The sequence below is a fragment of the Papio anubis genome, chromosome 9, assembly GCF_008728515.1.
Source record: "Papio anubis isolate 15944 chromosome 9, Panubis1.0, whole genome shotgun sequence".
Taxonomy (NCBI): Eukaryota; Metazoa; Chordata; class Mammalia; order Primates; family Cercopithecidae; genus Papio; species Papio anubis.
In genome coordinates, this window is record NC_044984.1 from 115,576,498 (window position 1) to 115,688,265 (window position 111,768).

The 111,768-nt window shown below is 49.6% G+C and overlaps 2 protein-coding genes and 2 long non-coding RNA genes across 11 annotated transcripts; 2 read left to right on the forward strand and 2 right to left on the reverse strand.

Annotated features, from left to right (window-relative positions):
* Positions 1-7,819: 7,819 nt before the first annotated feature.
* LOC108581149 lies at positions 7,820-15,257 on the reverse strand. Its single transcript, XR_001893046.3, has 2 exons — positions 14,973-15,257; positions 7,820-8,726 (listed from the first exon to the last, which is right to left on the reverse strand). It is a non-coding gene; the product is annotated as an uncharacterized LOC108581149 (long non-coding RNA).
* On the forward strand, positions 14,984-39,541 carry P2RX4 (purinergic receptor P2X 4). Of its 4 annotated transcripts, none has more exons than XM_017946251.3 (12): positions 14,984-15,440; positions 22,296-22,443; positions 27,085-27,156; positions 27,267-27,339; positions 28,079-28,175; positions 34,015-34,095; positions 34,212-34,353; positions 34,450-34,586; positions 37,868-37,961; positions 38,065-38,130; positions 38,440-38,535; positions 38,958-39,541. In XM_017946251.3, the coding sequence occupies exons 1-12, from the start codon at positions 15,307-15,309 to the stop codon at positions 38,982-38,984; spliced, it is 1,167 nt and encodes a 388-aa protein (XP_017801740.1). In that variant the 5' UTR covers positions 14,984-15,306; the 3' UTR covers positions 38,985-39,541. The 4 variants fall into 4 exon arrangements, 3 of the variants coding, with proteins under 3 accessions (XP_017801740.1, XP_031506687.1, XP_017801741.1); XR_004176229.1 differs by having other exon boundaries at positions 15,105-15,440; positions 34,521-34,586; positions 37,714-37,961; XM_017946252.3 differs by having other exon boundaries at positions 15,259-15,440; positions 27,088-27,156.
* Positions 39,542-41,092: 1,551 nt separating this feature from the next.
* On the forward strand, positions 41,093-43,981 carry LOC116268943. The gene is made up of 2 exons (XR_004176230.1): positions 41,093-41,553; positions 42,754-43,981. It is a non-coding gene; the product is annotated as an uncharacterized LOC116268943 (long non-coding RNA).
* Positions 43,098-101,616, reverse strand: CAMKK2 (calcium/calmodulin dependent protein kinase kinase 2). 5 transcript variants are annotated; one of them, XM_003907279.4, is made up of 17 exons: positions 101,491-101,616; positions 79,094-79,623; positions 75,792-75,839; positions 74,402-74,455; positions 73,587-73,638; positions 68,873-69,006; positions 65,404-65,440; positions 60,554-60,575; positions 60,320-60,408; positions 58,242-58,441; positions 57,632-57,685; positions 54,934-55,007; positions 54,760-54,847; positions 53,574-53,702; positions 50,113-50,213; positions 49,547-49,589; positions 43,098-46,261 (listed from the first exon to the last, which is right to left on the reverse strand). In XM_003907279.4, exons 2-17 carry the CDS (start codon positions 79,562-79,564, stop codon positions 46,091-46,093), a joined length of 1,767 nt encoding a protein of 588 aa, XP_003907328.1. In that variant the 5' UTR covers positions 79,565-79,623; positions 101,491-101,616; the 3' UTR covers positions 43,098-46,090. The 5 variants fall into 5 exon arrangements, with proteins under 5 accessions (XP_003907328.1, XP_017801743.1, XP_003907329.1 ...); XM_017946254.3 differs by lacking the exon at positions 53,574-53,702; XM_003907280.4 differs by lacking the exon at positions 49,547-49,589.
* Positions 101,617-111,768: the final 10,152 nt, after the last annotated feature.

Sequence of the window (111,768 nt, forward strand, 5' to 3'; positions counted from 1 at the left end):
AAGGATTAGGCTAAGCAAGATCTCTGAGGCACTTTTTTTTTAAGGCAGAGTCTGGCTCTGTCGCCCAGGCTAGAGTGCAGTGGCACAATCTCGGCTCACTGCAAGCTCTGCCTCCTGGGTTCACGCCATTCTCCTGCCTCAGCCTCCCGAGAAGCTGGGACTACAGGCGCCCGCCACCACGTCCGGCTAACTTTTTGTATTTTTAGTGGAGACAGCGTTTCACCATGTTAGCCAGGATGGTCTCGATCTCCTGACCTCGTGATCCGCCCTCCTCGGCCTCCCAAAGTGCTGGGATTACAGGCATGAGCCACCGTGCCCAGCCTCTAAGGTACTTTTACAATTTTTATTTATTTTATTTATTTAATTTTTTTGGAGACAGGGTCTCACTCTGTCACCCAGGCTGGAGTGCAGTGGCATGAACACAGTTCACTGTAGCCTCAATCTTCTGGGCTGGACTGATCCTCCTGCCTCAGCCTCCCAAGTAGCTGGGACTACAGGCACATGCCACCATGCCTGGCTAATTTTTTTATGTTTTGTAGAGACGAGGTCTCATCATGTTGCACAGGCTGGTCTCAAACTCCCAGGCTCAAATAATCCTCCTGACTTGGCCTCCCAAAGTGCTGGGATTACAGGTGTGAGCCACTGCACCCAGCCTGTAAGGTACTTTTAATCTCAAAATGTGAGGATAGGACGGGCACAGTGGCTCACGCTTGTAATCCCAGCACCTTGGGAGGCCAAGCTGGGTGGATCACAAGGTCAGGAGTTCAAGACCAGCCTGACCAACATGGTGAAACCCCGTCTCTACTAAAAATACAAAAATGAGCTGGGCATAGTGGCGGGCGCCTGTAATCCCTGCTACTCCAGAGGCTGAGGCAAGGAGAATTGTCTGAACCCGGTTGGCCGAGGTTGCAGTGAGCCAAGATCACACCAGCCTGGGTGACAGAGTGAGACTGTCTCAAAAAAAAAGTAATAATGATAATAATCTCAAAATGCTCTCCCCATTGTACAAGATGAGACCAATTTGTACCTGACATTATGCTTCTATGAAGTGCTTGGCAAACCACCCGGTAGGTGTCAGTGAATGTACTGCATTAGCTAAGACTGAAGTCCATACTCAGGCCTTGAAGGCCCTACTCGATCTGGCCTCTGACTGTCTCTCAGGAGCTTAGCTCACATCACTCTCCTCCTTGCCCACTTTGCTCCATTCACATTGATTTTCCTTCTGTTCCTGGAACACATCAAGCTAATTCCTGCCTCAGGGACTTTGCATTTGCTATTCCCTTTGCTTAGAATACTTCCCTCCAGGAAAAGTATTTAGAGAGCTGGCTCCTTCCTGACATCCAGATCTCAGCTCAGGTGGACTTCCTCAGAGAGGGCCTTACTCAAGCTATCAGACACAGAGAGAATTCAACACTCAGTCAAGAAGGTACATTTGAGATGGAGTCTCACTCTGTCATCCAGCCCGGAGTGCAGTGGCACGATCTCAGCTTACTGCAACCTCTGCCTCCCAGGTTTAAGCAATTCTCCTGCCTCAGCCTCCCAAGTAGCTGGGATTACAGGTGCCCACCACTGTGTCCAGCTAATTTTTGTATTTTTAGTAGAGATGGGGTTTCACCATGTTGGCCAGGCTGGTCTTGAACTTCTGACCTCAGGTGATCTGCCTGCCTCGGCCTCCCGAAGGACTGGGATTACAGGCATGAGCCACCGCAGCTGGCCAGTACATTTTTTTTTAGGATGCACAAGGAAGAGTTAAAACAACAGTTATGCATTAGATCATGTATTTTCCTGAATACATTCCCAACAGCAATATGATACAGACCAGGTTCTCTAACCACATTTCAATGAAATTAGAAATTCATTTTCTTTTTTTTTTTTTTTTTTTTTTTTTTGAGACAGAGTCTTGCTCTGTCGCCTGGGCTGGAGTGCAGTGGTACAACATCGGCTCGCTGAAACCTCCACCTCCCGGGTTCAAGCAATTCTCCCTGTCTCAGCCTCCCGAGTAGCTGGGATTACAGACGCCTGCCACCAGACCCGGCTAATTTTTGTATTTTTAGTAGAGACAGGGTTTCACCATGTTGGCCAGGCTGGACTCAAACTCTTGACCTTAGGTGATCTGCCTGCCTCAGCCTCCCAAAATGTTTGGATTACAAGCGTGAGCCACCGTGTCAGCCAGAAATTAATTTTTAAAAGGTAGATTTTTAAAATATTTGGAAACTGAATGAAATATTGTAAGAAATATTGCTAAATGACTCAAAAATATTTAGAACTGGATAATGAAGGTAATATATGTCAAAATCGGTGGCACACAGCTAAAGCAGAACTTTATTTTTTATTTTTATATTATTATTATTTTTATTGTTATTGTTATTATTACTTTTTGAGAGACAGTCTTGCTCTGAGGCCCAGGCTGGATGCAGTGGCGCAATCTTGGCTTACTGCAAGGTCCGCCTCCCAGGTTCATGCTTATATATTATAATATTACAACAATATTATAATAACATTATATATTATATTATTATATTACTTTATTATTATTATTATTATTATTGTTATTATTATTTGAGCTGTCGTCTCACTCCGTCACCCAGACTGGAGTACAGTGGCATGATCTTGGCTCACTGCAACCTCCACCTCCCAGGTTCAAGTGTTCTCCTGCCTCAGCCTCCCAAGTAACTGGGATTACAGGTGTGCACCACCACACCCAGATAATTTTTGTATTTTCGTAGAGATGGGGTTTCGCCATGTTGGCCAGTCTGTTCTCGAACTCCTGGCCTCAAGAAATCTGCCCTCCTCAGCCTCCCAAAGTGCTGGGACTACAGGCATGAGCCACCGCACCCGGCCAAATGGCAGATTTTGTCCAAATGGAATGCTAAGGCTGACCCTAAGGCTAACCCTAACCTTAGCCCTAACGCTAACCCTAATAGGATTAGGGTAAAATGACTAAAGGCAAGAGATGAGCATTCTGGATATTTCTCACGGCCAGAAAGAGGTAACTTTTATCCCCCACTGACCCAAATAAATTGACTGTACTTTGTCCCCCACTTCCCACTCAATTTCCTACTTTGATGCCCATTCCCCCGCCCTTTGTCCATCCCAAGCTTCACTCTGGAGACAGTAGCTAAATCTGTGCTAGTTAAACTTGAACCAGATCTGTTAGAAAAGAAGGGGCTATTGCAAGAAGCAGGGTGGCTTCAAAGAAAGCCAAAAGAAACTGACTGTACTGAGTCCCCCTGCTTCCCTCTCTATTTCCTACTGCCCAGAGAATAGAACTCATGAGATGGAAAAACCAGAAAAAGGGAAGCAAGTGAAGAAAGGGACAGGGCGCTACTCTCCACAAACACTTCCTGTTGGTTGTGCTGACATCACACTGCATGCCATGTATCTCATGACTTGGGGTGTAGCTCACACACCTAATGCCTTAGACAACAAGAGTGAAACTCTGTCTCAAAAAAAAAAAAAAAAAAAAGAATTGGGAAAATCTCAACAGAACGTTTTGTGATTGCTTATGTGAACTGAAAGGTTATTCCTATCGACTTGTAAACAACTGAAAATGCAAAATGTTATAACACGTTGATAGTTTTGGAGTCTGAGGAGTCCTGCTTTCCTTCCCTCTTAGTGACCAACTATTATCTTTTTTTCTTCTTCTTCTTTTTTTTTTTTTTGAGATGGAGTCTCGCTCTGTCACCCAGGCTGCAGTGCAGCAGCACGATCTCGGCTCACTGCAACCTCCGCCTCCAGGGTTTAAGCAATTCTCCTGCCTCAGCCTCCTGAGTAGCTACGATTACAGGCACCCACCACCACGCCCAGCTGATTTTTGTATTTTTAGTAGAGACAGGGTTTCACCATGTTGGTCAGGCTGGTCTCGAACTTCTAACCTCGTGATCCACCCACCTCAGCCTTCCAAAGTGCTGGGATTACAGGCATGAGCCACCGCGCCCGGCTATCTTTTTTTAAATTATTTTTTAGGACACCATGTCTCACCATGTTGCCCAGACTGACTTTGAACTCCTAGGCTCAAGCCTCCTGAGTAGCTGGGACTACAGGCTATCAACTATTATCTTATGGAGGATAAAGGGAGGCATAATGAACCAGAAAAATTTGCAAGGAGACCTCCAGAATCCTTTACCAGATACAAATGAGTTTGAGCTTTTACTCAACTATAAAATGGAATTCTGAGTATCACTCACGAGAAGGTGGTTTTCAAAAGATAAAATGCTGTTCAGAGCCAAAGAAACGTGCATTCTTGTTGTGTCAGATTTAGATCTGCTGGAGAATGCTTATTTAGCTAATAATCCAGTAATTGTTGAGGGATGGGAAAGACTCAGCACTGTGTGTTTCAGAAAACCTGTCTTCAGCAGAGAAAAAAGATGGGTCTTTACAATGAGACAAGTTATATAAAAGGCACACTTTGTTATTTTGTTTTGATTCAAACTTTCAGGTAAGCCTGAAGATGTCTGATACAAGATCACAAGAAATGTAGTTTTGTATTTTTTTTTCACAGCTTAAAAAAAATTCCCCATGGTTTTTGTTTTGTTTTTGAGACAGTCTTACTTTGTCGCCCACAGCAAGTGCAGTAGCGCGATCTTGGCTCACTGCAACCTCTGTCTCCCACGTTCAAGCAATTCTCCTGCCTCAGCTTCCCAGAATTTTCTGGGACGGCTACAGGTATATGCCGCATACTCGGCTAATCTTTTGTATTTTACCCAGGTAGAGGCTGGGGTTTCGCACTATGTTAGCAGGATGGTCTCTCAATCTCCTGACCTCGTAATCCACTCAGCCCCCAAAGTGCTGGGATTACAGGCTTTGGAGCCAAGTCTCCTCTGTTGGTGGTGGTGATCTGGCTCCTGCAACCTCTGTCTCCTGGGTTCAAGAGATTCTCCTGCCTCAACCTCCTGAGTAGCTGGCACTACAGGTGCATGCCACCATGCCTGGCTAATTTTTCTATTTTATTAGGGCGAGGTTTCACTATGTTGGCCCAGGCTGATCACCGAACTCCTGACCTCGTGATCCTTACCCACCTCGGCTCCCAAAAGTGTTGTTGGGATTACAGGTGTGACCACTGTGCCGGCCTAATCCTAGCATTTTAGGACAAATGCTAGGAAGAGGTCAGTTCAAAGGAATCACGATTCCAGTCAGGTGTGCTGGCACACACCTGTAATCCCAACACTTTGGGAGGCCAAGGCAGGAGGTTTGCTTGGGCCCAGGAATCAAGACCAGCCTGGGTAACACAGTGAGACTCCATCTCTACTAAAATAAAAAAATAAAAAAAAAAAAAAGAATCATTCTCCCTGGATGAAACAAGATGCTTCTCTTCTTCTGATGTGTGTAATTTAGATTCTAACACTTAGGCTGTTTTGTATCTTGCCTTGCCTTTTTCCTCACTTAACATTACAGCATAAGCATTTCCTCCATATAATTAAATATACTTCATAAACATTTTTAAGAGTAGCTTTAAAATTATTTTTCTTTTCTTTTTTTTTTTTTTGTTTTTGTTTTTGTTTTTGAGACAGAGTTTCGCTCTACCACCCAGGTGGAGTGCAATGGCACAATCTCGGCTCACTGAAACCTCTGCCTCCCGGGTTCAAGCTATTCTCCTGCCTCAGCCTCCCAAGTAGCTGGGACTACAGGTGCCCGCCACCACACCCAGCTAATTTTTGTTTTTTGTATTTTTAGTAGAGACAGCTTTTCACCATGTTGGCCAGGCTGGTCTCGATCTCTTGACCTTGTGATCCGCCCACCTTGGCCTCCCAAAGTGCTGGGATTACAGGTGTGAGCCACTGTGCCTGGCCTTCTCTTAAGAAAAGTAATCAACTTCAGAGTAGACATTTGTAAAAATGCAGATAAGTATGCAGAGTAAAAATCATCTATGGTTTTACCCTTCCCAGAAAAACCAGTTAAGATTTTAATTTATAATCTGCCACACTTTTTTCTATAAACACAAAAATTTGAAGACCCATACATATATTGCCCTGTAATCTTTTTCCATTTAATTATCTTGAATATCTTTCCACAGCATACTATTTTATTTTATTTTATTTTATTTTATTTTATTTTATTTTATTTTATTTTATCTTGAGATACAGCTTCATTCAGCCAGGTGCAGTGGCTCACACCTATAATCCCAGCACTTTGGGAGGCCAAGGCGGGTGGATCATCTGAGGTCAGGAGTTTGAGACCAGCCTGGCCAACATGGGGAAACCCCATCTCTACTAAAAATACAAAAAATTAGCCAAGCATGGTGGCAGGCGCCTATAATCCCAGCTACTTGGGAGGCTGAGGCAGGAGAATTGCTTGAACCCAGGAGATGGAGGTTGCAGTGAGCCAAGATCGTGCCATTGCACTCCAGCCTGGGGGACACAGCAAGACTCTGTCTCCAGAAAAATAAATAAATAAAAAATAAAAAAGCTTTTCAATAGTTTTGCCTTGCTGGACTCACTGGCTCACGTCTGTAATCCCAGCACTTTGGGAAGCAGAGGTGGGAGAATTGCTTGAGGCCAGGAGTTTGACATCAGCCTGGGCAACATAATGAGACCCCATTTCTAATTTTTTATTTTTAAGAATTTTAAAAAACGGGCCGGGCACAGTGGGTCATGCCTGTAAGCCCAGCACTTTGGGAGGACCAGGTGGGCAGATCACCTGAGGTTGGGAGTTCAAGACCAGCCTGACCAACATGGAGAAACCCTGTCTCTACTAAAAATACAAAATTAGCTGAGCATGGTGGCGCATACCTGTAATCCCAGCTACTCGGGAGGCTGAGGCAGGAGGATCGCCTGAACCCGGGAGGCGGAGGTTGCGGTAAGCCGAGATCACACCATTGCACTCCAGCCCGGGCAACAAGAGCGAAATTCCATCTCAAAAAAAAAAAAAAAAAAAATTTAAACAAAGTTTTTTAAAAAATCATAAATGTTATACATTTTCAACAACTAAAACAAACATAAAATATATACATTTTACATTATTTCCATTCTATATATTACTATTTTTTCTTTGGGGCACAGTGACATGAAATTTCATTGTGAAATAAAAAAAGAAACAAAAATTTGTTGTGAAAATCACACACAGGATTGATGAATTTGGGGCTGCCTCTTGTTTTCAGCAGTATCAGACAGTTCCCCCACACTGCCTCTTGCAGTCACGGGTTATTTTTCCATCCACCTTTTATTCTATGCTGCCTATCAAAGGGTGTGACCTCTGAGATCTTTTCCAGCCTAGAGACCGAATGTCAAATGTGCTAAGATGTCAAGATCCAGGTATTAGAATAGGTCTAGCTCATCTGCAGGAATATCATCCTTCCCCGTCTCCTCCATTTCAACAACCTATAATTCCTCCCACTCACTGAATGGGAGGAAACATCTATAGATCATATATCTGATATGGAATTTGTATCTAGAATACATAAAGAAGTCTTACACCTTAAAACCATAATACAAATGGCTGGCATGGTGGCTTATGCCTGTAATCCCAGCAATTTGGGAGGCTGAGGTGGGCGGATCATCTGAGGTCAGGAGTTTGAGACCAGCCTGATCAACACGGTGAAACTTCATCTCTACTAAAAATACAAAAATTAGCAGGGCATGGTGCTGGGTACCTGTAATCCCAGCTACTTGGGAGGCTGAGGCAGAAGAATTGCTTGAACCTGGGAGGCGGAGGTTGCAGTGAGCTGAGATCCCGCCACTGCACTCCAGCCTGGCAACAGAGAGAGACCCTGTGTCAAAAAAACAAAAAGGACGTTGGGTCTGATGGGGTTGAGAGGATTATCTGTGATCAACATATAGCCTATTAGATAAATGTCAGGGTTTTTCTGTTCTGTTTTTTTGCTTTTTTTTTGTTGTTGTTGTTGTTCCACAATAGATTCAGTTTTAAGGACTACCCGGGGAAAGCAACAGCAAAATTATAAAATAATTTATTCCTCGCTTCTGCTATCAACTTGTTCTTTATTTAGACGTTCTGTTTCTGGAAGTATATATAATTATACTGTGTGCCACACGTATCTGTCATTCTGTTATACAATGACGTATTTCACAATGTCTATGTGCCAGATAAGCGAGTCTTACATCTTTAAATGCCTAAACATTTAATTTAAACATTTTTTCATTGTAGATTCTCCTGAACAAATGACACTGTCTCTTCTGACTGGCCTTTTGCAGCTCAAGGCCATTGTGACAAATGTCAGTCTTACATAACTGTAACCAAATGACACCCTAAGGCACACTGAGGTCTCTAAACTAAATGGCCCCAGACTGATGAGTTTTTTGGAGTTCTTGGCTCTGCTTTTTACAGAAACATTTCTTTTTTATGGGCTATTTGTGTATTGCTGCTCTTAGTACTGGTGGCCTCGGGCAATACGTCCCACCTCTTTCTAATTTACTGCATTCATACAAATGTTTGTTTTACCACCTACTTTACTGGTGACATAATACATTTTTCATCTGTTAGATCCTAGGGCTATAGCCATAGTCTTTTCAATTCCAAGTTTCAGAAGGCTAGTAGCTTAAGTAAAAAATGAACATTTATTATAAGATTATGGCGGTATCTCAAAGGTAAAGGTGAACGGGGGGAGGGGACAAAACCAGGAAGTGGAAGCTCAGCAGAAACCAGAGGCTGTTCTCTTTGTCTCTCTCACCTCTGTGCGTCTTTGTCCAGCTGTTTCATTATTTTGCTTCTGCAGATTACTGTTCTCAGCTTCTCCATGCATGCGATAGTTATGTCAAATCAGTTCCAATCACCTGCAGAGAAGAAAGAGTTGTCTCTATCCCAATGCCAAAGCCAAAGGAGAGACTGGCCCGGTTGGGTCAGTTTCCCACCTGTGGTCCAGTCAGCTATGGCCAGGAGGATAAGGTCACATAGTATAAAAACGGCTGCTGCACCACCTCTGCCTAGAGGAAGCGGGTACTGACGAACTGGCTTCACCAGCAACAAAGGAACCAGAAAATCGAAACTGCTCCAGTCACATCTGAACTAAAAAGAGGCCAGGCGCGGTGGCTCACGACTGTAATCCCACATTTTGGGAGGCTAAGGCAGATAGATCGCTTGAACTCAGGAGTTCAAGACCAGCCTGGGCAATCTGATGAAACTCCATCTCTACCAAAAATACAAAAAATTAGCTGGGCATGGTGGCACATGCCTGTAGTCCTAGCTATTTGGGAGGCTGAGGTTGGAGGATTGCTCAAACCCAGGAGGCGGAGGTTGCAGTGAGCCGAGATCATGCTGCTGCATTCCAGCCCAGGTGACACAGTGAGACCCTGTCTCAAAAAGAGAGAAAAAAAGAAAGAAAGAAAAAAAAAGAACGATAAGCTTGGTGTGAGGGCCTGAGATGCTCCCCTATGAAGAAAGAATATGAGGTCTGGCCCCATAGATTCATGGTATATACTTTGCTTTTCTTGAGACGTTGGTTGTTTACTCCCTGTTTATTGGATTATCACTGAGACATAACTCACATATCATACAATTTACTCTTTTTAAATGTACAGTTCAGCAGCTTTTAGTATATTCACAGGTTCCGCAACTATCACCACTTTCTTTTCCAGCACATTTTCATCACCCTAAATGGAAACCTTGTACTCATTAGCAGTTACTTTCCAACCTTTCTTTCCCCCAGTCCCTGGCAACCACTAATCTACTTTCAGTTTTCTTTTGTTTTGTTTTGAGACGGAGTTTTGCCCTTGTTGCCCAGGTTGGACTGCAATGGTGCGATCTCAGATCACCGCAACCTCCGCCTCCCAGGTTCAAGCAATTTTCCTGCCTCAGCCTCCCAAGTAGCTGGGATTACAGGCCTGCACCACCATGCCCAGCTAATGTTGTATTTTTAGTAGAGATAGGGTGTCTCTATGTTGGTCAGGCTAGTCTCGAACTCCTGACCTCAGGTGATCTGCCCACCTCAGCCTCCCAAAGTGCTGGGATTATAGGTGTGAGCCACCGCACCTGGCCTCTACTTTCGGTTTCTATGGATTTGCCTACTCCAGACATTTCCTATACATAGAATCACACAATAAGTGCCTTGTCGCGTCTGGCTTCTCTCACTCAGCGTGGTGTTTTCAAGGGTCATCCGTGGTACAGTGCGTGTCAGTGCTTCATTCCTTTCTGTGGCTGAATCACAGTCCATTGCAGGGATGGACCACATTGTGTTTACATGTTCATTAGTTGATGGACGTTTAGGTTGTTTCTACTTTTGGGCCATTATGAATGTTGCTGCGAATACTCACGTACAAGTTTTTGCATGAACATCTTTTTTTTTTTTCCAGAGCAGGGGTGGAAGTTTATTTGAAATGCCTTAGAACAGGAAAGGAAGCTGCACTTGGAAGAGACCCAAGAGGGCATGGGAAGGTTAAAGAGACAAGGCCAAATGCCAAACATATCTTTTCTTTTCTTTCTTTTTTTCTTTTTTTTTTTTTTTTTAACTTTGAGACGGAGTCTCGCTCTGTCACCCAGGCTGGAGTGCAATGGTGTGATCTCGGCTCACTGTAAACTCCACCTCCCAGGTTCAAGTGATTCTCTTGCCTTAGCCTCCTGAGTAGCTGATTACAGGGATTACAGGCATGCACCACCATGCCTGGCTAATGTTTGTATTTTTAGTAGAGATGGGGTTTCTCCAGGCTGCCCAGCCTGGTTTTGAACTCCTGGCCTCAAGTGATCCACCTGCCTCAGCCTCCCAAAGTGCTGGGATGACAGGCGTGAACCACTGAGCCCCGCCCAGAAAATATCTTTTTAATTCTCTGGGGAAATCCTGGAAGAGGACTATCTTGGTCCTACAGTAATTCTATGTTTAACATTTTGAGGAACTGCTGTTTTCCAAAGGAGCTGGACCATTTTACATTCCCACGAGTAATGTGTGAGGGTTCCAGTTTCTCCACATCCTTGCCAGCTTTTTGATTGTCCATCTTTTTAATTATAACCATGCTAGTGAGGAGGAAATGGTATCTCACTGTGGCTTTGATTCGCATTTCCCTAATGATAATGATATTGAGAATCTTCTCGTGTTTATTGATCTCATGTGTATATCTTCTTTGGAGAAATGTCTATTCAGATATGTTTGCCCATTTTTAAATAGGGTTGTCATTTTATTGGTGAGTTTTAAGAGTTCTTACGACATCTGAAATATTAGATCCTTAACAGATATAGGATATGTGAATATTTTTCTCATTCTGTGGATTTTTCCCTTTCTTGATGGCAACTTTGAACCGCAAACTTTTCGGTTTTGACTGAGTAGTCCAATTTATCTATTTTTTTCTTTTGTTGCCTTGCTTTAGGCAACAAAATCTAAATCTAAAACACCACTGTCTAATCCGAGGTCACAAAGATTTGCCCCTATGTTTTCATCAGAGATATTTATAATTTTAGCTCTTATATTTATGCCTTTGATCCGTTTTTTTCTTTCTTTCTTTCCTTATTTTTATTATTAAGACAGAGTCTCATGTGTCACTCAGGCTGGAGTGCAGTGGCATGATCTTAGTTCACTGCAGCCTCCGCCTGCTGGGTTCAAGCAATTCTTCTACCTCACCCTCCCAAGTAGCTGGGATTACAGGCATGCGCCACCACACCCAGCTAATTTTTGTATTTTTAGTAGAGACGGGGTTTCACCATGTTGGTCAGGCTGGTCTCAAACTCCCAACCTCAAGTGATCCACCTGCCTCGACCTCTCGAAGTGCTGGGATTACAGGTGTGAGCCACGCCTGGCCAACTTATTTTTTTTTTAATTTATGTAGCTAGGATTACAGGTATGTGTTACCATGCCCAGCTAATTTTTGTACTTTTTGTAGAGACGGGGTTTCACCATGTTGCCCAGGCTGGTCTGGAACTCCTGAGCTCAAGTGATCCACCCATCTCGGCCTCCCAAAGTGCTGGAATTACAGGCGTGAGCCACCATGCCTGGCCTTTTTTATTTTTGAGACAGGGTCTCACTCTGTCACCCAGGCTGCGGTGTAGTGGCACAATTGCAGCTCACTGCAGCCTTGACCTCCTAAACTCAAGTGATCCTCCTGCCTCAGCCTCCCAAGTAGCTGGGACCACCAGCATGCACCAGCATGCCTGGCTAATTTTTAAAGTATTTATAGAGATGGGGGTCTCCCTATGTTGTCCAGACTGGTCTCAAACTCCTGGGCTCAAGCAATCCTCCCAACTTAGTCTCTCAAAGTGCTGGGATTATAGGAATGGGCCACCGTGTCTAGCCAATAAAGTTATTTTTTAAAAAGAGATAAACCAAGGCCAACAGTGTAAACAAAATAACTTTCTTTTCCAAATCATTTTTTAGAATCAGCTTCTTTGGTCGGGCCTAATGATGTTACCAACTAGTAATTTATAAAAACTTGCATTTCTACATTTTTCTTAACTGACCCCATTCCAAAACACAAGCAAACCATCTAAATTCAAGATTTGTAAGGTTGGGACTAATTCATTAATATAGGGTAAGCATGAATGAAGGCTGGAAATGTGTTTTGATTGCTGCCATTATTTTTTATTTATTTTTTTCTGAGATGGAGTTTCACTCTTGCCACCCAGGCTGGAGTGCAATGGCATGATCTCAGCTCACAGCAACCTCTGCCTCCTCGGTTCAAGCAATTCTCCTGCCTCAGCCTCCTGAGTAGCTGTAATTACAGGCATGTGCCACCACGCCCAGCTAATTTTTTGTATTTTTAGTAGAGACAGGATTTCTCCATGTTGGTCAGGCTGGTCTCAAACTCCCAGTCTCAGGTGATCCGCCCACCTCAGCCTCCCAAAGTGCTGGGATTACAGGCGTGAGCCACCGTGCCTGGCGTTTTTGGGGCGTTTGTTTGTTTTGAGATGGAGTCTCTGTCACCCAGACTGGAGTGCAGTGGCACCATTTCAGTTCACTGCAACCTCCGCCTCCCAGGTTCAAGCAATTCTTCCTGCCTCAGCCTCCAGAGTAGCTGGGATTACAGGCACCTGCCACAATGCCCAGCTAAGTTTTTTGTATTTTTAGTAGAGATGGGGTTTCACCACGTTGGTGGCCAGGCTGGTCTCCAGCTCCTGACCTCACATGATCATCCGCCCACCTCGGCCTCCCAAAGTGCTGGAGTTATAGGTGTGAGCCACTGTGCCCAGCCATCTTTTGATTCTTAAGGAAATGATTTTTAAGTCTCCTTCCAATGAGGATTTAGCAATGGAGTTTTCTTCTTCTACAGATAATCTGAGGCTTCCCAACTGCACCAAGCTCCATTTGGGCAGAGACCTTCCTTGTCTGTTCACTCCATATCCCTAGCATCAAGAAAACTGCCAAGCACAACACAGGCACTCAGTAAATTTCTGTCAAATGAATGAATAAAATACCACCACCTTTTCCTGGGACCATTTTGGACCAAGGCTGGCATAGGCATCTCTGTTCCTCCCTCTAACTTAACAATTCCATCTCTTAGAGGCAGATGCTGCCTGTTTTCTGCAAATTTTATTATTCACCTCTCTATATTGGGAAAAACAAGTTGGTGTGGTTTACTTAGGAATCTCACATCCAGGAAATGAACTAAAAATGTTGTATCAAAGATTATGCATAGGATCTACAAACTAAGAAGCAAGCAGATGAGCGCAGTTACAGGCATCATGGTATATTTTCCAGAAGAAATGGTCCATGGATTAAAAATTATTATGATGAGTCTGCAGTAATATAGAAACCAAGTAGTGGGAATCAGAAAATGAAAAGCACAGCCATTGACTGTGATTACAAACCAAAACTTTATACCAATTACCTGCTGGAATTTATGCTGCATGAAGGCAGGATATTTTGCTTGTCCTGTTCACTGGACAGTACCTGGCATATGGGATGTGCTTATTAATATTTTCTGAATGCATTAGGGAAACTAAATATAACATTCACCTATGAAAACATATCTGGGCCAGGCGCAGTGGCTCATGCCTGTAATCCCAACACTTTGGAAGCCCGAGGCGGGCAGATCATGGGAGGTCAGGAGCTGGAGACCAGCCTGGCCAACGTGGTGAAAACCTGTCTCTACTGAAAATACAAAAATTAGCTGGGTGTGGTGGCGGGTGCTTGTAATCCCAGCTACTCAAGAGGCTGAGGCAAGAGAACTGCTTGAACCTGGGAGGTGGAGGTTGCAGTGAGCCGAGATGGTGCTACTGCACTCCAGCCTGGACAAGAGTGAAACTCGGTCTCCAAAAAAAAAAAAAAAGAAAGAAAGAAAAGGAAAGCATATCTAAAGGGAATAAACAAATATACATACGGAAAACTGTATTCATGGGGTGGAACGCTGGCTGTTTCCCCCACTTTTGCTATTTCTCAATTCTCCCCTAAAGTTGTGATAGCGTTTTCTCAGTGGAAAGGATGACCACAGAATCATCTCCCCTGGGCTGCAACTAAGGAAGTATCTGAATTGGAGTGAGAATGCGGCCAGGCTTCAAATCCAGAAGGGGCATTTTACAGGGCGTGTGGCTCTCACCCAGGGCTCACAGGACACCTGATACTTAGGCTGCTTCCCAAGAGGCTGAGGACAGCGCGGCCCCAGCTCCCCCAGTTTAGGAGCCTTCACTGGTGAGCGATGGCTGCTCCGCACAGCCCCCGGGTCCTCTACGGAAGTCCCTGGCACCCATCAGGACCCCTAAGGGAGGTCGCTTGTTACCCCTCACTCGAACTCGGTCCCAAATGAGAAGCGGCCCCCATCTTCCCCGAAAGGGTCTCTTGTTCTCCCTGGCCCTCCTGCGAAGGTCATTACTCCCCAACTCGCCTTTTTTGATGTTTTTTGGTTCCTGGTTTTTTGAGGCAGGGTCTCGCTTCATCTCACAGACTGGGGTGCAGTGGCGCCATCACAGCTCACGGCAGCCTCGACCTCCCGGGATCAAGCGATCCTCTCACCTCAGCCTCCCGAGTACCTGGGACCACAGGCGAGCGCCACTACGCCCGGCTTCTTTGCTTTTGTGTTTTGTTTGTTTTGTTGTTTGTTTGTTTGATAGAGACGAGGTCTCGCTATGTTGTCCAGGCTGGTCTCTAACTCAAAGGATCCTCTCACCTCGGCCTCCGAAACTGCTGGGATGACAGGTGTGAGCCACCGCGCCCGGCCCCTCGCCAGCCTTTTGAAGGAGTCTTTCGTCCTCAAGGCCAAGGGCAAGGCCACCCCCTCCCCGCGAGTTCCATGCCCCCTAGAGGGTCACAGTTCCAGACGGGGTGGTGGCGCCCTCCCCTAGGCCCCGGACCCCGACCGCCCGGTGCCGCCTCCTTCCGGGCCCTCCCCGTGATGACGGCGCTGCGGGCAGGCCGGGCGGACTGGGCGGGGCTCCGAGCGGGGCTCCGAGCGGGGACTGGGACCCAGACGGGCTCGGGGACGGGGAGCAGGCGGCGTGGCCATGGCGGGCTGCTGCGCCGCGCTGGCGGCCTTCCTGTTCGAGTACGACACGCCGCGCATCGTGCTCATCCGCAGCCGCAAAGTGGGGCTCATGAACCGCGCCGTGCAGCTGCTCATCCTGGCCTACGTCATCGGGTGAGCGCGGCCGCGCGGGGCCGGGCGGGGGGCGCCGCGGGGGACGCGGCGGGGGCTGCCCTCGGGTCCGCCCCGTGCGGCGGCTCATCCCGGCTTCGGTCACCTGGGCGAGTGCGGGGGCGGCGAGCCAAGGCGGTGACACCTTCCCTGGGCCCCAGCCGCCGCGCCGGGCCCCGGGGGCGAGAGGCTGCTTGCTGCTGTTTCAAAGCCATAGCCTGGGCCGGGCGCGGTGGCGCACGCCTGTAATTCGAGCACTTTGGGAGCCCGAGGCGGGACCATCGCCTGAGCCCAGAAGTTCGAAACCAGTTTGGGCAGCATCGTGGGACCCCGTCTCTGCAAAAGATTAAAAATCCGCCAGGCCTGGTGGCGCGCGCCTGGGGTCCCAGCTACTTAGGAGACTGAGGTGGGAGGATCGCTTGAGCCCAAGAGGCTGAGGCTGCAGTGAGCTATGATCACACCACTTAACTCGAGCCTGGGAGACAGTCCGAGACCCTGCTCTTTACAAAATAAATAAAGGCAAAGCCTGGCTAGGCCGTTACCCTCTCCTGTCTGATCCCCCAGAGTGCCCCTTGGCTGTAGGGGCTTCGCCCTGAACGTCTCAATCTTCGCTCTCCACTTCCCATCCTGCTGATTTGCCGACAAAACCAAAGCTTGGAATTTCCGCTTGGTTCCTTCTGGGTCGGTGGCTTCTGGTCATTTCTTTTGATCACTAGGCAGTATCACTATGTGGTAGTAGCGAGGTCAGACTTCAACAGTAGTTAAAGTTTGCTTCCTTTGTTCTGTGGGATTGTGGGGCTTTTATGGCACCTGCCCTGGCCTAGTCAGTCATTCCCCATGCTGCGCCCTTAGGCTAGAGATGCCCTGCCGCCCTCAGGCCTCGCTGAATGTGCCATTGTACTTGAAGGCACCTGTTAGTTTTGTTTTGTTGTGTTGTGTTGTGTTGTGTTGTGTGTTTTTTTTTTTTTTTGAGACGGAGTTTCTCTCTTGTCGCCCGGGCTGTAGTGCAATGACACGATCTCGGCTCACTGCAACCTCCGCCTCCCGGGTTCAAGCAATTCTTCTGTCTCAGTCTCCTGAGTGGCAGGGATTACTGGCGCCCGCCACACGCCCGGCCAATTTTTGTATTTTTTAGTAGAGACGGGGTTTCACCATGTTAGCCAGGCTGGTCCTGAACTGACCTCAGGTGATCCGCCCACCTCAGCCTCCCAAAGTGCTGGGATTAGAGGGGTGCGCCCCCGCGCCCAGCTGGCACCTGTTACTATTGAATACAACCTGAGAGAGAAGATGAGAATTACCTTGCCACCTGGGGCCACTTTAAAGGCTTACCTGGGGTGTTCTTGTGTCTACAGCTGCTGGGCTGACACGTATTGCCTAGTGCAGTGGTCCCCAAACTGCACATTGGAACCATCTGAGAATCTTTGGCTTCCGTCCCTAGACCCTTTTTTTTTTTTAAAATGGAGTCTCCCTCTGTCGCCCACGCTGGAGTGCAGTGGTGCAATCTAGGCTCACTGCAACCTCCACCTCCCCGGTTCAAGCGATTCTCCTGCTTCAGCCTCCCGAGTAGCTAGGATTTACAGGCGCCCACCACCATGCCCGGCTAATTTTTGTATTTTTAGTAGAGACGGGGTTTCGCCATGTTGTCCAGGCTGCTCTCGAACTCCTGACCTCAGGTGATCCACCCGCCTCTGCCTCCCAGAGTGCTGGGATTACAGGCATGAGCCACCGTGCCCAGACGCATACCCAGACCTTCTGATTTAATTGCTGTAGCATATGATCAGCTGCCCAGGTGATTCTGATGTTTAGCAACATTTCGGAACCAGTGAACTGTGTTTCCCAAGTTTACCTGATCACGGAAGACTCATGTGAGGAATTGTTTAAAAGCAACAAATCCCCCTCTTTGGGGTGAGGTTTGGAATCTTAACACTGCCCAAGGGAATTCCCATGACGGAGCAGGTTTGACTTCCAATATCTGTCAGCAGCAGCAGTAGGTACAGACAGTATTCAAGAGGATGGCTTTCCAGGTGCAGACTCAACATCAGAACCACCTGGCCCACACCCAGATTTGGACTCATTGGCTCCCACCTGTAGTCCCAGTGCTTTGGGAGGCCAAGGTGGGAGGATTGCTTGAGGCCAGGAGCTCAAGACCAGCCTGGACAACATAGTGAGACTCCATCTCCAAAAGAAAAATAAAGATTAAAATGGTAAATTTTACTGATGGAGTTGTGTAAAACAAAAAAAAAATTTTTTTTTTTTTGGCCGAGCGCAGTGGCTCATGCCTATAATCCCAGCATTTTAGGAGGCCGAGGCAGGTGAGGTCAGGAGTTCGAGACCAGCCTGACCAACATGGTGAAACCCCGTCTCTACTAAAAGTACAAAAAATTAGCCGGGCCTAATCAAAAAATTAGCTGAGGCCTGTAATCCCAGCTACTTGGGAGGCTGAGGCAGGAGAATCGCTTGAATCCAGGAGGTGGAGGTTGCAGTGAGCCGAGATTGCGCCGCTGCACTCCAGCCTGAGCCACAAGAGCAAAACTCCATCTCAAATATATATATGTATACATATTATATATATACACACACATATGTGTATATATACACACACACACATATATATATTTGAGACCCATTGCTAGCCAGTGAATTGAACTCACATCCCTGATTGGACTTGAAGCATTTGGGGGCAGGAGCTCCCCTGCAGCTTTTTGCTTTTGGCATTTGCTGCCAGTGGGAGTATCAGTGCTCATCTACCTTAGGGTACCTGTAAAATTACGACTGTGGAAAATATCCATAGTGGTGTTGCACTGTATGGTAGCCACTAGTAACTTGTACCTATTGAACACTTTAACCGTCCCTACTCTAAATTGAGATGTGCTATAACTGTAAAATACACACTGGATTTCAAAAACATAAGTTCAGAAAAAGAGGCTGGGCACAGTGGCTCATGCCTGAGATCACAGTACTTTGGGAGGCTGAGGTGGGAAGATCGCTTGAGCTCAAGAGTTTGAGACAAACCTGGGCAACATAGCGAGAACTTGCCTCTACAAAAAAATACAAAAATTAGCCTGGCATGGTGCACACACCTATAGTCCTACCTATTTGGGAGGTTGAGGCAGAAGGACTGCTTGAGCCTGGGAGGTTGAGGCCACGGAAAGCTGTGATCATACCACCACACTCCAGCCTGGGCAACAGAGCGAGATACTGTCTCAAAAAAAAACAGAGTACCACTGTCACATCAATACATTTTTTATTGATGACATGTTAAAATATTTTGGCTATATTGGGTTACACAGAATATATCATTACAATTCATTTTTCTGTCTCTTTTCTTTTCTTTTTTCTTTTTTTCTTTTTAAACGGGGTCTCGTTTTGTCACCCAGACTGGAGTGCAGTGCACTGCAACCTCCACCTCCCAGGCTCAAGTGATTCTACCATCTCAGCCTCTGGAATTATGGGACTACAGGTGCACACCACCACAACTGGCTAATTATTGTTTTGTTTTGTTTTGTAGAGATGAGATTTCTCATTTCTATAATCATGAGGTTTCCATGTTGCCCAAGCTGGTCTCGAACTCCTGAGCTCTAGCAATCTGTCTGCCTCGGCCTTCCAGAGTGCTGGGATTACAAGCATGAGCCACCGTGCCTGGCTCTTCCTATTTCTTTTTACTTTTTGACATAACTATGAGAAACTTTTAAATTACAGGGTCTTGCTCTGTGGTAGCACACGCCTGTAATCCCAATACTTTGGGAGGCTGAGGCAGGTGGATCCCTTGAGCTTAGGAAATTTGAGACCAGCCTGGGCAACATAGTAAAACCCCATCTCTACCAAAAATACAAAAAATTAGCTCGGCATAGTGGCGCATACCTGTAGACTCAGCTACTTGGGAGGCTGAGGTGGGAGGATCACTGTAGCCTGGGAAGCAGAGGTTGCAATGAACCGAGATTGTGCCACTGCACTTCAGCCTGGGCAACAGAGCGAGAGCCTGTCTCAAAAAAATATATATATATGTGGCTCGCATTTTGTTTTTATTGGACAGCACAGCTCTGTAGGATTGCTTATGACGTATTCACTGTCTCAGTCATGAGAATCTTTAAAGCAGTAAATGCTTTGCTTTTGTCCATCTTGCTATAATCAAAACTGACTCAGGACCTGAATTAAGGCTTTTTTTTTTTTAACCTCATCTCTTAACTTTTTCATCCAACTCATCTTGGTGAAATTGTGGTCTCTTCTTACAGCAACCCTTCCTCAAAAAGAGACCGAACACGCAATTCTCATCTATCTAACTCTGTTAACAATCATGAGATGAGGAAATAATCACATGATAATGAGTGGCATGAAACCCTGTGTCTCTAAATTAAGCAACTCACTGTGCTTGATGAGTACATCAGTCTTCCTGCCCCAAGCTTTTGTGTGTCAGACTGGAATTAAATGGAAGCTTACACTGCAGCTGAATTCCTAGAAGCCCTGGACTTGTAAGGGGAAAAGCCCATCGGGGGAAAGCCCATCTCTAGGCTGGGCAATGAACTTGGAGACTGCTTGATCAGACACACTCATAAGTAACCAAAACCGTTCATTTCATTTCTTTTCTTTCTTTCTTTCTTTTTTTTTTTTTTTTTTTAAGACAGTCTCACTCTGTTGCCCAGGCTGGAGTGCAGTGGCATGATCTCAGCTCACTGCAATCTCCACCTCCCAGGTTCAAGTGATTCTCCTGCCTCAGCCTCCCGAGTATCTGGGACCACAGGCACCCACCACCACACCCAGCTAATTTTTTGTATTTTTAGTAGAGACGGGATTTTACAATGTTGGCCAGGCTGGTCTCAGACTCTTGACCTCAAAAAAACCAGTGAATTTCTGAAGTCTCAGCATCTAGGACTTAAGGAGAAACCTAGCATTTCCTGATTCTATAAATAACAACACTAATAGTCTTTAGTAGATGTTTAACAGCAGTTCGGAGGGGAGGGGTTCTTATTTGTAGTACTGGCCAATTTCCACAGTGTCAATACTTGCTCCATGACCAACCATGACTCACAAACGTTGTTGTAAACATTTGACATACATTAGTTCATTTACCCTCACAACAATCCTGTGAAGTTCTACTGTCACTCCCAGATTATAGAGGGGAAAACTGAGGCACAATGAGGTTAAGCACCTTGGCCAAAGTTATGTCTCGTGAATGGTGGAGCTGAGCCATGAACAAAGACCTGCTGCCTCCAGTGTGTCCTAACCCCTATAAGCTAATGCCTGTAGATGTTTTTTTTGTTTTTGTTTTTGTTTTTTTGAGACAGGGTCTTGCTCTGTCACCCAGGCTGGAGTGCGGTGGCATCACAGCTCACTGCAGCCTCCGTCTCCTAGGCTCAAGTGATCCTCCCACCTCAGCCTCCCAAGTAGCTGGGATTGCAAGCATGTGCCACCATGCCTGGCTAATTTTTTATTTTTGTAGAGATCCCTGTGTTGCCCAGGCTTGTCTCAAGCTCTTAGGCACAAGGGATCTTCCCCTCTTGACCTCCCAAAGTGCTGCGATTACAGGCATGAGCCACTGTACCCAGCCCCTTTGGATTTTTAATTGTTCAAACTGGTAGTCATATTCCCACTTCAGAGGAGAGAACCATATATGTGACCAGAATTCTTGGGGAAAAGTAAGAAACTACAAACTACTCTTAAAAATTCCTTAAAGGGTAGAATTCTCTTTTTTAGAAAGAGTAGCCTAGGGGTGTCCAATCTTTTGGATTCCCTGGGCCACATTGGAAGAAGAAGAATTATCTTGGGCCATACATAAAATACACTAACACTAACAATAGCTGATGAACTAAAAAACAAAAATTTTTTAATCACAAAAAAAATCTCATAATGTTTTAAGAAAGTTTACGAATTTGTTTGGGGCTTCATTCAAAGCCATCCTGGGCTGCATGCGGCCTGTGTGCTGTGGGTTGTGTGCTGTGGGTTGTGTGCTGTGGGTCGGAGGAGCTTAGAGTAGAGCATAGTGGGTGAGAGAAAAGGCTTCAGATGCTTCTAGCCTGAATTCAAATCCTGACTCTGCCACTCACTGGCTGTGTGACCTTAGGCAAGTGACTTAACCTTTCTGGGTCTCCATTTCCTCCTCTGTAAAATGGAAATAATGATGATTAAATGAGTTAATATATATAAAGAGCTTAGATCAGTGCCTGGTGCCTATGAACACTCCAGTGGTAACTATTATAATTTGTATTATCTCTTGGTGATTCCCATAGGTCATAGGCATTGAAAGTGCTCAAATGGCTGGGCACGGTGGCTCACGCCTGTAATCCCAGCACTTTGGAAGGTTGAGGTGGGCAGATCACCTGAGCTCAGGAGTTTGAGACCAGCCTGGCCAACATGGTGAAACCCCGTCTCTACTAAAAATAGAAAATTAGCCAGGCAAGGTGGCGCATGCCTGTAATCCCAGGTACTTGGGAAGCTGAGGCAGGAGAATTGCCTGAACCCTGGAGGCGGAGGTTGCAGTGAGTCAAGATCGCGCCATTGCACTCCAGCTTGTACAACAAGAGTAAAACTTTGTCTCAAAAAGAAAAAAAAAAAGAAAGAAAGAAAAAGTGCTTACCTGTAATAAAGACAATATTCATGGAGCATTTTCTCTGTGCCGTCAGTGTGCTGAGTGCTTTACCTGCACCACCTCATTGGTTTCCCACAAACGCTACTGTGGTTTAGGTGCTACTATCCCCATTTGGCAGAAGTGGAGATGGAGCCCCCTAGAAGGTGTGTAGCTTTGTAGAAAGTCACGTAATTAGCCAACACTGTACTTCCAGCCACTGCCCAGCAGACGGTTCCCCATCAATTCAAATCCATTGAATCCTAATGGCAATTTAAGAGACCTGTTTTATTTTATAGGTGGGTGTTTGTGTGGGAAAAGGGCTACCAGGAAACTGACTCCGTGGTCAGCTCCGTTACGACCAAGGTCAAGGGCGTGGCTGTGACCAACACTTCTAAACTTGGATTCCGGATCTGGGATGTGGCGGATTATGTGATACCAGCTCAGGTGTGTCTCCCACTGTGTCTTCTAACTCTGACACCTTGCTCTTTACTGACTTTGCACACTTGATTAATGATTGACGTGGACTGAGTCCTGACATCACCGATGCCAAGAATAATTGTTTTAGTCCAAGAAAGTGGTGCAGCCAAAATCTTTTCAGCTTAGGATCTAACAGAGTGTATCCAACAGAGTGTATTTCAGCATGGCAGGCTGAAAGACAGGAAGCTTTCCAGGTGGACATCTCGGCCTATCTCAGGCCCGGAAAGATGAGAAAACAAATGTCATAAATCCTGATAAAAACTCAAGTGGAAATATCACCATTCCACATTTTGGGTTTGCGTTATTGTCCCAAATCCACAAGGTAAATCTTTGCAGACAGTGTAAAAACTTTAGGCCGGGCGCAGTAGCTCACACCTGTAATCCCAGAGCTTTGGGAGGCCAAGGCAGGCAGATCCCTTGAGCCCAGGAGTTCGAGACCAGCCTGGGCAATGTGGTGAAACCCTGTCTCTACCAAAAAAAAAAAAAAAAAGAAAAGAATTAAAAGACCAGAATCCAAACAAGAAGGAAACAGAGACAGCAGCACAGGACTCCATGGAGAACAAAGGGAAGGGAAGATGTTGTTTACTGCTGCATACTAGTCTTCAGGCTGTTAATCTGCAAAGCTCTAAGTTAAACATTGACTCTTTAGTCCTGGTAACAGCCTCTGCACCACACAGTCAAACCCTGACATAGCCCTCCAGATGGCTTATGTGCTAAGGGACCGAGGGTAACCAGTATAGATTAGCTGCCAACTCTTGGCTCAGAGCTCTTGCCAGGGAAAACAAGAACTTCAGAAACTCTTTCTTCAGGTGTGTTCTTCCCCCTACCTTCTTAAGAGAAGGGTCTTACGGGGTGCCCAGAGAGGAGACCGAGCTAATGAGCCATAAAGGTCAAGTGGAAGGGCTGGGCACGTTGGCTCATGCCTGTAATCCCAGCACTTTGGGAGACTGAGGCAGGTGTATCATGAGGTCAAGAGATTGAGACCATCCTGGCCAACATGGTGAAACCCTGTCTCTACTAAAAATACAAAAATTAGCCTGGTGTGGTGGCGGATGCCTGTAGTCCCAGCTACTAGGGAGGCTGAGGCGGGAGAATCACTTGAACCTGGGAGGTGGAGGTTGTAGTGAGCCGAGAGCACGCCACTGCACTCCAGTCTGGTGACAGAGGAAGACTCTATCTCAAAAAAAAAAAAAAAAGATCAAGTGGAACAGGGGACTTGTAGTTGGCTGGAGGGGGCAGTGCTGTTAGCATGCACCTGTCTTAGCAGAGAGAGAGCTGCCGTCTGTGCAGGCATAGCCTCGTCCCGGCGAGCTCTGGGAATGTCATGCTCAGTGTGTTTACTGGGCAGATGACGAAGGGCACAAGCCCTGCTTTTGTCCCTTGGTGGAAAGGAGGACCCCACAACTCAGCCTTCCGTGGTGGATCTGGGCAGGGGCCGTGCGAGTTCCCCAGGGCTTTCCTCATGAGTTTTCACGATGTCTGTGTTCTTCGTAGATGGAGCACAGTCATCTACTGGCAGCCCCTTGGCTCATCTCCAGACTGAAAATCCCCTTAATTTGAAGTAGATAAGATATAGGAAACAGGCCACATGCGGTGGTTCAAGCCTGTAATCTCAATGCTTTTGGAAACTGAGGCAGAAGGATCACTTGAGCCCAGGAGTTTGAGGCTGAAGTGAACTGTGATCACGCCACTGCACTCCAGCTAGGGCAACAGAGCAAGACCCCAACTCTAAAAGAGGGAGAAAAAAAGGAGAGATAGGAAACAAAAAGTAGACCATACCAAATTGTTCCAAGTATAACTCAGGAGAGTTTCAGTAGTGGCCTTCTCTAACACCAAGCGAGGAGTATATTTGTACATTGAACACCTGGGAACATGACAGGGTGGCGGGAGAGAAGCTGCAGCTCATGCCACATCCTCATGCCTCTTCCTGTGGCCTTCTCCTTGTCTCCCAACATAGTTTGCCCTGGGCCTTTGGAAGATGCCAGCTATTCCTAGAGCTTCCACCACTTGTCAGACGTGGGGTTGGGGATATCTACAGACTGATTGGTTTCTGAGTTGCCCTGATCCCCAAGATGGCTCCCACTACTGACTGTTCTTCTCAGGAGTGTGAAATGCTGAAAACTTTGGGCATCTCCTTTTAAAATGCCTGGGCCCAGCCAGGTGCAGTGGCTCATGCCTGTAGTCCCAGCACTTTTGGAGGCCAAGGCAGGAGGATCATCGGAGCCCGGGAGTTCAATACCAGCCCGAGCAATATAGTGAGACCCCATCTTGATTGCATGGGTGGTGGGTGGATGGATGGATGGATGGATGGATAGATCAAGAGAGAGAGAGATAGAATAGATAAATGATAGGATAGAGGAAAGAAGGAAGGAAGGAAGGAAGGAAGGAAGGAAGGAAGGAAGGAAGGAAGGAAGGAAGGAAGGAAATGGAAGGAAAGGAAAGGAAAGAGAAAGGAAAGAAAGAAAAAGGAAAGAAAGAAAAGAAAGACGGAAGGAAAGGATAAATTAGATAGATGACAGATAGATGATAGGATAGATTAGATAGGTGATAGATGATAAATAGAAAATAGATATAGAATAGATTTGATAGATAGGATAGATTAGATAGATAAAGAGATAGATAGATAGATAATAGATCCAACTAGAATCTTTTGGGGTCTTTGCCTTTTATTCCTTAGATGAGGAGGTCATTGTCAGCAATTCTTCAGTCTCATCCTAGCAAATTGCTTTCCAGAAACTCTAAATCAATTATTTGGCACCTTTATATGTATGAGGAGGAAACAGAACCTTCTCAAAGAAAAATGTCACTTGCTGACCCTGACCGAGTCTTCTCTAGAATGTTTTGTTTATAATTTCAGTTAGGAAAGAAAACCAGCCAGATTTGAGCCCCGTGAGGCCTCATGTTTTTATTCCTCTGAGATAATCTGGTTGGCAGGGAATGTTTTTAGCACTCGTTGGCTCTTTCCCTCAATAAGTCAAGCTCAATTGAGAAACCATTGCTTCACCTTGCAGACCCCCCTCCCCTTTTTTTTAACTGCAGTCAAATTCACTTACAGAAATTAACCATTTTAAGTCGGGCACAGTGGCTCATGCTCGTAATCCTAGCACTTTGGGAGGCTGAGGCAGGTAGATCACTTGAGGCCAGGAGTTTGAGACCAGCCTGGCCAACATGGTGAAACCCTATCTCTACTAAAAATACAAAAATTAGCCAGGTGTGGTGGTACGCACCTGTAGTCCCAGCTACTCAGGAGGGTGAGGCTGGAGAATTGCTTGAACCCGGGAGGCAGAGATTGCAGTGAGCCGAGATCATGCCACTGCCCTGCAGCCTGGGCGACACAGCAAGGCTCCATCTCAAATAAATAAATAAGAAAGAAATTAACCATTTTAAAATAAAAACTTCAGCACATTTAGTGCATTCACAGTGTTGTGCAAGCATCACCTCTATCTAGTTCAAAACATTTCCATCACCCCAAAGAGAAGCCTCGTATATTACACGGCCACTCCCCATTCCCCACTTCCCTCACTCCCTGGTAACCCCTAAGTGCTTTGTCTCTATGGACTTGACTGTTCTGGAAATTTCACATCAATGTGATCGTATCTTATGTGGCTTTTGTGTCTGGCTTCTTTCACTCAGCATCATGTTTTTGGGGTTCATCCATGTTGTAGCCTGTGTCAGTGCTTTATTCCTTTATTTTATTTTATTATTTTATTTTTTGAGACAAAGTCTCACTCTGTCACCCAGGCTGGAGTGCACTGGCGTGGTTTCGGCTCACTGCAAACTCCACCTCCCAGGTTCCAGTGGTTCTCCTGGCTCAGCCTCCTGAGTAGCTGGGATTACAGGTGCCCACCACCACACCTGGCTCCGTGTGTGTGTTTGTGTGTGTGTGTGTGTATGTGTTTAGTAGAGACGAAGTTTCACCATGTTGGCCAGGCTGATCTGGAATTCTTGATCTCAGGTGATCCGCCTGCCTCAGCTTCCCAAAGTACTGGGATTACAGGTGTGAGCCACCGTGCCCAGCCCCTTCATTCCTTTTTATTCATGGCTGAATCACATTCCATTGTGTGACTAGACTAAGACAGACATTTGGGCTGTTTCCACCTTTTTTTTTTTTTTTGAGACAATCTTGTTGTGTCATCCAGGCTGGAGTGCAGTGTCATGATCTCGGCTCATTGCAACCTCCGACTCCTGGGTTCAAGCAATTCTCCTGCCTCAGCCTCCCAAGTAGTTGGGACTACAGGCACCCGCCACCACACCCGGCTAATTTTTGTATTTTTAGTAAAGACAGGGTTTCGCTATGTTGACCAGGCTGGTCTTGAACTCCTGACCTCATGATCCGCCTGCTTCAGCCTCCCAAAGTGCTGGGATTACAGGCTTGAGCCACCGTGCCCAACCTGTTTCCACCTTTTGGCTCTTATGAAAAGTGTTACGCTGAATATGTATGTACAAGGACTTGTTTGAGTCGCTATTTTCCATTCGGTTATAAACTTTGATGGGAGAGAGCGGGAGACCATGCGGTCAGTTTTTGAGTTGTCCTCTTCAGTCAACGTCTGCCTTTCTCGGCTCTCTGTGAGTCCTCTGAGCGTGACTTGCCCGTGCTCCCCTCTGCAGCAGGAAAACTCCCTCTTCGTCATGACCAACATGATCCTCACCATGAACCAGACCCAGGACCTGTGTCCCGAGGTAGGAGGCCCCCCGGGAAGAGCCCCAGGCCCCACGTGCCTCTCCACGCCTGTCCGCCTGTGTGTGGGGCTGGGCCACATGGACCTTGTTTTCACTCCTTCTTTTTCCAGATTCCAGATGCGACCACTGTGTGTAAATCAGATGCCAACTGTACTGCTGGCTCTGCCGGCACCCACAGTAATGGTACGAGCTTGCAGCCTCCTGGGGAGGGCAGCCCCTGAGCAGATTGCCCCCACCGTGGAGCCTTTCTGATAGAGAAATCCCCCCAGTTCCTTCACATGACCATGGGTGAGCCAGGTGTCAAGGTTGGGGTCCTGGAACCTTCTCTGCATTCACTGCTGTCAGTGGAGCCCCAGAAGCCATCCCAGCTCTTGCCCTATTCTGTTTTTTCTCTTCTTCTTCTTCTTTTTTTGAGCCAGAGTCTTGCTCTATCGCCCAAGCTGGAGTGCAGTGGCATGATCTAGGCTCACTGCAACATCCACCTCCCGCGTTCAAGCAATTCTCCTGCCTCAGCCTCCCGAATAGCTGGGATTACAGGCACACGCCACCACGCCCAGCTAATTTTTGTATTTTTTGTAGAGATGGAGTTTTACCATGTTAGCCAGGCTGGTCTTGAACTCCTGACCTCAGGTGATCCACCCACCTCAGCCCCCCAAAGTGCTAGGATTACAGGCATGAGCTACTGCGCCCAGCCTCTTGTCCCATTCTTTAGCTTGGCATCACCCTGGCTGAGATGTGGCTGGCACACAGGTGACTGTCTTCCTCCAATTCTAACTCGTGGACGCTGACACTGTCTAAATCCCAGATTTGCACAGCTCAAGATTGGCTGCATGGGAGGCTGGATGGGGCTCTCCCTCTCTACTCCAAAAAGGTAGAAAATGGGAGACCCCTGTGGACGTGGGATCCCCCCTTGTGCTTGTAGGAGTCTCAACAGGCAGATGCGTACCTTTCAACCAGTCCGTCAAGACGTGTGAGGTGGCAGCCTGGTGCCCAGTGGAGGATGACACACACGTGCCACAGTGAGTCCAGCACTAGGGAAGGAAGTGCCTTTTTATTTATTTATTTATTTATTTATTTATTTATTTATTTATTTTTGAGACACATTGTCACTCTGTACCCCAGGCTGGAGTGTAGTGGTGCAATCTTGGCTCACCACAACCTCCGCCTCCCGGGTTCAAACAATTTTCCGTGCCTCAGCCTCCCGAGTAGATGAGATTATAGGCGTCCACCACCACGCCAGCTAACTTTTTGTATTTTTAGTAGAGACAGGGTCTTGCCATGTCGGCCATGCTGGTCTTGAACTCCTGACCTCAAGTGATCCACCTGCCTTGGCCTCCCAAAGTGCTAGGATTACAGGCGGGAGCCACCATACCCAGCCGGAAGCACCTTCAACTCTGGGTGTCGGCCTTGAGCAGAGGTGGTCAAGGAGTTAACACCTGTGTGTTGTGGCTTTTTGTGTGTTTCTGGTGTCGATGTGGAGTCAGACTGCCCTAAGATGGCTGCTCTCAACCACAAGGCAGTGACCATCAGTGGCAAGTTGGGCCACAAGTGTCTGTCACTCACGAGAAGGGTGCAGCTGACTTCCTTGTATGTTAGGACTCTGTGTCAGTTGCAAATAACTGACAGGAAACAGTTCTCAGTGCTGTAAGCACATGTGCACAAACACACACACACATACACATGCGTGCATACCGGGGGGCAGTGTATTGTTCGGCTAACCAAAAAGATCCAGCATGGCCATGAGAATCTCGTGCCAGGCTGAGGCGGAAGAATCTCTTGAACTGGGGAGGCAGTGGTTGCTGAGCTGAGATGGTGCCACTGCACTCCCTCCTGGGCGACAGAGGCCACTGCACTCCTGCCTGGGCAACAGAGTGAGGGATAAAGGACAACACCCTAGTCTCCCCTCCTGGCTCTGCGTCCCTCCGACCCACAGCATAGCCTAGGAGGCAGCACTGCACTTACAGCCCCCCAAGGCTGAGTGTCCCTTCCCAGCTGTCCCTGGAGATTCTAGACCTGTCCATCATCACATCAACGGCCATATCTCTCAACCCATCTCCGTGACTGGGGCATGGGTTTCGCTTATCAGCTTGGGCCTGGGGCACATGCCCACCTCTGCAGCTGGGGTTAGAGTCAGACCCACCCAAGTGACACAGGCAAGCATCGGGGAGATATGGCTTCTAAAGGACATTTGGGGTTCTGTTACCAGAAAAGCTGGGCACAGATGCTGAGAAGAAAACAACAGATATTTGCTACAATATATACAATATATACAACTAAACTAGACAGGTTCATCCTGGCGCAGTGGCTCATGCTATAATCCTAGCACTTTGGGAGGCTGAGGCAGGCGGATCATCTGAGGCCAGGAGTTTGAGACCAGCCCAACATGGAGAAACCCCGTCTCTACTAAAAAATACAAAAATTAGCCAGGCATAGTGGCGGTCGTCTGTAATCCCAGCTACTTGGGAGACTGAGGTAGAAGAATCGCTTGAACCCAGGAAGTGGAGATCCCAGTGATCTCAGTGAGCTGAGATCGCGCTTCTGCACTCTAGCCTGGGCGACAGAGAGCGACTCTGTCTCAAAAAATAAAAATTAAATAAATAAATAAATAAATAAAAATTTAAAAATCAACTAAACTAGCCACGTTCAAGGGTTGCTCTAGAATAACATTCTTCCTGGTTGTAATTGGCTGTACTTCGTGGGGTGGAGTCCGGGCAGCGCTCTGAGAAGTGTGTGCAGCCCAGGGCCTTTCTCACCAAGAGCTCAGACCGAGGCCTCCATGAGCCCCGGGGAGCAGGAAGCCACTAAACCTCATCCTGGGTATGTTGAGACGGAAGGAAAGGCTGAGAACTGCAGATTTAGAGATTGCTAAGGCAAGGGAAGGAGACAGAAAAAGAAAAGGAATCCTGGCATCTTAGAGCCGGAGAGGATCTCACAGAGCTGTGCTCTCCAACACGGGAGACTCTGGCCACGCGTGGCTATTGAAAATTGAAATATGACTGGGTCCAAAAGGAGATGGGCTGCCCATAGGAAGTGCACTCATCATCGAATCGGATTTTTGTTTTTCTTTTTTTTGAGTCGAAGTCTCGCTCTGTCGTCCAGGCTGGAGTACAGTGGCATGATCTCGGCTCACTGCAACCTCTGCCTCCCAGGTTCAAGTGATTCTCCTGCCTCCGCCTCCTGAGTAGCTGGGATTATAGGCACCCACCACCACACCTTGCTCATTTTTGTGTTTTTAGTAGAGAGCGGGTTTTACCATGTTGGCCAGGCTGGTCTCAAACTCCTGACCTCAGGTGATCCACCTGCCTCAACCTCCCAAAGTGCTGGGATTACAGGTGTGAGCCACCGCGCCCAGCCTGATTCTGAACATTTATTTATTTATTTATTTATTTATTTATTTTATTTTGTTTTTTGAGATGAAGTCTCACTCTGTCGCCCAGGCTGGAGTGCAGTGGTGCCATCTCTGCTCACTGCAAGCTCTGCCTTCTGGGTTCACACCATTCTCCTGCCTCAGCCTCCCAAGTAGCTGGGACTACAGGTGCCCGCCACCATGCCCAGCTAACTTTTTTTTTTTTTTTTTGGAGACAGAGTCTCGCGCTGTCGCCCAGGCTGGAGTGCAGTGGCCGGATCTCAGCTCACTGCAAGCTCCGCCTCCTGGGTTTGCACCATTCTCCTTCCTCAGCCTCCCGAGTAGCTGGGACTACAGGCGCCCACCACCTCACCCGGCTATTTTTTTGTATTTTTTAGTAGAGACGGGGTTTCACTGTGTTAGCCAGGATGGTCTCGATCTCCTGACCTCATGATCCACCCGTCTCGGCCTCCCAAAGTGCTGGGATTACAGGCTTGAGCCACCGCGCCCGGCCCCCCAGCTGACTTTTTTGTATTTTTAGTAGAGACCAGGTTTCACTATGTTAGCCAGGATGGTCTTGATCTCCTGACCTCATGATCCGCCTGCCTTGACCTCCCAAAGTGCTGGGATTACAGGCGTGAGTCACCGTGCCCGGCCCTGAATATTTGTTATGAAAAAAAGAATGTATAATATCTCATTGATTTTTTATGTTGGTTACATGTTGAAGTGCTATTTTGGGTTATTGTATAAAATTGTACTTGTTTCTTTTACTTTGTAATGTGGCTATTAGGAAACTTTAAATTGGAGTGTGGCTTGTAGTTGTGTCTCATAAGATACTTTTGTTTTGAGACAGGATCTTGCTCTGTCACCCAGTGCAGTGATAACAACCATGGCTCACTGCAGCCTCGAACTCCTGGACTCAAGTGATCTTCCCGCCTCATCCTCCTGTGTAGCTGGGACCACAGGGACGCACCACTATGCCCAGCTAACTTATTTTTTGTAGAGACAGGGTTTCGCCATGTTGCCCAGGCTGGTCCTGAACTCCTGGGCTCAAGCATCCTACCTGCCTTAGCCTCCCGAAGTGCTGGGATTACAGGGTGAGCCACCACACCTGACCTCACAATATACTTTCATTGGACCTCACTGTTATAGATCTAATCCAGTGTAGAATGATTTTTAAGTGCACACTGATAAAAGAAATAACATTGGCCAGGCACAGTGGCTCACGCCTGTAATCCCAGCACTTTGGGAGGCAGAGACAGGTGGATCACTTGAGGTCAGGAGTTCAAAACCAGCCTGTCCAACGTGGTGAAACCCCCCTCTACTAAAAATAGAAAAATTAGCCAGGCATCATGGTGTGTGCCTGTAATCCCAGCCACTCAGGAGGCTGAGGCACAAGAATTGCTTGAACTTGGGAGACGGAGGTTGCAATGAGCCAAGATCATGCCACCGCGCTCCAGCCTGGGCGACAGAATAAGACTCTGTCTCAAAAACAAAACTAAAACTAAAACGTTTTGGAACTAGATAGAGGTGATGATTGCACAACATTATGAATGTACTAAATGCCACAGAATTGTCCAGTTTAAAATGGTTAATTTTATGTTTTAGTAAATTTCATCTCAATTTCTCTAAAAGGTGAGTTGATCTTAAAGTATTACATATGAGGTACACAGGTGTGGGGGGGTGTTATGGTACAGGAAATAACAAAAACTTGAACACCCCTGTTGTAAGCCATCCCTCTTGAGGGAGCGGGGACTTTGAAAACCTGAGAGAAGGCCAGGTATGGTGGCCCGTGCCTGTAATCCCAGCACTTTGGGAGGCCGAGGTGGGTGGATCACCTGAGATTGGGAGTTCGAGACCAGCCTGGCCAACATGGTGAAAACCCATCTTTACTAAAAATATGAAAAAATTAGCCAGGCGTGGTGGCGCACACCTGTAACCCCAGCTACTCGGGAAGCTGAGGCAGGAGAATCACTTGAACCCAGAGGTTGCACTGAGCCAAGATTGCAGCATTACACTCCAGCCTGAGCAACAGGAGCGAGACTCCATCTCAAAAAAAAAAAAAAATCTGAGAGAAGCCTCTTGGTCCCAGCCTTTCTCTGACAGCCACGGTGACAGGCTCAGCTGTCCTCAGAGTACAGCCCTGTCACTGGCCTTGCTCCTGTCTCAGGGCTGGGAAGACTGTTGTTGTCATTCCAAAGATCCCACCTGGATCAGGGAACATTCCCCACAGAAGGGTCAGCCATACAGTGCCAGATTCTCCAGGAGAAATTCACCAAAGAAGTGGAGTCCCCTTGGGGACAGATTCAACTTGTATTGTCAGCCAGGAGCTGACGTGGCACTTCTGAGAAGAGGCGGGTGCACCTGCTGGCAGGTGCTTTGTGCACCTTTCAGACAGGTCAGGATCCAGCCTGTAGGCAAATTTACTTTTGCTTTGGCTTGTAAAACTGAACCTGCCCAGCCTTCATTCTTTCCCTGGAGAACGCCTAAGGCCCCAAAGCCCCTAAGGCCAGGAAGCCCGGCCTACTGATTTCCAGTGAGGCCACGAGTCCCCTCCCTGGTTAGCAATTTGGTTTTCACTGCCTTGGGGGAGAGGGCCTGCCCTTGCTTGAGAGGAAGAACCTGGAAGGCTCGGCTCAGTCTCCTCTCTTGGAAGAGAAGAGTGTGTGTGCAGAAGGGAGTAGAAAATGTTAGAGGTGTTTCATCTTCTTGACAAAATGACATTGTAAGATGTGTGTATATGTTTTTAAAAATAGTACATAGGGGCTGAACATGGTGGCTCACTCCTGTAGTCCAGTACAGGGAGGCGGAGGTGGGAGTATCGCTTGAGGTCAGGAGTTCCAGACCAGCCTGGGCAATGTAGGAAGACTTCATCTCTACCAAAAAAGAAAGAAAGAAAGAAAGAAATTTTAATTAGCCAGGCATGGTGATGCATGCCTATAGTTCCAGCTACTTGAGAGGCTGAGGTGGGAGACCTCCCTTGAGCCTGGGAGGTTGAGGCTACAAGAAGCTGTGTTCATGCAACTGTACTCCAGCCTGGGCAACAGAGCAAGGCCCTGTCTCAAAAATATTTATAGGCTGGGCGTGGTGGCTCACGTCTGTAATCCCAACACGTTGGGAGGCTGAAGCAGGCGGATCACTTGAGGCCAGGAGTTGGAGACCAGCCTGACCAACATGGTGGAACCCTGTCTCTACTAAAAATACAAAAAAAGTTAACCAGGCGTAGTGGCGCACACCTGTAATCCCAGCTACTCAGGAGGCTGAGGCAGGAGAATTGCCTGAACCCAGGAGGCTGAGATTGCAGTGAGCTGAGATCGCACCATTGCACTCAAGTCAGGGTGACAGAATGACTCCATCTCAAAAAAATAATAATAATAAATATATATATGTGTGTGTGTGTGTGTGTATATATACACACACACAATACATATATATAATATATATATATAACATGGGTGTGTATTTGTATATATTTGTATTTCATTAACAGTAATGTAATCATTGTTTTTCAGACCTGCTTTTTTAAAGGCTGCAGAAAACTTCACTCTTCTGGTTAAGAACAACATCTGGTATCCCAAATTTAATTTCAGCAAGTAAGTGGTGGCCGCGTGTGTTGCGTGAGTTCACCAGGCTCTTGGAGAAACTTCTGGCTCTTCTCTCTTCTCTGAGGTTTTCCTTGCTCTGATTTTCTGCTTCCTCTCGACTTTAGGAGGAATATCCTTCCCAACATCACCACTACTTACCTCAAGTCGTGCATTTATGACGCTAAAACAGATCCCTTCTGCCCCATATTCCGTCTTGGCAAAATAGTGGAGAATGCAGGACACAGCTTCCAAGACATGGCCGTGGAGGTGGGTGCGGGTCCTGGCTCTCCTGACCCAGCCCTGGAGGCATCTCGTGCCAGGCGCTGAGGAAAGCCTCGCCGTGTCTCTGCTGCTCACCCCCAGGGAGGCATCATGGGCATCCAGGTCAACTGGGACTGCAACCTGGACAGAGCCGCCTCCCTCTGCTTGCCCAGGTACTCCTTCCGCCGCCTCGATACACGAGATGTCGAGCACAACGTGTCTCCTGGCTACAATTTCAGGTGGGCGTGAGCTTGGACCCCTCGCTCATGTTGTGGGAGGTGCTGGGGCTGGGTACATGCCAGTGGGGGCACCCACGCCCGCTGAAGACTAGCACTCAGGCAGCACCCCAAGGACAGGCTGCTGGTCCCCCATCCAAGGCAGCAGGAAGGCCATGCCGGGAAAATGCGCTTAGTGGTGTCCTGCTCTGAGGCCATCCCAGCCCCCGAGAACCCTCCTTGCCCTTTCCTGCCACAAGAAACGTGTTGAGATAGTTCTTAGAGCAGCCAGGAGAGGCTGGGGGCTTGAGCTTTCCAGCGCCAGCCTCAGCCATGACCTCCATTCACTGTCTCGAGGAGCGGATGATCCATGATCCTCCAGTCCAAAGGCCTCTGGGGCCTGGCCCAGGAATTGGTTTCTCAAAGGTTGAACCTGTGCCAGAATCTCCAGAGTGCAGGGGACACCGGTTTGAGGCCCCTGAAAGGCCTTGCTTGGTTCCCTGCTACAAATGCTGGCATCTCGGTGTCCGGGGGTAGTTGTAAGCAAGTCCCACAAACAGTGGCTTGCAACCACAGGACTTGATTCTCTCGCAGTTCTGGAGGCCACAACCTAAAATCCAGGCGTCAGCGGGGCCGTGCTCGCTCTGAAGGCTCTGGAGAGAGTCCTTACTTGTCTCTCCCGGCTTCTGGTAGCCCACGGCGTTCCTTGGCTTGTGGACGCATCACTCCAGTACTCTGCCTCTGCCATCATGAGGCCTTCTGCCCTGTGTGTGTCTCTGTGTCTTTTCTTCTTGTAAGGACAGCAGTCACTGAATTTAGGGCCCACCCTACTCCAGTATGACCTCATCTTAACAAATTACGTCTGCCAAGATCTTATTTCCAAATAAGGTCACACTCCCAGGCTTCAGGTAGATGTGAATTTTGGGGGACACACTGTTCAACCCACTACAGCTGATGATCTCATGACAGGGTCTTATTGCCACTTCCTTGAGGCAGCAGAATCTGTAGCCAGGTACATTTCCATGTACCCTTTGTTGCATTTTTCACACTCCTTAAAAAAGAGGCCCTCCAGGCTGGGCGCAGTGACTCATGCCTGTAATCCTAGCACTTTGGGAGGCCAAGACAGGCAGATCACCTGAGGTTGGGAGTTCAAGACCAGCCTGGCCAGCATGGCGAAACCCCGTCTCTACTAAAAAAAAAGGAAAAAAAAATACAAAAATTAGCTGGGCATGATGGCGCATGCCTGTAATCCTAGCTACTTAGGAGGCTGAGGCAGGAGAATCACTTGAGCCAGGGAGGCAGAGGTTGCAGTGAGCCAAGATCGCACCACTGCACTCCAGCCCCTGCGACAAAGCAAGTCTCCGTCTCAGGGGAAAAAAAAAAAAAAAAGAGGCCCTGCAAGGACCTTCCTGGGCCCGTTCAGCGGCACTTTGGGCTGCACTTGCCTCCCTCTAGTGGTGACATGTGGAATCCGATCCATACGGGATCCTAAGACCTCTGTAATTGTGGGATCTGCTGTCCTTTTGAAACTTCTGGCTCACTGAGTAAAGCAGGTATTTGAATTTTTCTTTTCTAACAGTTAGATTTGTGTTATTCCATCTCTGCTGTCACATACTTCTTGTGGAAACCTCAAGCTTAGGTCAGAGCCCTAAAACAGAAAGACCTCAGGACGCCTATCCCCTGACCTCGGCCAGCACCAGGCCCTGCCTGTCTCCCAGGCCTGGCCCATGGCATGGAAGTTGTGGGCCAGATAAAGCATGGACCTAGGGTGTGGGCCGAGGCTCCTGGCGGATCTCTGGAGAACATGGGGTAGCAGATGGTATGTCTTGATGGTTCTTCACCAACCATCCATCCCCTGCTCACGCGTGTGCGCACTCTCTCGCTCGCTCGCTCTCTCTCTTTTTTTTTTAAGGGAGTGATTTGCTCTGTCCCCCAGGTTGGAGTGCAGTGGCGTGATCTCAGCTCACTGCAACCTTTACCTCCCGGTTCAAGCGATTCTCCTGCCTCAGCCTTCTGAGTAATTAGGATTACAGGCACCCGCCACCACACCCAGCTAATTTTTTGTATTTTTATTAGAGATGGGGTTTCTCCATGTTGACCAGGCTGGTCTCGAGCTCCTCACCTCAAGTGATCCACCCACCTCAGCCTCCCAAAGTGCCAGAATTACAGGTGTGAGCCACCACGCCTGGCCATATATTTTTAAATGGTCTTATTGAGATGCAATTCACATGCCATACCATTCACCCATTTGAAGTGCAGAATTCATCGTTTTCACTATATTCACAGATAAGTGCAACCTTCACCACAGTCCATTTTAGAACATTTCCATCATCTCAAAAAGAAACCCTGCACCCTTCTGTCATTCCCCTGCCCCTGGCAACAGTGGTCTACTTTCTGTCTCTGCAGATGTGCCTCTTCTGGGCATTTCATACAAATAGAATCAATATGTGGCCTTTCGTGTCTGGCTCCTTCCCCTTAGCCTGATGTTTTCAAGCTTCATACATGTTGTAGCCTGTGTCAGTACCTCGTCTCTTTTTATGGCCAAATATTCTGTTGTGTTGACAGACAACGTTTTGTTCATCTCTTTATCTGTGTGACAAATCAGTGGTTCTTGTTGTTGTTGTTCTTCTTGAAGACTGTGTGCACAAAATCAATGTTTCTTTGAAAAAATAAAAAAGAAAGCCCTGGGTCAAGAGATTGAGATCATCCAGGCCAATCTGGTGAAACCCCGTCTCTATTAAACAATCCAAAAATCAGTTGGGCGTGGTGGCGCGCACCTGTAGTCCCAGCACTTGGGAGGCTAAGGCAGAATTGCTTAAACCCGGGAGGTGGAGGTTGCAGTGAGCTAAGATTGGTGCCCCTACACTCCAGCCTGGCAACAGAGGGAGACTCCATCTCAAAAAAAAAAAAAAAAAGGCCCTGCACGGATGCTGTGTTTGGGGCTGGCTTAGTCCCCTCCTGCAATGCTGGCTGGTCACATTCTTACTGTTAGATGTTGGAGGCCAGGGTCCCTTGAGGGAGGCAGGTGGGATGTACCAAGTGGGATGTTGAGAGCAAACTGTTCAGGTTCAGGAGGGTATGGTGGTGCTGGAGAAAGAGGTCTCCCTGTGTCCCTCCACCTCATGGGTCCCGCGTCTTCCTGCTTGCACAGCCCACCTCAGCCAGGAGAGGCCCCGAGCCGCTCCAGCATCTGTTCAGCCAACAGAGTGGACCATTCACCCATACCAGCTCCACTCTAACATCCTCTCCCAGGGCCCAAGGTCCTGCCCCAGCCATCTCCCCCGATCCATCCTCCTTCTCCTCAGGTTTGCCAAGTACTACAGAGACCCGGCTGGCAAGGAGCAGCGCACGCTCATCAAGGCCTACGGCATCCGCTTCGACATCATCGTGTTTGGGAAGGTAGCTCGCCGCCACTGGCTCCCCTCCGTCACTCCCTGCAGGGACAAGGGGCCTCTCCCTGCCCCTGCAGAAACACTTTTTTCCTTTTCCTCTGTCTTGACAGGCAGGGAAATTTGACATCATCCCCACCATGATCAACATCGGCTCTGGCCTGGCGCTGCTGGGCATGGTGAGTGGGCTAGGCCCTGCCTTCACCCTCACAGTGAGGTGAGACCCTGGGCTGGGCTCCTGGTCCTGACCCTGGGCCTCAGACCTCAGATGTGTTTCTAGACTTGACCCTCTGGCCTTCTTTCCCTTGGCCCCCAGCCCTCCTCCCACCTTCCCTTCACCAAGACCACACCCCTTGGGTCCCAGCCTTCTCCCAAGAGATAGGGGTGCCTTTCCATTCTGGTAAAGATTCTAAGCTTCTCAGGAAGGGGCACGCAAAGAATAAGAGGGGCTGCAATCCTGGCTCACTCTTACCCTGTGCTAAATTCAGGCGACCGTGCTGTGTGACATCATAGTCCTCTACTGCATGAAGAAAAGACTCTACTATCGGGAGAAGAAATACAAATATGTGGAAGATTATGAGCAGGTGCGCCCCTCCTGGCCCCCAGCAGGTGCAGGCCTCTTATCTCCCGGGTGCGGGAGCCCTGGGCGTGGGCCCGTCTGGGAGGCCATTCTGCAGAGGCTGGCGCCAGTGTGGCGCAGTGTCCCCCTGTTAACCCGGCCGTCCCGCCATTCAGCAGCTGCTCCATCCCTAGGCCCGTACTTGATTGACTCTTTAAACCCAGCCTCGTTTCAATGAGCGATATCTCAAGTTGGTTATGATAATGCATGCTCTGAGAACGCCTGTGTGCACACACTATTTCAGTTCACCTTGTGGAACAGGAAAGGTTGGGTTCCAGGCCTGGGACCAACTTGAGAACCCCTGACAGTGAAGTCCCTGGCACCGCCCTCCCGCCTGCCACAAGGGGTCCCAGGGGTACCTTGATCTGCTTGTGTCCTTCTTTGCAGGGTCTTGCTAGTGAGCTGGACCCGTGAGGCCTACCCCACACCTGGGCTCTCCACGGCCCCATCGAAGAACAGAGAGGAGGAGGAGGGAGAAATGGCCACCACATCACCCCAGAGAAAGTTCTGGAATCTGATTGAGTCTCCACTCCACAAGTACTCAGGGTTCCCCAGCAGCTCCTGTGTGTTGTGTGTAGGATCTGTTTGACCACTCGGCCCAGGAGGTCACCAATCTGTTCTTGGCTGGGTCAACTCTGTTATTCCCGCAACCTGGGGTTGTGAGGGGGAGCGCTGGCCCGAGGAAGTGGCACTGCTGTGACTTTCAGGGCTGGAGCTGGCTTTGCTCAGAAGCCTCCTGTCTCCAGCTCTCTCCTGGACAGGCCCAGTCCTCTGAGGCACGGCGGCTCTGTTGGAGCACTTTATGTGGCAGGGGAGGCCGCCTGGTTGCAGTCACTAGACTTGTAGCAGGCCTGGGCTGCAGGCTTCCCCCAACCATTCCCTGCAGCCATGAGGCAGAGCTGGCATTTCTCTTCAGAGAAGCGCTGTGCTGAAGTGATTGAGGACCAGACATTAAAACGTGATTTTCTTAATCCCTGTCTGTTGTCTCGTAGCATGTGCTAGAACTTTCCTTCCTACCCTTTACAACAACCAGTAAATCCACTTGTCCGGCTCACTGTGCTCAGAAAAGGTCCATGGGATAGTCTATTTCTGGCGCTTATGCACATTTTCCCCTACTTCTTTATTTATTTTTGAGGCAGAATCTCACTCTGCCACCCAGGCTGGAGTGCAGTGGCACAGTCTCTGCACACTACAACCTCCACCTCCCGGGTTCAAGCGATTCTCCTGCCTCAGCCTCCCGAGTAGCTGTGATTACAGGCACACGCCACCATGACCAGCTAATTTTTGTATTTTTAGTGGAGACAGGGTTTCATCATGTCGGCCACGAGGCTGGTCTCGAACTCCTGACCTCAAACGATCCGCCTCCCTTAGCCTCTCAAAGTGCTTGGATTACAGGCGTGCACCACCATGCCTGGCCTATTTATTTTTATTACCCAGGCTGCAGTGCAGTGGCGCGATCACTGCTCACTGCAGCCTCCATCTGCTGGGCTTAAGTGATCCTCCTACCTCAGCCTCCCACAGTGCTGGGATTACAGGCATGAGCCACCGCACCCAGCTGCCTACTTTTTAAAGCCTAATAATTTCTGTCATTAGCTTGTCTTCCTATACAGTACACAGGACACTTTTTCTATAGTGACATCTTACCTGTGCTTCCTTTTGACATAATATTACAATTCTATGCTGTGGGCAACAATTTCTGGTAACATGGAAGTGGCTTCCTCTCCCCTCCCCGTTTGCTTCCCGAAAGTCTCCAGCCAAGAGCAGCAGCACGCATACCTAGCTCCACTCAGGTTCGAGATGTTCGTGAAGCTATTTCCGGCTGTGACTACATACCAACTAAATTGTTTTTTTGTGCTTTTTTGTTTTTCAGATAGAGTCTTGCCCTATTGCCCAGGCTGGAGTGCAGTGGCACAATCTCGGCTCACTGCAACCTTCGCCTCCTGGGTTCAAGCAATTTTCCTGCCTCAGCCTCCCAAGTAGCTGGGATGACAAGCATCTGCCACCACACACGGCTAATTTTTGTATTTTTAGTAGAGACAAGAGGGTCACCACGTTGGCCAGGCTGGTCTCGAACTCCTGACCTCATGATCCACTGCCTCAGCCTCCGAAAGTGCTGGGATTACAGGCGTGAGTCACCGAGCCCAGCCACACACCAGCTGAATTCTGCTTCAGGTATTCAGAATCTCCCTAGAGGAAGCAGTTTGCCCTTCACCTCTGCCATTACTTTGCGTCTGCTGGATAAATGGCTAACCTGGGCTTTTCTTGCTTTTGGGGAAAAAAAAAAAAAGTTTACCAACTCCCTTTATTGAAGCTCTGGTTCATGCTGCCTTAAAAAAAAAAAAAAAAAAAGCTTGTTGCCTGTAATCCCAGGACTTTGGGAGGCCAAGGTATCCACTTAAGTATAGGCATTCAAGACCAGCCCGGTCAACATGGTGAGACCCTGTTCTCTACAAAAAGTTAAATTAGCCGGGTGTGGTGGTGTATATCTGTAGTTCCAGCTACTTGGGTGGCTGAGGCCGGAGGATCACTTGAGCCCAGAGGTTGAGGCTGCAGTGAGCTATGATGGTGCCACTGTACTCCAGCCTGGGCACCAGTGTGAGACCCTGTCTGAAAAAATAAACAGTGCTTGCCTGGGCACATGGGTCAAATGAAGCTGGAATGCTTAGGACTGCTGATATGGGCTGAATGTGTCTACCGAAATTCACATGTTGGAAACTTAATCCCCAATGCAACCTTACTGGGAGGTGAAGCCTTGGGGAAGTGACTGATCAGGACTGTGCTGCCCTCATGAATGGGGTCGGTGCCCTATACAAGGGCTAGAGAGGGAGATCATGCCGTCTGCCCTGCCAGTGTCTGCCATGCGAGGACAACTCCCTCCCTCCAAAGGATGCAGCACCAGGGCACCCTCTCGGAAGCAGACAGCAGCCCTCACCAGATACAAAACCTGCCGGCACCTTGATCTTGAGCTTCCTGGCCTCCAGAAGTATGAGAAATCAATTTTTATTCTTTATAAATTACCCAGTCTTAGGTCCTCTGTAACAGCAGCACAAAACAGACTGAAGGCAATGGGTGTATCTATGACCTTGCTCGTTAAGGAGTGATGGTCACTGGCTGTCTTCCAAAGTGGGGGAGATGTTGTTTAGCCTCCTCTTTTCTAAAATAGAAGAGTGAAAGCCAGCGCTGGGGTGCGGGATGGGGGGTGTTTCCAGATGCCATGAACACCAGCAGGGGGCTGGGTGTGGTGATGTGCGCCCGTCATCCCAGCACTTCGGGAGGCTGAGGCAGGAGGATTACTTGGGCCAGGAGTTTGAGACCAACCAGCCTGGGCAACATATAGCAAGACCTCATCCCTACAAATAATTTAAAAATTAGCCAGGCATGGTGGTGCACACCTGTAGTCCCAGCTACTTGGGAGGCTGAGGTGGGAGGATGGCTTGAGTCCAGGAGTTTGAGACCAGGCCTGGGCAATATAGTGAGATTCTGTCTCTATAAAAAATTTAAGAATTACCTGGGTGCGGGGGCGGGTGTGGTGGTGGGCCCCTGTGGTCCCAGCTACTTTGGAACCTGAGGTGGATGGATCACTTAAGCCTGAGAGGTGGAGGTTGCAGTGAGCCGAGACTGCCACTGCACTCCAACCTGGGTGACAGAACGAGACCCTGTCTCAAAAAAGAAAAAAAGAAAACCAGAAGGGTTCTGCTGGCAAATTCTAACCCTTGGACAACTGACTTAACTTTTGGAGCCTCACTTCACAGATGATGATCCATAAAACAGGGTTAATCCCTACCTCAGGGGGTAAAGTATCACGTGGCATACCAGGCCATAGTTCAGTGTGACTGAGACTGCTCCGGGGCTGCGCACCTGTCTGGCGTCCACCAGAATCTTGCGATTACCTGCCTGCGAGAGCAGTGCTGTTAAAACTTCAGCATGCAGATGAGTCACCTGGGGAGCAGGTTTAAGCCAAGCCTGGGCATCTGCATTTCTTTTTTTCTTTTAATTTTTGAGACAGGGTCTCGCCCTGTTGCCCAGTCTGGTGTGCAGTGGCATGATCACAGCTCACTGAAGCCTTGACCTCCAGGGCTCACACAATCCCCTCACCTCAGCCTCCCGAGTAGCTGTGGGACCACAGGCATGCACCACCACACTCGATTAATTTTGTAATTTTTTTTCTTTTTTTTTTTTTTAGAGAGATGGGGTCTTGCCATGTTGTCCAGGCTGGTCTCGAACTCCTGGACTCAAGCAATCCTTCCGCCTTGGCCTCCCAAAGTGCTGGGATTGCAGGCGTGAACCACCGTGCCCAGCTGGCACCTACATTTCTAGCCCACTCGCAGGTGACACTGGCGCTGCTGGTCTGGGAACCACACTGAGTAGCGAGGTCCTAGGACATGCTCTAAATTAGAGATCTGCTGAATACATTAGCTTTGACTTGGGCGTCTGACCTCACTGTCAGCCTGAGGAACGAATACAGACATCAGGGCAGATGGCCTAAATAAACAACAACCAATACAAACCTCCCAAAGAGGCCTAGGCTTTGCACCATTTTGCTGTCTGTTTATTTCAACTTTACAGAGAAGCTTAAACATCTGTGGAAAAACACGAAAGGCTTATTTTTCTCTTAAGTTCATGTACTTTTTAGTGATAAATACACAGTATTTAACTTTATACACCTGATAAAAGGAAAATGCATAGTAGAAAGGGTCAGGAATGAAACAGAAGCATCGGGCGTTGAATTGATCACAGAGTAGAAAAGTCTGCAGTCCCCAGAAACTCGGCCTCCAGCTGGAGAGGGGAACCAGCGTACCCTGAAACTTCCCTAGCACCTTGGAAGCAAGTGGAGGTCATGGTTCTTCCACTCGGCAACGTGAAGCTCCCTGCTGGAAGACAAGTGACAGCGACAGGCCAGGCCTGTGTCCACCTGCACAGGCATTCTCCTTGTTCCAGAAAGGCTCTGAGGATGGGAGCCCTGCCTCTCAGGAAAGGCCAAGCCAGTGGGGAGAGGCCTCTGCAGCCCTAAGTGTCAACAAGGGGCTCAATAAGGCTTTCTGGGAGCCACTGGCAGCTGGTGGGATGGAAGGGGGAGGTGGAAAAGGGTAGAGGAAATGGGAAGTGGATGGAGGGTTTGTGCTTCCTTCGAGGCCACAGGTGCAGGCCACAGGTTGCTTACACCAGATTGGTCCCACAGATGAGCCAGCAATGGAAGAAATTATGGGCGTCCTCTTTGCCCCCCTGGAAGAGCTGCTCATAACAGCACCTCCTTTCCTGACAGAGCTGGCTTTTGAAAAATCAATGTGCTCCAACAGAGTGGCAGCTCAAATGCTTTGTGTTTACAGCTATCTTGGCTTATCCTTTTCATGTGGGGTGGGTCCTTTCCACAGCTTGCTTTGGTGTTTTTTCGTAAAAAAAAAAAAAAAAAAGTCATCAATGTGGGCCTCCCCCACCCCACTGCCCCCACAGCTGGGTGCTGCCTGATTGCTGGCATTCCCTGGAAGAAATCTTAGATGGAAGGTTCCATGGTGGGGAGAAATGGCATTGTCTGATGCAGCTGTGTAAACAAGAGAAGCCCTGCAGAAGCTCTGAGCACTGCCGCCCCCTGGGCCAGCCACCGGGCCAGGCCAGAGCCCACACAAGCAGGCTGGGCCTAAGACTAGGGACCCGCTGGCTTTAACCTCTGCAAGGTGCTTATTGCAAACTAACCAAGCCCCTTCTGGTGCCAGAAGGGGTGGAGCTATTGAGTCCTCTCCCCATAAACGTAAAGTCAGGAGGGAAAGAGGAAGTGCTGGGTTACCCAGCAGGCAGGCCAGATGGCCCTCTCTAGACTACCTGTCCTTTGCTCTTCAAAACCAGCATTCCCTAATTCTGAACTGCTTATAAGATAGCAAAACAAGTCTGGCTAAACTATAGTCAAGAGCTTAGGATCTATGGAAGCCAAGAAGGCCCAGGGCTCCATGAATGGGCTGGGCAGGGGCACACGGTCTTGCCCTTGTCTGAGAAGTCCTCACACCAGGGCTGATCAGATGTAAACGACGGGGAAGCAGAGTTTCCCAGTGCCGTCTTTCCCCAGTCCAGATTCTGCCAAGCCCTGGAAAGCAGAGCTGGAAATCTTCCAGAGTCCTTCCAGCTTTCATCCCCCTCAACTTCACACTCCCCTACCTGTGACTCTGAAAGGAGTCACACTTGAACCTCAACCAAACTTCCCAATATTAATTGGAAGTCAAAAAGATGAACCCTTTCTTGCTGGACTGTTAGCTACAAAGGGGAACTTCCTGTGCCAAGCCCTGGTTTCCTCATAGCCCAAGGGGTGCTGTGGGTTTCAACAATCTTCTCTAAAAGGGTGTCCCAAGGTTATTGTGTGGAGTCTAGGGAAGCTCAGATCCTCAGGATGAACATTTGTCTTTCGGTCCAGTGAAAGCATTTCCCAACTGGCCCTCCAGAAACTGGATATTTCATTGACCACAACAATCAGCTAGGATTTAAAATGAAAACAAAACCTTAGCAGTCTTTAGAATATACAGGTTATGAACTAGCTAAGCTGCTAATATACACAGGCGGGCATAGGTTTCATCGGCTCTAACTGATCACATGTCTGAAGCCGTGAAATATAATCATTTCTGAACTACTGTGCTTTAGAGTTCAGTCTGGTTAGAGACTTGAAAATGGTTTTTTGTTTAATCTTAAGCCATGTAATGTACATGGAAGCATAGGATTTCACCCTGAAGTTTCCGTAATTGGACAAAGAGATTTACCAGAGCTCGGTCAACTATCTCAGAAACCTACTTTGAGCAGCTGTCATGAAGAAACACGTTCAGTCTTTCAGGAGAAACTTTTTCCCACCACAGCTGCTGAATACCCTTCCAGGCTTGGAAAATCCCCTTCCAGAAGCACTTATTAAATTTCAAGCCCTTTCCGCCTTCCTGACAATTCTACCCATTAAAAAATTTAAAAATCCTTCTTACAAATAAGTTGCATCAAAGCTCCCTGCAGCTACTGAGGGCCAGCCCTGCTCTGACTCCTTGAGACCATGGCTCTGGAAGGTGCCATGGTTTGGGGTTTGTACAAGGAGCCACATCTAGCCCCCTACTCCCTATCAAATGCAGCAAACACCTCCATGGCCTGAGACCACTGGAGTTTCCTGCTCACCTTTCCACAGTTGTCAAACCCCACACACAGTCACTTGGTATATCTGACACGGTTCTGAAAATCACAATGAAGGATTTTTGGCATAAAAACGTTTTAAAAAGCAATTGTCCCAAAATGCACATGGGTTTGGGTCTGCAACTCCTCACACCCGCCTGTTCAGCCAGCCAGCGGCCAAGGTCGACGTCATGGAGTCAAGTCCTTTTTTTTTTTTTTTTTTTTTTTTTTGGCCCCTTTAAAACAACAAAGGAAAAAACAGATAACCAGAGATGACGATCGAGGCTCTACACACGTGCTGGGTTTCCGTAGGACATGCTGCTATGGAAACGCGGTGCAGCAGCCCCCAAGAGGCGATGCGGCGCGCATGCGAGGTCGAGCGATCCAGGCAGCTACTCGGGCTCCATCGCCTCCTCCGGCCGCGGTGGATGCATGCGTGTGGGGGAGCCGGCGGCGGGGGCCCGGCATCTTTCCACGCAGGGACTGCCTCTCACAAGAGCACTTCCTCCTCCCCCACGGGGGGCGGGTCGGTGCCCTGGAGGTTGTCTTCGCTGCCTTGCTTCCTGCTCACCGAACAGAAAACCAACATTAAGACTCCGAGAAATGCCAGCGAGGCCCTGAGCCAGCTGCTCCCACATCGGGGCCCCCTGCCCAAGTGGGCCGTCGCGCACCCCCTGGAACGTGATCTAGGTAACTCAGTCTTTGAGATCCTCTCCCCTTTTCCTCGCTCACATGAATTTTTCAAAGGAGACTTTGCACCCAACTCCTCTGTAAATGAAAGACCAGCATCATTTGCCAAAAATAGCAAGGAACTGTACAACTGTTCCAAAACTATGTAACACCAAAAATCATTGCACAAATCCCACGTAGAAGGCACCCCCCACCCTATGGCACCTGTCATACCAGGTTTTTAGGTACTTCGACCCCCCACTTAGGCTATGAGCTCTTACAGGGAAGGGACTGTGATGCTTGTCCTCAGTCACCAGATGTTGAGTTCCTTGTGTGGGGGGTGATCAGAGCCTCCCCTGCCTGGCCTGGCACACAGCTGGCCCTCAAGAAAGGGCTGCTGACAACTGCTCCAGGGATCCTCCCGCCTCAGCCTTCCTGCAGCCAGCCCTGAGGTAGGAGCACCTCAGACAGAAGAGGAGGCCCCTTCCTTCTTGGAAGTGGGAGAAGGAGAGCCCTTGTGTCCCTGAAGAGCCCAGGCTGGAGCCACCAATGTGACAGCATGGATGGTGTGACAGATGCAATGGGAATCCCCAAGGAGGGGCCCATCCCCTCACCACCATCACACAAGCTCCCCCGTTCTTAGGGAGGCCACTGGGCATGCCATGGGTTACTGTCTGTCCCTCCCCAACAACAGTCCGTGTCTCCTGTCCAGGAGGGAGACTGTCCTTACACAAGGGAAGAGAAAGCGTGATGTCTGGCTTGCTATGTTTCTGATGGAGAATGCGGGTAAGGTCCCCGGGGAGAGGTCAGGCCTTCAGTCTCTGCCCTCGCAGTTGCCTGTTGATAAGGGCTGGCATGCTGGGGGCTGAGGGCAGGGGATCACAGGTGAGGGAAGGAAGGGGCAGTACAGCCCTTTGGGCCACTCTCCATCTGCTGGTGTCTTGCAATTTTGATCTCATTGAAATTAAGGCCAGGCACAGTGGCTCACGCCTGTAATCCCACTACTTTGGGAGGCCGAGGCAGGCAGATCACCTGAGGTCAGGAGTTCTAGACCAGCCTGGCCAACATGGTGAAACCCTGTCTCTACTAAAAAAATACAAAAATTAGCTGGGCATGGTGGCACACATCTATAATCCCAGCTACTCAGGAAGCTGAGGCAGGAGAATCGCTTGAGCCTAGGAGGCAGACGTTGCAGTGAGCCGAGACCACACCACCATACTCCAACACTCCAGCCTGGGCGACAGAGCGAGACCCTGTCTCAAAAAAAAAAAAAAAAAAAGAAAGAAAGAAAACAGAAAAGAAACCAAGAGCAGACTTGCTCACAGACAGGAGGCAGCCCCAGTTTGGCAGACCCTAAAATGGAGATTGAGAGGAGGAAGGCCGAGGAAAGGCCAACCCGCTGGGTTTCCACTCCATCATCCGTGAGGCTCACACCCAAGGCTGAGCTGCCCAGGCATCTGTGTGGGCACAAGCTGGGGACTGCGTCTGCCTTCTGAGGCTGCTGAAGACTGGTTCTGAAGGACTGCCGTCTTCCGTGCTCTATGCTGGAGGGCAAGGTTTCTCTCAAAAGCATAAATAATTCCCAAACAGGTGTTCCTCCTAGATTACCATATAAGCCCTGACTCCCACAGGATGGGTGGCCAATCCATTTTTCTTTTTCTTTTTTTTTTTGAGACAGATTTTTCGCTCTTGTTGCCCAGGCTGGAGTGCAATGGCGCAATCTCAGCTCACCGCACTCTCCACCTCCCAGGTTCAAGTGATTCTCCTGCCTCACCTCCTGAGTAGCTGGGACTACAAGCGTGTGCAACCACGCCTGGCTAATTTTTGTATTTTTAGTAGAGACAGGGTTTCACCATATTGGCCAGGCTGGTCTCGAACTCCTGACCTCGTGATCCACCTGCCTTGGCCTCCCAAAGTGCTCGGATTGCCCAGCCTGGTGGTCAATCCATTTCATCTTGTAAGCCAGCTCCTAACACTTGTACAGGAATGTTCATAGCATCAGTCTTCATTCGATAGCCAAAAGGTGGAGACAAGTTCATCCACAGAGAAATGGATGAACAAACTGAGGTGTGTCCATACAATGGAATATTATTTGGCCACAAAAAGGAATGAAGCACTAATACATGTAGAGCATGGATGAACCTTGAAAACACGATGCTGAGTGAAAGAAGCCAGACACAGAAGGCCACGTAGTGTATGATGCCATTTATACGAAATGTCCAGAATCGGCAAATCCATAGAAAACTAAAAGACGAGTGGTTACTGGGGTGGGGGAGTTGGATGGGGACAGCTAAGGAGTGTAGGGTGCCTTCTTGGGCTGATGAAAATGTCGTACAGTTGATGGTGATGATGGCTGCAAAACTCTATTAGAAACCACAGAATCAAACACTTCCCATGGGTGAATTGCATGGTATGTGAATTGAACCTCAATAAAGCTATTTTTAAGAAACAGAAGTGACTGCCTGGAGCTCCCACCGAGTCAGGTGGCCACGACGGGCTCACTGGGAAGGGCAGTGGGGTCCCCACCCACCACAGCACCTGCAGCAGGGGTGCCCAGCAGGTTCTCCCGGTCTCATAGGGACACAAGGCTTCATCTGTCCTGGGAGGTTCTGGTCACCTGGGCTGGGTATGCGTATGAAGGAAGGGTGGCTCACAGCAAGGTCTGCATCCACTCGGGGGAGGGAACTCTTACATTACTTTGTAACAGGTGGGAAGGGGACTTATTTTCTAAGTCTAAACACATCAGAGAAAGAGAAGTGGAGGCTGGAGAGCCCCTAGCAAAGAGCCACACAGTGCAACATGCCTGATCTATGCACTGACCATGCGGACTCGGCGGGGGGCACCCACGGGCCCCGTGACAGAGCTTCAACGCCATTGACGTGCACTGAGAAGACGTGGGTGCCACATGGAATCTTCAGACCTGGGTGCATTCTCAGGCATTCCAGCTGGAGCGCCATGCACCCGCAGCCCCAGCCCACATGCATGACCCACCATCGGGTCCAAGCCCCCGAGGCCCCTCGTTCTAATACTGGGTCTGGAGGCCCGTGGTGAGCCCGGCCACAGCAGCTCAGGCTGGAAGGAGCGTCTGCCTGGGTGGGGATGCCCCCGTGCTCTGCAGCTGCCCACCCACCCCCCCTCAGGCCCCAGCAGAGGCTACGGCACAGGCAGGCAGGTGTTACCTTGAGCTCAGACAGGGACTCACATTCCCTGGTTGGTTTTTTGCTGGAATCACCAGAGGGAGGGAAAAGGGAAGTGAGAAGGGACGCTTGGGATCCACGAGATGCCCATTCCCCCACCCAGAGACACTCAGACCCCAAACACTAGCTTCATAGAGCTGGAGCCAGGGTGGCATTGACAGCAGGTGAGTGGACACCCCTCTGCATGGACACACACAGTCCTGAATGAGACCACACTGCTCGCCCAGCACAGAGCCTCAAACCTCCCCATCAGGCACTCACACTCCTGGGCCACAAAAGTGCTTTTCCTCTGACTGCCAAGAGCCCCCCAGCTACAGTGCAAGTCCCCGAGAAACGTAAATTTCAGGTGGATTAGCTGTCAGCAAAAGGAGGTGAGCTGAGCCCAGGCTGGGGTGCTGACTGTCCCAGTGCACCAGGTGGGTCTCATCTGAGTCTCTCCAGATGGTGCCACTTCAGGGAGGACCTGTGCAGACTGCTCTGGGCAGGGCTGCCCCAAGCTCAGCCTCCAGCCCCCACTCCCCCACCCAAGAAGGCAGGCGGCCACTCACGTGAGCAGGTTTCCAGGCGCTGACAGGGAACGCTCCTCCCGCCGGCTGCCCTCGAATGGGTTCCCAAAGGAGCGTTTACGTATCATGGTCTTCACCAGGATCTGAAGAGGGAGAAAAGAGGAGGTGGCAGGTGACTGCTTGGCCAGGTGGGGGCGATTCCGGGCAACATCCTCCCTCTTCCTTCTCCCCAGCCCCTGCCAGCGCCCAGGGCTGGTGGCTGATGGCAGGCCTTTGAGAGAAACTGGACAGCCCCCCGCCGCTGCAACCAACCCCCACCAAAAGAATCCTCTGGAAAAAGGTGCTGTCCTGCACCACACCTTCAGCCACTGCTCAGCATCTCTCCCAGGCCTCCCTGCTTTCCACCTCCCTCCCATCCCTTCCAAAACCCAGATCTGGTCCCCTCACTACCTGACTCAGAATCCCCACCCAGAGGGGTCTGGAACTTGGCCTGTGGTCAGCCAGAGAGCCCCGGAAAGTTCTGGAGCAAGGACGTGAACCAGTCACTCTTGGTGATGCTCTTGGCTGCCATTTCCCATGAAGGGAATGGCCTGCAGACCCCCTAAGAGTCACTGGGCCCCTCACCCCACCCCAACCAGGGCGCGGTGCCCCTTCAAGCTGTTTCGGGAATTCATGGAGCTTCTGACTTTTTAAGCATTTGCTGCTAACAAGAAGAATAAGTGTTTAAGAAACACTAATTTACCAAAAGGTGCAAACACCCAAATGCCCATCAACTGAAGAACAGATAAACTCAAAGCGGTCTGTCCGTGCAATGGAACATGATTCAGCCGTAAGAAGGAGTGAAGCACTAATCCTTGTACAACACGAACGGACCGTGAAAACCTGCTACGTCAAAGTAGCCAGGCCCGAAAGGCCTCAGAGTGTAGGATTCCACCAGAATACACAAATCTATAGACACAGAGGGCAGGTGAGTGGGTGTCAGGGCTGCGGGGAGGGGAATGGAGAGTCACTGCTGATGGGCGGGGGTGTGAAGTAATGAAAATGTTCAGAACTATTGAGGGGATAATTGCATGCCACTGTGAATGTCACAAACGCCACTGAATTGTTCACTTTAATTTTATGTTATGTGAATTCTACCTCAATTTAAAAGAAGGAGCGGGGGGCCGGGCGCAGTGGCTCACACCTGTAATACCAGCACTTTGGAAGGCTGAGGCGGGTAGATCACCTGAGGTCAGGAGTTTGAGACCAGCCTGGCCAGCATGGAGAAATCCCGTCTCCACTAAAAATACAAAAATTAGCTGGGCGTGGTGGTGGGCACCTGTCATCCTAGCTCCTCGGGAGGCTGAGGCAGGAAAATTGTTTGAACCCAGGAGGCGGAGGTTGCAGTGAGCCAAGACCACGCCACTACACTCCAGCCTGGGAAACAAGAGCAAAACTCTATCTCAAAAAAAAAAAAAAGAGAGAGAATAAAGGCCTCTTCCCCGACTGACGTTCTTACAGTCAGTCACTGGGACACACCAGCCCCTGTTTCCTCTGAGTCTGGGCAAGTGTCACTCCCCCAGGTGAGCCCACCCTGCCACCTCCCCTGTGGCCTTGTCACCCCAGGGCAGGAGCTCCTCCTCTGTGAAGCCCCCAGCCCCTGCACCTCTCTGCACTGGCCTCTGATCACACAGGAGGCTGATTCTTCCCAGGTCCATCTTTCTTATAAGGCCAGGAGCCCCTCCCCCAGCAGCCCTCCCCCAGCCCCTGCCCCCGAGAGCAGGCACTGGGCTGTGCTCCTCTTTGACACCTGTGCCTGGCACACACTGGCTGCTCCATGAGTGTTTGCTGAATGATGAACACATGCAGGGGGCCTGGACCTTGCCATCTTGTCCCAAGTCAGACCACTTCCCAATATCTACCTGCCCATCCCTGCTCCAGCTGCCCTGGTTCAGACCCTGATTCAAACCCATGCTCTAGGAGTAAAGATGTGAAACCTCACCACACACTCCCTCCACCTTCCTTGCCCTGCTTCAGCGGCCCCGCCCGGTGTGTGTGAGCCCCTCCGCCCTCTCTCAGCGGAGTTAACACCCTACCATCCTCTCGGTGTCTATCCACTTCTTCCCAGTGGGGCCAAGTGTCCCTCCATTAGGGGCATGTCCTGCGGTCCCTCTACTGCACTGTACATACATTTGTTGGTTTGACCAGCATCTGCCTCTCAAGCATGGCCGAGGCCATGGGAGTTTTGTTCATCACTCCACTCAGCCCCTGCTCCCAGAATTCAACAAGTGATTCCCAAATAATGAACGCCTACTCCAGACCTCCAGGGCCAGACGCTTTCTCCCAAGAACCTGCAGCTGAGACCTGGGGAGGAAAGGGAGGGCAACTGATTCAGGACTAGAACATCCTGAGCCTGGAACAGAGTAACCCATGGGGGGTGCAGAGTCCGACACCAGCTGCCTACTTGTCTATGGGTGCAGGGGGTGGGAGGGTGGCTGAGGAAGGGTGAGTGGGTGTGGGTGAGTCTTCAACAGTGAAGGTCACAAACAGCCCTGGCTGGGGAAAGAGTGGAGGAAGATGCGGCTGGATGCCCCAGCCAGGGCTCAGCTTTGGGAGGAGAGAGGAAGTGTGTGGGGAAGCAGAGAGGAGAGGTGCAAAGCTGGAGGAGCAGGAGCAGCATCCGGGCTCCTACAGGGGCAATCCTTCACAGCTGGACCTTCTGTGCCTTTCCAGCCAGTCTCACGGGTCCCTTCCAGAGCCCAGGGGCCCACCGGCCCACTGGGACTAGTGCTGGCCAACTGCAACCAGGCCTTTTGAGGTGGCTGTGGTGGGACAACCTGCTGGTCTCTGTCCCCAAGCCTGCTGCCTGGAACCTGGATCCCTGGGACTCCTGGTCTCCCTCTTGGAGCTAACTGCCCTCCTGGACAGGGACTGGTCAGTGGCGATTTCCAGAGCCTCAAAGGTTAGGCCTGAGGACTCTACATTCTGGCTCCTTCTTCCTGGGTCAGGATCCAAATTCAAGGCCATAAAAGGGGACCTGCTGGCTCCTAAGCAAAATCCCACCCTCACGAGATGGGCAGAACGTTCTGAGCATGTGCGTGGAAGTCCCCGCCTCTATCCCTGGTGGCTACCCACATGGCAGACGTGAGATATGCTACACCATCCACCCTGGAGCCTGAAATTCCAGCCAGGTGGGAATCCTGGCTTAGAGACCTCGGCTCCGGCTCCCAACCCTTGCCTGCCTGGTACTTCCCCTAGTTCCTCTCCCCTGATGAGCTCTGAAAGCAGGAATTCCAGAGGGAGAAACTCCCCTTCCCTATGGTAACACGGAACCTGGCTCAGAAGATGCAGGGGTCACCTGGCCTGATGCGTGACCGAAGCCCAGAGGTCAGCAGCTGTGGGTTAGGGGCGGCCCCCGGCCATCTCCTGACTCCCGGGCACCCGCCTGTGTCCAGCCTGTCCTGGCCAGGCCCCACCTCAGGCTCCTGGGTCCCTGCTGTGGGTCAGGGGTCCATCTGCCTTACCACGGTCGCCAGGCTGGGAATGTGTTTGACTGAGTTCTCGACCTCCTCTTCAGTCACTTCGACCAGCGTGCAGTTCTCATCCTCCGACGGCAACGGCTCCGCCCCGTGCCTCGTGACCCAGGGGTGCAGCTTCAACGAACGACAGGAGGGGTGAGGGGCAGATGCGGCTGGCTCCCGGAGGGCCCTGCCAGCGAGCGGAGCCACGAGGGCATGCAGGAGGGAGAGGCGAGGGCCTGTGGTCAGGCATGCAAGACAGCTGGCGAGCAGAGGGCAGGGGTGAGCGAAGGGGCAGAAATGTGAAGACGGAGAGACAGAATGGGAGGAGCTTTGAGGCTGAAATGGGAGCGGGGTGATTCTCCATCCGGCCCCAGGTCTTGGCCGAAGTGACGGGAATTTGGCATCTGCCTTGCCTGGCTGCCCGAGGAGCATCCATCACTCCTCAGCCACAATCCCTGACACCTGGGAGGCTCGGCGCACAGCAGGCAGCATTCTCCCCATCTCACAGCAGGAGAGAGAGACTTGGAGGCATGGTGGGACCAGCTGGCAGGACACGAGCAGGAGAGGACCCAGACAGGAGTCTGCCCCCTGGGGTCCAAGCCCCAATCCATGATTTTTTGGGCTGCCTTCTGTTAAGACCTTCAAATGCCAGTGAGCTAGGTGCCTAGGAGGTCCCAGGGCAAATCTCTAGATTTCCTAAAGGGCCAGATATATGTGTGTGGTATTAGTGGAGATGTTTTGGGGGAGTACACTTCCCAAAAAGTGCTTTCTGCAAGAGGGTGGGATTCAGCAGGCTGGGGAGGTCGAATAGCTCATTAATTTCCTCCCATCTTCACTGCAGTTTCTCAAAGGGACTGGCCTTTGGAAAGGACCTGAGCTCTGGGAGCAGGGTGTGGAGCACGGAGGCCCCAGGCTGGTCTGCAGAGGGTGGATACTGTCAGCCCATGCCAGCTGGAGCAAGTGCAGGCTGGCCGGTCATAGATCCCACTCCCACAATCACAGTGCACACAACGCCCAAATCTTCCTCCCCAACCCTCAACAGCCGCCAGCAGCTCAGAGGCCCTGGGGCATGGGAGAACAGCGGTGCCAAGGAGGGTGTGGCGCTGTGGACACATGGGTGTGGGGTCTGGCTGAGGCAGGGCTGAGCCAAACAATTCCAAGCACGGGGCACAGGCCAAGCCAAGGGTACCTTGATTTCTGGCACCACGATCCTCGACTCAGGGTTCTTGTCCAGCATACGGGTGATCAGGTCCTTCAAGTCCTCAGCTATGTCGGGCCTGGGGAGGGAGACGCATCAGGGTGGGAGACACGGGACCGCCAATAACTCGGACAGGAGTGATACGGGACGGCTGCAGATACTCACTGGTCTGGAAATTCCAGGGCCTGACTCTTGATCTTACTGTGTAAACACATGATCCGCTCGTCCATGAATGGGCACTGCAAAAAGGCCAGCGTCAGAGTGGCAGTCAATGATGGCCACATCTGCCCTTCGAGGGCCACCTGTGCTGTGCCACTCCACATAGGATACAGCAGAGAAATCAATCGTGGCCCAGGTTGGGGGCAAGCAGCTCCCATTCTCCCCGAGAATGGCCCAGACACAGGTGTGGGGCCTGGCCGACGCAAGGCGGAGCCAGGAATGGCCCAGGAATGTCCCTCTCAAAGGGCTAGAGCCTTTCCCAAGCACACTGCAGCCTCCCTCTGTAGCGGGGCCTCAGTTTACCTACTTACACCAAAGCAAACAATGTTTATCACCCACTTGCCAGGTGAACAATAGGAACGACATGAATAACACAAAAGACTTTGTGGCAGCAGCAGTGATTTTCAAGGGCTTAGCCTGGACTGCGCCATGCCCTGCCCTGAGGTTTTCATTCACTATTCCCCATCCCTGGAATGTTCTTCCCACCAACATCTACGTGGCTTGGTCTCTCCCACCATGCAGGTGTCTGACTAAAGCTCACCTTCTCAGGGAGGCCTTCCTGAAGCCCTGTCTAAAACAGACAACCCCCAATACCGCCACCGCCCACATCACTCCTCATGGTGGCACTTATCCCTGACGTTATCGTACAGATTTATTTGTTTATTGTTTAACCCCTCCCACAGGAATGTTAGCGCCAAGAAAGCAGGGATTTCTGTCTGTCTTGTTCACTGCGGACTCTCCCATGACTAGGTGCGTTCCTGGCACAAAGTAAGGGCTCAATAAATATCTGCTGAATTAATGGATACTTAATTATTTCTGTCAATCCTCTCAGAAGTCATCAGAAATAACAAGTAGTATTCTCATTTTACAGAAGAGAAAAACAGAAGTTCAGAGAAATAATGTGCCCCAGGAAGTACGAAGAGCGATTTCAGCCTAGATTCAGCTGACTCCGAAGCCTATTGTTGCACCACCTTCTGGGTGACAAATCGATGCTTTCACCCAGCCGAGGGCCTGACTCAACGGGAGCTCGGCCATGTGTGCTGGAAAAGGAATCTTTACATGGGGCACTGTAAACGCTGGAAAAGGTGGCAGAGGGACCTGAACCACCCCGTCTAAGGAAAACGATTTCATTAAGAGCAGTGGCTTGAGCTCTAGCTAGTCACTGCCTTCTAAGGCATTTGGAAGGAAGAGCAGAGATGGTGGTAACTTACTCTGAAACACAGTAAGAAACCAGATGGACTGAGGGATGGGTAAGGAATGAACAGACAAGCACAGGAAAAAGTTAATAGTAGAATCCAGGTGGTGGGTATGTGGGTGTTCACGGGACAATTCTTCCAGCTTTGCTATATGATTGAAAACTTTTCTAATCAAATACTGAGAGGCAATCATTATAAACTCCTTTACTTCTTCACGGGACCAGTTTCTCAGGCTTTCCTCGATAAGAACACAAGCTCAGGAAAGGGAAAAACCTGTTTTTACTGCTCACATAATCAAACTGAACTTCAGAGTTAAAACAAGAAGGCCAGGCGCGGTGGCTCAGGCCTGTAATCGCAAATCCCAGCACTCTGGGAGGCCCAGGCGGGCAGATCATTTGAGGTCAGGAGTTTGAGACCAATCTGGCCAACATGGCAAAACACCATCTCTACAAAAATACAAAAATTAGCCGGGTGTGGTGGCTGGCATCTGTAGTCCCAGCTACTCAGGAGGGTGAGGCAGGAGAATGGCGTGAACCCAGGAGGCGGAGGTTGCAGTGAGCCGAGATCGCACCACTACACTCTAGCCTGGGTGACAGAGCGAGACTCCATCTCAAAAAAAAAAAAAAAAAAAGAGAAGCCCCTAGATATCAATAATAACAAAATAACAACAACAGAAAAGCCCAAACAGCACTCCCTAAATCAACAATGGTAAACAGCTTTTAACTTCCATTCCAGTGTTACCCCTCTGACAAGAGCTTCTAGGAATACCCTGATGGAAAGAACATCAGAGCAGTATCAGGCTCAGGAGGAAAGAGTACGGTTATTGATTAGTGATGTCTGTCTTGGGCTCAGAAATGCGAGAGGTGGCAGAATTGCTGTCCTTGCCCTAAATTTATCAACTATTAATAAACTCTAGAGCCTCTGCCAATCCTTCTGTTTTAACAGACCATTTTTTCATAGATATGATTATGACATACATACACATGTACATTTGAGAAGGCATCCTTTTTCACATTGAGATCTAGGTGTAGAAATAAAATAACTCTTATTTTATTTTATTTTTTGAGACAGAGTCTCGCTCTTGTTGCCTAGGCTGGAATACAATGGCGCAATCTCAGCTCACTGCAAACTACGCCTCCCGGGTTCAGGCGATTCTCCTGCCTCAGGCTCCTGAGTAGCTGGGACTATAGGCACGTGCCACCACGCCCGGCTAATTTTTTGTATTTTTAGTAAAGACAGGGTTTCACCATGTTGGCCAGGCTGGTCTCCAACTCCTAACCTCAAGTGATTCGCCTGCCTCAGCCTCCCAAAGTGCTGGGATTACAGGCGTCAGCCACCATGCCCAGACTAAAATAACTCTTAAGTAAGTACTGTCTCCCTGCAAAGGTGACTATTAACCCAGGGGCTACCCAGCAGCACTGAGGGGACAGGACACCCCACCCTCTTACCTGGCCAAAGACAAAGCAGTATAGTGTCACGCCCATGGCCCAAACATCCAAGGCCTACAAGAAAAAGAGCTTAGTGTGAGGGCACAAGGGGCGGTCCAGCCTCCAATCCTCCAGCTTTCCTTTGGGGAACCACCTCTTGACTCAGCCCTTAGAGTTGGGGTGAGACCAATCCTGTCTCCTAGGCTCTGGGGCAGGCACAGGATCCAGGCCAGGCCAATGAGAGCACAACTACCCCCAGCCATAGTGATTGGCTCAAGCATGGCCACATGACCCACGTTGGGCCAATCAGAGCCAACCCCAGGGTTTTCACAGGAGCTATTCAGAACAAGGAATGCGCTTGCCACTGAGGTTGGCAAATGATAGAAAGTAACCTGGTCCCTGGGTGCCTGACCCACCTGTGGAGGAAACCAAATAAGAAAAACAACTGAAAGATGGAGAGAGATGGTTTCTGTTTGAGTCCCTGGATCTAGTCAAGCCTGAAGCCTACCCCTCAGTATCATGATCCAGTGGCTTCACTGTTTAAGCCTATGTGCGTTGGGTTTCTGCTGCTTACAGCCCAAAAGACATTGACACAGGCAGAACTCTGTGGCTGAGGCAGGCCCAGGCTTACCTTCCCAGAGAAGATCTTGCGGGTCTCGGAGAGCGACTCGGGCGCCATGAAGGCGGGTGTGCCCACGGTGTTGGAGAGGAGAGCATCACTGCCCTTGAACTCATTGCTCACACCGAAGTCAGCAATCTTGATGTGCCCATCTTCTCCGACCAGGAGGTTGGAAGGTTTGATGTCACGGTGGATGATCTTCTGGTAGTGTACTGGGGAGGCGTAGACAGCAGGTGGGAGATAGGGGCAAGAAAACCCCATGAGCACCTCTATGCGGCCACATGGCTTGGAGACATAGGCATGGCACCCTCTGGTGCCTGGTCTCCCACAGACCCAGGCCTTTTCCAACCTTCCACTCCCCAAACCTGCCACGTACTGACAGGCTCTAAAAGATGAGGGGGAAAGTGTCTTCAAGGAAGTCCCAACCCACCATCACCCCACCCCTTCCCGACAATGACACATGAACACTGCCAACAGCAATTCGTAATCGCCTGTTATTAACTCACAAGTGACAGTGCATGGAAAGTTTTTGCTGCGCTTGGCTCACAGCCAGAAGTGAGAATGACAGCAAAACATAGTTTAATTTACCAACAGCCAATACTCAACTGATTTACCAAACCAACAATGACCTGAGCATGCCGATTTGAAATGTGAACCACACACAGAACTGAGGGCTTGGCTAACTCCTCCTGGCTGGATACCAGCCCATGGTACAGGCCAGCTCTATGGGCTGGAAGACCCAGCTGCCGTTTCTGGGGTGATGATGATGACAAAGATGATTTCAGTAAAAGCAGTAGCAGCTCCCTCTGCAGGGAGCCCGGCCCTGTGGTAGGTGTTTCACATTCACGTTTTACATTTAATTCAACCTCATAATCATCCTATGTGACAGGCAGGGATAAGAGCTAACATGTTGGCCAGGCGCGGTGGCTCACGCTTGTCATCCCAGCACTTTGGAAGGCCAAGGTGGGTGGGTCACCTGAGGTCAGGAGTTCAAGACCAGCCTGGCCAACATGGTGAAACCCTATCTCTATGAAAAATACAAAAATTAGCCGGGCATGGTGGCATGTGCCTGTAATCCCAGCTTCTTGGGAGGCTGAGGCACGAGAATCGCTTGAATCCAGGAGGTGGAGGTTGCAGTGAGCTGAGATCATGCCACTGCACTCCAGCATGGGCGAGAGAGCAAGAATCTCAAAAAAAAAGACTAAGATGTTTAACAAGCAGAAGCAGAGAGGACGCCTGCCAATCAAACACTGATGTGTACTGGCCAATCTCAGCCCTGGCGAGAGATATGTTATCCCCATTTACAGATAAGGAAGCTCAGGTTCCAGGAGGTGAACAGGACTCTGATCCCAGGGTCACTGGCAGGAATAAGAGACAAAAAATGAAAAAACAAAAAATCGAGCCCCAAACAGTGCCTGGTGCACATAGAAAGTGCTAAATAGTCACTACTGCTACTGCTCTTCATTTTGCCGAGTGGCAAGAAGGGTTTTGGCTCACCTGGGCCGTGGCCCTAGAGTGGCTCTCTGCAGCTGGCCCTGATTCTGCATCTCACACAATTCTGTTTCCCACTATGATGGTTTATACTGAGTGTCAACTTGATTGGCTTGAAGGATACAAAGTATTAATCCTGGGTATGTCTATGAGAGTGATGCCAAAGGAGATTAACATTTGAGTCAGCGGGCTGGGGAAGGCTGGGGAAAGCAGACCCACAATCTAATCAGTTGCCAGTGAATATAAAGCAGGCAGAAAAACGTGAAAGGTGAGACTGGCCTCGCCTCCCAGCCTATGTGTCTTTCCCATGCTGGATGCTTCCTGCCCTCAAACATCAGACTGAAGTTCTTCAGTTTTGAGAGTTAGATGGGCTCTCCTTGCTCCTCAAGCTTGCAAGGTCCTTGTGATCGTGTTAATACTTAATAAACTCCCCTGTTTGTATATAAATATATCCTATTAATTCTGTCCCTCTAGAGAACCCCAATCCACCCGCCCACCTCCTTGTGCTCCAGGAAGAAAAGAGACACTTTCCAATTTGCACCCACGCTCGGAATGCTAACTACCCACTGGGTGAGAGCCCTCCCGCAGGCCCTGCTTACAGTACTCGATGCCTTTGATCAGATCCTGGAAGTAGAAACGGGCCTGGTCTTCAGAGAGCGGTTTGAGGGTGGGCACTTCCATCACGGGCCTGAAAGGTCGACACACGCATGAAACACAAACCAGACCCGCCCGGCCCTTGCCCTCTCTCATGAGCAGAGCCCAGTGGCACCTCACTCAGCTATACAGCTCGAGAAGCTTCTCACATCACCCCTGCTGGGAGCTGGGACACTCACCCTTGGTTGACCAGTTCAAACACTGTAGGGAAGAAAAGGGAGTGAAACTGTTACATGGGAAACTGAACATCCCTCTCTCTCTCTCTCTCTCTCTCTCTGTCCTCCCCACCTCCCAACCACCTCCAGAAACACCGAGAAAGACAGAAACTAATATTAGAGCTGGGGAGAAGAACAGTCCACTGAACCAAGCTGGCCAAGGTCCTGCTTTGCTAAATTTCCATCAGAAGGCAAAGAACCAGGAATTTCTGACGTCCCCAGGCCCACAGTCTGGCTTGACTTCTAGTGCTCAAATTGGCCCAGGATCCACCGATCAAAGAAAACAAGGCAGGGGGTTGGGCACGGTGGCTCACGCCAGTGTAATCCCAGCACTTTGGGAGGCCGAGGTGGGCAGATCACCTGAGGTCAGGAGCTCGAGACCAGCCTGGCCAACATGGCAAAACCCTATCTCTACTAAAAATACAAAAATTAGCTGGGTGTGGTGGCTGGTGCCTGTAATCCCAGCTACTTGGGAGGCTGAGGCACAAGAATCACTTGAACCTGGGCAGTGGAGGTTGCAGTAAGCCGCGATTGCGCCACTGCACTCCAGCCTGGGCAACAGAGCAAGACTCTGTCTCAAAAACAGGTTTTTTTTAGATGAAATTTACATAACATAAAATTACCCATTTTAAAGTGTGTAATTGAGTGGCATTTAGTATATTCACAATGTTGGGCAAGCATCACAACTATCTAGTTCCAGAACATTCTCATCACCTCAAAAGAAAAACCTCATACCCATTAGCAGTTACTCCCCATTCTTCCCTCCCTCAAGCCCCTGGCCACCACCAATCTGTTTCCTGTCTCTATAGATTTGCCTGTTCTGGACATTTCATATAAATAGAATTGTACACTATGTGGCCTTTTGTGCCTGGCTTCTTTCACTTAGCATCATGAGCACATTTTTGAGGTTCATCCACACTGGTGCATGGATCAGTGCTTCATTCCTTTTAATGGCTGAATGATATTCCACTGTATGGATAGACCACATTTTCTTTGTCCATTCATCTGTTGAGGGGCACATGGACTGTTTCTATTTTTTGGCTATTGGGAAGTGCCACAGTGAACATTCGTGTACAAGTATTTGTGTGGATATCTGTTTTCGGTTCTTTTGGGTATATACTTAGGAGTGGAATTGCTGGGTCACGTGGTATAGTTATTATTTGATTCTGCTATGACAAGCATAACTGGGAATACAAGGCTGTACTTTAGGAAGTAAAAAAAAAAAGAGCACAGTCAATTTCAAAATCCAGTGGAGAATGACTTTGGGGCTGCTTGTTGTTCTGGAATCATACACCCACGATGAGATGAGCATGTAACAGAAACCAGAGGGGACACCCCATTTTCCATGATGTGATTATTACGCATTGCATGCTGGTATCAAAACATCTCATGTAACCTATAACTATATCCACCTACAATGTACCCACAAAAATTTTAAAAAACTTTTTTTTGAGACGGAGTCTCGCCTGTCGCTTCAGGCTGGGAGTGCAGTGGCCGATCTCAGCTCACTGCAACCTCTGCCTCCCCGGGTTCACATTCTCCTGCCTCAGTTTCCTTCCCAGTAGCTGGGACTACAGGCACTTGCCACCATGCCCAGCTAATTTTTTGTATTTTTAGTGAAGATGGGGTTTCACCATATTGGTCAGGCTGGTCTCGAACTTCTGACCTCAGGTGATCCGCCCACCTCAGCCTCCCTAAGTGCTGGGATTACAGGCTAAAACATTTTTTTTAATGAAACCAAAGGGTTGTTTCAAAGCTCTCCAAGGGCTGAGGTGACCAAGGGGAACAGGAAAGCTACTCAGACAAAAAGAAGGCTTAAAGGTCTTCTGGATTGTGTTAGGGAGCGCAGGGCTCTCAAACTCAATCCTCTTAGCACTTTTGGGAGGTAGCCAAGACGGGAGGATCACAAGGTCAGGAGATCGAGAGCATCCTGGCTAACACGGGTGAACCCCTCGCCTCTACTAAAATACAAAAACTAAGCCGGGCGAGGTGTGGTGGGCACAGTCCTTAGCTACTGGGAGGCTGAGGCAGGAGAATGGCGCGGAGTCTGGGAGGCGGAGTTGTAGTGAGCCTAGATCACCGCACTCCAGCCTGGGCTTACAGAGCTGTGATTCCATCTCAAAAAAAAGGTTCTGATCAGGAAAAGAACTGAACTCTCCCAGGCCTTCCCCGTCTTCAGTTTCATCAACCAGCGTGAGTTAGGGCAGATTTGCTGTTGCTTCAGGCTATAGTTAAAAGCAAAGGCAATGCTGCTATGGTGCAGCTTCTACAGACAACCCAACGCTGGCCCCCTCAGCTCTGGCCTTTCCTGCCTTGGTTATTTAAGTCTTAACTTGCAAGCTTCATGAATTTCGGCACCATCCTCCCACCCACCCAAGCACCATAAATCCGGTGGCATGAGGGAGGGTGGCCTGTTGAAACAGGTCTATTTTCAGTTGCTGACAGTTCAACCACTTTTGGGGCTGAGCAGTGGGTGGGAATTTTTTAACCTCTAGAAATAGAGATGGAGTTTTCTACCTTTTTTTTTTTTTTTTTTTTTGAGACAAAGTCTTGCTCTGTCACCCAGTCTGGAGTGCAATGGCACGATCTCGGCTCATTGCAACCTCCGCTTCCCAGGTTGAAGTGATTCTCCTGCTTCACCCTCCCAAGTAGCTGAGATTACAGGCATGTGCCACCACATCTGGCTAATTTTGTATTTTTAGCAGAAACAGGGTTTCACCATGTTGGTTAGGTTGGTCTCGAACTCCTGACCTAAGGTGATCCACCTACCTCGGCCTCCCAAAGTGCTGAGATTACAGGCATGAGCCACCATACCCAGCCTCCTCCCCAACTTTTTTGTTTTTTGTTTTTTTATTGGGACAGGGTCTTGCTCTGTCATCCAGGCTGGAGTGCAGTGGCACAATCATAGCTCACTGCAGCCTCAAACTCCTGGGCTCAAGCAATCCTCCCACCTCAGCCTCCCAGTGCTAGGGTTACAGGCATGAGCCACCGCACCTGGACTGAGTTTTCTGCCCTTGGCATGTCAGGCCTGTAGCTGCAGACCCTTCCTGATACCTACTACCTGGCCTCATGCACTGCCCTGTCTGTCTCAGGCTCACACAGCTGTGACTGAAAAGTAAAATATAACCGTGTCAGGATTTTCGAAACCACTGGAATCACATACCCCAAATTAGCATGGCTCCTTTCTGCAACTGCCACCTCAAGGAGTGAAAAACTGTCCCTGCAGCTGCCCAGCTCAAGTAAATCAGGAAACTGTTCCTTGAGGCTTGGGCCATGCTCTCTTTATACTCATTCCACCCCTCAGCTCAAACCCCCCAATGGCTTCCATCACCCTCAGAGTCAAAGCCAATTTTATTTTATTTTATTTTTTTATTTTTTTGAGACAGTCTCACTTCGTTGCCCAGGCTGGAATGCAGTGGCACCATCTTGGCTCACTGCAACCTCTGCCTCCCAGGTTCAAGTGATTCTCATGCCTCAGCCTCCTGAGTAGCTGTGATTACAGGTGAACACCCCCATGCCCAGCTAATTTTTGTATTTTTAGTAGAGACGGGGTTTCGCTATGCTGCCCAGGCTGGTCTCAAACTCCTGAGCTCAGGTAATTCACCCGCCTCGGACTCCCAAAGTGCTGGGATTACAGGGGTGAGCTACTGCGCCCGATCCAAGTTCTTTACAATGTTGTAAAATACCTTCTGCCACCTGGTCCCTACTGTTCTGCCCAAATGTCACCCTGGTGAGACATTCCTTGGGGAGCCACTGTATTTCTCCATCCCCCAACCCAAAACTCGAGGCCCCTCGTTTACGGTGTTGTCACTTTGGAAACCCATGCATCACACTCAGGTGCGCTCCCCAAGGACAGTGGGTTTTGAATGTTGTCCCTGATGAACCTAGAGCAGGGTCTGACAAACTGTAACATTTGTTGAATGAACAAAGGCACGCCTCAGAAACAGCTCAAAGCCATTCTGACCTGGATCTGGGGTCCCAAGTGAGAGAATTATGCTAAGAATGCCATTCTGGGCCAAAATGACTTTTGACATATTGTGATTTCTGTTGTATCTCCCCAAACTTCATTTATTTGCCTACTATGTTTATAATCTGGCCATACCTATATGCCACATAAATTATTTATTTAATGTTTTTCTTTAAATTGACTCAGTTTTTAATTTTTTAGCCTTGTCCTAGATGATAATATCCATGAAATCATGAGTTTGGGGTGCTGGTGACAGTTTTTCCTATACAATGTTAAATTAAATCTAGAATTGTTTTTCTACCTTTTTTCTATGTACCACCTAGAACAGTGCCCACCATATAGGAGGTGGTCAATACATACATGCTTTGGGAGGCCAATGCAGGAGGATCTCTTGAGCCCAGGCGTTTGAGGCCAGGCTGGACAACATAGTGAGACTTTGTCTCTACAAAAATTTTTAAAATTAGCTGGGTATGGTGGCTCATGCCTGTAATCCAGCTGCTCAGGAGGCTGAGGTGGGAGGATCGCTTGAGCCTGGGAGATCAAGGCTGCAGTGAGCTGTGATCACACCACTGAACTGTAAACCTGGGCAACAGAATGATACCCTGACTCAAAAAAATAAATACATGCAAATGAATGAATAGGAGATACAGATAAAGTTCCAGCAAGAACTCCCTTCCACCTCCTGATCCCAACCAGGGGTATGGCCTCCGGTGGGGCCAGCTGGACCAGGAAAGCGAAAGCTGTCTTTGGTGGAAGGTGCCAGGGCACAGGCTGCCTCGAGAGGACCCCTGGGCATTGGCAGGTGTGGTGCCTGAGTAAGAGTGGCACAAGAAAAGGGCTTCCTTACCCATGTACAGATGGTCCTCGTTGGGGTCATCCAGGACCTTGGCACAGACACATGGAACAGGCAGGAGACGGACAGCGGGGGAGAAAAAGAGAACAGATATGAGCAGGGAGGAGGAGCATCCGCGTGGCTGCGTCTGCCAACAGGAGGGCTGCACCTGGCAGTGTGTTTCCCAGTTAAGATGGAGGGCATAGGGAAAGCCCCCAGAGTGTAAGATCCTAATGGCTATTCGGAAAATAAATGCCTCTGTCTGATCCTCAAGGATATGAACACTCAGAAAGGAGGTTGCAAAAGGGAGGGGCCAAAATACCCCACCGGTAATATCTCATGCTTGAGTAAGAGTCCAGCCCGTCTCTGGCCGGGCGCGGTGACTCACGCCTGAAATCCCAGCACTTTGGAAGGCCGAGGCGGGCGGATCACCTGAGGTCAGGAGTTCAATACCAGCCTGACCAACATGGAGAAACCTCATCTCTACTAAAAATACAAAATTAGATGGGCGTGGTGGCGCATGCCTGTAATCCAGCTACTCAGGAGGCTGAAGCAGGAGAATCGCTTGAACCCGGGAGGTGGAGGTTGCAGTGAGCTGAGATTGTGCCATTACACTCCAGCCTGGGCAACGGAGCAAGACTCTGTCTCAAAAGAAAAAAAAAAAACAAAACAGGAATCCAACCCATCTCCTAGGAGACAGCAGTGTTCAGGGTGAAAATTCAAATCCTAACTGGGCTCAAGTGACTCCATGAAGCCTCCCCATTGCCCCTACCCCCACAGGAAATGATGTCTCCCTGCTCAGAGCAGCCATAGCACTTTCTCTCTCTCCAAAAGACAGGCAGCAGGCTACATTCACCTTGGTTTCCTCAGTGGCGTCCTGTACGGGGCACGGCATACAGAAGGTGCCCAGGGAACATCTGATGAATGAACCAACAGATGGGCTGGCAGAGTCTTGTTGGGTGAAAAGGCCAAATGCCATAGGGCAGCGGAGAGAAAAGACACCCTGCCAGGACCAGGGCCCTTCGCTAACCAAATGCCCTTGGGGTTCCTCGAAAACGGCCAACTCCAGCACCAGTGAGTCGAGATTGTGACACTCAGTGTGACCGGTGGTGATGGCCTGCAACTGCCATCTCTCTCCTTTGGGAAGAAACAAATGCAGCTTCCCTGGCTAGATTAGTCCCCCTGATTCTTCCCCCATCACATCCGCTTTCTCCAGCCACCCAAGATCAATAAGACAACAGGTCCCAGGAAACAGAGGCACCCTCGGCAGAGCCTGGGCACGCAGGCTGAAGCCCTGAGCCATGCCCTGTGGGGAAGGCACACCCAGGACCTTGTCCACCTAGAGTTCTGCACCGGATGAGTCCCAGGCAAGGTGGTAGCTAGCCCTCACATCTCCTGAAGGCACTGTGTGCTGCCCCAAACAGAGGCTTCCAGCCCTTTCCACATGCAGCTCTCTGCCCTGCAATGCCTTTCCGTGACTTCTCATCCAGGGAACCACCACGGCCATCTCAAACATCACTTCCTCTAAGAGGCCTGTCCCGGCTTCTCCCAGTGAGCTGGCTGCCCCGCCCTGTACTCCCATGGTACTCTGAACATGCAGCACAGTGATAAATCCTTGTCATCTAGACCAGAGGTGCTCCAAACATGATCTGGAGACTTCTGCAGATCCCCAAGATGCTTTCAGGGAGTTTACAAGGTTCACTATTTTCACTTTAAAATGAAGACAATATTTGCCTTTTTGACTCTCATTCTCCACTAGTCTACAGGGTTTTCCAGAAACCTGATGATATGTGATGTCACAACACATTGAATGCAAAAGCAGATATGAGAATCCAAATGTCTCCTATCAAGCCAAACAGTAACCCAAAAAAAGGCAAAAATGAAAAACGAAGCCACTCTTCTACTTTTTATTTTTCATAAAAATGTTTTACTTGGCCAGGTGTGGTGGCTCATGCCTATAATCCCAGCACTTTGGGAGGCCGAGGCAGGCGGATCATGAGTTCTAGAGAAAGAGAGCATCCTGGCTAACATGGTGAAACCCCATCTCTACTAAAAATACAAAAAAAATTAGCCAGGCGTGGTGGCACGCACCTGCAGTCCCAGCTACTTGGGAGGCTGACGCAGGAGAATCGCTTGAACCCAGGAGGCAGAGGTTGCAGTGAGCTGAGATTGTGCCACTGCACTCCAGCCTAGGCAACAGAGTGAGGCTCCATCTCAAAAAAAAATGTATTACTCCTGTTAACACATAATAAGCGTATTGTTCTCTTTTTGTTTCTTTTCTTTTTTAGAAACAGGGTCTCACTCTGTCCCCCAGGCTGGCGTGCAGTGGCGCAATCATGGCTCACTGCAGCCTCGAACTCCTGGGCTGGTGATTCTCTCACCTCGGCCTTCAGAATAGCTGGGACCAAAGGCGTGCACCACCATACCCGGCTAATTTTTTTAACTTTTTGTAGAGATGAGGTTTCGCCATGTTGCTCAGGCTGGTCTCAAACTGCTGGCCTCAGGCGATCCTCCCACCTCAGCCTCCCAAAGTGCTGGAATTATAGGCATGAGCCATCGTGCCCAGCCTGTTGTTTTTAAATAATTAATAGTTTAAATTTTCTCCGTTTTAAATTATAATGTGGTAGATATTACTAAATATAACTCATATACTTTTGAGTCTTCAAAAAAATTGTTTTATTTTTAAGACAGAGTTTCACTCTTGTCGTCCAGGCTGGGGTGCAGTGGCACGATCTCAGCTCGCTGCAACCTCTGCCTCCCAGGTTCAAGCAATTCTCCTGCCTCAGCCTCCCGAAATGGCTGGGATTACAGGCATCCGCCACCACACCCAGCTAATTTTTTTGTATTTTTAATTGCTGAGACCAAAAAGTATGAGAACTGCTGATCTAGAGCAGGGACTGGCAAACTACGGCATGTGGGCTGAATTCAGCCCTCTGCCTGGTTTGTTTGTTTGTTTGTTTTGTATTTTTAGCAGAGACGGGGTTTCACCATATTGGCCAGGCTGGTCTCAAACTCCTGATCTCAAGTGATCTGCCCACCTCGGCCTCCCAGAGTGCTGTGATTACAAGCATGAGCCACTGCGCCTGGACTTGTTTTTGTAAATAAAGTTTTACTGGAACACAGTCATGCCATGTGTTTCCATCATGTGTGTGGCTGCTTTTGCGCTACAACTACCCATATGTGTAAGTAGAAAGAGAACCAGCTTCAAAGAGACAGAAATGGGTGAAGGGATCCCTCTGAGCCTCAATTCCTTTGTCCGTAAAATGAGAGCAATAAATATCTGACACAAAAACAAAGCAGGCAAAAGACAGAAGGGAAAAAATAGTTAATGTGAGTAATAAATCGTCTTAGGGAGCAGTAAATACAACTCAGGCCTGCAGTGAGCAGTCTGGTGTGACCTGGCTCTCCCTGGAAACCAGCAGCGGGGTGTCTGGGTATTAACAAAGCCAGGGCCTCCCGCCCTCCTCAGCGCCTCCACCCTTACCTCCACCAGCTTCACCACATTGGGGTGGTCCAGCTTCTTGAGGATGGCGATTTCCTGGTACACCTGCTCAATGGGGCCCCTGGGCTGGATGCAGCCTCCAGGAGCTGGCCGGGTGCCTCGGGGTGGGGGGCGGCCTGAAGGAAACAAAAGCAGACCCAGGGTCAGGGCAAAGAGACTTTCCTCCGCAGAGGGCAGCTGCAGGTGGGATGCCAAAAGGGGGAGGGTCTCCGCAGGGCTGGAGGGGCTGCTGCCACCAGGGGCTTTAACTAGCCCTCTCCTCCTCTGTCTCCTCTGCCGCTGGGAGTGAGTGAGGGCGGAGCCCTCGGCCGTCCTGTGAATTCCCTCCTTCCTGTCACATCCCCAGTCCATGCCCCAGTCCACAGTGAAAGGCAGGAGTGCTGAGGCAACTAACTGCAGTCTAGCTCAGCAATCTCAACACCCAGGGTGCATCAATCACTTCCCCTCTCTGGGCTCAGTTTTTATAGTCCACAAAATGGACATAAACATTAACTCTTACTCCTTAACTCATAGCACAGATGGCCGGCTGGGCGCTGTGGCTCACGCCTGAAATCCCAGCACTTTGGAAGGCTGAGGTGGGGGGATGGCTTGAGCCCAGGAGTTCTAGACCAGCCTGGGCAACAAGGAGAAACCCCAACTCTACAAAAATCACAAAAAATTGGCCAGGTATGGTGGCACGTGCCTGTGGTCGTAGCTACTCAAGAGGCTGGGGTGGGAGGATCACCTGAGCCCAGGAAGGTCAAGCCTGTAGTGAGCTGTGATCATGCCACTGCACTCAGCCTGGGTGACAGACTGAGACCTTATTTAAAAAAAAAAAAAAAAAAAAAACTGAAATAGCACAGACGTAAAATGAAGCCAGGGAGAAGAAAAGAAGCAAGCATCAGGAGAGAAAAACAAAAGGCTATACAGAAGGGAGAGGCACTCAGGCCAGTGCTTGATCCTGCAGTAAATAATAGGCAGTCACAAGGATGTACAGGCCCACAGTGAAAACCCTCACGATGGCACACATCCCATGTACGTAAGGCTCTAAGTGTGACTAACAGAATAGAACAGGGATGTGATCGGCCTTGGAAAAGGAAAGGCAAAAGTACAGGTGTCAGAGGGAGGATGTGAAAGGAGGAAAGCTGAGTTCAAAGGAAAAGGGAGGGCGTGGGGAGATGGGAGACACTCGCCATACAGCTGGAAAGAGGGGGAAGTGGTGGGTGTGTGTCCACAGAGGAGCGGACCATCAGGACAGCGTTCCACTGCCTGCTGGGGAAAGGGAGGTGCTATGGTCAGGATGTTTGTGCTCCTCCAAAATTCATATGTCAAAACCTAATCCCCAGTGTGATGGTATTAGGAGACGGGACCTCCGGGAGGAGAGCAGGTCACGAGGGTAGAGCTCTCATGAATGAGATTAGTGCTGTTATAAAAGAGACCCCAGGCTGGGTGCAGTGGCTCAGGCCTGGAATCCCAGCACTCTGGGAGGCCGAGGCGGGCGGATCATGAGGTCAGGAGATCGAGACCATCCTGGCCAACGTGGTGAAACCCCGTCTCTACTAAAAATACAAAAATTATCCAGGCGTGGTGGTGCCCGCCTGTAGTCCCAGCTACTTGGGAGGCTGAGGCAGGAGAACCACTTGAACCCAGGAGGCGGAGGTTGCAGTGAGCCAAGATTGTGCCACTGCACTCCAGCCTGGTGACAGAGCGAGACTCCACGACTCCATCTCAAAACAAAACAAAACAAAAGACCCCAAAGAGCTGTCTAGCTCCTCTGCCATGTAAGGATGCAGTAAGGCACTACCTATGTTTGTTTGTTTTGAGACAGGGTCTGTCTACCAGGCTGGAGTGCAGTGGCACAATCAAGAATCACTGCAGCCTCAAACTCCCAGGCTCAAGTGATCCTCCTGCCTCAGCCTCCCAAGTAGCTAGGACTACAGGTGCACACCACCATGTCCAGCTAATTTTTAAATTTTTGGTAGAGACAGGGGTCTCACTACATTGCCCACACTGGTCTCAAACTCCTGGGCTCAAGCGATTTGCCAACCATGGCCTCCCAAAGTGCTGGCGTGAGCCACTGCACCCGGCCTGAGATGGTGCTATGAACCAGCCTCCAGAAGTGTGAGAAATAGGCCGGGCGCGGTGGCTCAAGCCTGTAATCCCAGCACTTTGAGAGGCTGAGACGGGCGGATCACGAGGTCAGGAGATCGAGACCATCCTGGCTAACACGGTGAAACCCCGTCTCTACTAAAAAATACAAAAAACTAGCCGGGCAAGGTGGCAGGCGCCTATAGTCCCAGCTACTCAGGAGGCTGAGGCCGGAGAATGGTGTGAACCCGGGAGGCGGAGTTTGCAGTGAGCTGAGATCTGGCCACTGCACTCCAGTCTGGGTGACAGAGCAAGACTCTGTCTCAAAAAAAAAAAAAGGAAGTGTGAAAAATAAATGTCTGTTGGTTAAGCCACCAGTCTCTGGTACATTGTTACAGGACACCATTTGTTATTTTAAGACAGGAGGTAAGAAGGAGTGTTTAAGCAAGCGAAATCCTCTACCAGAAGAAGTCAGAAGCAGATGTCAAAAATTGATAACAGTGACGCGAGGATCATGGCCTGGCGCAGCGTTTGGACAAGCAGGATAAACCAGGGTCCTACTGTTAGGATGGGGTTTGTTTGTTCTTTTTTTTTTTTTGAATTGGAGTCTCCTTCTGCCGCCTAGGCTGGAGTGCAGTGGCGTGATCTCGGCTCAGTATAACCTCTGTTTCCCAGGTTTAAGCAATTCTCTGCCTCAGCCTCCTGAGTAGCTGGGATTACAGGCGCCCACCATGCCCGGCTACTTTTTTGTATTTTTAGTAGAGACGGAGTTTCACCATCTTGACCAGGCTGGTCTTGAACTCCTGACTTCGTGATCCACCCGCCTCGGCCTCCCGAAGTGCTGGGATTACAGGCGTGAGCCACCACGCCCAGCTGTTTGTTCTTACCTAATTTCTCTTTTTGGCCCAAGCTGACATTTTGCCCAGCAATGCTGGCAGGGAGCTTATGTTGAAGCAGCCTCCGATACGCTCACCTGCAGGCCTATCATCTGACCACACACAGGAGCTACCGGCAACTAAAAGTGCTAAAAGTCAAGGTTGCCTATAGGAGAAGGAAAGAGGTCAGCAAGAAACTGTTCTCCATGATGAGCCCTCCTGTGCTCTGGCCTTTTTTTATGGGGTAGATATAATTCAAATATCTGGTATTACATGTTTTAATTTATCCTTTTTTTTTTGAGAGATGGAGTCTCGCCTGTCGCTTCCCAGGCTGGAGTGCAGCGGGCGCAGTCTCAGCCTCACCCAACCTCCACCTCCCAAGTTCCAGCCGACTCCTCCTGCCTCAGCCCCAAGTAGCCATAGGGATTTGCATAAGCATGCCACCACTCGGGCTAATTTTTGTATTTTTTAGTAGACACAGGGTTTCACCATATTGGCCAGGATGATCTTGAACCCCTGACCTTGCGATCCACCCACCTCAGCCTCCCAAAGTGCTAGGATTACAGCCGTGAGCCACCGCGCCCAGCTAAATTTACCATTTTAAAATGTGTATTTTAGTGGTTTTTAGTGCACTGACAAGGTTGTGCAACTATCACCATTATCTATTGCATAATTTTTTTTTTTTTTTTTGAGACGGAGTCTTGCTCTGTCACCCAGGCTGGAGTGCAGTGGCATGATCTCAGCTCGCTGCAACCTCCTCCTCCTGGGTTCATGCAATTCTCCTGCCTCAGCCTCCCGAGTAGCTGGGATTACAGGCACACACCACTACACTTGGCTAGTTTTTGTATTTTTAGTAGAGACAGGGCTTCACCATGTTGGGCCAGGTTGGTCTTGAATTCCTGACCTCAAGTGATCCACCCGCCTCGGCCTCCCAGAGTGCTAGGATTACAGGCGTGAGCCACCGTGCCTGGCCAACTGCAGAATATTTCCATGCCTCTGTAAATATCTCTATATATATCTGATATCTATCAGCATTCACCCCTCGTTCCCCATTTCCCAGAGCCCCTAGCAATCACAAATCTACTTTTGCTCCTATGGATTGGCCTATTCTGGGTATTTCACATAAATAGAATCACATAATTTGTGACCTTTTGCATTAGGCTTCTTTCACTTAGTGTAATGTCTTTAAGACCCCTCTGTGTTGGGGCATGAATTGGTACTTCATTACTTTTAAGGGCTGAATAATATTCCATTGGATGTATATATACTCTCTTCCTTCTCTGAGGCTGTGTGTGCTGTTTCCACTTCTTAGTTATTTGACTAAACCTGCTATGAACATTCACATACAAGCTCCTGTGTGAACATGGATGTTCCATCCTCTTGGGTATATAAGTGGGAGTGAAATTACTGAGTCATATGGTAATCCCATGTTTAACTTTCTGAGGAATTGCCAGAGTGTTTTCCTCTATTGGATCTTTTGACTTGATACCTATATCACTTTAATAAATATTTTTATTTTATTATTTTTTGAGACAGAGTCTTGCTGTGTCGCCCAGGCTGGAGTGCAGTGGTGCGATCCTGGCTCACTGCAAACTCCTCCTCCCAGGTTCAAGCAATTCTTGTGCCTCAGCCCCCCAAGTAGCTGGAACTACAGGCACACGCCACCATGCCCAGTGCAATGGTTCCCATTCAGAAGGCTCCGCCCTGTCTTGCCTCAGCCCCTGTACCTAAGAACAAAGGCCCACCAAACTCACGTGGAAAGCCGGCCTGCCGGATCAGCTTCTTTTTGGACAGCACCTTCATTGCCTGCAGGAAAAAAAGACCCCAGGTCCGGGTTAAAGCAGGGAGGAGAAGGAGAAGGAGGGCAAAGTGGGGGTTCGTCTACTCCAAGGCCGGCCCAAGCTCCTGGCCCCCTGGCAGGTTCAGGACAACACAGTGAGCCCCTCATTATCAGAGGGGGTCAAGCGGCCATGGGTTGTAGGGAGGCTAGACTCCTGGGGTGCCTCCAGCTCTGAGCTGTTCCTGAGGTTCACGGTCACCTCTCTCAGCTGGGAAACCACGAGCCTCGGGACTTGCTGCCATCGAATCAAAACACAAGCGAGCTGGAGCGATGGGCAAAGGAGGGGCAGGACTGGTTGTTTTACACATGGGGAAACTGAGGCTCAGCTGTTTTACACATGGGGAAATATCACTTGTCAAGGTCACATGGTTGGCACACGATAGAGTCAGGTTTGAACCTACGCTGGACTGACTCCAAAGCCACCCACGCAGGTATCTGTCTCACTGCTGCCTTGTTCTCAGTACTATGGAGGATGCAGAGATGACAGCTCAGAGGAAGGGCATAAAAGGCTTTTGCTGAATGAGTAACTCTTTCTGGGCCAATCCCCTCACCTCCCTGTTTTCCCATCTGTAAAATGGGCATACCACTTCCTTCCTAAGGCACAAAATAAACATGACCTAAGAATAAAATGGGACAACAGCTATGAAAACTTTCCAGGAAGCTGAGTGCTGGAAAGGAGGCTCTTCTGTGGATAAAGAGGGGGGCAGGGAGGAGAATGCGGATACTCACATAGTAGGTATTGTCATTTTCATTGTAGGCCAACTTGACGACACCATATGAGCCCTGGATAAAGGGAGATGCCCATGACATACTATCCAGAAGTTAAGATCTGCAAAATGAGAACCCTAATACAGACGTTGCAAACCGGCAGCCCATTGGTCAAATCTGTCCCGCAACTGTATTTTGTTGGAGCCTAGGTTTTTACACAGTTTGAATTAGTTGCCAAGATTTAAAAACGGAAAGATCTGGGCTGGGCACGGTGGCTCACACCTGTAATCCCAATACTTTGGGAGGCCGAGGCAGGCGGATCACTTGAGGTCAGGAGTTCGAGACCAGCCTGGCCAACATGGCAAAACCCCATCTCTACTAAAATACAAAAATTAGCCAGGGCATGGTAGCAGGCACCTGTAATCCCAGCTACTTGGGAGGCTGAGGCATGAGAATCACTTAAACCTGGAAAGCAGAGGCTGCAGTGAGCTGAGATTGCAGCACAGCACTCCAGCCTGGGTGACACAGTGAAACTCAGTCTGAAAAAAAAAAAAAGAGTAAAACAGTCTGATATGAAAATCTATATTCCTTGCCAGGCACAGTGGCTTACACCTGTAATCCCAGCACTTTGGGAGGCCAAGGTGGGCAGATCACTTGGGGTCAGGTTTGAGAACAGCCTGGGCAACATAGTGAAACCCCATCTCTACAAAAATTACAAAAATTAGCCAGGTGTGGTGGTGCGCACCTGTAGTCCCAACTACTTGGGAGGCTGAGGCAGGAGAATCACTTAAGCCCAGGAGGCAGAGGTTGCAGTGAGCCGAGATTGCACCACTGCACTCCAGGCTTGGTGACAGAGCAAGATCCTGTCTCAAAAAAAAAAAAAAAAAAAAAAAATCAAGATTCCTAGTTTCTTTTGAAAAAATGGAAAGATCTAGCTATATGTAGCCCTCATTTCCATATGTTGATGGTTTGCCACAGTCCTTACCACTCCCTACTACCTTACAGCTGGCATGCCTTACTCCTTTATATTACTTACTTGTTTTCTATTGGCGTTCAGATATTTGAACATGGTAATGATACCTCCCCCCTAATTGGCTAAAACAAAAGCAAAACTAGATATCAGAGTACCTCGGGGTGAAACAAAACCCCAAATGTAATGGGGATGTAACTATCACCAAGGTGATATGGAATTTCTTTGGAAGCTTTCTGAGCTTCTGCAGAAACATATTTAATTTTAAGATACAAGAAAACAAAACTAAACCAAAAACCTAGATCATTAATGACAAAACCCTTTCCACCAACCTCGCCTTCAAAGACTCCTCTCCTGCTCCCAGCTTTACCCCATTCCCTCTACAGTATCTGAACGCCCCCAGTGAATGCAGAAAGCCAGCCTGGCTCCGGGGATATTTACCTTTCCAATTTCATCCTTCAGGGTATACTGATTCAGCTGCACACAGTCCTAGAGAGTAAGCAGAGACGCGTGGAAAATGAATTTTAAGTTTGCAACTAGAGGCCAGGCGTGGTGCCTCACGCCTGTAAGCCCTTTGGGGGGCCAAAGTGGGAGGATCACTTGAGTTCAGGAGTTCCAGACCAGCCTGGCCAACATGGTGAAATCCTGTCTCTATTAATAATATAAAAATTGGCCGGGCGCGGTGGCTCAAGCCTGTAATCCCAGCACTTTGGGAGGCCGAGACGGGCGGATCACGAGGTCAGGAGTTCGAGACCATCCTGGCTAACACGGTGAAACCCCGTCTCTACTAAAAAATAAAAAAAAACTAGCCGGGCGAGGTGGCGGGCGCCTGTAGTCCCAGCTACTCAGGAGGCTGAGGCAGGAGAATGGCGTAAAAACCCGGGAGGCGGAGCTTGCAGTGAGCTGAGATCCGGCCACTGCACTCCACCCTGGGCGACACAGCGAGACTCCATCTCAAAAAAAAAAAAAAAAAAAGTTTGCAACTAGATACATTTCTCCAAATTAAACACACACAGGTAACCAGAACCCAAATCAAGAAAGAGAACATCCCCAGCTCCCAGAAGCCACTCCCACCACTGCCCTTCCCCAGGTGGCCACTCTCCTGACTTCTAACAGCACTGACTTTGCTTGTTGTACTTTGTCAAAATGTAAGCACACACTCTGGACTCTGGTAAAACCCATTTTTTTTAGAAGGTTGTTCCTAGTTTTAAAAAGTAAATTTTAAATCAAACAAGTAATCCTTGGCTACATTGTCCTATAAAAACATAAAATGATACAAGAAGAGCAAGTCTGTGCAAGCTTGGGGTAGACAAGGGTTTCTTAGATAATACGAAAAAGGTACAGACAAAAGAAACAAATGATAAATTGAACTTCACCAAAATTAAAACTTTGGCTCTTTTTTTTTTTTTTTTTTTTTGAGATGGAGTTTTGCTCTTGTTGCCCAGGCTAGAGTGCAGTGGTGCCATCTCGGCTCACCGCAGCCTCCACCTCCCAGGTTCAAGCAATTCTCCTGCCTCAGCTTCCCAAGTAGCTGGGATTACAGGCACCCACCACCACGCCCAGCTGATTTTTTTGTATTTTTAGTAGAGACGGGATTTCTCCATGTTGGCCAGGCTGGTCTCTAACTCCTGACCTCAGGTGATCCTCCTGCCTTGGCCTCCCAAAGTGCTGGGATTACAGGCATGAGCTATTGCGCCTAGTCTGTTTTGTTTTTTGTAGAGATGGGTCTTGCTATGTTGCCCAGGCTGGTCTCAAACTCCTGGTCTCAAGTGATCCTCCCACCTCAGTCTCCCAAGTAGCTGGGATTACAGACATAAGCCATTGCACCAGGCCTTGGCAGTTTCTTAACAAACATCTACCATACCACAGGCCATTCTACCCTATGGAAGTGAAAACGTGTTTACAAAGACTTGCATATAAACTTTAATAACAGCTTTAGTTGTAATAATAAAAAATTGGAAGCAATCCAAATGTCCTTCAGGTAAATGAATAAGCAAACTGTGGTACGTCCATACAATTGAAATTATTCAGCAGTAAAAAGGAACTACGGATATACACCACAATATGGATAAATCTCAAAATCATGATGCCGTGAAAGAAGCTAAGCTAAAAAGGAGCCGTTGCTCATGGGTCCTGGTTCTGTCTCTGGTTCATGCTGTGAATTCTCCCTCCTCTCAACTCTCCAGGGCCCCATCTCCAATTATGAAAGTTTTTCCTGGCCTTCAAAATGTAGTCCCTATAGCCCCTTCAAAATCAGCCCCTTTGGCCGGGCACAGTGGCTCATTTCTGTAATCCCAGCACTTTGGGAGGCCAAGGCAGGTGGATCACTTGAGGTCAGGAGTTCAAGACCAGCCTGGCCAATATGGCAAAACCCCATCTCTACTTAAAAAAAAAAAAAAATACAAAAATTAACCAGGCGTGGTGGTGCACACCTGTAGTCCCAGCTACTCGTGAGGCTAAGGCAGGAGAATAGCTTGAACCCGGAAGGCGGAAGTTGCAGTGAGCCAAAATCGTGCAACTGCACTCCAGCCTGGGTGACAGAGCAACCCTCCATCTCAACAACAACAATTAAAAAGCCCCTTTAGAAAGGCATTCTGATGTTGGGCCTTCTTCCGATTAAATTCATTCATTCCTTCAACAAATATTTTTGGGCTCCTACAATGCGCCAGGTACTCTGCTAGGCTCTGGGGATGGGATGGGGTGTGGAGGTGGATGAAATGATCCTGTGGAGCTTACGTTCTGGCTGGGTGGAGACAGGCAATAAACAACTAAACCAACACACAGATAATCAGATGCTGATGAATGTTATAAAGGAAAGCAAATAGGGCCATGGGGCAGAGAGAGGCTGGAGGATGCTTTAGGGAAGGTAGCCCGGGGAGCCTTTTGGAGGAGGTGATACTGGAGTTGAGACTTGGACATTAGATGGAATAGGCCTTACAAAGTTGGCATGGGGTGGTGGGGGAGGTGGTTCCAATCAGAAGGAACAGCGAGAATAAAGACCCCAGGCAGGCAAGAGCTTGGATTCCAAGGAATGCGAAGGCAGGAACAGAGGGAGCTTAGGGAGCTGGCAGCAGATGGCAAGGAGGGGTGGGAAAGGGTCAGACCACACAGGGCCCTGTGAACCCTGGTGGGGATCTGAGTTCTAATCTACCCCTCCAGGGTTTACGGTAAGGGTCTTGTGAGAAATGCACAGGAAATGCTGAACCCAGTGCCTAGTGCCAACGCATGCTCGGCCAGGCGGGTTGTCGCCAGGCTCTCAGTGACCGACCTCATTCCATCACACCTTTGCCCACACCTCGGTCTCTGCTGGAGGCTCCCTCTGGCCCTGCAGCTGCTCTGTCCACACCCCCAGCGGGTCACACACACCTGCCCCAGCAGCCCTCACCCATGAGTATAAACACCCCAGCTCCCTCACCCCTGGCGGGATGACTCTGAGGTTGCTGTTCTGTGCTGTTTCCAGGGCCCCCCGGAAGGAACAAGCCCCAGGGGCCTACACTCCACACTGGTAACCGGCTCCATAACCTACCCTTTGCTGACCGCCTTCCCTTCCCCATGCTGATTCAGGACCCCCCTAGGGCCCCTTTTTGGCCCCAGCCACCCCCCAGGTTCCCTGGAGTCAAGTCCTAGGTCAACTGTGGCACTCAAATCCTTCTGGGGGAGCCCAACCTTCCACAGAGACCCTGCTGGGGGCAGGGAAGGGCACCGGGGACCCCTAGGACCTGGCTCACCACCGGCTCACGCACCTGCATACCCGTGATGGAGACATGGTGAGACTCCACTGTCGGCCGCCGGGGCAGCCGAGGCGAGGACTGAGGGGAGCCGACGGGCGAGTAGGGCAGGGACGGGCAGATGCAGCGTCCGTTCATGTCCAGGCTGCCGCCGGCTGCCAGTCCACCCTGGGACCGCTCTTGCAGAGAAAGCTTGCGACCGGAGAGGTGGGGTCGGGCCTGGGACCCGGAGGTGTCGAGGGGGACCTCTTGGCCATCGGCCTCCAGGGGCCGGTCCCGGGCCAAGCCAAGGTCCACAGCACAGCCCGGCTCACACTCAGTGACCACAATGAAGGACTCCATGCCCAGGTGAATGCTCAAGGATGACAGGCCCCGCAGGGCCTCACAGGGTTTCTGGCTTTGGCTGCTGCTGCTGCCCCTGCCCCGCAGCTCATCCTGGGGGGCGGCCCGGTTGCTGCTGGGCTGACTAGAGACACATGATGACATGGTGCATGCGCCAGCTTCATCCAGCACACTGGGACACTCCCATCCGGCAGCGGAGCCACCTGCAGAGAGAGAAAGGGTCAGCCGGCCCAGCTCCTAGGGGCAGGGACAGGAAAGGAGCCCCTCTCCTCCTGGCCCGGGCTGCTGTCTAATTCCTGCCTCCAGTTGACATCCTAAAAAAATCTTGCAAAACATGGTGTGATCTGATCTCTGAGTCTATACAGAAAAGCACAGTCTGCATCTTCTTATATTTTTTAATTTTTCTTTCTTTCTTTATTTTTTTTTTTTTTTGAGACAAGGTCTCTCTCTCTCTTTCTCTCTCTCTCTCTCTCTCCCCCCTCTCTCTCTTCTCTCTCTCTCTCTCTCTCCAGGCTGAACTACAGTGGCATACTCATAGCTCACTGAACCCTTGAACTGCTAGGCTCAAGTGATCCTCCCATCTCAGCCTCCCAGGTAGCCGGAACTACTTCTCATACACCATGACAACAATTCCTAACTCAATTCCTATAGGAACAAGTATAAGAAAACCCCCAAATATAGCACACGTGTCCCCTACAGAACTGATAGCTGCTTCCAGCCAATTGTTGCTCAGCAGGAATTTGGGCCTACTATTGCTGGTTTTCCTTTTGTTTTTTCCCAAGAGAAGCCCTAAGGAGGTTAATAAGGTTGCCTGACTTTTTCACATTAGCAATTATTTCAAATATTTTTAAATGCTGGGCATGAAAAATGCAGGTCAGGGCTGGATGCAGTGGCTCATACCTATAATCCCAGCACTTTGGGAGGCTGAGGCAGGCAGATCTCTTGAGTCCAGGAATTCCAGACCAGCCTGGCCAACATGGTGAAACTTCGTCTCTACTAAAAATACAAAAATTAGCTGGGTGCGGTGGCGTGTGCCTGTAATCCCAGCTACTCAGGAGGCTAAGGCAGGAGAATCGCTGGAACCCGGGAGGCAGAGGTCACAGTGAGCTGAGATCATACCACTGCACTCCAGCCTGAGCAATAGACCAAGACTGTCTCAAAAAAAAAAAAAAAAAAAAAAGGGTTGCAGGAGAATCAAGTATGCCACAATATGGATGAACCTCTAAAATATTATGCTAACTGAAGGAAGCCAGTCACAAAAGGTCACATATATATGATTCTATTTATATGAAATTTTCGGAATACACAACTCCATAGAGACAGAAAGTAGACTAACAGTTGCCTAGGACTACGGGAATGGTGACGTTAGCGGGTGTGGGGAATGGCTGCTTAATGGGCACAGGGTTTCCTTTTGGGGTGACTAAAACGTTTTGAAAGTAGATAGAGGTAATGGTTGCACAGCATTGTGAATGTACTAAATGGCACTGAACTATACACTTCAAAATGGTCAATTTTATATTATATGAACTTTTATCTCATTTTTTTAAAAAAAGGCTGGGCACGGTGGCTCACGCCTGTAATCCCAGCCATTTGGAAGGCCTGGGCAGATGGATCACGAGGTCAGAATTTCGAGGCCAGCCTGACCAACGTGGTGAAACTCCATCTCTACTAAAAATACAAAAATTAGCCAGGTGTGGTGATGTACACCTGTAATCCCAGCTACTCAGGAGGCTGAGGCAGGAGAATCACTTGAACGGAGGCGGAGGTTGCAGTGAGCTGAGATCGCGCCATTGCACTTCAGCCTGGATGACAGAGTGGGACTCCATCTCAAAAAACGAAAAGAGAAAGGTCGGGCACACTGGCCGGGCGCGGTGGCTCAATCCTGTAATCCCAGCACTTTGGGAGGCCAAGGCGGGCGGATCACGAGGTCAGGAGATTGAGACCATCCTGGCTAACACGGTGAAACCCCGTCTCTACTAAAAGATACAAAAAACTAGCCGTGCGTGGTGGCGGGCACCTGTAGTCCCAGCTACTCAGGAGGCTGAGGCAGGAGAATGGCGTGAACCCGGGGGGCGGAGCTTGCAGTGAGCTGAGATCACACCACTGCACTCCAGCCTGGGGCACAGAGCGACTCCGTCTCAAAAAAAAAAAAAAAAAGAAAAAGAAATGTCGGGCACAGTGGCTCACACCTGTAATCCTCCCAGCAGGTTGGGAGGCCAAGACAGGTGGATCACCTGAGGTCAGGAGTTCAAGACCAACCTGGCCAACCTGGTGAAACCCCATCTCTACTAAAAATACAAAATTAGCTGGGCGTGGTGGCGGGCACCTGTAATCCCAGCTACTCAGGAGGCTGAGGCAGGAGAATCACTTGAACCCAGCAGATGGAGGCTGCAGTGACTGAGCCGAGATCGCGCCACTGCACTCCAGCCTGGGGGACTGAACGAGACTCATCTCAAAAAATAAAAATAAAAAAGATTAACACATCCCCTTAGGCTGTCAATTCTTACCATCTCTGGGACAGAACATTAACCTTTGGTTAACGTGTTTGACAAATTCTGCTGGACAAATGTCACAGGTACCGCTGGAATTCAGGGAGTACATTTGCGGACAGACACCTGTGGATGATGGCCACTTCGTGCTAGTCACCCACATCACAAAGGGTCTCTCTGGACCAGCCTGGCCAACATGGTGAAACCCCGTCTCTACTAAAAATACAAAAATTAGCCAGGCGTAGTGGCACATGCCTATAATCCTAGCTACTCGAGAGGCTGAGGCAGGAGAATCGCTTGAACCCGGGAGGCGGAGGTTGCAGTGAGCTGAGGTTGTGCCATTGCACTCCAGCCTGGCAACAGAGGGAGACTCTGTCTAAAAAAAAAAAAGAAAAAAAAAGGAAAAAAAAAAAGGGCCTCTCTAGATGTCCCAGGAAAACAGTGGGGGCCCAGTAGAGATTTTATGAATGAATAAAATGGTATCTCCGATGACATTGAGTGGTAGTGGGGTAACAGAGAGGAAGGTACAGACAGCAGAAAGCCAGAGCTCCCTGGAGGATCTGGCTGAGAGGCAGAAACTGTCCCTCAGTGCTCTCGGAACGGTCCTTTCAGAAGAACTGATGGAATAGCTACTATGCCAGCATGCGGCAGGGAAAGCCCAACAGGAAAGACAAAAGGGAAAAACCCAACATCCCAGCCCTGTCACGGGCCTGACTCATGCACACAGAGTGTGTGGTAAGAGAATGCCAAAGAGTCCAATCATGTGGCAAGATGTTCAACCTCATAGTAAGAGAACTGCAAATTCAAACTACAATGAGGCAGCCTGCTGGCTCCCCAAATAGTTAAACGTAGAGTTATCATATAACCAGCAATTCCTCTCCTAGGTACAGACCCAAAAGAAGTGAAAGCAGGGATTCAAACAGATACTTGTACACTAATGTTCATAGCAACATCATTAACAATAGCCAAACGGTATAGCCAAGTGTCCATCAATAGATGAATGAATAAACAAAATGTGGCAGAGCCATACAACAGAATACTATACAGCCACAATAAAGAAGGAAACTCTGACTCATGCTACAACACAGACGAACTGTGAAGATATATGCTAAGTGAAACGAGCCAGATACTAAAGGACAAGTGTTGTAAGATTGCAGTTACATAAAGTATCTAGAATAGTCACATTCAGGCCAGGTGCAATGGTTCACACCTATAATCCCAACACCTTGGGAGGCCAAGGCGGGCAGATCATTTGAGGTTAGGAGTTCCAGACCAGCCTGGCCAATGTGGTGAAACCCCATCGCTACTAAAAATACAAAAATTAGCCAGGCATGGTGGTAGGTACTGTAGTCCCAGCTACTCAGGAGGCTGAGGCAGGAGAATCACTTGAACCCGGGAGGCAGAGGTTGCAGTGAGGTGAGATTGCACCACCACACTCCAGCCTGGGTAACAGAGTAAGACTGTCTTAAAAAAAAAAAAAAAAAAAAAAACTTTAAAGGAAAGAAAATACCTGTAACCATGATTGGAGTTATGATGATAAGGCCTAGGATGCTACGGGATCAGATGGGGCAGGAGGTCAGGAGAGGGGAGCAGTTGGTCTTATCTCCTATTTCTCTGTCCCCCATTCCCCCTTACTGATCTGAGAAAGAAATCATCAACTCTGTCTGTCTCAGCTTCCCCATCAACGAGAGAATACAACTCAAGTTCGATATTTCTCCGTGGCCCCAGCTGCTGCTACTTGACTTCTCCTTTTCACGATCCTTATCTCTTAGAAGAGGAAACTCGGATCCCCTCAAGCTCAACAGCCTAAGGTCATTGACCTCCTGAAAAGTTGGTGCCCATCCCATAGTCATAGGATTAGATGAACCAAGCACTCAGAATCCTGCCCGGCACGTGGTTAAATGCTCAAAAACTATTACTTCAACAAATACCTGTTGGATGCTGATATGGTTTGACTCTGCGTCCCCTCCCAAATCTCATCTTGAATTGTACTCCCATAATTCCCGTGTGTTGTGGGAGGGACCCGGTGGGAGATAACCGAATCATGGTGGCAGTTTCCCCCCTACTGTTCTCGTGGTAGTCTCACGAGATCTGATGGTTTTATCAGGGGGTTCCGCTTTTGCGTCTTCCTCATTCTCTCTGCCTGCTGCTGTCCATGTAAGACGGGACTTGCTCCTCCTTGCCTTCCGCCATGATTGTGGTGCTTCCCCAGCCACGTGGAACTATAAGTCCAGTTAAACCTCTTTATGTTATAAATTGTCCAGTCTCAGATATGTCTTTATCAGCAGTGTGAAAACGGACTAATACAGATGCCCACGGCCTGCTCTGGTAGGTAGCCTATGCTCTGGAATGTTCCCACGAGGACTGATGTCCAAGCAAGCTGGTCTGCTCTTGAGTGTGTCTCTCAGCCCGGCCTGCGTCCCCCAGGGCAGGCGGTCAGTCTCTCCCCCATCCTAGAGCTGCCTCTGACAGGGCTGCAAGAGTTCCTGAGAAGAAAATGAGGCCCAGCAGTGCCTGGGAAAGTCAAAGGAGATTTTTTTTTTTTTCTCACCAACAGGAAAACAATTGCTTATCGAAGTCTACACCAGGCCAAGGGCACCCAGCCATCTGCCCCCGGCAAGGCTGTTTTTAATCGGCCTCCTTGGCAAGCTGGCATCTGGCCCGGGCCTCCCTCACAGCTCTGATGGAGTCTCGGCCTTTGCGGTCTGGAGGAGGATGGAGAGGAGAGATGGCTCAAACCCAGGGCGGGGACCTCGGCGCTGGCAGGGCAGGCGTGAAACCCCAGAGCTCAGCAGACAGGAGGCCCGGGGACACAGGCCTCAGTGCTGCAGGCTCTGACAGGAAGAGATGCATCCAGGGGCTTCTCGCCTCACAGACACCTACAGAGTCTAGGCCAGTGTCCTGAATGGTTTGGGAGTCACAGACCCTACAAAGACCTGATGAAAGCTACCAACACTCTGTGCAGAAGAAAGAAATCATGCAAAAAGACAATAGTTTAGCCTAGAAACAGCAACGGCTAACATTCAACTGAGCTCTCATCAGGCATCCAGCACCAAGCTAATCACCTGGCCATGTAACCCTCACAGGACAGGCCCTCTGCCAGGGAAGGACAGTGAAGCATTCGATTCCAGGGGGTGGAGAGTGAGAGGACTTGTTTGCAAAGTTGCTTGCATTTGACAAAATGTCAGCCCTGGCCCTGCATCCTTTCCCATGAAATCCAGGCAGAGGCCATCCCCCAAGGCCGTGCCTCTACCCTGTTCCCTCTCACGGGGCAGCTCATCACGAGAAACCAGAGCCTTCCTGGAGCAGATGGCCCCGGGACCTGGGCCAGGATGAGGGAAACGCTCCTTCCTCTGCCAGGAAGCTGAGTGGCGCAGGCCTCCAGGAAACACCTTCTCATTTCCTAGGGGCTGTTTCCAACCTGCGTCCGCTGCCTCCCGTGCGGCAAGCTGCCAGTGGGTGCCAAGGAGGTGCTCCCAAGCCCAGACCACCTGTGCAGGCTCCCCTGAGGTTGCCTCATCCCAAGCACAACAAAAAGGCCCAAAACAGCTCCGAGGATCCTGCCAAGGCCACGGACGATGTCCTGCCCGGGACATCAATGCCCTCCCTGGCAAAATGGGCTCAGCCAGCCACACCCTGTCTCACATGGGGAAACTGAGGCCCACAGAGGTCCTCAAGGAAATGCATTCGTTCATTCGTTCTTTCATCTAGTAATTATAAAGCAATGATCATGTGCTGGATAAACAAAACAGATGTGGTTTTTGCCCTCAAGGGAACTGACAGTCCAGTGAGGGGGACCAACATTTAAAAGCAGGTGCACAAGGCTGGGCGCGGTAGCTCACGCCTGGAATCCCAGCACTTTGGGAAGCTGAGGCAGGTGGATCACCTGAGGTCATGAGTTCAAGACCAGCCTGGTCAACATGGTGAAACCCTGTCTCTACTAAAAATACAAAAATTAGCCAGGTGTGGTGGCAGGCGCCTGCAATCCCAGCTACTGACAGACTGAGTCAGGAGAATCCCTTGAGCCCAGCAGGCAGAGGTTGGTGAGCCAAGATTGCACCACTGCACTCCAGCCTGGGTGACAAAGTGAGACTCCATCTTGAAAAAGAAAAAGTAGGGCCCAAGTGAATTTATAAACACAGACTGGGGCAGAAGACCAGGATGTGAGCAAAGAGAATACCAGAGGGGACTACTTTAGATTTGAAGGGAGGCGGGGGGTGAAAGAAGGTCCCTCTTGGTGAACGTCTATTAGGCTGAGACCTACAGGGTGAGCAGGTACTAAGGGAGCAGGAACTTGTTCCCAGCAGGGGAAACGGCTTCCGAGAAGGCCCCCTGTGGAAAAGAGGCGGGAGAGTGGAGGCAACAGAAACAAGTTCCCTGGGTCTGGAGCCCTGGAACAGGAACGAAGTGGGCGAGGAGGGGCTGGAAGGGGCCAGAGCTTTGTGGGAAGTGGATGATGATGACGAGAGCCAAGGGCGGCCCAGGGCAATGCTACAGGGACTGGGCTCAGACCCTGCTGTGAGTTGAACTGTGTCCCCCAAAAAAGTTATGTGGCAGTTCTAACCCTCAGGACCTCAGAATGTGGCCTTATTTGGAGACAGGTCTTTACAGAGATTATGAAGTTAAAATGAGGTCATTAGGGTGGGCCCCAGTCCAACAGGCCTAGTCCAATAAAGGGGAAAGGTAGACACACAGCCTGGCAGCACGGAGGGGGAAGGCCACGCGGAGGCGGAGGCGGAGGCGGAGATGGTGCTCCTTCTAGAGGCCGAGGAGCATCAAAGATGATCAACAGCCATCAGCAGCCAGGAGAGAGGCCTGGGACAGATTCCCCTCGGAGCCCTCAGAAGGGACCAACCCTGCCGAGGCTTGATCCCAGACTTCTGGCCTCCAGAACTGACAAAATATATCTCTGTTTTTGTTTTGTTTGTTTTTTTATGACGAAGTCTTGCTCTGTCCCCCAGGCTGCAGTGCAATGGCGCAATTTCGGCTCCCTGCAACCTCCGCCTCCCAAGTTCAAGCGATTCTCCTGCCTCAGCCTCCTGAGTAGTTGGGATCATAGGCACCCGCCACCACGTCCGGCTAATTTTTGTATTTTTAGTGGAGACAGGGTTTCACCATGTTGGTCAGGCTGGTCTCGAACTACTGACCTCAGGTGATCCACCCGCCTCAGCCTCCCAAAGTTCTGGGATTATAGGTGTAAGCCAGCGCACCCTGCCTAATATCTCTGTTCTTTAAGCTGCCCAGCCTGTGGGACTTGGTCACGGCTTCTCTAGGAAGACAATACACCACCCCGCCCAACCAGCGGGGTTCGGAGGAGCTGGCTGCCTTGGAGGCCACAGACTCTGAGGCGTTTCCCAAAGCCCGAGGGGGAGACCTGAGAGGCTCAGCTGCATCCGCGGAGGAGGTGCTGGAACATTCCAGACCCAGGGCCCTAGCGCAGCTAAGCAGGGTTATCAGATTGTGACACCAACTGTTACAACCTGTTCTCCTTCAGTGCTCTTTGGTTTGGGGCCACTGAAACGACTGGGTCCACAAAAACAAAGGCCCTCCCTTGTCAGAAGGCAATAGAGACATCTCAGGCTTCAGAGACCCCCTCCCCATCATAGTCCCTAGAACAAAAACGTTGCAAATGAATGACTTCTGGGTGACATCTGGCCACCGATATACTGGCCTTACACCAGGTTTAAAGCTCTTTGAAGGAGAGGTGGCTCATGGCCATAATCCCAGCACTCTGGGAGACCAAGGTGGGAGGATGACTTGATGCTAAGAGTTCAAGATCAGCCTGGGCAACATAGTGAGACCCCATCTCTACAAAAAAAATTTTTTTAATTAGTTGGGCATGGTAGCTTACACCTGTAGTCCCAGCTACTCAGGAGGCTGAGGCGGGAGGATGGCTTGAGCCCAGGAGTTGGAGGCTGCAGTGAACTATGACTGCACCACTGCACTCCAGCCTGGGTGGCAGAATGAGATCCTGTCACTAAATAAATAAATAACAATTTGAATGAGATGCCAACATTTCAGAGCCAGGAGGTTTCAGATAAAAGTGCAAATTTACAGATTCTCTTGAAGAACTGCACATTGATAGCACTGGGCCTGTGTTCTATCCTGGCAACCACTCGCTGCAGCTCTGGGGAGCGGACACACTAGCCGGCACGCCACAGTCCTCACCACTCCCCAGTGCCTCCCCGAAGCTGAGGACAGGCCGCCTGCCACGGGCCATACCCTCCCCTGAGCCCACATCTCATACCCAGCTAATTTTTGTATTTTTTTGGTGGAGACAGGGTTTCACCATGTTGCCCAGGCTGGTCTCAAATTTCTGACTTCAAGTGATCCACCTGCCTTGGCCTCCCAGAGTGCTGGGATTACAGGCGTGAGTCACCACACCCGGCTGGGCTGAGTTTTTCAGGAAGGGGCCAACAATTACAGGCATAGCCTTGCCATGTCCACATATTGCGTCCTGAATAAAGTCCAGGCTGGGTCAAAATCTCTAACAAGGGGAAGCACACAGCCCATTCCTCTGCCTTCCTGGGACCTCGACCTGCGTTTGAGAGAGATGAGAGCGAAGGTACAGGGTCTCGAAGTGCTTGGAGGAGAAATGCACAGGATTTGGGCACAGAGACATGGACATGGCAAACTCATGAGAGCTGTGGCTTTGCCCTCCTTGTTTACAGCTGAATTCCCGGGCCTAGAACTTTCTAGGACACTGCTCGCACTCAGTAAATACTGGCTAGAAGTTGTTTATTTCTTCTGTCCCAAGGCCACCCAGAAGGTCAGAAGCTTTCTTTAGCTGGCCCAGAGTTGACGTTTCTTTAGTCTCATAACAGCAGCCCAATTTATGTCTGGGAAGCCATCCCTGCATGTGAGATGTGGCCCTACAGGGTTGACCCCACCATCAGCTTCAGAGATTCGCATGTGACTGAAGCCTGGCCAGCTGGGTACCAATTGCTCTTGTCAAGCGGGTAACTGAAGAGTAGATGTGAGGCCGGGCACAGTACTTCATGCCTGTAAACCCAGCACCTTGGGAGGCCGAGGCAGATGGATCACTTGAGGCCAGGAGTTCGAGACCAGCCTAGCCAACATGGTGAAACTCCATCTCTACTAAAAATACAAAACTTAGGCTGGGTGCGGTGGCTCACACCTGTAATCCCAGCACTTTGGGAGGCTGAGACGGGCGGATCACGAGGTCAGGAGATCGAGACCATCCTGGCTAACACGGTGAAACCCCGTCTCTACTAAAAATACAAAAAATTAGCCGAGCGCGGTGGCGGGCACCTGTAGTCCCAGCTACTTGGGAGGCTGAGGCAGGAGAATGGCGTGAACCCAGGAGGCAGAGCTTGCAGTGAGTCGAGATCGCACCACTGCACTCCAGCATGGGCGACAGAGTGAGACTCCGTCTCAAAAAAAAAAAATTAGCGGGGTATGGTGGCACATGCCTGTTATCCTAGCTACTCAGGAGGCTGAGGCACAAGAATCACTTGAACTCAGGAGGAGGAGGTTGCAGTGAGCTAAGATCACACCACTGCACTCCAGCCTGGGCAACAGAGCAAGATCTTATCTAAAAAAGAAACCGAGTAGATGTGTGGGCCAGGCACAGTGGCTCACACCTGTACTCCTAGCACTTTGGAAGTCTGAGGTGGGCAGATCCCTTGAGCCCAGGAGTTTGAGACCAGCCTGGGCAACATGGCGCGACCTAATCGCTACGAAAATACAAAAAAAAAAAAACTAGCTGGGCTTAGTGGCGTACACCTGTAGTCCCAGCTACTAGGGAGGCTGAGGTGGGAGGATCGCTTGAGCTGGGGAGGTTGAGGCAGCAGTGAGCTGTGATCATGCCACTGCACCCTAGCCTGGGTGACAGAGTGAGACCCTGTCTCAAAAAAAGAGAGTAGATGGCCAGGCGCGGTGGCTCATGCCTGTAATCCCAGCACTTTGGGAGGCTGAGGTGGGTGAATCATGAGATCAAGAGATCGAGACCATCCTGGCTAACACGGTGAAACCCCATCTCTACAAGAAATACCAAAAAATTAGCCAGGCGTGGTGGCGGGCACCTGTAGTCCCAGCCACTCGGGAGGCTGAGGCAGGAGAATGGCGTGAACCCAGGAGGTGGAGGTTGCAGTGAGCCAAGATCACGCCACTGCACTCCAGCCTGGGCAACAGAGTGAGACTCCATCTCAAAAAAAAAAAAAAAGAGTAAATGTGTGACCCAAGTCAGTCTATTGGGTCTTATTCTGTGATTTTGTGGAAGTTGAAAAGAAAGAATGTCCTTTCTGTTGAACCTAGAGCTCAGAGGATATATTCCTAAAGCTACCAGGGGCTGGGGAGAACCCTGCCTCAGAATGAAGTCTAAGAAGACAGAAGAGAGGTAATGGATGGAAAAGAGCTGAGGCTGAAGACACTGTTTGGGCACCTGGATTCAGCCATGCCTGAAGCTCACGTACCTCAGTTTTTAACTACATGAGCCAACATATTTCCATTTTTGCTTAAGCTATTTCGTGATTAGTTTTCCCTCATTTACAGTCAAAGGCCCTGACTTACAAATGACAAAGCTGATTGACAGGGAAGCTGCTGTCTCCCTACACCCCAGGGCTCTCATCCAGGCCAAACTGCCAGGCAGCTACGAGGCCTCTGGCAACCTGGACAGCCTTCACCTTGACAGGCAGAAACCAGCACTTCCAACACTGCTTTGCTTCTTTCTTTTAATCTTAAAACATCAAGGATGGGGCAGGGAAGGGCTGATGAACAGGGAGAGTAGAAAAAAATTGGCATTTTCTTTTTTTTTTTTTTTTTTGAGACGGAGTCTCGCTCTGTTGCCCAGGCTGGAGTGCAGTGGCTGGATCTCAGCTCACTGCAAGCTCCGCCTCCCGGGTTCACGCCATTCTCCGGCCTCAGCCTCCCGAGTAGCTGGGACTACAGGCGCCCACCACCTCGCCCGGCTAGTTTTTTGCATTTTTTTTTTTTAGTAGAGACGGGGTTTCACCATGTTAGCCAGGATGGTCTCGATGTCCTGACCTCGTGATCCACCCGTCTCGGCCTCCCAAAGTGCTGGGATTACAGGCATGAGCCACCGCGCCCGGCCAAAACTGGCATTTTCAACGCAAGAATCGCATTGCTGCAGATGCAGTGATACTAATGGCTAGCCTGCTTGAGTGCTTGGCACTCTTCTAAGCCTGTGTCATCTCATTTAATTGTCATAACCACCTTATGAGTTATAGATACTGCTTGGTTTAGTTTGGTTGAGACAGGGTCTCACTCTGTCACCCAGGCTGGAGTACAGTGGCACAATCTTGGCTCACTGCAGCTTTGATCTCCCAGGCTCAAGCATTCCTCCCACCTCAGCCCCCAAGTAGCTGCAACTACAGGTGCGCACCACTATGCCTGGCTAAATAGGTCCTGCTATTATCCCTGTTCCACCAGTGAGGAAACTGAGGCACAGGGAGCCTGGCCGACTTGCCCACAATCATCCAGCTATTGAGTGCTTCAGGAGGGCACAAGCGTGAATGCTCACTACATAAACACTGTTGCCAAGAAAGAACTTTGGCAGTTATTGAATTCAAGGCCCTCAATTGGCTTCCTTTTTTTGGGGGGGCAGGGGGCGGGGGACGGGACATGGTCTCACTCTATTGCCCAGACTGGAGTGCAGTGGTACAATCATAGCTCACTGCAGCCTCGAACTCCTGGGCTCAGGTGATCCTCCCCGCTTTCCTCCCCAGTATCTGGGACTACAGGCACACACCACCACACTTGGCTAATTTTTTGTATTTTCTGTAGAGATGGGGTTTTGCCATGTTGCCCAGGCTGGTCTCAAACCCCTGGGCTCAAGTGATCCGCCTGCCTTGGTCTCCCAAAGTGCTGGGATTATAGGCATGAGCCACTGTGCCTAGCCGGTTTCAATTTATTTTAAAACAAAATATCTTAAATCTCTAATCCCGCCATGCTAACTCTTCATCTTCCCCTCTAGCCCTTGTCCATATGCATCACATTTTACAAAATTAAAAATAGCGTATGCATATCATTTCACATCCTTGCTTCCATGTGTCATAAGAGCACATTCTCACATGGCTTTTGCAATCAACGCAATAGAGGCTGCAGATGGAGTCACTGAGACTCAGAGAAGTTGAGATGACCTCATCCAGGCAGCCCGGCAGGCTCGCAGTTGGACCAGGAGGAGATCCAGGTGGCCTGCCCTGCAGCCCAGTGACCCCTGCAGCCCTGGATGCTCACAGAGTAAGCAGCTCCCCTGTCTTGCTGCTCGCCAGGGCCAACTGTCTTAAGAGTTCTTAGGCAGCTATTACTCAGTCAATAATGAAATATCATTGAAAGAATGGCCCCAGTCACGCAGTCAGGCATCTAAAGCAAGGTGTGAGCCATGCACGGTGGTGGCTCATGCCTGTAATGCTAGTGCTTTGGGAGGCCGAGGCAGGAAGATTGCTTGAGGCCAGGATTCGAGACCAGCTTGGGCAACATAGCAAGACCCCATCGCCACACACACACACAAAAAAAAAAAAAAAAAAAAAACAACTTAAAAATTAGCCAAGTGTGGTGCTGCACACCTGTGGTCCCAGTTCCGTGGGAGGCTGAGGTGGGAGGATCCCTTGAGGCGAGGAGCTTGGGGCTGTATTGAGCTGTGACTGCACCATTGCATTCCAGCCTGAGCAACAGAGAAATGCTCTGTCTTGAAAAATTTTAAATTTAAAAAATAAAAATAAAGCCAGGTGTGCACAGGTAGCCCCAGCCTTGAAGTGTGAGGAAGTTATGACTGTGTGGGTGAGTTTGGGTATGTGTTTGGGGGAGGGAGGTATTTGGAAATAAAGTGTAGAAACCATCTTCCTTCCTTCCTCTTCCCCCACTGCATCCCTCCCAATCTTTCACTGAACCAAAGCAAGAGGTGGGAAAACAACTGGAATTTCAGTTTGTGATAACAAGAAAAAGACTTCAACACGCTCTTGGCAAATCAGAGATGGACAGGGCCAGCTCGAAACCCACAGGCATCAGTGCCTGGGCCACCCACGGCCCCTCTCCCTCCTCCTTCCCACCTTTTGGACGTCATGCTAAATCTAGCTGTAAGCCTCCTCAGCTGAGGGACAAGGAGAACGCGGGGGGCCAGCTCTGCAGCTGTGCGGGGCCCAATGTCCACACACCTGGACCCAGAGGGCAGAACTGTCCGGGATGAACCTAAATAAACTATTTCTCTGCCAGAAGCCTGGAAGGCAATACCCCAAAGCACATTTCAAAAACAAAAAGGGGAGTGTGTTCTCCCTCCTGCACGCTGGCCCCCGCAAAACACTAGTTCCCCATTTAAACTTCTCTAACAGAAGCTTCTCTCAGGCACCACCCACAATGCTCCTTCCCCACCCACTGGGTTCCTGCCTCATGCCTAAGCCACGTGGGCAGAGGGGCAACACCTTGGCCTCCCCACCGACTCCCACCCCGCTTTCCTCCAAGGACCACCGTCCCTCTCTCTTTTCCAGGTTCGGATTAGCATTTTTATCTCTGCAACTGCCATCTCTCAACTATTTACAGAAGCCACCAGGATAAAAAGAGGCAACATAAAAATAGTTGCTCAGCAGCTTTCAGGATGGGGTGGGGTGGGGGGGGGGGCACACCAGAATCTTCTCATTTTCTTTCATTCCTTTCAAAAGGGAAAGGATGTCAGAATTGTTCATCTTTTCCAAAAGGCTCCGAGACCACTCACCTGGGAGCTTCTCGGGGGACAGGAACCAAGTCCCAGCATTTCTCAGTTCCCCAGGGCATAGTTTGTCACCAGCACCACCACCCCACCCCACCCCAACCAAAAGAGCAGGCTGGGTGAAGGGTGAGGCTGCAGAGCCAGGACGCCCCACTCTGCCCCATTTCCGTCACCTCCTGGGCCTCCTTCCAGCTTTCCAAAAAGCGAGCCAGTCCAAAAAAACAAAGCAAAACTTTGGCTTTTCTCTATGCTTAAAATGTTTCATAATTGAAAAAAAAAAAAAAAAAACTTCAGTGGCAATACTACAAACATGACTGAAACCGAAAACACTGGCAGCTAAAATAATCCCTTTCCCATTTTCATCAGTAACATCCCTGACCGGGAAAGCAGCAGCCAGCGGTCTGCCCCACAAAATCTAACAGAACTCACATCATGATGTCTATTTATTATTTTGGTTTTGTGGAGAAAAGGGTCCAATCAGGGAAGAAAACAAATAATAACTCTAAATCTTATTTCTCAGAGTCCAAAACTATTCAGAAATGCTTTCCATCCCAGAACCTCCCGGGGGAAGGTGGACTCCACTCCATCAGAAAACGAGCATAATTTGCCAGGATAAGGAGCCAACGCTGGGCACAGTGGTTCATGCCTGTAATTCCAGCACTTTGGGAGACCAAGGCAGGCGGATCACCTGAGGTCAGGAGTTCAAGACCAGCCTGGCCTACATGGTGAAATCTCACCTCTACTAAAAATACAAAAATTAGCCAGGCGTGATGGGACATGCCTGTAATTCCAGCTACTTGGAAGGTTGAGGCATGAGAATCACTTGGAACCGGGAGCAGAGGTTGCAGTGAGCTGAGATCATGCCACCATACTCCAGCCTGAGGGACAGAGCAAGATCCTGCCTTTAAAAAAAAGGGGCGGGGGGTGGGGAGCCAAGAGAGGCCTGAGACCTCAGGAAGAGAAGGTCATCAGGAAAGGATACAGATCCCAGAGGACCTTGAGCCTCTTGATTTTCTCATCTGTGAAATGGTGCCGGCCAGACCTACCTAGAAGGTGGCTATCGAGTCGATCTTCTCTATGGAAGTCCCTAGTACACAGTGTGGCTCAAGGTAATTGTTCCACAAGGATCACCTCCTCCCTTCCTTTCTGCACTCCGCCTCCCTCATCTGCAACATGGAAGGGTTCAGGAGCTGATCTCTGCTCGGCTTCTCTCAGGCCAACTTTCCATTTCTGCTTTCTTGGTCGGTATTCCTGGCAAAGCTATCAGGACAGACTGGGCTGACTCCACTCATGGCCACAGGGCCGTGGCACTATCTGTCTGGTTTTCTCTACTTTGTGGATTTACTTACCCGGAAAAAAGTCTCACAAAATATATACTAACAAAATCACATGGGGACCTACATTTAACAAAACATGGCCGGTTGCAATGGTGGACAACTGTAATCCCAGCACTTTTGGAGGCCAAGGCGGAAGGATAACTTGAGCCCAAGAGTTCGAGACCAGCCTGGACAGCAAAGCAAGACCCTGTCTCTACAAAAAAAATTAAAAATATTAGCCAGGCATGGTGGCGCAGGGCTGTAGTCCCAGCTATTCAGGAGGCTGAGGCAGGAGGATCTCTTGAGCCTGGGAGGTTGAGGCTGCAGTGAGCCACGATGGCACCCCTGCACTCCAGCCTGGGCGACCGAGTGAGGCCCCATCTCAAAAACAAACAAAAAATCATCATAACTGAAACGAATGGAACTGAATAAAATCAAGACTGTCCCTGAAAAATCATGCTTGTAATGAAATGACCATGAATTGATCCAAGAGGCAATGGGTTTGTTTTGTTGTTATTGTTGTGTGTGTGTGTGTGTTTGACACAAAGTCTCGCCCTGTCACCTAGGCTAGAAAGCAGTCACACTGATCTTGGCTCACTGCAGCCTCCGCCTCCCGGGTTCAAGCAATTCTCCTGCCTCAGCCTCCAGAGCAGCTGGGATTACAGGCGTGCGTCACCACGCCTAGCTAATTTTCATATTTTTAGTAGAGACGGGGTTTCACTATGTTGGCCAGACTGGTCTTGAACTCCTGACCTTAAGTGTGATCCACCCGCCTCAGCCTCCCAAAGTGCTGGGATTACAGGCATGAGCCACTGCACCTGGCCAGCAATGGGTTTAAATGGGGAGCCACAATTCTTGTAGAGGGGTAGGTAAGGTTCAATGAAGGGAATCCTGAAAACCTTGGGTCAGGAAACTGGTTCCTGAGTGATTTCAAGAAACCTTTCTTCCATCACCTTCTCCCTCCAAACAGAGTGACAAAAAAAGTCTTACACCCAGAAGTTCATTAACTGAAGGGCTACAGAGACCCAGGAATGGACAAAGTAGCCTTAAGATGCCCTTATGGGGGAAACAACCCAAATGTCTATCAATGGATGAATGTATACACAAAATGCGGTCCATCCACACAATGGAATAGTGCTGGGCCGGAGCAGGGAACGAAGCACTGACAGCCGCTACGGCATGGATCAGTCTTGAAAGCATGATGCTGAATGAAAGAAGCCAGACACAAAAGTCATATATTACATGATTCTATGTATATGAAATGTCCAAAACAGGCAAATCCAGAGAGACAGAAAGTAGGCTGGTGGTTGCCAGGGGCCGCGGGGCACTGGGAAGAGAGAGTGATAAGTTTCATGGGTACGAGGTTTCTTCTGGGGGTAATGAAAATGCTCTGGAACTAGACAGAAGTAGTTGTTGTACAACATTATAAATGTACTAAATGCCACTGAATTGTTCACTTTCAAATGGTAAAGTTTAGGCCGGGCGCGGTGGCTCACGCCTGTAATCCCAGCACTGTGGGAGGCTGAGGCGGGCGGATCACAAGGTCAGGAGATCAAGACCATCCCGGCCAACATGGTGAAACCCCATCTCTACTAAAAATACAAAAATTAGCTGGGCATGGTGTCACGTGCCTGTAATCCCAGCTCCTCGGGAGGCTGAGGCAGGAGAATCAGTTGAACCCAGGAGCCAGAGGTTGCAGTGAGCCGAGATCACGCCACTGCACTCCAGCCTGGGCAACAGGGCGAGACTCCATCTCAAAAAAATAAATAAATAAAATAAAATAAAATAAAATGGTTAAGCTTGTATTATGTGAATTTCACCTCAACTTTTTTTTTCTTTTGAGACAGAGTCTTGCTGTGTTGCCCAGGCTGGAGTGCAGTGGCACGATCTTGGCTCACTGCAACGTCCACCTCCGGGGTTCAAGTGATTCTCCTGTCTCAGCCTCCCAAGTGGCTGGGATTACAGGCACAAGCCACCATGCTCGACTCAATTTTATTGTATTTTTAGTGGGGACGAGGTTTCACTATGTTGGCCAGCCTGATCTTGAACTCCTAACCTCAAGCGATCTACCCACCTCGGCCTCCCAAAATGCTGGGATTACAGGCGTGAGCCACCGCGCCCAGCCCTCCTCAATTTTTTTAAAAAGAAAAGAAGCCCTTACGAATCTCTACTAACAGGTCAGTAAGGTAACAAGCACAGCCTGAAAGAAGGTCAACTTCGAAAGGGAAATGCAATTTCCTCAACTGTTAGGAAAGAGACACAGACACAAGGCTGAGGCTGTAGCAGCACCATGCAGCCAGCCGGCCTGAACCCCATATCCAGGTTCTCTAACCCCATCCAAAGGGAAGAAGCGAATGGGAAAGCAAAACATGGAAGAAAAATAGCAATAGGCCAGGCACAGTGGCTGTAATCCAATCCCAGCACTTTGGGAGGCTGAGGCAGGAGGATCACTTGAGTCCAGGAGTTCGAGAGCAGCCTGGGCAAAATAGTAAGACCCTGTTTCTATAAAGAAATTAAAAATTTAGCCAGGCATGGTGGCATGCACCTGTAGTCCCATCTGCTCTGGAGGTTGAGGTAGAAGGATCACTTGAGCCCAGGAGTTGGAGGCTACAGTGAGCTATGATTGCACCACTGCCTTCCACCCTGAGCAACAGAGCAGGATCCCATCTCTTAAAAAAAAGAAAAGGAAAGAAATAAAGGCTGGCACGGTGGCTCATGCCTGTAATCCCAGCACTTTGGGAGGCCGAAGCGGGCAGATCATCTGAGGTCAGGAGTTTGAGACCAGCCTGGCTAACATTGTGAAACCCCGTTTCTACTAAAAATACAAAAAATTAGCCAGGCGTGGTGGCGGGCACCTGTAATCCCAGCTACTCTGGAGGCTGAGGCAGGAGAACCGCTTGAACCTGGGAGGCGGAGGTTGCAGTGAGCCAAGATCATGCCATTGCACTCTGGCTCAGGCAACAAGAGTGAAACTCCACCTCAAAAAAAAAAAAAAAAGGAAAAGAAAAGAAAATAAACAAAGCAATATAAGACCCTCTGATTTAAAGGAAAATCTGAAATAGCATTTGCCCCAAATCCCCAGGATCAGGAAATGAAATGTTTCCCATAACCACCAGAAGAAAGTATCCTGGGGAGGGAAGAAGATCACAGGTGACCCTAAGCAAATTAGCCTTTCTGAGACCTTCCATAAAATGAGTTGATAGAATAATGGTAATTCTGTGGCCCGTGTTAAAATTTGAGCCAAAATGCCTTGAAAACAGGCTTGGCCTACCCGACTTGGCCTGGTCCGCTCCCCTGAGAGTGGTGTCTGGCCACTCATCTTCCATCTAGGATGAGGTTCTCAAAGAGGAAACCCCCGGCTACTGCACAGAGGTCCCTGCTAGGTCACCCCACCCTATTCCCTTCCCCTCCTACTCCCATCCAATCTCCCATTTCTGGCCCATCCTTCAAGGCTCTGCACAAATGACACCTCCTTCAGGGAGCCTCCCAGATTCACACCAGTCTGAGGAGATTTCTCCAGAACCCTCAGTGACCTGTGCTCCTTCCATCGCAACAGCACTCATTCCTTGTGGTGTTTCTCAACAGTGGCACTGCTGGCATTTGGGGGAGGGTGATTTTTTGTTGTTGTTGTTGTTTGTTTGTTTTTTGAGGGGAAGTCTCATTCTTGTGCCCCAGGCTGGAGTGCAACAGCACGATTTCAGCTCAATGCAACCTCCGCCTTCAAAGTTCAAGCAATTCTCCTGTCTCAGCCTCCTGAGTAGCTGGGATTACAGGCGTGTGCCACCACTCCCGGCTAATTGTTTTGTATTTTTAGTAGAGACGGGGTTTCACCATGTTGGCCAGGCTGGTCTCGAACTCCTGGCCTCAGTGATCCTCCTGCCTCAGCGTCCCAAAGTGCTGGGATTACGGGCGTGAGCCACCACGCCTGGCCAGGGTAGGATGATTGTCTATGTTGTGGCCCTGGCCTGCCTACAGGACACTTTAGTAGGCATCCCCGGCTCCTGCACACTAAAAGCCAGGTCATGACAACCGGAAGTCGCCCCACACTTCTTTTTTTGAGACAGAGTCTCGCTCTGCCTGAGTGGCTGCCCAGCCACTGCAGCCTGGCTCCTTCGGATTTACGCCATTCTCCTGCCTCAGCCTCCCCAGTAGCTGGGACTACAGGCGCCCACCACCTCGCCCGGCTACTTTTTTTGTATTTTTTAGTAGAGACGGGGTTTTACCGTATTAGCCAGGATGGTCTCGATCTCCTGACCTCGTGATCCGCCCGCCTCGGCCTCCCAAAGTGCTGGGATTACAGGCTTGAGCCACCGCGCCCGGCCTAACTCCCACACTTTTCCAAATCCTTGCCAGGAGGGTGGGACCACCCCCAGATGAGAACTAGTGCGTTGTTATTAGTGACTGTATTTGGCTACCAGCCCACTAGCCACGTCTAAGGATGGGCAGTACTACGGACCCTGCATAGAGCTGCATCGGTGAACACGGATGTAGTGAATAAACAAAACAAAACAAACACCTGGGCTCCTCAAGAAGCTCAGGGCAGCCTTGCAAGGGCCTCTGCTCTAGAACAGGTGCACGAACGTTCTAAGGCCTGACATGCCTGCACTGGCTGTGTGACCCTGGGCAAGTTACTTAACTTCTCTGAGCTCTTCTATAAAATGGGGCTAAATCCTAGCAACACTGCAGGATTTCTGTAAACCTCAATCTCCTAATCTCTACTATGGGGTTAAAATTCTCTACCTTGTAGGATTTGGTAGGCATTAAATGAGATAATGCATGCAACACATAGCACAGAATCTGGCAGGCAGCAAGAACTCAATAGATGTTAGTTATTAATTACTGTTATTATTATTATTAATATTGTCCAGGGCTGTGGTAGTTCATGCCTGTAATCCTAGCACTTTGGGAGGCTGAGGTAGGCGGATCGCTTGAGGTCAGGAGTTCAAGACCAGCCTGACCAACATGGTGAAACCCCTTCTCTACTAAAAATAGAAAAATCAGCCAGGCGTGGTAGCAGTGCCTGTAATCCCAGCTACCGGGGAGGCTGAGGCATGAGAATCGTTTGAACCCGGGAGGCAGAGGTTGCAGTGAGCCAAGATCGTGCCACTGCACTCCACCCTGGGCAACAGAGTGAGACTCAGTCTCAAAAAATAAATAAATAAATATTCTTATTATTATCCAAGTTAGGGGCTCATCAAATGATGGCTATCACTCTTCATTACAAAAATACGTTTTGCGTCCTCATCATCAGTGCCTGCTTCCTCTATAGGAAGGGTGTATGAGCATCAGTCTGGAAGGGGTATCTGGGGCTTGCCCTAAAGCTGCATTTGCATGGCATGCACACTATTTATTCTGAAACTGCATGTTTTTGTGGGGTGATTAGGGAAGAGGGTGGCTAACTCCCCCAAAGCCCTCCCCTTGTTGCAGCCCCCGCCTCCTCCAAGGAACAAAGGAGCTTATGGGGATATAAAGCCATCCTCTTGTCTCTCCTCTGGGGGCAGAACTAGGGGAGGGGGAGTGGTAAAAGGCAGCACAGCTCTAGGGCCCCTGAAGTTTCTATCTCCTGCGTGGGGATTCTAAACACCAGGCTGGGGAAGGTAAAAGTTGCCTGTAGGGAGACGGACGCTGCAGGTCCCATCTGGAGGCCAGGTATCCCTCTCTTGCTGACAGCACTGAGATGCCCTCCCCAAAGCTCAACCTTCTGGGGGAGGCTGGAGGGGCTGAGCTGCATCCTGTCCAGCACCAAGTGAGAGCGGCCAGGGGGACAGGCTGGCAGAGCTGTGAAAGCACCCCACTTCCCCAGCTAGGCGGTGCAGGGGCTGGGGGAAAGCCAGGAAAAGCTCAAGGCTGGGTCGGGTGGCACCCCAGGCACCGAGCCCCAATGCTGAGAGGGGCTGGGGCCAGCGTCCCTGAGAGTCAGGCGGACGCCTCTCCGCATTCACAGCATACTGCAACCCCGAGGTGAATTTAGGTCAGAAGGACCAAGCCTGTGAGGCTCCGGCTGAGACAAGAGGTGCGGTGGGGGTGGTCAAAGGGCAGACCGAAGACAGCCAGAGGTCCCCTAGGTCCCCACAACTGCCGGCCTAGGGTCCTGCCACCTGGTGTCCAAGCCACCAGGGCCTGGGTTTGCCCCGAGACAGGCAGGCTGCGGGGTGGGGGTGCTCAAAGTCCGCTGCTCGTCTCTTCCCCGGAGCGCTCCAGATTTCCCCACCTGTCAAACGCGAGGGGGTGGGCCTAGGCCGCCTCCACGAACCCTGACGGACCCGGCCCCCAGTGACAGCGGTTCCAAACTCCAGGACCGCCCCTGCCACCCGGACAGGGCGCGGCCCAGCTGAGGAGGCCATCCCGCGGCCCACGGCGCCCCGAGAACGCCGGGGAAGGGGTGTCGGGGACCGTGTCCCTCCACGTGGCGGGGCGTGGGGAGGCGCACGTGGGGTCCCTCGGTGTTGGGAGCCCCAGGCCAGCCTCGGGGCTTTGTGTGCCATTCCGGCGCTGTCCCCCACCTCGAGAGGGAAACGGAGCGGGCGCCCGGAGCCGCGGCGGCTGCGTCCCTTGCCCCGGGCCCGGCTACCGCCAGCTCACCTGGGCTCCACGCCGCCGCCGCCTCCCGCGCTCTGCGCCCCCAGCTCGGCTCGGCTCAGCTCAGCTTGCTCTGCACGGCCGCGCGCTCCTCTCCTCTGCCCGGGCGGCGGGCGCGCGGGGGGCGGAGGCGGGAGGAGCCGCCCCGCTCGGCCTGGGCGCGACACCGCCCCGGGCAGCGCGGGGATTGGCCACGGCCGCGGGAAACCCGAACGCGGAACCGCCCGCGCCCGCCGCGCACCGCCCCCTGCGCGCCCCCGCCGGCTCGGCCCCGCGCCGGGGAGGGGTGGGGAGGCGGGAGCCTGCAAAGACGAAAGTAGCGGCGAGGCGGAGGGCAAGGAGAAGAAAGGGAGGAGGCGAAGAGCCGGGGAAGAGAGGCCCGGCCGGGAGAATCGGAGGCGGCGGGGAGGAGAGCCTGGCGGGGCGCGGGGCGCGGAGCTCGGAGCGCGGGAGGGGGCGCCGCAACTTTGTCCCCGCTCGCCCGCGGCGCGCACCTGCCCAGGTTCTTCCCGCGCGCCCTCGGGCGGCGCAGCGCCGACGGCGCTTGCTTTGTTTAGCCAAATGCCGAGGTTGCAGGAAGCCTCCGGACTGACCCTGGGAAAGTTCCCCAAGCCGGCGAGAACACCTGGGGCCTCTCCTAGCGACCCGGCTGCTGCCCCTGCGCTAGGCGCCGGGCGGTGGATGCGGCCTGGATTTCGGGCCACCACCGACTCGGGGGAGCCCCCTTCCGCAGCCGCCTGCCGACTGACCACTTGCTCAGGGCAGGCCCTAAAGGCTGGCGAAAGGCGTTCCTCTCCCATCCCCAGCCCACCTGGATGCACCATTGAAGTTCATTCTGGCTTTTCCAGATTGCTACTTAGATGCTTTTTGTGAGATACAGCATATTCTTCCCATTCTCCCCTTTTTGGCACCTACTTTGCTGGAGCCTTAAGTGTGCGTTGGGTCCCCCAGCTGGATAACAACACTGTGCGGGGAAGAGGGGAAACGAAGACCTGGAGGGCTCCCTGAACCGTCCTACAGGGTCGAGCGACCCAGGGGATGTCTCGCTGACCCTGCCAAACAGACAAAAGGGAACCGAGTTGAGAGGAGAGTCAACCTCCAAATTAATAAAAGGTTCAAAGCCCTCTGGTCAGCTGGGTGGATTTCCAGCCCGTTCCGATGAGCTTATCTGGTATTTCTAGGCCGTAGGGACACTGACATGCAATGAGCCAATGAGAGCTCCACCCCGACTCCTTTTTTTTTTTTTTTTTTTTTTTTTCCTTTTCTGAGACAAGAGTCTTGCTCTGTCGTCCAGGCTGGAGTGCAGTGACGCGATCTCGGATCACTGCAACATCCGCCTCCCAGGTTCAAGCAATTCTCTGCCTCAGCCTCCTAAGCAGCTGGGATTACAGGTGCCCGCCACCACACCCGGCTAATTTTTGTATTTTTCTTAGAGACGGGGTTTCATCATGTTGTCCAGGCTGGTCTTGAACTCCTGACCTTGTGATCCAGCCGCCTTGGCCTCCCAAAGTGCTGGGATTACAGGTGTGAGCCACCGCGCCTGGCCCACTCCCTTTTTTTTTTTTTTTTTTTAAGACAGGGTCTCTCTGTGTTGCCCAGGCTGGAGTGCAGTAGCACGATCACAGCTCGCTGCACCCTCGACCTCCCCAGGCTCAGGTGATCCTCCAGCCTCAGCCTCCTGAGTAGCTGGGACTACAGGCACACACCACCACACCTGGAAAAAAAATAATTTTTTCTGTTTTTTGTAGAGAGAGTTCTCCCCCCAGCTGGTCTCAAACTCCTGGGCCCAAGTGATCCTCCTGCCTCTGCCTCCCAAAGTGCTGGGATTATAGGCATGAGCCAACACGCTCAGCCATGCACCTCTTCTGATGTTACTCAACATGCTTGCATTTGTTGGAAATGGCAAAAACCTGAGGCCGGGCATGGTGGCTCACGCCTATAATCCCAGCACTTTGGGAGGCCCGGGCAGACAGATCACTTGAGGCCAGAAGTTGGAGACTAGCCTGGCCAGCATAGTGAAACCCCATCTCTATCAAAAATACAAAAATTAGCACGGTATGGTGGCGGGTGCCTGTAATTCCAGCTACTCGAGAGGCTGAAGCACAAGAATCGCTTGAACCAGGAGGCAGAAAGATCGCACCACTACACTCCAGCCCGGGCGACAGACCCAGACTGTTTCAAAAAAAAAAAAAAAAATCTGGGCACAGTGACTCACGCCTGTAATCCCAGCACTTTGGGAGGCCAAGGTGGGCGGATCACGAAGTCAGGAGTTGGAGTCCAGCCTCACCAACATGGTGAAACCCTGTCTCTACTAAAAAAAAAATGCAAAAATTAGCCAGGTGTGGTGGCGTGCGCCTGTAATCCCAGGTACTCAGGAGGCTGAGGCAGGAGAGTCGCTTGAAACCCGGGAGTGAGAGGTTGCAGTGAGCCGAGATCACGCCACTGCACTCCAGCCTGGGCGACAGAGCGAGACTCCATCTCAAAAAAAAAAAAAAAAAAACCACCTGAGAACAACTTCCTATATGTTCATCAAAGGAATGGATACATGAAACTCGTTATAGTTGTTTGACAGAATACCATCTAATAGTTAAAAGGGGTGCATTGAATCTGTACTGACATAAGGAAATCCCAAAAACATAATGTTGAGGAAAAAAGCAAGTTGCAGAATACAGCATGATGCACAATTTGTGTGCATCTTAAAATCCCACGCAGTAGATACTGTTCATGGACACATGCTTACATACAAGATTTTTAAAGTGAAAGGGAAGAATATACATTAAATTCATGACAGTCTGCCACAAAGAAGGAAAAAAGCACAGAATGGGACAGGGAGCATAAATAAAGTTGTAAAGTTTTATTTCTTTTAGTATTTATAAATGGCTGTGAGGCAAATGGCAAACTGTTAGCAACAGTCAATTCTGAATGGGGGATGCATAGTCCCATATTTTTCTATATTCTCATATTTTCTTCCCCCTCCCGCCCCCAAAATATGTATCAGGGTTGGTGGAGATTATCTGGAGCACTTATGACTGTAAGGCAGGGGTCAGCAAACTTTGTAAAGGGCCAGGTAGTAAATATTTTAGGCTTTGCAAGCCATAGGCTCTGTAATGCAGCTACTCCACCCTGCCATCCTAGCAGCCACAGGAAATAGTAAATGAATACATGTGGCAGTGTTCCAATAAAACTTTATTTACAGACCCTGAAAACTGAATTTCATATAATTTTCATAAGTCACAAAATATTACTGTTTTGGTTTTTATTTAACCATTGAAAAATGCGAAAGGCCGGGTGTAGTGGCTCACACCTACACGCGTGATTACAATCTCAGCACTTTGTGAGGCTGAGGTGGGAGCATCACTTGAGCCTAGAAGTTTGAGACCAGCCTGGACAACATGGCAAGACCCATCTTGACAAAAAGAAAAACATAAAAACCATTCTTAGCAGGCCATAAAAAACAGGTGGCATGACGGATTTAGCCTATGGGCAATAAATAGTTTGGCAACCCTGCTTTACTAAGGTAACCAAAATAGATTTGGGTGTCCTTTCCTGTTACTGGATGTCTTTTCCTGGTACTTGTTAAACAATTCTGTATGTTTACATCATGTTACTAAATTGCCTATGTTTTATTAGAACACTGTAGCTTACACAGGCAGAAACTTAGGTATACACACAGCTGTGTAAACTTAAAAGCCAATTAAGTAAGAAAGATTAGGAAGTGCCCCTACAAATCCAAACCCTAGCTCAAGAGTTGCTTTTTCCTGATAGATTTCCTGAAATGCTGTGAGCCAGGCTCTCCCTGCCCTCTCGTCTCTCTGGTGTCTTAAAGCAAGGACTCTACCATTTATTTGATGCTCAGCCACCTCCCTTCCTTCTTTATTCCTTCGTTTTTCACTCTTGTGTTTTGACTTGCCAATAGGCCTATATCTTCGTGGCGTCTAGGCAGGTACCACATGTGAAACATTTGTATACTGTCCGCGTTGTGGGTGACAGCAATGACCCTGAAGTCAGATAGATTTTGTTCAAATCCTGGTTTCACTAGTTACCAGCTCTATGGCCTCGGGCAAATGACTTGATCTCTCCCAATTTGGTTTCATCAGCTGTCAAATGGGGATAATAATAGTATCTAGCTCACAGGTTTCCCATGAGGTTTAAATCTAATGATGTATGTATGTAAAGATACTAGCTCTGTGCTTGGTACATAAGTCTTCAATGATGCTAACTAATTAAAATTAGCACAGAGCTAAAACCCACATCAATTTATGTGCCTTCCTTATTAAAGTGAATTAGAGCAAGACAGAAACATCACAATTGCAATTCTTTTTTTTTTTTTTTGAGACGGAGTTTTGCTCTTGTTGCCTGGTCACAAAAAAAAAAAAAAAAGAATCATCCCACTGCCGGGCGCGGTGGCTCACTCCTGTAATCCCAGCACTTTGAGAGACTGAGGTGGGTGGATCACCTGAGGTCAGGAGGTTGAGACCAGCCTGACCAACATGCAGAAACCCCATCTCTCCTAAAAATACAAAACTACCCGGGCGTGGTGGCGCATGCTACTTGGGAGGCTGAGGCAGGAGAATCGCTTGAACCTAGGAGGCAGGGGTTGAAGTGAGCCAAGATCGTGCCATTACACTCCAGCCTGGGCAACAAGAGCGAAACTCTGTCTCAAAAAATTCCCACTTAAGGAAACCATTTTCTTCTTAGAAATATGAAAACAAGAATTTGCTTTGTTTTTTGGATTTTTCTCCTCCAAGAACACCAGAAAATTCTATTCTAGGCAAACAGATCTTGTTGTCCTGACAACAGATTGCCAAGAAAATAAGTAAACAAAGCATCTGAATCTTATTTTTACAGAAAACTTGAACAGTACAAGGGAGGAGCTAGAAGCAAGAGTGTAAAATTACCTCACCCCCCAGGACAGCACTGTAATCTCTTGCGGAGGCTTCATCCTTCCTTTCTGAACCGTGTGCCGCTCATGTTGCTCACTGGAATGTTCCACCTCCCAGACCTTGAACATCCAGATGCAGACAGCAGGATTCATCACACCAATGTACTGTGAAAGGAAAAGAAATCTGGGGACCCCAAACTCACTAAGCCAAAGGGAAAAGTCAAGCTGAGAATTGGGTCATGCAAACCTGCCTCCCATTTTGGTTCCTAAATAAGGTGACTACAAAGATGAAAAGCTACACGCCTCCCTCACATTTTGCCCGCAAGGAAATTCCTGGTGGCCCCCAAGATCCTTACCCTAAAGTAGTTCTGTTGAAGTTCTCCAAGGCAATGTAAGTGGATAGCTTATCTTCACAGGTGTGGCGGACATAGGCCAGAACGCAGTCATCCTTCTACTCACCGGAGACAAATGTGTATCTGATTGCTTCCTCAGCCCTATCTTCTATGTTATCTTATATAAAAATTCAGATTCACCAAGCCAGGCAAAGGGATGAATATTTTTCCCCTCCCCACTCTCACATGAAAACTGTGTATTTCTCAATATCCCACCGTTTCCTCTTTAAATACTAAAGCCCTCAAAATCATCTTTGGAAAAAGGCATAGACCTGTCTCCTGGGCAGTTCCTTAACTTTGGCAAGTAAGCCTCCTAAAATGATTGAGACTTGCCTCGGTCATTTTCTTTGATTTACAGCACTTGTTGAATTTTTTTTCCCATTCACCAGGACAGTAGAAAAATGCTGTTGCTAGCTAGGCGTGGTGGCGGGCACCTGTAATCCCAACTACTCAGGAGGCTGAGTCAGGAGAATCACTTGAACCCAGGAGGCGTCAGCTGCAGTGAGCTGAGATCGCGTCACTGCACTCCAGCCTGAGCGACAGAGCCGGACTCTGTCTCAAAAAAAAAGAAAGAAAAATGCTGTGGGGTCAGGCACAGTGGCTCACGCCTGTAATCCCAGCACTCTGGGAGGCCAAGGCAGGGGGATCACTTGAGGTCAGGAGTCCGAGACCAGCCTGGCCAACATGGTGAAACCCTATCGCAAAAGAAAAGAAAAAGAAAAAAATGCTGTCAAGTCAGGCTCAGTGGCGTTCGCATGCAGTCCCAGCTACTTGGGAGGCTGAGGCAAGAGGATCACTTGAGCCTCAGATTTCAAGGCCAGCCTGGGCAACATAGCAAAACTATCTCCAAAAAAGAAAAGAAAAATGCTGTCAAAAAGATCTTGAGAAGTTTCCCTTCAACAGGCAGTGAGATTACTACTAGTCCCAAACATAAACAACATCATAGAAGGAGAAGTGATGGGGGCACAGATGAGGAAGCTCTTTATCTCAGCATACATCTTCAAGGAAAAAAAAAATGGCTGGGCGTGGTGGCTCACACCTGTAATCCCAGCACTTTGGGAGGCCAAGGCGGGCAGATCACCTGAGGTCAGGAGTTCTAGACCAACCCTACCAACATGGAGAAACCCTGTCTCTACTAAAAATACAAAATTAGCTGGGCGTGTTGGCGCATGCCTGTAATCCCAGGCTGAGGCAGGAGAATCGCTTGAACCCGGGAGGCAGAGGTTGCAGTGAACCAAGATCATGCCGTCGCATTCCAGCCTGGGCATCAAGAGCAAAACTCGGTCTCAAAAAAAAAAAAAAAAAAAAAAAAAAGGAAAAAAAAAAAAAGCCAATGTAACCACCCAAAAATATTAGGACAAAATTTAAAACCCTTTGAACAAGTAGAAATATTCAGAGTATAGAGGTGAATACAAAGGCAGCCTGCTGATGAGAGAAAGAGCCTAGGCTGTGGAGCCCGTCATACCTGGGGCTGAATCCTGATTCTGGTCCTTACCAAGGTGGGGGCTGGGTCAGGCCCAACCTCCAGGGCCCGCTTTCCTGCCTGTAAAACAGGGATGATGTTTAGCTCACAAGCATTAGAGATGGTATGTGTGAAAGTACGTAGCAGCATCTGGCCCATATTGGGTAGTACATAAATAACAACTAATATTATAATTTATGTGTTCAATAACCTGAAAAACAATGTTCACAAAAACAGGACAGCACTTTTCAAAATTCTAGGGGTAGGCCCAGCTCTGGAACCTATCAGCTATGTGGCCTTGAGCAAGTGACTTAACCCCCTTATGCCTCCATCCTATCCTGTTCAATGGAATTCATGCTATTGCTAACTCTTGGAATTACTGTGAAGATTAAATGTGTTAATATAGCAAAGAACTTAAAACAGGGCACTTGGCTGCTGGCTAGAGTTCCCACCGTGCCACCAGGACAGAACACCTTTTTCCTTCTCTCCCTTAGAGGATATATCCTGAAGATCTCGGGTATAGACCCAAATGCCTGCTGCTTAAAAAGCTTCAATTCCGGCCGGGTGCGGTGGCTCATGCCTGTAATCCCAGCACTTTGGGAGGCCGAGAGGGGTGGATCATGAGGTCAGGAGTTCGAGACCAGCCCGGCCAATATGGTGAAACCCTATCTCTACTAAAAATATAAAAATTAGCCGGGCATGGTGGTGGGTGCCTGTAGTCCCAGCTACTCGGGAGGCTGAGGCAGGAGAATCGCTTAAACCTGGGAGACAGAGGTGCAGTAAGCCAAGATTGCGCCACTGCACTCTAGCCTGGGCAACAGGGCGAGACTCCATCTCAGGAAAAAAAAAAAAAAGAAAGAAAAAGCTTCAGTTCCCTCCTCATCTAACCCTTTCCCCATTTAACCAGATGATCAATTCTTATACCCTTAAACCACTGATCATCATATCATTAGGAAATTATTGACTCTTTTTTTCCCGCCACCAAATGCTCTATTAGGAGAAAAGCCAGTTAGCTGTCACCCTGACAGTTCTGAGTTTTGGGGTCACCAATGTCTCTACTTTTCATTCAACCCACTCTTCCATCAGGGAGGAGACAAGCCCCTCAGTCAACAAATCTAAGTCACAGATAGCAGGAGACCCCAAACCCCTTCTATTAGCTTTGGATCTAGGCCGTCTCCCTGCTAGAGTGAAGCTGAGAGTCATTCTGGGCAGGCTGGCTCATCAGCTAAGAGCAACTCTGGGCAGGCTGGCTTTTCAGGTGTGCAAACTGTGCAGGGCTGTGAGCTCAGAAGGGCCCTATATTGGTTTAAGGCTCTGCCGTTGCCATTTTGAAATTATTTTTTGTTTTTTTGTTTTTTTGAGACAGGGTCTCACTCTGTCGTCCAGGCTGGAGTGCAGTGGCACGATCTGAGCTCACTGCAACCTCCGCCTGCCGGGTTCAAGCGATTCTCCTGCCTCAGCCTCCCAAGTAGCTGGGATTACAGGTGCCCGCCTCCATGCCTGGCTAATTTTTGTATTTTTAGTAGAGAAGGGGTTTCACCATGTTGCACAGGCTGGTCTTGAGCCCCTGACCTCAGGAGATCTGCCCTCCTTGGCCTCCCAAAGTGCTGGGATTACAGGTGTGAGACACTGCACCCGGCCTTTGAAATTCTTACTTTTTAATAGAGGCCTCACATTTTTAGTTTGCACTGGATTCCATGAGTTGCATCGCTGGTCCTGGTCAGGCGTGATGACGTCAAGCTTTTATGTTAGTATCTGTGGGGTCACCTGAACAACCTGACCCCATTTCTTCAACCTTCTGCTGAGGCAGAGTAGCTAAGGCCACTTCTTAAATTGAAAGGCTCTTACTTTAAACACATTAATCAAAAATGACATCAGATGAAAAAATATACTTGAAAGATAAAAAGGAACTGATAACAGTTAACTCCTAAGAGGAAGTAGTACTTTTTTTTTTTTTTTCTTGAGATGGAGTTTAGCTCTTGTCACCCAGGCTGGAGTGCAATGGCACGATCTTGGCTCACTGCAAACTCTGCCTCCTAGGTTCAAGCGATTCTCCTGCCTCAGCCTCCTGAGTAGTTGGGACTACAGGAGCCCGCCACCACGCCCGGCTAACTTTTTGTTTGTAGTAGAGATGGAGTTTCACCATGTTGGATAGGCTGGTCTTGAACTCCTAACCTCAGGTGATTCACCCGTCTCGGCCTCGAGAGAATTACTTTTTACTACATAGCCTTTAATATTACTCAATGTTTACCATCTCTATATATAACCTTTCAAATGAATTTAAGGAAAGATTTTCAATCAACATACCAATTAGTCTCTCTGTCTCCACCAAGTCTCTTGTTTCCAGAGCAGCTGTCTTTGGCCAGCAAATGTACTGTAATGGATACAACTGTTTTACAGTGCCTCAAAGAGCCCTGAAGAGAAATTACTTCCCATCAGAAAAACTTTCTGATGGGAAATGAAAGAGCCAATAACAGGAGCTGCAAAATTTAGTTGGTTCCCTGTTGCTTTATAAAGACTATTTGGGGCGGGCATGGTGGCTCACGCCTGTAATTCCAACACTCTGGGAGGCCGAGGCAGGTGAATCAGCTGAGGTCAGGAGTTTGAGACCAACCTGGTCAACATGGTGAAACCCCATCTCCACTAAAAATACAAAAATTAGCCAGGTATGGTGGTGCATGCCTGTAGTCCCAGCTACTCGGGAGGTTGAGGCAGGAGAATCACTTGAACCCAGATGGATGTTGCAGTGAGCAAAGATCACGCCACTGCACTCCAGCCTGGGCAACAGAGCAAGGCTCTGTCTAAAAAAAAAAAAAAGAAACAGACTATTTGGATATAGCTGCTGATTTGGACTTGAAACAATAGCATTTTTCTGTGAACACTCAAGGATAAGAAATTCATGAACAGAAAAAGCAGTAACTGGCTCCTACTTACTTGCAGGGTTAAGAAATGTAAACTATAATACACTGTATATTTGGTGATAGCATCTCACACCTTTGAGCTTTGGACCCTTTCTTATTTTATTTTTATTTTTACTATTATTATTTTTTTGAGACAGAGTCTTGCTCTGTCACTAGGCTGGAGTGCAGTGGCGCAATCTCGGCCCACTGCAACCTCCACCTCCCGGGTTCAAGCAGTTCTCCTGCTCTAGCCTCCCGAGTAGCTGGGATTACAGGCATGCACTGCTACTTCCAGCTAATAAAATTTTGATTTTTTTTTTTTTTTTTTTTTAGTAGAGACGGGGTTTCACCACGTTGGCCATGCTGGTCTCTATCTCCTGACCTCGTGATCTGCCCACCTCGGCCTCCCAAAGTGCCGGGATTACAGGTGTGAGCCACGGCAGCTGGCCCCCTTAATTTATCACCTTACTCATGATGAATTCCTGGACTTAATGTATCATCATCCCTCATTTATAGAGTTAAATATAGGAAAAAAAAAAAGTGCCCACGCAGAATATATAAGAAAGCCAGCACCTACAAAGGGACTGAAAAATGCTTCTGGTCATTGGTCCAAAAACTATGAAAAAATCTTTTCCTTCTTAATCT

Excerpts from the sequence above, each read along its gene's own strand:
- CAMKK2 (XM_003907279.4), bottom strand. The coding sequence starts at position 79,564 with ATGTCATCATGTGTCTCTAGTCAGCCCAGCAGCAACCGGGCCGCCCCC. Across the intron at positions 53,703-54,759 it reads TCGTGGTGCCAGAAATCAAG|CTGCACCCCTGGGTCACGAG; the intron begins GTACCCTTGGCT and ends CGTTCGTTGAAG. Across the intron at positions 50,214-53,573 it reads TTCCCAGCCTGGCGACCGTG|ATCCTGGTGAAGACCATGAT; the intron begins GTAAGGCAGATG and ends CTCCCTCTTCAG.
- P2RX4 (XM_017946251.3), top strand. The coding sequence starts at position 15,307 with ATGGCGGGCTGCTGCGCCGCGCTGGCGGCCTTCCTGTTCGAGTACGAC. Across the intron at positions 15,441-22,295 it reads ATCCTGGCCTACGTCATCGG|GTGGGTGTTTGTGTGGGAAA; the intron begins GTGAGCGCGGCC and ends TTTATTTTATAG. Across the intron at positions 28,176-34,014 it reads GATGACACACACGTGCCACA|ACCTGCTTTTTTAAAGGCTG; the intron begins GTGAGTCCAGCA and ends ATTGTTTTTCAG.